This window comes from Schistocerca cancellata, chromosome 4, assembly GCF_023864275.1.
Source record: "Schistocerca cancellata isolate TAMUIC-IGC-003103 chromosome 4, iqSchCanc2.1, whole genome shotgun sequence".
In the NCBI taxonomy this organism is placed as follows: Eukaryota; Metazoa; Arthropoda; class Insecta; order Orthoptera; family Acrididae; genus Schistocerca; species Schistocerca cancellata.
In genome coordinates, this window is record NC_064629.1 from 929,101,730 (window position 1) to 929,245,908 (window position 144,179).

At 39.9% G+C, this 144,179-nt stretch overlaps 1 protein-coding gene and 2 non-coding genes across 3 annotated transcripts; 2 read left to right on the top strand and 1 right to left on the bottom strand.

The window, feature by feature from the left end:
• Positions 1 to 15,566: 15,566 nt before the first annotated feature.
• Positions 15,567 to 114,247, top strand: LOC126184510 (ceramide kinase; the record flags this gene model as incomplete). The annotated part of the gene is made up of 9 exons (XM_049926903.1): positions 15,567 to 15,735; positions 35,639 to 35,871; positions 41,272 to 41,455; positions 54,010 to 54,162; positions 85,382 to 85,537; positions 95,795 to 95,991; positions 101,446 to 101,609; positions 103,163 to 103,265; positions 106,888 to 114,247. Coding segments are annotated over 8 exons (1,347 nt in total), but the record flags the coding sequence as incomplete, so codon positions are not given.
• Trnas-uga (transfer RNA serine (anticodon UGA)) lies at positions 53,033 to 53,107 on the bottom strand. Its single transcript has one exon. It is a non-coding gene; the product is annotated as a tRNA-Ser (tRNA).
• On the top strand, positions 53,605 to 53,679 carry Trnas-uga (transfer RNA serine (anticodon UGA)). Its single transcript has one exon. It is a non-coding gene; the product is annotated as a tRNA-Ser (tRNA).
• Positions 114,248 to 144,179: the final 29,932 nt, after the last annotated feature.

The window sequence follows — 144,179 nt, forward strand, 5'->3', positions numbered from 1 at the left end:
ACGTCAGAGGATTGTAAGCTAGTTGTGGCTGGGTTTTGCCACAGAGCTTTATAGAGTTTGAGATGTACTCACGCGCCAACTCCTATCTGCCAGTAGCCGGCAGACACACTTGCCGCGTTTTTCTCCTCGTCCTCATTCCCAGCGGGTGTGTTCCAAGCGACTCCGGCCGAGGAAAAACACGGCGCCTGAAAAGACGTCTATGTCAGTGCCGCTGACATCTCAGTTGCCAAATGAAGGCGGAAAGTTACCAATGTTTTACGTTGTTTTTTGATCTGTGGCCAGTACACCGTCATCTCTGCTGCCTGTTTACTTTCATCGAATATTTTTGCTGTTTTCACGATATAAACTGGCTACCTGAATTACTATGTCTGAGGAGTGTTCAAATGAATGGGCACGAAATGTCGTAACAAACAGACCGGTTGAAATTTGCATATGCCGCTTTGGGATAACGTAGTGAGACATCGTCGTCACCTCCCCTCGAAAAAGTCAGAGCTGTGCCCTCAGCAAGAAAGGTGATGGTTACCGCTTTTTTCGACGTCCGAGGTCCGATACCCATCGAATTGCTCGAGCACGCAAAAACCAGTAATACTGTCGTGTACTGTGAGACATTCCTTAGCCTACGCAAGTCCACCGAGAACAAACAGCATGGGCTGCTCACGGAGGGAGTGATTCTCGCTCCACGACAACGCGCGTCCACACGTCTCCCAGGTCACACAAAAATCGATGTGATGGTCAAGTCCAACTGGGAGCAGCCTGCCCACCGTCCGACTTCCACGTGTTATTAACTCCCAAAGCGAAGCGCGTCAGCTCGCACGACGAAGTGAACGACTGGCTCCTGTCACAGCCACAGGAATTGGGAATCCTTCGGCTCGTGAAACAGTGGGATAGTTGTGCTCAGGCCTCTGGTGATCACTTTTGAATGAAAACTTCAGTTGTACCGGCTGTGTTGTTTCGTACCTTTCCTTTTAAACCTCCTCATATTAGCGGCCGATGGCACCGCGTTGTGTAAGAGGAAGAGCAGGGTTTAAGATACCGTCGACGATGATGTTCTTAGAGACTGAGCACCAGCTCTCGTTGCAAAAGGATGGGGAAGAATATTGGCGGTGTGTTTTTCATCCGAAGCATCCCAGGATTCGCCTCAGGCGGTGTAGCATCAATCTGGATGGCGGTTCGGGGATTTTAACTGCCGTCTTCCTAAACACGAGTCCATTGTCCTACCACAACGCTACTTAGTTCGGTAAAAGAACAAGAATATTAGTTCCGGTGGTTTATTGCAGACAGAGCTGGGATGGACGCTGCTAATCTGAGAAATGTCGCAAAGACAGATGTGCCAAATCTTAGCGAGTTACTGAAGATAACGTTTCAGATGAGGGAAAGGGAATAAAAATGAGGAAAATAAATCATGTTAGAATAAAAACGTAGGCAAAGCTACCCTTAAGCTTCTGTTATTTGCTCTGTGACTTGAAGACACGGCGGGTAACACTATCTTTTTTTTTTTTTTCAGTACCTTCGCAGCAAAGTATGTAACTGGAGACAGTTGTTTTCTTGCGTTATTCAGTGTCCACGATAATAACTTGTAATTTATCGTCGTTTTCACAAAGAAGTGACCACTTGTACTCTCCCTTGTCTTCTCCGAATGCTTGAAGAAGCTTTAAGCAGTGGAAAAGAATACACTACCGAGAGAAGAGCGTACAGAATACGTTGGACTGCCTGGAAAGCGTGGTCCAGGGAAGTTGCGGAATAATTTTTTCCGGCTATCGCTGGCAGTACTTCCGTGCTAAGACTATTAAGGAGGCTGTAGGAAAGGATGGAGTAGCACCGTTGCCGCTTGTCGATTAAGAAAATCTGACTGTACATATTGTGAAGATGAAGCTTAGGTTAATCAGCCTCGAATGCGCGCTAGCGCTATGTGAACACAGGAGATCACCTAGTTGTCACGTAATACATTTGGTACTAGTTCTGAAATTTTACAGAGAAAGAGATGGTTAACATTCACTCATTGATATCTCTAAAAGTGTAAGACTACTAAGAAAACATTTATGGGTTAGAGCTAAACGCTGATGTCGTGTAGCTCCAATTCATTGCAATGTCAAACGAGAAAATCAGCTGTCTTCATGACTCAGCGCGCTGTAACAACAGATGAACTTCCATCACAGCAGAGCCTGTAAATTCATCTTTTTTATGGTCGGAAAATGATAATCGTTTACGTCTTCTTTCTCTTGTTCTGTTTAATACACACTTACACTCCTCACAGCTACAGGATGTATACTAAATCTTCGGAAGTATCAAGCAAAATTAAAATCAGTGCTTTTAAATTATTAGCATTTCTTCTGAGATTAGAAACTGCAAGAATAGTTACGACACTGGTGATGGTATCGTCTGGCACGGAACTAGTGCTTGTCACCGTAGAATCCATCAGAAGATGTAATACAGCCGTCCTTGTGATGTTATTTGTTATATTGCTACTAACTGGTAGTTGATGGTTGGAGGCACAACATCATTGTTATGGGTAGTCTGCGAAAACCAGATCATAGTTCAGATTACCTTCCATTCGGAAAGTGGGTGCACTCAGGGACTGTTATGTGACTTATAAATTATTGAGTGCAGCAATCAGTCGTCCTTTTTTAGATTTTATTACGTAAATCCATATTTCGGCTAGTAGCTAGCCATTCTCAATGCGCTATTTTCTATTGTCAGTGAAAGTAAGTCCCTGTTGTTTGGGCGTCAGCCACAGTTCTTTGAATACTGTGACTGACGCCCGCACAACAGGGACTTACATGCATTGACAATAGAAAATAGTGCATTGAGAATGGCTGCCTACTAGCCGAAATCTGGTTTTGCGTAATAAAATCTAAAAAAGGATGACTGATTGCTGCACTCTACAATTTATAAGAGAGATTATAGATGCTGGCCACTGATGAATCGTGTATACGACTAGAGTTAACCCCCTCAGCATCAGTTAAGGCCTAAAGATGGTGCATTGAAGCACCGGAACTGGTAGTCATATCATAAGTAAATCATAGGTGTTCCATTTTATTACGTAAGTGAACGGCCGAAGTCCCTCAAACCTCCAGTCAAAAGGATGGACGTACAAAATTCATCAGAAGTATATTATTGGAAGTCACAGTCACATACAATTATTTGACTGATAGTGCTTTCGCCACCTGTTATTTATTTCCTTCTAGAGACAGAGACACGCCTGCAATTTCGGCTTTGTAGCCATTGTCAAGTGATTCGTTATTGTCCCTTCGAAATTTGTTACATTGCATGTCTTAGCACACGTAAAGAACATCATAGTTATATCTGTCGTCCTCTTGTAAAATTATAGACAACTTGCATGTTACTTTCACTTAGTACTCTTAGCATATCATACAGCCGATTTCAATACTAAACTGAAGAGACGTGTTTGTATAGAAAACCGTGACGCTATTTGGTGCGTACCCGATACTGGCGAGGGGCATTCAGAGTGGTCAGTAGCGCTTGTGCTAACAACTTTCCAGTGGTTCATACAGTGAACTACAAACTAAGCCCAGAAAGCATCACATATTAGCCATAAACGGTATTTGTATTTCTTCTGTATAGCAGAACAGTTTGACATGTTGCCCCGAATTAACGTGGCGACTGTAACGTCACGCCCCATGACTTTGCTTTGTGGACTTGTCTCTCCAGTTTAGTGTTCAGCTCATTGATAACATATAAGTGGTACTAACAAAACAGTCTCTGTATGGTCAGATAATGAATATGTTGTTTTTGACATGTACTACGACATACAGCCTAACTACTCTCGAAGAAAACTATAGTCACTTTACAGTAACTCCAAAGCCGAAATTGCAATAGTGCATCTTTAAGCAACAAAACAGAGCGATGCTAATTACAACGTCTTATAGCAGAAACCATCACGACATTTGTCTGAAATAATTTAGGGTAACCACCGGAAACGTCACTCAGAATGGTTGGATGAAGACTGGAGCTTCTACCCTCCCGATTACAAGCCCATTCTATTTAAAACATTGCTCTCTAGTGTACCGCACTGTTTTACAAATAAATTATTTAATAATGAAATAGTTTAATGCTACACTGTTCATTTATTTTGCACTTCCACTGTACATCCAATATTTAATAATACTACACACACTAGCAGCTGATGTTGTGCACCGCAGCTTTCCAGTTGCTAGCCTGAAAAACTGAGTTAGCACCCCTCTATAACGAGTGATATATTAAGTTCAGAAAAAGGATAAGCTGTTAGTATTATACACTGCATAGCTCTTGGAGTTAATCTCTCCAGAAAGGGGAATAAAAGAAGGAAAAATATAGTGTGAAAGTGTTATGTGGAATGTTAGATGTTTTACTATCGTTATTATTATTTGTGTTAATTTTTTGTCAAACCTGTACTCTGTGTTGTGCAAGTAATCCTTCAATGTATAAAATATGTGGGTTAAAAGGTACTTTTGAACTGCCTTTTTAAATAAGTTTGTTTTAGCAGTTTCTGTAATCTCCTTTGATATTTCATTGTACAGTTTTTTTATTCCTTCGTAGAAAGAACTGTTTAGAGTTTTATGTTTATTATTTCTTGGTAAATGTAAGTTCCGTCTAGATTTTGTTCCATGGTCGTGGACAGAACTGTTTGTGCAGCAATTATCAACGTCGTTCTTGATGTGTACAGCTGATTGGTAAATGTATTCACATGGTGGAGCTAAAATATTCAGAGTTTTGAACAAATCGTTACAGTGAGTTCGACAACTGTTTTTGATTATTATCCTTACGGTCCTTTTCTGAAGTTTGAAAATTGTGTTCATATTTTATGCATTTTTCCCCAGTGTTACACACTGATGAGAGGATTCTAAGGACATAACAATCTGATGACATTCTGTGTGCAAGTGTCTTCGTGTTTTGACTCTACTTGAACTGAGAATCAATATTCATTCCTAGAAATGTTGCAGGTGTTACACAGTCTATAGCTGTGCCATCTACATTTAATTTAACTGTGTCATTTTCCCTCTTCAAACTGAAATTCGTGACATTTATTTATTTATGTTCAATGCCACTTCATTGCTCACTGGCCAATTGTAAACTGCTTTGAGGGATTCATTTGCTTTCTATGCAAGGAGCTCTCTTGCTTCCTCACTGACTATTATACTGCTGCCTTCAACGAAGACAACTTTTTCCCCGTGACTAACACTACTGGGAAAGTCATTCATGTATATAAGGATATTGGTCCTAAAATGGTACCCTGAGGAAATCATATATTAATGTGTTTTCGCTCTGATAAGTGTTTTAGTATAAAGCTTCAGACATGTTTGAAGTATATGTTATCTCTACTCTTTGTACCCTGTCGGCTAGGTATGATCGGAATCAGTCATTAGTTGTCCCTCTTATTTCTAATGGTTCTAGCTTATTTGGTAGAATATTACGGTCAACAATATCAAAAGCCTTAGAAAGATTCAAAAACATGCCTGAGGCAGACACATCTTTGTCAAGAGATTCAGTACCACTTTTGTGAATTCTACTATGGCTCATTCCGTACTTCTACCACTTCGGAAACCAAATTGTGATTCATGATTAACATACGATGACAAGAAGATAGAAGAAGTGGACAGTGTTAAATTCTTGGGATTACAGCTTGATAATAAATTCAACTGGGAGGAGCACACCACAGAACTACTGAAGCGTCTTAACAAATCTCTGTTTGCAATGCGAATTTTGTCAGACATAGGGGATATAAAAATGAAAAAGTTGGCATACTATGCTTACTTTCATTCCATAATGTCATATGGGATTATTTTTTGGGGTAATTCATCAAGCCAAGCTAAAGTTTTCCGGGCACAAAAACGTGCAGTAAGAATTATATGTGGTGTGAATTCAAGAACATCCTGCAGAAGCCTGTTTAGGGAACTAGGGATACTAACTACAGCTTCCCAATATATTTATTCCTTAATGAAATTTGTCATTAAAAATATATCACTTTTTCAAACCAACAGCTCAATTCATGGAATCAATACTAGAAATAAGAATAATCTTCACAAGGATTTAAAGTCACTTAGTCTTGTACAAAAAGGTGTGCATTATTCAGGAACACATATTTTCAATAACTTGCCAGCAGCCATAAAAAGCTTAACAACCAATGAAATTAAGTTTAAAAGAAGCCTAAAGGATTTATTGGTGGCCAACTCCTTCTACTCCTGTGATGAATTTCTTAGTAAAACCAACTGATTTGTATATAAGTACAACATAACTTCTGCACAATTTCAGTGCAGTAATGTGTTCACTGAAAATTAGTGTGTGTGTGTGTGTGTGTGTGTGTGTGGTTGTGTGTAAGTATAATCTAACTTCTGCACCATTTCAGTGCAGTAATGTATTCATTGTAAATAAGTATTACAGTAGTTGTATTACATGTTTATTACCTTATAAATAAATAAAAAACTTTTTTATTTTAAATTCAGTGCATTAGTATTTGTAAAATGACTCTTAGTGTTCATTAAAAAATGACGATCATCCCACTTGGGACCTGTGGAATGGTACATTAGCTTATTTGTTTTAGTTGTAAATATTTGTCATGTATTGTTGTTTTTCTGACATGTTCCACATCCTGGAGGACCTCCTCACTACGGATCAATTGGAATGAAAGTAAATCTAATCTAATCTAATCTAAACTTAAAAGGTTCTGTTTGTGTAAGTAACGCATTAATCTGTCGCGCATCTCACGAATTAGCCGGCCGAAGTGGCCGTGCGGTTAAAGGCGCTGCAGTCTGGAACCGCAAGACCGCTACGGTCGCAGGTTCGAATCCTGCCTCGGGCATGGATGTTTGTGATGTCCTTAGGTTAGTTAGGTTTAACTAGTTCTAAGTTCTAGGGGACTAATGACCTCAGAAGTTGAGTCCCATAGTGCTCAGAGCCATTTGAACCATCTCACGAATTAGGGATTCCTACGACCATGGTTCGAAGAATTCAACACAACAGATTGCATCTGCATGCAGATAAGGTTCAGGTAAGACACACGTTACAATCAGATGATGGAACTTGTCGAACAGCTTTTGCAATGAGATATTGGCACAAATCGACACCATCATTGAGTATCTTTAACGAATTTGTTTTTCTGATGAGGCTGCTTTCCATATATCAGTTAAAGTTAACAAGCACAAAGTGTGGATGGTCCACACGTTGCCTTAGCACATGTCAGGGATTCCTTAATATGGACATGTAGTGCCGTTGAATGCACAACGGAGTCATTGGCCCTTTCTTTTTTGTCGAAAAACCAGTAACAGCTAACATCTATCTGGATATGCTAGAACAGTTTGTGGAACCGTGACTGTGAGACTTGCAGGCTGGTATGATTTTCCAACATGATGGTGCACCACCCCATTGGGAATTACATGTTAGAAATTTTCTGAATGAAACATTTCCTGACAGTTGGGTTGGGCTTGATGGTCCATCTTTCTGGTCTGCGAGATCACTAGTCATTTAAATTTCTTTTTGTCGGGCTACGTAAAGGACATGTTAAGAAGGATAATAGACGCTATTGCTGCTGTTACACAAGGAATGTCGTCAAACGTATGACGTAAAATCGAACACTGATTTAACATTCTTCGAGCAACAAACGGCGCATACGTTAAAGTTTATTGACATTGTAACAAAAACTTAGAGATTGTACTTTCATTTATGTAAAACATTCTCGGTATTCTTGCCGCGTCAGTTCTGGATAAAATCTCGAGCTTTCGACGATTACCTCCATCGTCATCGTCAGGAGCTGACTGTCTTCACTGCTGTTTTATTTTATTTTTTTTATTTATTGAATTTCGATCCCTCCCCCCTGCTGCTGGCAGCAGCTTATTATGCCGCTCTTCAACCTACAGACTTCGTTTAAAAAAAAGAAGAAGATAATATATAATAAAAAAAAACAGGCGTCAAAATCGGAGACAAATGGTAACATGGCGAAAAAAAAATCGTGGAACTTAAAACAGAGAACAAAGGGATGATGATGCTAATAAAATACATATGAAGAAGACAGGTAAAATAATAGACAGACAATTAAAAAACACGGCGACAGTCTGGTTTCTGTTCGCAAAAGACATAAAATTCACACCCTGCGACAGCATGGTTTCTGTTCGCAACACGGGAAAAGACGAAACAACACTGAACAGTCACTGGAACACTGCACTAAAATATGACATACCACAGCCGAGAGCAGGTGGGGGGAAACTGGTCAGATGATGGGAAAATAAAAAGGGGGGAAGGTGAGGAAAAGCGAAGGGGGGAGGGGGGAAAGGAGCCAATGGAGGATGAATACCCATAAGAGGAGTGGGGGGTGCTGGGCAGACGCGACAGGGAGTGGGGAAGGCAGAGGACGGAAAGACAAAAGGATTCGGGTGGGGAGGGGGGAGAAGGGAGGTAGGGAGAGGTTAGGCGGGGATCACTGCTGCTGTGGTAGCCTTTTTCATAGCCCGTGGACGGCTTCTGATTGGTCGGCTTATGACTGGTCGGTGATTACGTACTGCTGTCGCAGACGTCACTGTGCGCGCCGGTGACGCCACCGCTTCCATTGGAACGTAAACCTTGGAAGGAACGTCACTGCTGCTTCTCTGCATCAAGCACTCGTTTCCATGCAAAACTCAGATGGTATCCTCTCATCATCATCATCTTGGACAGTTTCCAGCCACTGGCTGGGTCTGTCGGGAACACAAGCCTCTCCATCGTGTTCTGCCTTTCCACCATTCCCCCTCTTCCACCTTCGTCCAGTTCTCTCCTCTTCTCATCACACATTCCTTCACTCCCTTCACCCATCTATCCCTTGGTCTTCCTCTGGGCCTCTTCCCCTCCAGTTGCAGATCAAGCATCCTCTTTGGAATTCTTCCCTCATCCATTCTCTTCATGTGTCCATACCACTGCAGTCTTGATTTTTCTATCCTGTCCTGTACTGGTTCCTCCTTTAGTCTTTCCCTCACATACACATTTCGCAATCTGTCTCGTCTTGTTACACCCAACCTGCTCCTCTGGAACTTCATTTCACTAGCCTGTATTCTACTTTTGTCGCTTTTGTGCATTACCCATGTCTCACTTCCGTATGCCAATATGGGGACAAAGTAGGTTCGGTATATAATTCCCTTGGATTTCTGTGGCACCTCCTTGCTCCGAATAAGCCCCCTAATGCATTTGTAGAACTGCCCTGCTTTTCTGCACCTTTCATTTATTTCCATTGCGTTTCCCCCCTTTCTTTCAATCACGCTTCCCAGGTACTTGAAGTTCTCTACCACTTATAGTTTTTCCCCTCCACAAGTTATATCCACATTTGGCCTATTCTTCTTCCTTGTTGTGACGATTATTTTACTTTTCTTTGCAGAGAAATGCATTCCATATTGTGCTGCCGTTGCCTCCCATGCATCTAACTGCTCTTGCACCTCCTTCTCGCAATTTCCCCATAACATCAGGTCATCGGCAAAAAGCACTGCTTTCATTTTATGATCTCCAATTGCATCTGATACTTGCTGTAGGATTTCATCCATAACAATAATAAACAATAAAGGCGAAAGTGCACTTCCCTGTCGCAGCCCATTTTCCAGCTTGAACCATGCAGTACGTTCCCTCCCCACTTTCACACAACTCTCACTTCCCTCATACATTTTTCTGACTTTTCGTGTTATCTCTTCATCTATCCCTTTTGCGTTCAGCACATCCCAGAGCTTGTCCCTACAGATACTGTCATACGCCTTCTCAATATCCAAAAAGGCCATGATTAAGTCCTTCCCGTACTCATAGTGCCTCTCCTGCAGTTGCCTTACCGCAAATATGAGGTCCGTTGTTGATCTTCCCGGTCTGAAACCCTACTGCTCCTCTTGCAGTCTACTTTCAATACTGCTTCTTATTCTCTTCTCCAGGATCTTTTCATAGATTTTTCCACAGTGGCATAGCAGGGTGATTCCTCTGTAGTTCTCACATCTCCTTTTATCCCCTTTCTTGAAGATCGGGACTATAATTCCTTTCTTCCAATCCTAAGGAATTCTGTTCTCCTTCCACACCACCCTCAGCACTCTGTATAGCCACTGGGTTCCTACTTCTCCTGCTGCTCGTATCATATCCACTGTTACTTCGTCCCAACCTGGTGCCTTGCCCCCTTTCATCCTCTTTATGGCTTCTTCCACTTCATTCCAAGTTAGATCATCAATTTCCCCACTATTATAATCGTCTGCTGCCTTAGGCTCTCCATCGTTGTTAGTTACCCGCTTGGCGGCATTCAACAGATCTTCAAAGTACTCCTTCCAAATATTTTTGAGCTCATGCATTTCCTCCACAACTCTTCCATTATTATCCATGATCCTCAGGCACTCGCTTCTGTCGTTCCTCTTATTTCTTACCATGGTGTAAAGTACTTTTTTGTTCCCTTCACTGTCCTCTTCTAACATTCTTGTCCATTTTTCCAACCACTTCTTCTTCTCCGCCCTTACTATGGTCTGTGCCGCTTTCTTGCTTTCCTTATATTTTACCCTAGCTTCCTCTGTTCGGGTCTGGAACCATTCTCTGAAGGCTTTGTTCTTTCGAAGTACTGCCTCTTTACATATGTTGTTCCACCATGGGGTTTCCCTACTTCTCCTCTTTGTGCTAGTTCTTCCGCACACAGTCTCAGCTGCCTCAACTAGAGCCCTCTATCGCGGTTAAAGTTATTTTGGCTCATTCTTATTCCAACAGCCTCTTTTATAACAGAATCCCAGTACGTGGAGGCATGGGACAGAATTTTTGTTTCATCGAACAATATTTTATGTTTGTTCGTGAGGCTGTGCTCCACAATTGCCGATTTCTCCAGTTCTCTGTTTTTAATATTGCGTTGGTGTTCTGCACAGCGGTCGGAAACGGTACGAATCGTCTGACCTATGTAATTGTTTCCACACTCACAGGGTATATTATAAACTCAAGGGACCCTGAGGCCGAGATTGTTCTTAACAGGGCGCATCATCTCCGTAATTTTCTTAGGAGGACCAAAAATCGGTCTTATACCTCGTCTACGCAGGACTCATCCTATTTTGCTGGAAATCGCGCCATAAAAAGGAAGAAGCGCAATCGGTGTTACATCCTGTGAGTGTGCAGCATTTTCACGTTTCCTGATGCGCCCTGGAAACGAGCGCTTGATGCAGAGAAGCAGCAGAGACGTTCCTTCCAAGGTTTACGTTCCAATGGAAGCGGTGGCGCCACCGGCGCACAAAGTGATATCGTCTGCGACAGCAGCACGTAATCGCCGACCAGTCATAAGCCGACCAATCAGAAGCCGTCCACGGGCTATAAAAAGGGCTACCACAGCAGCAGTGAACAGGCGATCATTGTAGGCAAAACCACCCCTTCCTTCCGCCTCCTTGATTTCTACATCACCATGTATGGCCGTCCTATCGCCCTCACTCCCACCCTTAAGTACCTTGGCGTCACCCTCAACCGTCGCCTCTCCTGGACTCCCCACCTCCGGACAATCCAAGCCAAGGCACGCTCCCGATTCAGTCTCCTCAAGCTCCTCTCTGGCCGTACGTGGGGTCTGGACCCCTCCACCATTCTCCACACCTATAAATCCCTCATCTGCCCTATCCTTTGTTATGCCCATCCGGCTTGGATCTCCGCCCCCCCCTACTTTTTACAAATCCCTCCAAATCCTTGAACGCCATGCTCTCCGCCTCGCCTATCGCATCCGTCTCCCCTCCCCTACGCGGATCCTGTATGATCTCATCCCCTTCCCCCACCTCCTCCTTTTCCTTGAAAGGATACGGATCCTGTACACCTCCCGTAAACTCGATCCTCCTCACCCGCTCATCTCCCCGATCCTCTCCCACCCCCGCCCGCTGCCGCGCCTGTATTCCCATGTCCCATCCGGTCTCCATCTCTCCACCCTCCTTACCCTCTCCCAAGGTGGCTTCCGCCAGCTCCCCCTCCTCCCCTCCATCTACCCCTCTTATCAACTTTGACCCTGCCCCATCCCCCACTTCCGGTGTCCTTTCCTTTAGGCACCCTCCCTCCCTTCTCTTCCCTTCCCTTCCCTTCTCTTTCCTTTTCCCCCGTCCCCTCCCTCCACCCCTCTTCCCACGGGCTTCCCCTCCCCCTTCCTCCCTCCCCCCTATCTCCCCTGCCCGTGGCATCTCTGCTCTCCCCTCTCGCTCTTCCACTCCCCTTCCTCCTCCTCCTCTCTTGGCAGGTCCCCGGACTCGCACACGCATAGTGAACATTCACGCGCCGGAGATCATCGCCATCAGTGTCTCGTGTGTGTGCTTCGTTTTGTGTTTCGCGTTCTTTCGCAGTTACAACTCCACTGTTCGCATGTGCCGTCGCCGTCCTCCGTGTTCTGTGCGCCGTGTCAACAAGTGTTAGTGTTTTTATCGTCCAGCGTGAACGGCTTCATGTTTATTGTTTTTTGTCTCTACTTTTTTTTGCCCGCCATTTTCATTGTATTGTCTATGTCGCCTCTTTGTCACATGATTGTACCACTTAAGGCTGAAGAGCGGCGTACTATGCTGCTGACAACCCGCCTGTATGAGGTGCTAAAATTACAATAAAGAAAAAAAAAAAAAACAGCAGTGAAGACAGTCAGCTCCTGACGATGACGATGGAGGTAATCGTCGAAAACTCGAAATTTTATCTGGAACTGAGAAAAACTTCGTTCCCATATACTTTCATTTGTCATAAACTACAATTTGTAGGTTTTGTAGTTTTTATTTTTGCATTACATTAATTACTGATAACTCGACAAAGACTAGGTCTACCGCATAATTTCATTTATTATATTTGTCCTTGTTTGCCTCTCAGAAAATTATGTTGACTTTTTTACTTGAGACTTTATTCTAGAAGTTCTGTAAATTTATTGAAAAAAAGTGTCCACACTACTACAAGGAGATCGATACACACACAAAATGATTAATTGCTTGGTTCTATCAAGCCCCTTTAACTCAGTAGCTGATATTTCAAAGTGGTCAGCTCGATTACTGTACTGGGTTCCTTTTCTGATATAACTATGTGATCCTCCGCCTTTCTAGGTAGTCCTGCAAGGCGTCACTCCTTTCGTACAATGATAATACTACAGTTTGGATTTCCGTGTCCCTACATCAGTGCTGTGACATAAACTATTGTGCAGTTCAAAGCTTGGAGCTCAACTTCAATTTGTTGTATTGTATTTTTTATTGATTGTATGTTTTGACGAAGGACTGTTAATTCTTTGGAAGGCCCATGTTGATTTTTCCAGTGGTTTCTTTTTCTTTATGACGTGTAGTATGTGTATCATTTGGTGTGTTAGAATCTATCTTGTATCAAATTTTTTTAAACTGCTGGAGCTAGTCCTTAGGCAGGGGAAGCTGTTGTCTGGATTTATCCTAAAAAAGACCATCTCCTCCTACCCGTGACAACAGGTATCTGACCGTGCGTTACCCGAGATTCGCCCCCTATACTTTCGTGAATCAGCTGATCGACCTTCCCTTCCCAGTCCTGTTGGGCTGTAGACCGTGCCTACTGAAAACCCATCTATTGATAACCCTGACAGGCACGGGAGCAAATGCGCAGAATCGGCTGTCACCAGTGCCGTCTCTAATCGCACACTAATCCATCTGACACCTCCCATTAAGGTGTGGCTGATTGCAGGAGCAGCTGAACAGCATGCTATCTTGATAGATACAACAGCCGTAGTCCAGTCGATTGCACATGCCTACTCTTACCACGATACGTACGCGCAGGCAGTCTCTGGCGGCGACGACAGCACAACAGACAACCGACAGCATTGATTCCGCAAGGACAGCTTTTATTCCGTCAGCGGCCTCGGATGACGCGGGAATGTGTGTATCGTGCGTAGCGAGGTGAACACTCACGCACCCCCCTTCTGTAGGCTTTTACATTGAAATAAAGGAAGACATCTACCAGTACGCAACGGACATGTCTGTACACGAGCACGGAACCATATCCAGCCACCGATAACATCTCAGCTCGAAAAAGAAAATAAAAACCCAAAATAGTGCGCTTTTATAATGGAATAAAATTAGACAGCAAACTTCCACTAGTGAGCAGAGGCAAAAGTGAAATATCTGCCTTCACGGATACCCTAGAAATTATATACTAGAAAAGTTTTTTTTTTCTTTCAAGGATTACCCAAAATGATATGTAAATTATGTTGACAACTTTCTAATGATTAACTACTCTGATTAAGAGATATTTTACAATACATTCAACAGAATAGTAAAATATGCTGTACAAAAATATAACATATTAAAGGAAATAATGTATGTACCTATTTATGTGTCTGTGCTGGTGAACATTGTGATATAAATCCATAATCGCATATTGAAGCACAGTTGATCGCGTCAACTAGTAACAGACTTTTTGACCCTAACCTAAAGGGATATTACATAAATCATAGCACAACATTACTGATTCCATAGATACCATACAATCCTCCTGAAATCATATTTTACAATTCCTGTACGAAATCCATATGTTGAATGTTGAAACGTATTAAATAATTTAACTCATCACCCTGTATTACGCTACTATAAATTGAGGATCTGTTACACCTAAAGATCATAGTTCTCGGAGAGCGAGGAGGGACCTACTCATTTGGCCAATTGCAAAATTCTGTCGCGTAATTACGATGCAATATTGAAATTTAGTTAAATGACTATTTTCAAAAGTAACACTCATTCGACTAACATTAGAGGATAAAAGATAACGTCTTACACATACAAGTGTAACCCAAACGCATCGGGAGAATTAATAGAATATTGATAGTAATATTAAATTCTCCGTAACTTCCGAAACGTTACAGAATCGCGAGATCTAAGGCTAGTTTTGGACTAAGCACAAAAATTCCTTTAAGGTGAGATATTTTACACATCATTTCGGATCAATTTTAAGTTCAAAATTTAATTTTGTTACCGACTTGGAGTTTAATAAACGTCACAACATTTATGTATTTGTGTCTGTATTGTGTACATTTACGATTGACAACAGCCATACGATTCGTATTGTTTGCGGACGGATAAATCAATTAATAATAAAGAAATAAAAGGAAATACATAGCAGTCGAACGGCGAAGACACGATCGTTTAGATAATGTCAGAACGATTCGGAAAAGCAGCCTCTGAACACTGAAACACAAAATAATCGTGTCGTACAAATCGTTTATGCGCTGTTAATTTAAATCAGTCCACGTAACGGTGGAGGTATAATCATTTGAAACACGTATGGGAAAGATCGAAAAATGAGAACGGGTCAGTTACATTCTCGATTAGGGATAATCTAAAATGTTCGCCGTCAAGGTAAGGGATGTACATTACGTGTAGCTCGAAGCAGAGTGTAGGCTGCCACTCGGTGCGACGCGTGCCGGGAAAAGAGGAATAGGCAGAATCTTTTACTGAACATATGTGACATTGCCAGAATAGAAGAAAGCGATTGCACGTAAATTAAAAATGAAAAAAAGTTGTAGGGAAAGTTTGAGAGTGTAGTACAGTGGAGGGTGTGTTGTTGCAGCGCGGAGCACGCTGTCGCTGTCGGACGTGCTGGCGGCGCAGTACGTGCACAGCGCCGACCGGGCGCAGTGCTGCGGCCCCGAGGAGCCCAAGAGCCCGTGCGGCAGCGGCGACGCCGGCGCCGGCGGCGCGCACTCCAGCTTCACGCTGCACTACGCGGCGCGCGCGTCGCGCTGCCGCTGGCAGTACCGCTGCGTCACCTTCAACCACACCGACCCCCGCCAAGTCGCCTCCTGGGTCAAGACCATCCGCAACTACCTCGCCGGTACGCCTGTCGCGAGGCCACGCGCTCTCGCCGGGGGGGGAATCGGCGTAGCCCGACTTCTTTTACGATTGTACGAGGGCAGTTCAATAAGTAATGTAACACTTTTTTTCTGAAACAGGGGTTGTTTTATTCAGCATTGAAATACACCAGGTTATTCCCCAATCTTTTAGCTACACAACACAATTTTTCAACGTAATCTCCATTCAATGCTACGGCCTTACGCCACCTTGAAATGAGGGCCTGTATGCCTGCACGCCATTCCACTGGTCGATGTCGGAGCCAACGTCGTACTGCATCAATAACTTCTTCATCATCCGCGTAGTGCCTCCCACGGATTGCGTCCTTCATTGGGCCAAACATATGGAAATCCGACGGTGCGAGATCGGGGCTGTAGGGTGCATGAGGAAGAACAGTCCACTGAAGTTTTGTGAGCTCCTCTCCGGTGCGAAGACTTGTGTGAGGTCTTGCGTTGTCATGAAGAAGGAGAAGTTCGTTCAGACTTTTGTGCCTACAAACACGCTGAAGTCGTTTCTTCAATTTCTGAAGAGTAGCACAATACACTTCAGAGTTGATCGTTTGACCATGGGGAAGGACATCGAACAGAATAACCCCTTCAGCGTCCCAGAAGACTGTAACCGTGACTTTACCGGCTGAGGGTATGGCTTTAAACTTTTTCTTGGTAGGGGAGTGGGTGTGGCGCCACTCCATTGATTGCCGTTTTGTTTCAGGTTCGAAGTGATGAACCCATGTTTCATCGCCTGTAACAATCTTTGACAAGAAATTGTCACCCTCAGCCACATGACGAGCAAGCAATTCCGCACAGATGGTTCTCCTTTGCTCTTTATGGTGTTCGGTTAGACAACGAGGGACCCAGCGGGAACAAACCTTTGAATATCCCAACTGGTGAACAATTGTGACAGCACTACCAACAGAGATGTCAAGTTGAGCACTGAGTTGTTTGATGGTGATCCGTCGATCATCTCGAACGAGTGTGTTCGCACGCTCCGCCATTGCAGGAGTCACAGCTGTGCACGGCCGACCCGTACGCGGGAGATCAGACAGTCGTGCTTGACCTTGCGGCGATGATGACACGCGCTTTGCCCAACGACTCACCGTGCTTTTGTCCACTCCCAGATCACCGTAGACATTCTGCAAGCGCCTATGAATATCTGAGATGCCCTGGTTTTCCGCCAAAAGAAACTCGATTACTGCCCGTTGTTTGCAACGCACATCCCTTACAGACGCCATTTTAACAGCTCCGTACAGCGCTGCCACCTGTCGGAAGTCAATGAAACTATACGAGACGAAGCGGGAATGTTTGAAAATATTCCACAAGAAATTTCCGGTTTTTTCAACCAAAATTGGCCGAGAAAAAAAAAGTGTTGCATTACTTATTGAACTGCCCTCGTATTATACAAAAATAAATCTGATCGCGCTTACACAACTGGTTTTCGTCCTACGTACAAAGGATACTAGGGAAGTTTTGCAATATAGCTTTATTTATTTAATTCTTTCAAAGTAAATTCCGCCACATTGAACACACTTCTCCGTCCTCCGAAACCGATTCCTAAACCAGTTCTCCCGAGTTCCTGTAGGTAGTAAGGCACACTCGTGGTCCCGAGCCCTCAGAAGGTCCTCGTCATTCGAAAACTGCACTACTTTCGGCCACATTTTCGCGTGCGGCGACAGACCGAAGTTCGAGGAGCGCGATCTGGACTGTAAGGAGGGTGCTCGAGAGGTTTCTGTCCTGCACCCCGCAAATATTCGGTGCGTGCTTTGGTGCGGTGACCTGGAGCGTTGTCGTCATAGAGGAACCGAGTGTCCGTTCTCGATTCCGGTCGCAGGTTTTTCGAAGATTGGATGACTTTGGGCAGGCACTGCTCAGTGTACCACTTAGCTGTGACTGTCTTCTGTGTGTCCAAAACAACACGCTCCACGGTTACATTCGATTTGAAAAGCGGCTATCATTTTCCTCTGTACCGATCGGGATTTTCTGACAGCTACTGGTGTGGTCATCTTCGAAGACCCAAACTTTGTGTCGAGTCTTAGTCGGTACGTCGTAATAGTACGACCGAGTGTCTTCACCTGTCACGATATTATTCGCGTACTGAGATTGTCCCTTAGAAATTTTTTTAACATCTCCCTGCACCGAGTTACACGTCGCGTCGTCTGCTCTCCCGTCGGTCTATGCGGCACCCGGAGACTACGGAGTTCTTTACCTGCAAATGATCTTGCAGAATCGAACGAATTGTCGGTGCATTTAGCCCTACGGAATCCCCTATCTGATTGTAGGTCACTCGCCTGTCTCCGTCTAGTATTTTCCTCTCGGCATCGATGTTTTTCTCCGTAACTGACGGTCGTGTCCTTCCCGTCCTCTCGGCGTCCTTAGAGTAAAATTTCCTCTTTACAATTTTCTGTACCACCCGAATATATTTGTACGATGCGGACACCCGTCACCGAGTGCAAAAGTCATTTCTTCGAAGCACTCGTCTCCGTTTAAAGCGTGCGCGAAGTTGTACCGCAGAATTGCCCGAATTTAACTTTTGATCGCGATCACTTCGAACTGAGCCTGCTAGAGAACGACTGCGCCCACAGACTCGGCACAGCCACACCGCAACAATCGGTCTCCTGCGACCTGCAAAACTTCCCCAGTACCCTTTTTAAATAAAAGGATACAGTGTCGCACTAAGAGCGTACACGGCAAAACGGCATCTACAGAATGGGGGAATAATTACAAGTGAACCACAGGGATCGGTATTGGACTCGCTCTTATTCTTGTTATACAGGGTGTAATATATGCATCGAAGTAAGAGTAAAGTTTTATCTGAAATTGTTTTATTTCCGAGTAATGATGCGTACTGTAATTTGTGGTAGGACTTACATCGTGGGTCAGTACAGACTTTTGACACGTGTTTGCCTGCATACGGACTGATGTCGATTTGTACATCCCTCTACACTGCTCGGTCGATTCTGGCACGAAATGTCTTTATTTACTCGACTTCGGTGTGGTCCGTCGTACTCTGTGGCGCTGCTGTATTGTAGCGGCACTAGACGTACTACGTACATCCGTTCTGTCGGTAGTTCGTAGACTGCAGTCGTCGTTAGGTTGGGTTAGGTTGCGGCAGTGTGCGATTTGTACTTTTACCAGTGGGAGGGATGTCTTAGGGGGTTAGTATAATTATATATGTTACTTGCTTGGACCGTGGCGTTACCCATGGTTAAACAGTTATTTATAAATAGATGTTAATGCCGAAACTCACTATTCACGCGTATGCACTATCAGAAAAGCCATCCCTTGTTATATCTTTAAAAGTACATTATAGGTAAAGCTTATTTACAAAATCATCTACATTCAAGTATACGAGGGGAATTCAAAAAGTAAGGGCACATTTCTGAAAAGCTGTACTTATTCTGATGATAGAAAACTGAAAAATGCGTTATTTTTCTACGTAACCTCCCTGGACTTCAGTGCAGTTTTCCCGACGTTTCACGAGTTTTTTTATTTCATCAGAAAATACGTTTTTAGGTTGCATCTGTAACCTATTTTCATCACTTTCAAATCTTCTTCCCTGTAGTGCTTCCGTTAAGGGTCCAAACATGTGGAAATCGCTTGGAGCCAGGCCTGGACTGTATAGTGGATGTTCCAGCACCTCTAATCTCAACTCCTTTATTGCGTCGGGCAGAATGTGGGCGAGCGTTATCTTGCTGCAGGATGACACCTCTTCACAGTTTTCCACGACGTTTGGATCTGATTTCAGGTTTTAGTTTCGTACCCAACACTATCATCCACCATACAATACAGACCTGGCTCTAAAGCCTCGTTTACGCTGGGGCGACGTCTTGCAACACTGTGGCATGCTACGGAAATGTGGCGTGCGTCGTCTTGTAATTTAGTTCTAAATGTATTGAAATACTTAACTACTGCATAACACTTTTTCAAAATTAATAAGCAAACATATTAATAATATTAATAGTAAGACTGTATTAAAAACTTTCATTGTTCGGCTTCACAAATTTAAATTATATGTAAAGTTTTACTCCAGTGCTTGAGAAATAAACTAAAACCAGAGGAGGGGATGGTCTGATGCAGAAGGGGGAAAATCCCCCCCTGCAAATCGCACACTGGGTTGCGGTACGATGGCGAATGCGCGGATAAGCACCTCCTTTATGGCGCAGCAGTTGGCACTGCTCGAGCAGCGAGACGGTGGTATTTGGAAATGTTTCCAAACAGAAGAGTACCAAACCGCGAGTCTTTCTCAGGTGTGGAGAGGTGTTTAAAGGGAATGTGGCATTCGTGGTGCTCCACGGTTAGGTTGGCGTCAGCTGGATGCGTGGGTGTTGAGGTAATCCTCGAAATTCTTCTGTAAGTGCCATCCGTATAAGCGCCACTCTAGGAGTCCCTCAACCTACCTGCTTCGGAGACGGCAACTCCGCCTATTTCACTCGCAGGAGGTACAGGAGCTGACACACGTACACCACCCTAGACGTCAGACTTACTCGAGCGCCGTACCGCTGAACCCTCGTAACGTGCGTGTGTGGACGTACGAGAATCCTCGCGTAACTACAGTACGAAGATATCCACATTATTTTTCACAGAAAATTTTGTGTTGTATAATCGACAATCAGTTACTCAGATGGCACGTTAATCCACAGCGCCTGACTGGCAGTGTGTATCGACAGTCTTTTGAAATAAGAGTTAAGTGGTCTACTTCGTAATGTCCCACTCGCTACACGAACGAACGTACGGTTTATGCGCGATGGTGCTCCTACACATCTCAGTAGGGAGGCAAGAGTGTTTTTCAGTGTCACTTATCCCAATAAGTGGATAGATCGTGGATCGTGGATGACCAGTTGCTTAGCCCGCCGGATCTTCGAATTTTAACCCCTCGGACTTCTTCCTTTGCGGCCGTCTTGAGGAGCTCGTGTACGATGTTACAATTGAGAATGTAGCACAACTACAGGAGCAAATTGAAAATTGCTGTGCAGGATGAGATGAACGGAGTCTGCAACATTCCGAGAGCGACAAGGCGTCGAACACGTCGCTGTTTTCATCTACGTGGATATCATTTTGAACATGTTCTGGGGTGAATGTGCAGTACGAGTTTGTGTCGAATTTCGGGCCCCTTCGTGTTATTCTACTGCAGAACTCTGAACGAAACAATTTCAGACAAAACTTAATTTAACATTTCAGTCTTAATTTGATGCATTACGTTACACCCATCGAGTGTGCAAGTGTGTCACTAACTTTTGAGTCACCCTGTGTGCTACAGGTTTGACTCCACAGCAAAATTTTAGAGGTTGTTCGGGGATATTTTCTGAGCACCCCCCTTCATCCTTGTATTTTTGTCGCGCCGAAAATATTTTCCAAATAGCGCAAATGGCAGCAATGGGTCTCGGTATGTTACATTGACTCACTCTTGTCGAGAACAGTAACGCCCAGTATACTCGTCGGCCTCGAGCCTGCGTTCTGACTCGTGTTTGAGATATACAGGGTGTCTGACGGCCGCCACCCGCCGCCGCGCCTCACTCTCGGACACAAATCTGCCGCTAGTCGGCTGCGTGCGCCATCTCATTAACTTAAGCTTACCTTTATTTACAGTAGGTGGTACGAGCAGTCTGACATCTCCTCAACACATTAACAAAATCTCGAGTTTCGGCTGTCCAAATCTGGGAAATGACTAGCCGAACCCTGTCTTCCATCTCTTCGAGAGTGTGCGGATTGGTTGCATGCACCTTGTCTTTTAAAATTCCCCAAATATAAAAATCACACGAATTTAGATCTGGCGAATGAGGAGGCCAGTCAACTATCCTATCATCAAAAAAACTTCGTATTGCTGTCATAGAAACATTGGCGATTTGTGGTTTTGCATTGTTCTGCGTGAAATAACCGTACATCTTTTCGTTAGATGTTAGTTCTCGTAAAAAAGGATGCAGTATATTGTTCACATACCTGTTCAGTATATTGTGCACATTGTTCAGGGAAAGAGATTTTTTTAATGATTCCTGTTGCACTAATTGCACACACGCTTTTGTCTTCACATCGTGCAGATCTTGTCGACGTAATTGGTGAGGATTTTCGGAGCTCCGACGTCGATAGTCTGAGAATTTACTTATCCTGACAAATGTGGCCGTGCTTCGTCAGAAAAAAAGCGTCTCGGGATCAAAATCCCCATCGTGCACAGATTGTACAGCCAGTTGCAATAATTATGTCGAGCAACAGTATCTAAGTTCCTCAGTCGATGCACTACCGTTATTTTCTACGGTTTCAATTTCAATTTGTGCAAGGTCTACGAACAGATGCTCTTGACATAACAGTCTGAAGTGCCAAACTGCACAGAGGTCGTCTCGGACTTCTTTCTCGGGCCTCCCCTATCTCGTATAATTTATTTTCGCTTAAAACAGTAGGTTCCGTAGGCCTTCGTTTTCCCCTATCTCGTCTAATTTATTTTCGGTTAAAACACTAGGTTCTATAGGTCTTCATTTGTGTAACACAGATGCGACCTCTGGAAATTTCTTCACTAATCGGCATAGTGTCTAATCGTCGGGAATGTGCACACCGGAAATTTTCCTACAAATTCCAGCTGACGTTCCAGGTACGATTCTGTTTTTGCACAGTTTAACGCGAGAAACACTGGTCGATCCTTCGTGTATACTGTACCGATTGGAAACTCGACGGGAAACTCGAAACGAAACACTCGAATACTCAGTTGCACAGTAGAAGACATGCACAAGGTGTTCCTGTCCGAGGACCTGTCCCGGCGAGATACGGGCTGGGAAAGCCGTGTACTCAGTGCAGTTGCAGTAATGACATCTAGCAACAATATTTGAAGCTATTAAACTTGGCCGGCTGTTGTTGCCGAGCGGTTCTAGGCGCTTCAGCCTGGAACCGCGTGACCGTTATGGTCGCAAGTTCGAATCCTACCTCGGACGTGGATGTGTGTGATGTCCTTAGGTTGGTTAAGTTTAAGTAGTTCTAAATTCTAGGGGACTGATGTTAAGTCCCATAGTGCTCAGAGCCATTTGAACCATTTTTTGATGAAACTTGACAAAAAAACTCAAAAGAAAACACCAGTACACTCAGTCGCACAGTGTACGGGGCACACACAAAGCATCGGTGTCTGAAAACTGTGCGTAGCGATAACCGAAAGACGCAGCGGCAACAGCGAGCAAACGCGTTGTGTGACACGCGGGCCCCTCGTGGGCGTCCTTCGTGAGACACCTTGTATATTAACAGTGATACAAGTGTACAGATAGATTTACAGAAAAATAGTTGGCCGATATGCACCCCTGTTTGGGTGCACTGAATGCAATAGAAGAGTGGTGCAGCACACTATACTGGCTGGCTTTGCAGTGACTGCAACCACACACACTGCTTTTGCACCTGAGGCATATTGAATTACCCTGTATTTTGTGTTTTACAGTTTGGTGATGACTTATTATAGATTTTTTTCACTGTTGTGAAGGTATTTTCACAGAAAAAAGTAATTGTGGTGCCATAATTTATTACTCAGTAATGAGCCTCCAGAGACCATGGGTCCCTTATACCAAAATACTTTGAAAATATCCCTAAACAGCTTTTGAAATTGTGTTGATTTTTAAATGATCTGCCATTGTATATCTGAGAAGCAGAAACAATCCTCTTTGCAATTTACTGAGTATTATAATAACATACAATGAAGAAACCTCGACACCTCAAAATTTAATGAAATTTTCTTGAAAATTAATAACTTGCTCCCTGCAAAGGGACTATCACTTAACTTAGATAGATTTAAATACATGCCATTTTGTACTGCACAAGCCCTGACCACACCCATCAGAAGAATTACGAAATGAAACAGAATGTTCCAAATTACTCGATGTTTATATTGATACAAACCTGAACTGCGAATCACATTTTACAGATATTCTTAAAAGTCTAGGCTCTGCAACTATTGCTATATGGTTATCAGATTTTTTAGGTGAAAATGTAAAAAATTGACTTTCTTTCTCTTCTTGTTCACTAATGTCTTATGTCATCATATTCTAGGGTATATCATCATTGAGGAAGAATGTATTTGTTGCACAAAATCACATAAGTATAATAGGTGATGTTTACTCTAGAACCTCTTTTAGACAGTTTTTGAACAGGTAGGCGCAGTACATTTACTCCATTATGATCTTTGTTGTCAACAATCAATCACAGATCAAAAACATTAGGAACTAGAAGGAGAAATGTCTTACATTATTTTTCACTCAGCCTCAGTGTGGCACAGAAAGGAGTGAGGTATTCAGCTATAAGAGATTTGAACATAGTTATGTGTAAATCTCTGCATGGAAAAAAAGAGTAGCTTGAGACAGACATGTAAATGGTCAGTAAGATCACTGTGAGAGGTCTCAGTTACTATCCACAGAACATGCAAATAACTATTTTAATATTGATAGCGCTGTTCTTCATTGAAACCTGCCAAAGTGCAATATAAGATTGATTAAATAGGTACCTAGGTGATGCATTTCACCATTGAAGGAGGTGATGAGTCATCCAACCCACTGCAAAAACTCTCAATTTGCACTTCTATTACTTAATTTTCTATCAGATGTAAGGAAGAATTACAATATTATGAAAAGTATAGGTTGCTACTCACCATATAGTAGAGATCCTGAGTCACAGATAGGCACAACAGAAAGACCATCAAACTAGTAAGCTTTTGACCAAAAAGCCCTTCATCGGAATTAGACACACACACTTATGCAAACGCAACGGCCGAAATCTTACTTGTTTGACAGTCATTTTGTTATGCCTATCTGTGACTCAGCACGTCTGCTATATGGTGAGTACTGATCTATCCTTTTCATAATATTGTCATTATTCCAGCCTGGATTTTCTAAGAAATAATTATATCATTGAGTTCTCATTGAGTATGGCACTTTCCCTTTGGTATTTGTGACTTTGTTTTCAATGGTTTTCATTGTTGACTAAACTGATTTTTGTGACATATATTTAATAACTGGAAACAAAGAGAGTATAGGAGATGAATTTCAAAAAATTAGCAATAGACAAGTTTTATAAAAACAAGGGAATGCTTCTGTTTGCTTTTTGTGGTGAGTGCTTTATATGTTGGTTTAGTTATTTCTCACCACAATGTGCTCACAAACTTAATTGTATCTTTTTTTATAGTTCAGTTGTAACTTCTGCAATACCAGAGAAATCTGGCACAAAATTGCAATTAATTACATACATAGTTTTAATGTAGCATCTAACATTAAATACCAAATTTCAATGATAGTTTTAATTACCAGATACAGAATATATTATTTTTTGTTTTCTGTGTGAATAATTGTGTCAAATACAAGAAAAATTAGAGTTTTTGTGCAATTTGCACATTACAAAATATTATTCAAGTTACTTGAATGCTAATGATCAAGCAGTATTCACTTTTTGTTGTAAATGTCAGCATTTTGTACAGCACAGTCTTGAAAGAGCTAAGACTTGTTACTAGTCCCAAGCCCTAAAGAGAAGTTATCATATGGCCTCCACTCCATGCTGTACAACAAAATGTCGACCATGCTTTGATTTAGGGAGAATCGTTATCTTTATATTCACTCTGTGTTCTCTCACTCTCCAATATCAATAAATGACTAGAATGTCTCTCTCTTGAAAGAAGTCATTTTTCCTGTTTCAGGCTTCTTTTAATTTGGGACAAACACTTTATTTCATAAGTTAACCATAAAGGTCAATTCTGCCTGTTTTGCAGTTAGAAATCTTTGTCATTATGTTGACTTACAGGTGAGATTCCTTACATGGGCTACTTTGCATACTGTCACTCTGTACTGTCCTTCGGCATAATCTTCTGGGGAATTGCAACTAAGGTCAAAGAAATATATTTATTCTACAGCTGCATGCCGTAACAATATTGTGTATAGTTGATAACTGAACAGCTTGTAGAAGCCTCTACAGGGACATAAGAATTCTTATATTTGCATGTCAGTATGTTTATGCGCTAATGGTAATTGTGGTTAGTAACAAGAGTGAATTAAGAGTGAGTTGTGCAGTTCACAACCACAATGTTAGAAGTAAAAATAATTTCCATATAACTACAAATCCTTGTCTAGATTTCAGAATACAGTTTTATATTCTGGTACAAAAACATTTAACAGGTTGCCAGTACACCTTAAGTAGAAAACTAAAAATCCCCAGATATTGAAAGATATAGTAAAAGTACCACGTTAGTCACTTCTTGTATAATTTATCACAATATTGGGGCTCAGGGATGTATATTCAATTTCATTCTAATGCTGATTAAACAGGTTTTGAGATTGTTCTATGGAAAATTACATAAATGCATTGTTTGAAGTAACAGATGAAAACATCAGCTGAAATTGTAAGAGGAGGAGTGGCAGTGGCTTTTTTAAGTAGCTGCATTTTTTCATGTTCATAAAGTAATCTAGACGTAATTTATATGATTATCAATACATGTAGTTATCACTAATCACAGTTTGTTGTTGTCCTCAGTAGATCGCTTCCTTCATCATGGGGTTTACAGCACATAATGTGTGAATGAATTCTGTTAGTTTATTGTAACTAGAAAACCCTTCTGTTGGTCCATGTCTGTGTAAAACAATATGGGATTGTGGGTCAGCCTCGATGCTAAACACTTTTGTTTAACTTCTTCCCCAAACTAGATTCAGTGCAGTATTGCCATCATCAGTGGGTTTCTTTATTCTAAAAATGTAAAAGTTAGCATTTTTACAAAACATTATTAAATGTGTGCTTTTTGGTTCCAGATACTGTACTATGTGAATAGTTTTATAATACTTTTTTACTTTAGAGTCTTTGCATAATTTTTATGTTTTTTGCCATTTTTGGCCTACATCATGTTGTCTATATCACACACAGATTTTGTTACAAATGTCAGTGTTATTAGTGCTGGAATTTATGGTATATTTCATCCCCTTGGTCATTATCACCAATATCACACACAGATTTCGTTATGTGCTTCCATATGTCAGTATGTCTTGACCCATACAGCACATGGAATGTATCAACAAGTAATGGCAGCCTAAATTAGCATCTGATGATGTACACACTCAGGTGTGAGATTCTATAGCTAGAATGTAAAAGTGCAATCTACATGCAGGTTTGGTAACTGTACCAGCAGATGCAGTACATTGAAATAGTTCAGCATACATTTTTAAATAAAAGCACACACAGTTTGGTCAACATCTTTCAATTAAAAGTCATCGTTATTTGTGAGCTCAGTAACAGAATTATATTGTCAAATGTATAAAATATTGATCTGTTACCTGCCTTGAAGACATTACTGCTATTTTCCTGAAAGACGTTGAACATGCTGTGTATATTCTAGCATTTGGACATATGCTGACATATATTAAAGTAAAATGAAAAGTTCCAGGTTGGAATATCAACAGCATAAGAAAAAGATAGATTCCTGCTCACAATAAAGATGACATGTTGAGTTGTAATTGTCTTTTTGTTGTGCCTGTCTGCGACTCTACATGTCATCTTTATGGTGAGTAGCAATCTATCTTTTCCTTATATTGCTGATAAATTAAAGCACTGTTTACAAAAAGGGTCATCAAACAACTTTTATTTATTTATTTATTATCATCCCAATGATCATATTTGTGATATAGGATTTGTCAGGATACTTTTCAACAACTATAGAATATCTTTACAAAAATTTTTTCTATGCTGAATTCATATGAATCTATCTTATGTTTAATATAATGTACATGTAATAAGGGCTGGCAGGTCGATAGACACACAAACTAACACAAACACACACACAAAATTCAAGCTTTTGCAACAAACGGTTGCTTCGTCAGGAAAGAGGGAAGGAGAGGGAATGATGAAAGGATGTGGGTTTTAAGGGAGAGGGTAAGGAGTCATTCCAATCCCGGGAGTGGAAAGACTTACCTTAGGGGGAAGAAAGGACAGGTATACACTCGCACACACACACATATCCATCCGCACATACACAGACACAAGCAGACATTTGTAAAGGCAAAGCCTTGCTTGTGTCTGTGTATGTGCGGATGGATATGTGTGTGTGCGAGTGTATACCTGTCCTTTTTTCCCCCTAAGGTAAGTCTTTTCACTCCCGGGATTGGAATGACTCCTTACCCTCTCCCTTAAAACCCACATCCTTTCGTCTTTCCCTCTCCTTCCCTCTTTCCTGGCGAAGCAACCGTTTGTTGCGAAAGCTTGAATTTTGTGTGTGAGTTTGTGTTTGTTTGTGTGTCTATCGACCTGCCAGCCCTTCTGTTTAGTAAGTCTCACTATCTTTGTTTTTAGATATATTTTTCCCACCTGGAATGTTTCCCTCTATTATATTCATACATGTAATAAGTGTTTTTATAACATAATTTCTTATGTGCTTGACAGACCTATTCCCTGATGATGTGATTTCATTTGTCACATTTATGATATCATATATTCTTACACAGTTGAGCAGAGCTAGTCACTTATACTGTAGTGACATTTGTTAAGCATGTGGTTCTTAAATGTGCTTGACAGAGATATTCATTGATGTAATTTCATTTGTCACATTAATTTAAACATATATTCTTATGCAGTTGCACAGAGATATTCACTTATGCTGTAATAACATTTGTCAAGCATGTGGTTCTTTATATTCTAATAGAGTTGAGCATAGAAATTCACTTACACTGTAATAACATTTGCCAAGCATGTGATTCTTGAACTCACTCTATTTGTCCATGAGATTCAGAGCACCTTGGTCATTGGATACTACTTTAATGCTGTGGTCCTTGACTTTTGGAAAGCATTTGGTGCAGTGCCACACTGTCACTTAGCAAACAAAATATTACCTTACAGAGAAAGAGTAAAAGACTACATTTGTGACTGGCTTCAGGACTTTCTAGCAGGTAGAAATCACATGCCACCCTTAAAGGGAAAATATCAGGAAATGTAAAAGTAAATGTGTGAGTATCCTAGGGGGGTGTTGTAAGGGCTATTACTGATTATAATGTATAGAAATGGTCAATTGGATATTAATCATAGTTATGTAAGGGTGTCGTGTGTGGAAATATACAATGCTACAGAACTGAAACAAAATGCAGTAAGATCTGCAGAAGGTTGATGAATGGTGGATAGACTCCCAGAAAGTAAATAAATGTAATGTATATCACATGAATAGGTGGAGAGCTCCAGTATTATTTGACTGTAGTATTGGCAACAAATTACTGGAAACAGTAAAAAGCATAAAATACCTGGGAATAACCACCTTGAATGACCTACAGTGAAATGACAACATAAAGTTGAGTACACTACCTTTGGAGATATGAGAAGCAGCTGTATAAATGTAAAGAGATCAGATGGCAGGTCAGTACTAAGAAAAGGAGAAGACCGAAAGGTGGAAGAAATACATAGAAGGGCTACACAAAGGAAATAAACTTGAAATCAGTGTTATGGAAAGTGAAGTGGAATTAGTGGATGAGATGAGAGAAGTGATATTGCAAAAAGAATGTGACAAGACACTGAAAGACCTCCATCAGAATGACTGATATCTGTGGGAGAATCAGTCATGACAAAACTATTCCAACTGACATGTTACATATTGTGAGACTGAGATTCCAAACTGAGATTCATCAGAGGAATCTGAAGGAAATCTAGATTATCAATGAAAGCGTTGCTCATTAGTCTGGACCTTTTACTTAACAGGAGAGAGAGAGATAGAGAGAGAGAGAGAGAGGGGGGGGGGGGGAGGGAGGGAGAGAGAGAGGGAGAGAGAGCAGACCCGATGAAGAGTGGCACATTTCATCAAAGGTTATTTAATCAGCACAAGTGCTTTATGGAAATGCTCATCTAATTTGAGTGCATATGGTACAAAGAGGGAGCTGTGCATCAGGGAGAAGTTTACTTTTAAAACTTGAACAGTGTATGCACCAAGATGACTCCAAAAACATATTACTGCCTCCCATACATATTTCGTGGCATGATCATGATGAGGAAGAGATAAAAATGAGAATTCATATGGAGGTTCACCAGATGTCATTCTATACACACACAGCATTCATGAATGGAACATGAAAGGTGGGAAATGATAATGGTACCAGAAGTACCCACCACCACACATTATAAAGTGGCTTGCGGAGTATATATGTAGTTGTAGATATGTTAATACATGAATATTGTTATACTTGTTTTAAGAATCTTTATCATTTTTATATTTGTTTTAAGCATCTTTACATTTAATTATATGATATCAGTGACAGTGGACATTATTGTGTTTTACGAGGGTCGTTCAATAAGTAATGCCCCACATCTTTTTCTCAGAACGTATTTATTGTTCAGAGTCAGAATTTGGTGACAATATACATCAATATGTCTTCTACATGTCCTATTTTTCTACATCATGTTCTATGGCCATATGGCAACATTGTGGAAGAGCGTGTATTCCCTGCTGGTAAAAGCTTTGTCCTTCTTGGCGTAGCCATGTTTTCACACCATGACTGACATTCTCATCACCTTCAAAGTGTGTTCCCCATAGAGAATTGAGTTGTGATGCGCAGGTCAGCACAAATAATGGCATCCACATGATTCAGCATGTCTGGAGCAGTGGCTGTGACAGGACGTCCAGAGTGTGGCTGATCATGGAACTCTGTTTCCACATTTCCTGAGGCTGTAACTTTCTTTTGCATCGTCCAACTATACTCCTGTCAACTGCAGCATTGCCACACACTGCACACAAACATTTACAGATGCTCAGCACGGTTTCTTTTTCTGCATACAAGAATTAAATAACAGAGTGCTGCTTGTAATGTGAGTCATATGTAGATGCCATTTTGATGCTGTACTATGGCTCTGCCATCTGCCAGAATGGCTTCAAACTTCACTGGCACATAGAACAAACATAAAATGTGAGTCACCAACAAGGACATTTGTCTATGTATATTAATGGCTTAAAAAAAATGTGGGGCGTTACTTATTTGCACGATCTTCATACTTTTCGCCATGATGAGCTTACTAAAACAAAATTCCAGAGTTGATCATCAGTATCATCAGACTGGACACATGAATTATTATTACTGATGAGAATCACCTGTTAGAATCAAAATAAAATCCACATAAGGTACTTGCTGTAGGACAGTGACATCTTAAAAACCTGATTTCTGCATGTTACTGAGGAACTTATGTTGTTTACAGCAGAGTGGAAGCCCTGTACAAGGGGCTAAAAAGCCAGAACTGTAAGATGTGTGACAGTGTTTCAAGGGCCACAGATCAATGTTATTGTTTAAAGGTGAAGTCTATGTTGTTTAATTTCTGAACAGGCGAATGGGCTTTTGACCTAACTGCATGTCAAGTGCAGCCTTTTCCCTGTGACATGGGGAGGGGTGGGTAGTGAGCCCATCACCCCAGCTGCCTTTTATTTCCATCAAAGGTCCCCATTATTCAATTCAATAGCAGGGTGAAGGGATGTGTGACTGCCCTGTAGGGACTGAAATCATGAAAAGTCTCCACTTCTACTCAGGATTGAACCAAGGTCTTCCAGGGTTGGAATCTAGTGCTCTACCCACCAGACCATCATGGCCACCTCATTATTGCTTAATATTCTTAAATTGCTACTCCCATCCATGTTTCACATTTATTGAAGATAAGAGTAAAGGACACTGACATGTCACCTGTATTACTTGATATTTTATGTTTTCATTTTCTTGTCATGTAACTAATAGCCTTAAACAGTTATACCATGGTATCTTGTAATTGAAGTGGATATTACCACATAAATTTTAGTATATTGTTTGGACATAAAACTGGTAACTTGGAAGAATATCCAAATCCATTCTGAAAACTTTTTGCCAATATCCTTGGTACAACAGCCAATAATATGATATTCAGTTCATACAATTACTGGTACAGAAGTTCATGTTTCCTGGGTAATGAGAATACAGCATGACAGGAATCATTGTTTGGCATGTTTTTACTTCCTATGTAGAAAACATACCTAGTTGCACAGAAAATGAAAAGAAAATTCATGCCTCTTCCTGAACTCATTGTCTCACATGCTTTAAACAATTCTGAGAAATGTTAATGTTGTTATTTGCCACTTTGGAGAATCAATACTGGAAGGGTGTGGTTGTGCATAAATGGTGGTGTGTCAACAACTGGAATAATAATTCACGTATTTTGACTGCATGTTTTTGACACCCATCTTGCATTTAGTTACAAGGTTTTAGTTACTGAGAACACTTATTGCTATGCTCACTACTATTTTGTAACTGTTATGTGTGCTTGGTGAGTTTAATTTTATAGCAACTAAAAGTGCAGTCATGCATTTCTACAGTAACAAGAAACTGATATTGCCAATCATCAGTGAATCATACAAAATTTCTGAGATTGTTTAATCCTTGATCAGTCACATTTGTGAATTATGTGCTGAGAGTGACATAGCGTAGCACTATTTAAATGTGGGAAAACTTAATGGAGAGGAAACTGTGACCATCTTGCTGACTGGTGATTTAATGCTGATGCAGAAGGTCATGCATCGCTCTGTAATGTTGGCATCATGGACAATGGACTCATGTACTCATCCACCTCAGACACTCACTTGGCTGTTGTGTGAGTCATGATGTGGTCCTTGTGTTTTAACATCTGAATGATTTGCTCATGAACACCATGTAGGCCTTACAAAGTGAGTTGCTGTGGGATAATTATGCCATAGGCTGACAGCAACTGTAAAGCAAAAAGGAACAAACCAATAAAAGTTCTTGAATGTTCTCTATGGGATAATGTTAGTTTTTTATTAGGTCTAAGAGATGTAGAATGCCTCTGGTATGTGTGAAACCAAAATAAATTGTTCAATGGTAACTGAAATAAAAAAGGTGTGAGAAATTTAAGGAAACTCTAATATCATAAAAAAACTTTGGTTGGTTTGTCACCAGACTGATAAATTGTGAATGGTTTATTCTCAGAAAACTGATGTGCTTGGCCTGTAACGGTTTGTTGTCTCCACCAAAACTCTGAATTTTTGGCATATGAATCTAGGATCGTGACTCTGTTATCCCATCTGGCATACTGAGTATGTAGTAAATTAAGCTGCTTATTTGGTTATTTAAAATTGATGAAGTGAACTGTTGCATAATCCATTTTCTCACTGTTTTAATGTTGTTCATCTCATTTATGAAGTGACAATAATAGTATGATACCTGGTCCTCTACCATTGAATTTTCTATTGTTCTTTCTGGCAATACTTTGTCCTTATGAAAAGTACAAGTTTCATTCTAGTTCAGATTCCATGTTAAACTTATTACTTATTAAGTAGTTGCTTCTCAAGGAAAGAGGAGACTAGGGCATAAGGGGGCATGCTATCTTCAATAAAACCATTTCAAGTAAAGCTCTATGATGTTTATGTGAACCTTTTGTTTGGTGACCGCTTTACTTCTTTTCTACTCACGGGTATGTGCTGCTGCTTGGAACTTGTATGACTCTGTGATATTTTTAGGACTGGAATGTAATAAAATAATTTTTGCCAACAAATCTATGGACATCCCAATAATATCTCCTCTGCTTTCAAGCAGATATATCTACTCCTTAAGGGTGGATATTACGATAAGCTGTTAAGGTAAAAATATATTACCTGCTCATACTTTTGATGGTGCATTACAGTTCAGAGGTTTGGCATTGGTAATGTACCACTACCTGAGGTAGTGGCAGGACATAATAAAGAAGCAGGATATAATAAAGAAGGATTAAAATCATTTGTGGTGATGGCCCAGTTTCCCTCCACATTTTCATTTATTTGTTAGGATATGGAAATTCTGAACTTCAGTTAAAATATTGTCTCTCTTGCCTTGGCAGACAATTTATGTAATGGCACATGTGGAGTAACACTCATCCAAATCATTGCAAAGTAATTCTTCAAATATATCCTAGCACCACTGGAAATGTGAAATCATAATAGCCCAGTGATGTGTATTAAACATATTGCAACATACTTGATATTGGGATACTGTGAAATCACTGACTGTAAGGTTTGATTATGCTTTAATGTCTATTTGATGTGATTGTCGTTAGACAGAGTAGTACCAGCCGCAGGGGGAATGAATCATATGCAGCCTTTTTGAGGGAAGGAGATTGGCTTTTGCCTGCAACCCAAACACAAATTACTGTTACTAAATAACTAATTGACAAGTTATTTTCCCCATTGTTTTCTTTATGTGGAGTTTTGATCAAAATCAAGTAGTGTTATTCATTCATTTGTAATAAGAAATGGGTGTAGTTTAAATAGGTTTCATCTGTGCTGTGCATTTTGCTATGACACAGACTAGAATTTGTTTCCTGAGTTGCACAATAGTTTTCGATAATATACATTTTCAGACATAGGAGCAGTGTAAGTGTTGTTAAGCTCTTCCAGAGCCAGCAATGATAAAAATTAATTGCAGAATTATATTGGTTGCCAAACATATATTTGAAATTTTGAAAAATCTCATTGTAAAAAGAGGTGCACTGCATATTGTGAATTAGGTAACATAACTCATGTTTATTTATTTCTAATTAGTCTGTATGTTATGATAACTGGTTACCTTATTTTCACAAAACAAGAAAAAACAGACAATGTGGAAACTGGAAATGAGGATATGGCTTTGAACTCTATGCCAATATTGGTTTTTGACATTTATGGTTTTAGCCTTCAGTCATTAAGGCACTGATATAAAATGTAGAAGAAGGTTATAAGATTTTATTGCTCTTCATATGAATTTCTTTGAGTAAAACTAGATAAGTACTTTATGGCTCATCACTTGTGAAAACTGTGATTGAATTGACAGAAATATATGAAAATAATCCATAAATGTCAAACACTCAGGCCCAAATCTTCTGCTGTCAACTGCGATGAAAGAAAGATTAAACATGAAATCTGAAAAGTGAACTAGGGTCTCAGTAAATCATTTAGATGATCTCATGGTGTACACTTTATAAAAGTTGTCAAATGTAATTGCTATTAATAAAAGTCTGACATCCTGTATTTTAGGCAGGATTATTGTGATTGATGAGGAGCTATTGATTTCCAGGAGAGGGATACAATTCATTCATTATTGCAAAGCTTTCTGTACAAGCACAAGTAAAATAGATTTTAAGAAGACTTATTTATACTTACAAGAAAGGACACCAGAATAGCTGGAAAAATATTAATCAAGAAAGAACAAAATAAATAAAAACAAATAGTTTTTCAGTTTAAAATACTGTTAAGGATATCAAGGACAAATTGTCAAATGAAGTAAAGCTGATTTCTGCAAAATGTAAAACTGTTTTTGTCCTTTACAACAAGAAAACTTTTGGAACTGAATATTTCACTACCTTTGTTTGATTTGAGGGTAATGTCATAACTAAGTGCAAGCAAAGCTTAAGGAAAAAATCATGCATGTTTTAAATAAGCATTAGCAAATGTGAGACAAGGAATGTCCATGTATGCACACACACACACACACACACACACACACACACACACACACACACATAAGTATGTGTTTGATAGAATTTAATTTATTTAATTAATATTGAAGTGATTAGAGATTATATATACAATTTATCCTGGAAAAAAGGCCATTTAATGAGTAATCTGTGTTGAAACATAAATTACATCATAGACATCATGAAAATGTTTGTGCTTCAAAGTGGACAATGTGCAAATGATTTACGTGGACAAACTTACACAGATGTTGGCTGACTTGTTATTAAGCTATACACTTAATATTATGAATTTAGATGGATGACGACTTGTCTTCTGAATCGACTAAACTTGTGGATTAAAGCATAGCATACACACACTCATTGTACTGACAGTGATGGCTGTTATCTAGCGCCCATTTCGACGTCAGTAGTACTAATATCTTCAGTGAGGGCTTATTATTGTATTTTAATATTAATTTATGCAATCTGACACAGGTTTGAGACGTCGACCACGGAAGGTCCTGGTAGTAGTAAATCCATTTGGTGGCCGTAGGCGTGGGCCTCGTGTGCTCGAGAGACAAGTTAAGCCATTACTCGCTGTTGCTGGAGTGGAATCTGAAGTCTTGCTTACCCAGAGACCAGGTCATGCCCACGATACACTTCTGAGAAGACCACTGGATGGTCTGGATGCAGTGATTTGCATTGGTGGAGATGGAACATTTGCAGAGGTAAGTGCATATTTGCTTAGATTAGATATACTTTTCATTCCAATTGATCCATAGTGAGGGGCTACTCTAGCATGTAGAACATGTTATAAAAACAAGAATACACAATAAATATTTGCAATTTAAAACAAATATCCTAATGTACCTTCACAGATCCCAGGTGAAATGATCGTCAAGGATGTGGAATTAATTAAAAAAAAAAAAGCATATTTTCATTTAAAAGTTAAGAAATCCTGATTTGAGAAATCATTTTATAACACTTATGTACAGTGATTGCATTACTGCACTGAATTTTTACATAATTCAGATTGTACTAATACTTGCATTATTTGATATTATTAGTGAAACACACATGCACATCAGCTGGTTCTACTAAGTAATTGATCAATCAGATAGGAGGAATTGACCACCAATAAATCCTTTAGGCTCATCTTAAACTGAACTTTGTTGAGAGTCAAACTTTATATGGCTGCTGGCAAGTTATTTAAAATGTGTGTTCCTGAATGATGAACCCTTTTTGAATCAATAATGGACACCTTTTTGTATCAAACACCTTAAAAGTTTGTGAAGATAATTTCTGGTATTGAATCCATAAATTGATCTGTTGGTTTGAAAAAGAGGTTTATTTCATTAAGGAATAAATATATTGGCAGGCAAAAGTTAATATCTCTAATCCCTAAACAGGCCTCTGCAGGATATTCTTGAGTTCACATCACAAATAATTCTTATTGCACATTTTTGGGCCCAGAAAACTTTAACTTGGCTTGATGAGTTACCCCAAAAATAATCCCATGTGATATTGTGGAATATTTTCATTTTTATATCCTCTGTGTCTGAAAACATTCACAATGCAAATACAGATTTGTTTAGGTGCTTCAGCAGTTTTGTGGTGTGCTCCTCCCAGTTGAATGTATTATCCATCTATAATCCTAAGAGTTTAACACTGTCCACGTCTTATATCTGTTTGTCATCATATTTTAGGGATATACTTGTGGGAAACCTCTTATAAGTTCTGAAATGCATGTAGTGTGTTTGCAAAGTTTAATGACCATGAAAATTTCATTAACGAATCTTTCTAAGACTACACTTGTTCTTCTATTTATTGCAATGTTTATATTATCTGCAAACAACTTGGCACCTGGTAATGTTACTGATGAAATGTCATTGATATACACAAGAAAAAGTAAGGGCCCTAAGATGGAACCTTGTGGGAGACCGCATGTAATTAGTTCAAAGTTTGATGATGCCTGATAGCTTAACACATACCTCTTTACTAATGACGCCCTTCGTTTCCTGTCAGTGATATAGGATTGAACCATTACAGTATTTCGTGTTACACTGTAATATTCTAATTTACTTGAAAGGATATTGTGATTTACGCAGTCAAATGCCTTTGACAGATCACAAAATATACCAGTAGCCTGTAATTTTTTGTCTAATGAATTAGGTACATTTTTACTGTATATGTAGATCGCTTCCTCATAATCAGAACCCTTTAGAAATCTGAACTGCAACTTTGACAATAAATTATTTGCTGCCAGATGGTTAAGTAGCTGATTGTATATTACCTTCTCTAAAACTTTTGAGAATGCTGGCAAATGTGAAATTAGATGGAAATTTGGCAGTATTTCTTTATATCATTTCTTAAACGAAGGCTTTGCTTTAGCATATTGGACAGAAATTTGGCAGCATTTCGTTATCTCCTTTCTTAAACAATGGCTTAACTTCAGCATATTTCAACCATTGAGAAAATGGCCCCCCAAAGATGGCTTCATATATTACTAAACTCAGAGGCACACCTTTTAATTAACTGGGTTGATATGTTATCACAACCAGTAGAATTTTTTTGGTTTTAAAGATTTTATGATGGAAATTAACCCTACTGGGTAGTGAGGATCATATTCATATTAGTGAAGTTACCTATGTGGAATGACTGGTCTGAGGTACACCATGCAGCATCTACTGAACCTGAAACTTCCTGGCAGATTAAAACTGTGTGCCCGACCGAGACTCGAACTCGGGACCTTTGCCTTTCGCGGGCAAGTGCTCTACCAACTGAGCTACCGAAGCACGACTCACGGCCGGTACTCACAGCTTTACTTCTGCCAGTACCTCGTCTCCTACCTTCCAAACTTTACAGAAGCTCTCCTGCGAACCTTGCAGAACTAGCACTCCTGAAAGAAAGGATATTGCGGAGACATGGCTTAGCCACAGCCTGGGGGATGTTTCCAGAATGAGATTTTCACTCTGCAGCGGAGTGTGCGCTGATATGAAACTTCCTGGCAGATTAAAACTGTGTGCCCGACCGAGACTCGAACTCGGGACCTTTGCCTTTCGCGGGCAAGTGCTCTACCAACTGAGCTACCGAAGCACGACTCACGGCCGGTACTCACAGCTTTACTTCTGCCAGTACCTCGTCTCCTACCTTCCAAACTTTACAGAAGCTCTCCTGCGAACCTTGCAGAACTAGCACTCCTGAAAGAAAGGATATTGCGGAGACATGGCTTAGCCACAGCCTGGGGGATGTTTCCAGAATGAGATTTTCACTCTGCAGCGGAGTGTGCGCTGATATGAAACTTCCTGGCAGATTAAAACTGTGTGCCCGACCGAGACTCGAACTCGGGACCTTTGCCTTTCGCGGGCAAGTGCTCTACCAACTGAGCTACCGAAGCACGACTCATGGCCGGTACTCACAGCTTTACTTCTGTCAGTACCTCGTCTCCTACCTTCCAAACTTTACAGAAGCTCTCCTGCGAACCTTGCAGAACTAGCACTCCTGAAAGAAAGGATATTGCGGAGACATGGCTTAGCCACAGCCTGGGGGATGTTTCCAGAATGAGATTTTCACTCTGCAGCGGAGTGTGCGCTGATATGAAACTTCCTGGCAGATTAAAACTGTGTGCCCGACCGAGACTCGAACTCGGGACCTTTGCCTTTCGCGGGCAAGTGCTCTACCTACTGAGCTACCGAAGCACGACTCACGGCCGGTACTCACAGCTTTACTTCTGCCAGTACCTCGTCTCCTACCTTCCAAACTTTACAGAAGCTCTCCTGCGAACCTTGCAGAACTAGCACTCCTGAAAGAAAGGATATTGCGGAGACATGGCTTAGCCACAGCCTGGGGGATGTTTCCAGAATGAGATTTTCACTCTGCAGCGGAGTGTGCGCTGATATGAAACTTCCTGGCAGATTAAAACTGTGTGCCCGACCGAGACTCGAACTCGGGACCTTTGCCTTTCGCGGGCAAGTGCTCTACCAACTGAGCTACCGAAGCACGACTCACGGCCGGTACTCACAGCTTTACTTCTGCCAGTACTGAACCTGACAACCACATCTTTTCAGTAACAGTTATGAAATAATGCTCGTTAAAAAGTTGTGCAACACTGTGCACATCTGTTACCAATGTACTGGGTGTCCATAATTAAAGTTCCAGTTTCAAAATGCAAAATGCTGTAGAAAGAAAACCACTTCTCAGAATGGTGTCAAATTTGAACAGCATGTTGTTATTGATGCAGGGAGAGGGGAGGGGGAGGGGGCACACCAATAGATGCATGGCACACGGCTTTTCCTTAGTTTGCATCTGAGAGGCCCAGCATGACTGTCTCCATGAAGGATCACACACTGCTGGTAAAACTATTTCACAAGAATGGTGACTGTGCACCAGTAACTCTGCAGAAGTTCTGGACACTCAAGTGCATGAAGAAAGACATTGGTGCAATGTTTGCTAAGGGTCTGGAGAAAATGATTACAAAATTTAAAAAAGACAGGTTATTTTGATTTGCAGTGTGGCAGAGGATGGAAAGAAGTTGATCCACTATTTGCTGAAGATGTGGCCAAAGCACTGCTGGAGGCGTCGAGCTTGGTGTTCAAACACACAGTGCATGGGGAACTACCAAAATGTTGGAAATGGCTGTGAGCATGGTGCCAAAATCCTATGAAACATTCTGCATTGCTATCCATACAGAATCATCCATATTTATAGAATAAAAATCCACTTCAGTTGCCAATAATTTCGTAATTTATTTCTCGACCAGTTTCAAGGCATAGAGCTTTGTGTTCAGGTGCCACCAAATAATTATGGGAACATACTGTGTGGTGATTAGGCCAGTGAGTCTCAAACTCAATCAAACAAACACATGGGAGTGTAGGACCAGCAACCACAGCACCTGCGTGGACAGCACGACGTGGAAGAGACTTCTCACTTGCAAATTTTTTGTCAGAATATTCAAACATTACTGCTCGTTATTCTGATTCATGTTTACTACCTAGTTTCAGAACATTAACCTGTCTCGAATGAGTATGTCTGGTATGAGTGTCCACGTCTGTTACCCACATTAAATATTTGAGAAGTAAATTAGTTGATGTATGCCCCTATACAGGAGTCTCACTATCTCTTCAGTCTGGATGTCATGTTCAGAAAAGCACTCTGTATCTGAGCGAGGATATTTCCAATTCATTAAGATTTCTGTAGAGTTACCTTACATTTTGGTGAAGAACAGTATTCTGTAGTAAGTTTTCTCAGCAGTCACTGGATTGCCTTTTTTTTTTTTTTAAGTTGATCTGGGATACCTATTAGCTAAATTTGCCACAAGCATGACCTATCTCTACTAAGCATCACTTTTAGAATCATATTGTGTAAACCAGTAGCTCTACTCATTACAGTTATCCATCCTCCCCTTTCCAGTTCTATTTATATGAAGGTTATACTTAGGAAAATCCAAACCTGCTCATATTTGGAAAGGGTAGAAACTCAATGTGTGCAGTGTCCAGCATGATCACAACTATTTCCAGCTGATTACTAACTCATTCCACAGCACTGCTGAAACATGGATAGTTATGCTGCTAAAACACAAGAGTGCATGTTGGTGTTACAAGCCTGAGAATCTGTACTGGGTCACCAGTGATATCATATCATCCATTCCTATGAAACAGTCTCCAGGTATGCTCACTATGGCCCTCTTATCAAAAATTCTTGCACAACACCTCTACATCTTTTGTCACCTGCCTACACCTAGGTCCAGGTTTGAGTGTGCTTGTGATCAGTAATCTGCACCTATACTCCTTCAATCAAGCATCTATACCAAGCCCATAATTATATTATCTAATGGTTGAACTACATTTATACAAACACTTCTGTCTGTTAGCTTTTCTCACTTTTAACTCTGCTGCAATTTCTCTAAACCTCCATCTATGTGATAATCCTATCTTCCTCACTCTGAAATGTATTGCTTGTGTGGCATATTAAAATATATTAACACATCCATTTTTATGAGCTGACAGTTTCAGCTTCTCACTAAACTTCTCTTTCATGTCCCAGCTACATTCTTCTCTATGAAATAAGGACAATCAAACTGAGAACTTTGAAATTATGCTGCCATTTACATGAATATTTGTTGATTACAGGTATTCAATGGCTTGGTATTACGGGCAGCGAGGGATGCCGGTATCGATCACAATGACCCTGAAGCTCGGCTACCACCTCCACCTCTTAGAGTGGGTGTTGTGCCTGGTGGATCTACCAATACAATGGCTTATTGCCTCCATGGAACCACTGATGTGCAGACTGCTGTAATACACATTCTGCTTGGTGGGTAACCTGTATATAATAATGTTCTTTTGTGTTTCCATCTTAGATATTTCCATTGATTATATAAGAACTGATCATTTTGACATAGAGTGGCAGGAGTCTTGTAATCCTGCTGGATGTATTGATGTGTCAATCAATATGATTATGCATATGACTGGCTTTTGGAACCAAGCAACCTCTGGGTGAACAATTTACTTATTTGCATCAAAATTTATGTGGTTATTGCAGAATCCAGACTTAATTGGGACTTTCTGTATACAGGTCAGTCCATTGAAAGTGACCGGGCCAAATATCTCACGAAATTAGCATCAAATGAAAAAATAAAAAGAACAGACCTGTTCGAGCGTGATGGAGGAAAACAGATGGCACTGTGGATGGCCCACTAGATGGCACTGCCATAGGACAAATTGACAGAAACTGCATTTTTTTAAAAATAGATACCCCATTTTTATTACATATTTGTATAGTACATAAATAAATATGAATGTGTGATTTGAAACATTTGTTTCACTTTGTGATGGATGGCGCTGTAATATTCCAACACCTATAATATGCCCCACCCGTTTAGGTACCTGTGTTTTTTTAAATTAAACCACAAAAAGTAGTTATGTTTGGACTTTATTTCTGTTGTTCCAGAGTGATACATTTACATTTGTGACCTTATCGTAAATTGTGGGAATGCATGCTGTTACTGCGTGAGCAACCGTAATAACCTCATTAATGTAATAAATGCTCAAAATGATGCCCTTTAACTTCAATGCATTTGGCAATACGCATAACGAAATTCCTCTCGACAGCGAGTAGATCGCCTTCTGTAATTGTTGCACATGCATTGACAATGTGCTGATGCATGTTTTCAGGTGTTGTTGGTGGATCACAATAACAAATATCTTTCAATTTTCCCCAAAGAAAGAAGTCCGGAGATGTAAGGTCCGGTGAACATGCAGGACACAGTATGGTGCTTCTATGACCAATCCACCTGTCATTAAATATTCTATTTAATACCGCTTCAACTGCACATGTGCTATGTGCCAGACATCCTTTATGTTGAAGGTACATCATCATTTTCTCATGAAGTGAAACATCTTGTAGTAGAATCGGTAAAACATTATGTAAGAAAGCGGCATACATTGCACCATTTAAATTGCCATCGATAAAATAAGGGCCAGTTAGATGTCCTCCCATAATTCCACACCATACGTTAACCTGGCAGGGTCGCTGAAGTCCCACTTGTCGCAGCCATCGTGGATTTTCCGTTGCCGAATAGTGCATATTATGCCAGTTTACATTACCTCTGTTTGTGAATGATGCTTCGTCACTAAATATGACTCTTGAAATATACCTGTTATCATTTTGTAATTTATTTTGTTCCCAGTGGCAAGAATTTACACAATGTTCAGAATTATCGCCATGCAATAGAAATAATGCTGTAGAATTCTCAAAACCGACGTTTTTGAAATTCCCGATTCCCGCTCAATTTGTCTGCTGATGATGTGCGTATTAGTCTCAACTGCAGCTAAAATATCTATTTGGACATCTTCATTTGTTGCAGTTCTTGGTTGCATCTTCTTCTTTGGCTGAACAGTTCCGGTTTCTTTAAATACATTAGCTATCCAACGAAAGGTCCGGACACTTGGTTGCTGCCTGTCAGGATAATGATCAACATACATAGCACAAGCTTATTGGGCATTTTGACCACAATAGCCATAAATAAACACCAAATCTACCTTTTCTGCAACTGTTAAACGTTCTATTTTAACAAGATTATGTCTTCCGCGTAATTATTATGACTGGACAAGTGTATTATCGTGCCTAATGTAAGTAATGAATTGCACACAATGCTATTGGGTGCATTGCTACATTTGAGAGAATATTACAGCGCCATCCATCACAAAGTGAAACAAATGTTCCAAATCAAACATTCCTATTTATTTATGTACTATATGAATGTGTAATAAAAAATGGGGGCAGCTATTTTAAAAAATGCAGTTTCTGTCAATTTGACCTATGGCAGTGCCATCTAGTAGGCCATGCATAACACCATATGTTTTCCCCTGTCACGCTGGAAGATATTTGTTCTTATGTTTTTGTTTGATGTTAATTTTGTGAGAAATTTGGCTTGGTCACTATTAATGGACCACCATGTTTATAGGATTAATAGCTCCATATATGTATCATCCTGTGTAATGTTTGTGATGTGTCACTCAAAATAGTTAATACAAGGACAAGGTGAAAACTTGTCTCTGACAGTCAGTAACTTTGACTTTAGGTTGAAATATACTTATTTTTCTGCAAAATCCTATTTTTAGATCAGTACATTTTGTCCATCGATTTTTTAGTAAGTAGATTGACTCCCTGAAATGTGATTCTGGAAGCTCTGTAAAATATCTATCAACAGCTAACATGCCATAATCTGTTCACTGGACTCAAAATATTTTCCAGTTGCAAAATTATTCTCAAGTTTATGTTCTGATTAAAGGAAATTGTCGTTCTTCTGAGGCAGTATATTATGTGAATAAGACACTTTGTTCATCATTATTGCTCAATTTCAATCTAAAGACAATTTTCAAGTGTGTCTACTAACATTACGGTGGACAAATATGAGGATGTGAACAAGGAGAAATACCTACACCCAAACTAACAATCATTGTGCTTAGAGAGCAATGAATATACTAAAAGAGATATAAAAACTCGAAATACCAAAAACCTAGTTCTTACATGTATATTTGTTTATTCATGTGTTATCAACAGATTATATATGAAGTCGCAAATGTTAAACAAAGAGAGAGAAAAAGCTGAGGCTTTTTGCAAATACGTTGATGATTTGCCTATAATGCAGCATAGATAAGTATGAAGATGAGTACAGAATCTGCACAAGCTAATCTATTACACCAACCCACCAGTCATGTGTAAATCACATTATAGGACATAACTGTCCATACAGCTGTTGCCAAACAAACCATACAGCACAAATACTTTATCCTGTGTATGTGTGAGTCCCAATTAACAATGACAAGTCATTACATTGTCCTGTGCGTAATAATAAACCAAAACATTGTGTGTGTGTGCAAGATGTACACCAAACACATTACCACAGAAATCTTCACACTGATTGTTATGAATAAATCCAGCTACACTGCTATGCAAATTGTTTATACTTTATGTATTTCATGATGAGCCCATTTTGGCAAATTGCCATCGTCAGGTGCTCTGTAAATACATAAATAAGATGGTCTTAGTATAATGGTCTTCTAACTATGTTTTGAAAAGCTATAATATATCATTAGTTGTTTTATCTTACTTATAACATCGTTGCTGTCATGTACTGTCTGTTTTAGAATTATTACTTTCTCCCAGGTGTACACTGGAGTTGTATGTCGGATATTACTTGTTTTCCATATATGCTATTTTTCTTACAAGTTGGATGACAGTGGGTCAGCGATATTACATGTTTACATAGTTACCATTATAAATAAGTGATGCGTGAAATTCAGTTGTTTATTATTATTAAGCTTTAGGCAATAACATAATTAGAAACAAACCTATATAAAAATAATAATAAACAACCAAATTTCACACATCACTTATTTATAATGGTAACTATGTGAACATGTAATGTCGCTGACCCACTGTCATCCAACTGTTGTGACAGTGCCACGAGATTTAAAAGTGCCGCTACGTCAGTACGCGAACACGGCGATAGAGGCGCTCCGCAGCTCGGCTGAGCACGGGAGCGCCACCTAGCTATGAACGGCGCCGGCCGCATGTCACGGCACAGCAGTTGAGTGACAGATACGGAGTTGGTAGCATGAAACTCACTAGTGTTTCTACGTTTGTATATCCACGCAAATTATTTGTGAATTAAAGGTTATAACAATTTTTGGCGACGAGGTCGGATATTTTTTTTCCTGCGTTGGGGAATTGTGCGTTCATGTCTGGCCAGACATGGAACAGCTTCTGCAAGCGCTCATTGAACAACAAACACAGCTGACGGCTGCTATTCAGGCGTTGTCGACGTCGCTTACTCATCGTCTGTCTTCCTCTTCTCCGCCTCCGTTCCCTCCTTACGACGAGGCCACTGAAGACTGGGAGGATTATGAGAAGCGTTTGCGGCAACACTTCTTGGCTTTCGGCGTTGTCGACGCTCCTATGTGTAAGTCGTTATTCCTATCTTGGATTTCCCCACGGATCTATCAGCTGCTATCTCAGTTAGCCCCTCTGCGGGAACCTGCCTCTCTGTCCTTCCAAGAAATGTGTGACTTATTGTCTAACTATTACCGAAAGAACACCCACGTCATTGCCGCCCGCGTGGCATTCTACCGGTGTCGTAAACAGCCCCATCAATCTTACCGGGCTTGGGCGGCGGAACTACACAGTCTGAGTAGGAAATGTCAGTTTGTCACGGACACTCATCATGAGTCTTATGCTGATTCAATGGTTAGGGATGCTATTCTACGGCTTGCTCCTGATAAAGAAGTTCAGCAACGTGCCTTACAACTGCCAAATCCGTCGTTGTCAGAAGTTCTAAGCATCGCTCAATCTTTTGAAGTGTCTCACGCTGCTGGTGCGCAAATAGACGCGTGGTGTGATGTAGGCACTATACAGACCACTTTCGACACGGACAATTTGCCTGTTTCCCAGGGGACCGACGATGTGGCGGCAGTTCACTCACGTCAACAACGTCGCATTGGGCCGCCATGCTCGCAGCGAAAACAGCAACCACAGAAGCAGGTTCGTTCCACACTTCCTTCTTGTCCATGTTGTTTCGTACAGCATGACAGGGCCGCGTGTCCAAAACGTTGGGCCACGTGTAATTCATGTAGGAAAAAAGGCCACATTGCTTCTGTGTGTCAGTCCCCTAAAGTTCCTGTTGACGAGGACAAGGCATCGGACATGGATGTTAACTGTGTGCTTTCTCAAACAAATAAGTTGTTTGTTACTGTTCGTGTTCTGGATAAAGACATTCGCATGCAAGTGGACACTGGCTCTGCAGTAACTCTCATTAATTCTCGCACGTATTTGGAGTTGGGCTCCCCTCCCTTGTCTCCAGTTACGCGAAATCTGAGAACTTATAATAAACAGAAAATTCCTATCGTTGGCCAGTTTGATGCTTCCACTGCCTACAAGTCTGTTGTTTGGCCCCTCACGTTTTATGTGGTGGATCATGCGGGCACTGAAAATCTGTTCGGTTATGATGCTTTCCAGTTGTTTGGGTTCTCCATTGATGATGATGTGCACCTCATATCTGAGGATATTCCGTATCAACAGCTGGATGGACTGTGTTCTGAATTCTCGTCTGTGTTCTCTGCTGGTCTGGGTCGTGACAAGGATTTTGAAGCCCACATTACTCTTAAACCTACAGCTCGCCCTAAGTTTTTCCGGGCACGCCCTATTCCGATGGCATTGCGTGCACCCGTCAAGGCTGAGATAGACAGGTTAACTGCTTCAGGGATTCTCCTTCCTGTTACCTCCAGCGAATGGGCATCGTGGTGGTTTCTAAACCAAACGGGAGTCTGCGATTGTGTGGCGATTTTAAAGCCACTGTCAACGCTCAGAGCCTCATTGACACTTATCCTCTTCCCCGTCCTGAGGAGTTATTTACCAAGCTCGCTGGGGGCCAGTTCTTTTCCAAACTTGACTTATCGGAGGCGTACCATCAGTTGCCGTTGGATGCGTCTTCCAAGGAATTTCTCGTCATCAACACTCCTTGTGGGTTGTACCAGTACCAGCGGTTACCATTTGGTGTTGCTAGCGCGCCGGCCATTTTTCAGCGGTTTTTGGAACAGGTCACGGCTTCCGTTCCTGGCTGCATCAACTACCTGGATGACATTGTTGTCACGGGGGCCTCCACTGAGGAGCACCTTCGCAATTTGCGTTCATTATTTCGGGTTCTGCATTCGGCTGGGTTGAAGTGCAGTCTGGACAAGTCACAGTTCTTCCAACCCTTCATTGTGTATCTTGGTTTCCACTTGTCCCGTGAGGGTATACGTCCTCTACGTCAGCACGTTGCGGCCATTACCGCTCTACCCCGGCCGTCTACGTTCAAAGAACTTCAAGCGTTTCTAGGCAAGATTGCTTATTATCACAAATTCATTCCATCCGTGGCAGTGGTGGCTCATCCTCTGCATCAGCTGTTACGCAAAAACGTTCCTTTCTGTTGGTCCGACGAGTGTGAGCGGGCTTTTGTCCGCCTGAAGGCTCATTTGCAGTCGGCGCCTTGTCTTGCCATATTCCATCTGGGTCAGCACTTGGTTCTGGCGACTGACGCGTCACAGTATGGCCTAGGGGCTGTTCTCGCCCATCGGTATGAGGATGGGTTGGAACGACCCATCGCCTATGCTTCCAATACCCTCAACGATGCCCAACGGCGTTACTCTCAAATCGAAAAGGAGGCGCTCGCTATCATTTATGCTCTAAAAAAGTTCAGCATTTTTTTGTATGGTTCTAAGTTTCACCTCATCACCGACCACAAGCCGCTGGTCTCTCTGTTCAGCCCCTCGGCGTCACTTCTGGATAAGGCAGCTCACCGCCTGCAACGTTGGGCCTTATACTTGTCTCGTTTTCACTATGAGATTCACTATCACCCCACAGCCCAGTACGCCAACGCTGACGCGTTGTCGCGTTTGCCGATGGGCAACAACCCGGTTTTCGATCGAGATGAACTACTCTGTTTCCACATTGATGAGGAAGAACGTCGTGCGGTTGAGGGTTTTCCGCTTACAGGTTCGCAGGTCGCGTCGGCTACTGCGCGGGACCCGGTCCTGCATCAGGTGATCGGTTTTGTTCAACGGGGTTGGCCGGACAGGACCAAGGGCCGGGCATCGGATCCCCTTCGCAACTACCATGCCTTGCGCCTTCGTCTGTCTGTTCATGAGGGTGTTGTTCTTCTGGCCACGGATGGCGCATCTCCACGGGTCGTGGTGCTAGCTTCTCTTCGCAAAGATGTTCTCAAACTATTGCATGAAGGCTATTGGGGGATTTCTCGGACTAAGGCCCTGGCCCGCAGGCATGTTTATTGGCCCGGTATCGATTCGGACATCACCCACATGGTCGCTGCGTGTGGTCAGTGTGCTCAACAACTGGCTGCACCCCGTGCAATGCCCTCTCCATGGCCTGATCCGGCGCAGGCATGGGAACGGGTGCACGCTGACTTTGCCGGCCCCTTCCTCGGCACTTATTGGCTACTGTTGATTGACGCCTTCTCGAAGTTCCCGTTTGTTGTTCGATGTCCGTCGCCAACCACTGCGGCGACGACGCTGGCTTTGTCCAAAATTTTTGCGCTAGAAGGTCTTCCATCCACGATTGTTATGGACAACGGCCCTCAGTTCTCTTCGCAGGCCTTCCGTGATTTTTGTACTGGACAAGGGATTCATCATGTTACAGCACCGCCCTTTCATCCCCAATCGAATGGGGAGGTCGAGCGCCTTGTCCGCACTTTCAAAAGCCAGATGAAAAAATTCCTTACTGATTTTTCTACCGATGACGCTCTGTTGCAATTTCTGAGTTCTTATTGCTTCACGCCTCTGGGTGATCGCAGCCCTGCTGAACTCTTGCATGGCCGCCAACCGCGCACTCTACTGCACCTGCTTCACCCTGTAAGGCCTAGTTCTGTGTCCCCTAGTGCGGGAAAATACTCGGTGGGCGTCGATGTGTGGGCACAAGGATATGGATCTCGCCCTAAATGGATTCCAGGGGTGGTCAAGGCTCTTCGCGGCCGCCGGCTTTGTGAAATACGTACGGAGTTGGTAGCATGAAACTCACTAGTGTTTCTACGTTTGTATATCTACGCAAATTATTAGTGAATTAAAGGTTATAACACCAACCTGTCAGAAAAATAGCATACATGGAAAACAAGTAATATCCGACATACAACTCCAGTGTACACCTGGGAGAAAGTAATAATTCTAAAACAGATAGGACATGACAGCAATGATGTTACATGTAAGATAAAACAACTAATGATATATTATAGCTTTTCAAATCATAGTTAGAAGACCATTATCTTAAGACCATATTATTTATGTATTTCCGGAGCACCTGACGGTGGCAATTTGCCAAAATGGGCTCACTGTGAATTATATAAAATATAAACAATTTACATAGCAGTGTAGATGGATTTATTCATAATAATCATGTCACTGAAAGACATATTTTGCACTGTGGGTCCCAAAGAACAAAAGTTATCTTCACACTGGTTAGTATTGTCTTATATACAGTAACCACAATGTATTTGGAACATGTGTCATCATTGTATGTTTATTTTTCGATTCATATATGATATGTATGATCAAATGTACATATAAGTACCAAGTTTTTACTACATTGATTTTTTATTTCTCTTTTAGTAAACTCCTGACTGTATAACCATCTTGGTTTTTACTTTGGATCTTGATACTTCTCCTCATTTGTGCCCTCATATATATCCACTGTTCCAAACTTGCCTATAATGGCAAATAAATGGTCTTTTTCAAATAATGTTAAGTCTCGGCAAAACCACGACTTTTTTTGATCAGTGTTCAATGGCTATGAGCCAAGCATGAAGAAAGCTATTTATTTTCCCCATTGAAAAAGGATTTTCATTGTTGTGATGAAAGGTGATATCTGCCTTTTGCAGTCTAGGGCTCTTCTTACATATTTTTTCCACTGCAATAAGTCCAAAATATTTGTCTATTTTTCACCAGTTTTTCTTATATCCTTTTCAGAGCCATCAACACTAGGAATTCCTTTTATATCCCAGGAAACACTGGCCAAAGCTTTCCCAGAAAATGAAATCAACTTCACCTTTTTGTGCAGGTACATCGGTTCCCATCGACTAGATGGATTATTTTGTGTCTGATGTGAAGTGGAGGCCCTTTGTCTCAACCACAGTAACAAGTTGCTTTGCAAATTAAGTTTGATTCTCTTTAAAATAGTCTAAACACTACTGAGAAATAAGTTTTTGCTCATGTTTTTGGCCAGTATTCATCAACTGCAGTGCTCATCTCCCACAGAAATGAATCATTATCTTAGATCCACTAGAAGTTCAAGAGTGATCTTAATCTGCATTACACATGACTACTGATCAGCCAGAATATTATGACAACTGACCTACTATCAATATAAACCCATCCAAGTGATAGCAGCATCATTTGGCAAGGCATGACTGCTAGTCAGACACACACATGGTACATGTAGAATTAGTGAGCATGCTGTCCGTGTGTAGAATGGGGAAGGCATGTTTTATCTGAGCTTGACTGAGAGCAGATTGCAATGGTTCAGAGGCTCGGCACAAACATTTTGGAAACTGCACAACTTTTTGGGTATTGAGGAGTGCTGTGGTGAGTGTCTTATACACATGGTGAAACCACATGCAGATGTTGTGGGCGTGGGCACCCACCCCTCATTACAGATTTCAGATGTCATAGGTCGGGCAGACTGGTAAAACAAGACAAGCGGCAAACTGTGGCAGAGCTTACATCAGATTTTAATGTTGGGCAGAGTACAAGTGTGTTTGAACACACAGTGCACCGAACACTCATAACGATGGTCTTCGCAGCCAACTTCCCACGCATGTGCCTACGTTAAAATCATGACATCAGCAACTGTAACTGGAATGCACACTTGACCATCAGCACTGGGTGTTGGCACATTGGCAGAATGTCACATGGTTGGATGAATCCTGATACCTTCATCATGCTGATGGGAATGCTTGAATCTGTCATCTTCCAGGGGAACAGCTCCTTGACAACTCCACTATGCTCTGGGGGACATTCATGTGGGACTCCATGCGTCCAGTGAAGCTCATGCAAGGCAACATAATGGCTAAGGAGTATCATATACTGGTTTCAGACTACGTACACCCCTTTGAGTTGATCACGTTCCTTGACAACAGTGGCATTTTTCAACAAGATAATGCACCATGTCACAAGAACAGAGGTGTGATGGAGTGGTTCAAGGAACACAGTGATGAGTTCTAATTAGTATGCTGGCCTCCCAACTCACCAGATCTGAACCCAAGCGAACACATGTGGTTAACTGTGGTGTCAGAGCTCATTACCCCCCCCCTCCCCCTCCCCAGAATTTACAGGAATTAGGTGACTTGTGTGAGCAGATGTGGTGCCAACTCCCTCCAAGGGCCTACCGAGACCTCATTGCTTCCATGCCACAATGCATCGCCACTGTTATCTGTGCCAATGGTGGACATACCAGCTGTTAACAATGTGGTCATAATGTTATGGCTGATCAGTGTTTTGTAGAATCCATGAAAGTTTTATATTTATCTACCCCCTCTAAATTTAATTTGCTTTATATTCTCTTTGTTTGTGTAGCATGTGACACAAATATACTATAAATGGTTCTTGTCTATTTTTGGTTTCTTCTTTATCTGTTTTTCATACCTTCTTTTCATTTTCCTGTATTGTCACCCATAGTCACTCTCACTTTCAGTTGAATATGAAGAAAAATTCACTTGGAGGAAGAAACTGAAAGGCGGTTGTGTGTGAGTAACATAACCTAACTTTATAAATGTCCTCATCTTCCCTTTTTTCCTCTTTGAGGAAGGTAGTAATAAGTACAAAAGGTAGTATAGTTTTTGTAATTATATGGATCTTCTTGGCAATACATAGAATTTTGTCTTCTGAATGTGAGTACTAACTATCCATTTTGTCCCCAAGTAATTTTATAGTAAGCCCTTCCGTACCGAATTTCTGATTCCCTTATATCTGACCTGGTAACTACCCTCTCTATTATTTTTAACTTCCCAGCTCTTCAGATGATACATGATTCTGTTATCTTATCATTAAATTTATTCTAATGTTCCCCTGCTGTGTCTACTTTCACATACAGTCTTCGGCGACTTTCTCACAGAATAATTTTTTCCAGTTTCCCCTTCTCTTATAAAATGTGAAGGAAACCTTGGTCAGAAAATGTAATGTTTCTCTCAACTTTTGTCTATATACACCTAGTTGCAACAATATTTTCTATTTTACTTGAATAAAAAGTTGTTTATGTTGCCGTAGCCAGTTAGCAATTTTTATCCCTTCAGTGTAAACGAAAAAAAATTGTGGAAATCTTGCAAAGTTGCTTTTCCTGATGTCTGTGATACCCTGATTTTAGTTTGCCATTTGCTATGTTATAACAGCATTGTACTTAGAGTAGTGTTTATTGATGTAGCATGAAGATCTTCCATGTTATATCTTTTTGATTTAGGAGGTGGTGTAGGAAGGGTTCTGGGGAGGAATGATCTCATTTCAGGGTAGAAAATCACTATTCTGATAAAGTCATACATTCCAGACACATTTTAACAGTTCTTAAAACTGAGCATGAGGAGTGGTTTATGAAATATGTTTTCATCTACTTTTTCCATCAGCAGTTCATAGTCCTGTGATTAGCATTGCTGACTCTAGATCATATGGTTCTGGGTTTAATGCTCAGCTAGATCAGGGATTTTCATAGCTTGGGACTAGGTGTGTGTGTTGTCTTCACCATCATTTCACCATGATAGATTTGCAAGTAGCTGAAATGGTGTCAAATAAGACGACTTGCACCAGGCAGCCAAACATCCCAGATGATTGAAACTTCCTGGCAGATTAAAACTGTGTGCTGGGCCGAGACTCGAACTCGGGACCTTTGCCTTTCACGGGCAAGTGCTCTACCAACTGAGCCACCCAAGCACGACTCACGCCCCGTCCTCACAGCTTTACTTTTGCCAGTACCTCGTTTCCTACCTTCCAAACTTTACAGAAGCTCTCCTGCAAACCTTGCAGAACTAGCACTCCTGAAAGAAAGGATATTGCGGAGACATGGCTTAGCCACAGCCTGGGGGATGTTTCCAGAATGAGATTTTTCACTCTGCAGCGGAGTGTGCGCTGGTATGAAACTTCCTGGCAGATTAAAACCGTATGCTGGGCCAAGACTTGAACTCGGGACCTTTGCCTTTAGCGGGCAAGTGCTCTACCAACTGAGCCACCCATACCAGCGGACACTCTGCTGCAGAGTGAAAATCTCATTCTGGAAACATCCCCCAGGCTGTGGCTAAGCCATGTCTCCACAATATCCTTTCTTTCAGGAGTGCTAGTTCTGCAAGGTTTGCAGGAGAGCTTCTGTAAAGTTTGGAAGGTAGGAGACGAGTTACTGGCAGAAGTAAAGCTGTGAGGACGGGGTGTGAGTCGTGCTTGGGTGGCTCAGTTGGTAGAGCACTTGCCCGTGAAAGGCAAAGGTCCCGAGTTCGAGTCTCGGCCCGGCACACAGTTTTAGTCTGTCAGGAAGTTTCATACCAGTGCACACTCCGTTGCAGAGTGAAAATCTCATTCTGGATCCCAGATGATTATTTTTGCTTGTCAGTGTAAAACCTAAACTAGTTGTAATAAAATACTATTTGGGTGAAAGCATCACATGTCTAACAGTGTCAATATACATTTATGCTTTTGAGGCACCGAATCATTATGTGAAGAGAAGTTAAGGGTCATATGTTCTTTTATTTTGTATTCAGTGTCAAAATAAAAATGAGGTAATAAGTAAAGTGAAAACAGAAATATTGTTTCCATTTTAATGACACAGTGTTACTTTAAATACAGGAGACACTCGTGGGCTGGATCTATGCAGTGTTCATAGCAATGGAAGCCTCCTAAAGTACTATTCAAGTGTTATTTCATATGGTTATTTGGGAGATGTCCTAAGGGATAGTGAAAAATTTCGTTGGATGGGGCCCAAGCGGTATGACTATTCAGGTAGGTCATAGCAATATAAAATTGTGCATTTAGAATCTTTATTTAACTGTAATTGGACAGACGTTATAGCTTGCACTGCATGATCCATTTCAGTAAGAAGAAAATTGCATATTCCAGGACATGTACATACATTTGTAACATATTTAAAAACACTGTGCCTATGTGAGAACTTCCAGAAAAGTGGCATGGACAGTAAGTGTGTTTTGTTCTTTGTTATTCAAATTCAGATGCGTGGCATTGTCTTATTATGCAGTCATTGCCATTGTGGCTCGTAGATGTGTGTGTGTGTGTGTGTGTGTGTGTGAGTGTGTGTGTGCGTGCGTGTGCGTGTGCGTGCATGCATGTGTATTCACACCTATACTATTTCTAAAAATTGAGTGAAAGTGAAAAACTTAACGTGATTATATGATATATGTGCCACCTATCACTATTCAGCAGATTATTGGTTGACTTTACTCATTTTTATCTACATCTACATTTATACTCCGCAAGCCACCCAACAGTGTGTGGCGGAGGGCACTTTATGTGCCACTGGCATTGCCTCCCTTTCCTGTTCCAGTCGCGTATGGTTCGCGGGAAGAACGACTGCCAGAAAGCCTCCGTGCGCGCTTGAATCTCTCTAATTTTACATTCGTGATCTCCTCGGAAGGTATAAGTAGGGGGAAGCAATACATTCTATACCTCATCCAGAAACGCACACTCTCAAAACCTGGACAGCAAGCTACACTGTGATGCAGAGTGCCTCTCTTGCAGAGTCTGCCACTTGAGTTTGCTAAACATCTCTGTAACGCTATCACGCTTACCAAATAACCCTGTGACAAAATGCGCCGCTCTTCTTTGGATCTTCTCTATCTCTTCCGTCAATCCGATCTGGCACGGATCCCACACTGATGAGCAGTACTCAAGTATAGGTCGAATGAATGTTTTGTAAGCCACCTCCTTTGTTGATGGACTACATTTTCTAAGGACTCTCCCAATGAATCTCAGCCTGGTACCTGCCTTACCAACAATTAATTTTATATGATCATTCCACTTCAAATTGTTCCATACGCATACTCCCAGATATTTTACAAAAGTAACTGCTACCAGTGTTTGTTCCACTATCATATAATCATACAATAAAGGATCCTTCTTTCTATGTATTCGCAAAACATTACATTTTTCTATGTTAAGTGTCAGTTGCCACACCCTGCACCAAGTGCCTATCCGCTGCAGATCTTCCTGCATTTCACTGCAATTTTCTAATGCTGCAACTTCTCTGTATACTACAGCATCATCCATGAAAAGCCGCATGGAACTTCTGACACTATCTATTAGGTCATTTATATATATTGTGAAAAGCAATGGTCCCATAACACTCCCCTGTGGCATGCCAGAGGTTACTTTAATGTCTGTAGATGTCTCTTCATTGAGAACAACATGCTGTGTTCTGTTTGCTAAAAACTCTTCAATCCAGCCACACAGCTGGTCTGATTTTCCGTAGGCTCTTACTTTGTTTATCAGGCGACAGTGCGGAACTGTATCGAATGCCTTCCGGAAGTAAAGGAAAATGGCATCTACCTGGGAGCCTGTATCTAATATTTTCTGGGTCTCATGTACAAATAAAGTGAGTTGGGTCTCACACAATCGTTGTTTCCGGAATCCATGTTGATTCCTACAGAGCAGATTCTGGGTTTCCAGAAATGACATAATACACGAGCAAAAAACATGTTCTAAATTTCTACAACAGATTGATGTCAGAGATATAGGTCTATAGTTTTGCACATCTGCTCGACGGCCCTTCTTGAAAACTGGAACTACCTGTGCTCTTTTCCAATCATTTGGAACCTTCCATTCCTCTAGAGACTACACGGCTGTTAGAAGAGGGGCAAGTTCTTTCGCGTACTCTGTGTAGAATCGAATTGGTATCCCGTCAGGTCCAGTGGACTTTCCTCTGTTGAGTGGTTTCAGTTGCTTTTCTATTCCTCGGACACTTATTTCGATGTCAGCCATTTTTTCGTTTGTGCGAGGATTTAGAGAAGGAACTGCAGTGCGGTCTTCCTCTGTGAAACAGCTTTGGAAAAAGGTGTTTAGTATTTCAGCTTTACATGTGTCATCCTCTGTTTCAATGCCATCATCATCCCGGAGTGTCTGGATATGCTGTTTCGATCCACTTACTGATTTAACGTAAGACCAGAACTTCCTAGGATTTTGTGTCAAGTCGTTACATAGAATTTTACTTTCGAATTTATTGAACGCTTCACGCATAGCCCTCCTTATGCTAACTTTGACATTGTTTAGCTTCTGTTTGTCTGAGAGGTTTTGGCTGTGTTTCAACTTGCAGTGAAGCTCTCTTTGCTTTCATAATAGTTTCCTAACTTTGTTGTTGAACCACGGTGGGTTTTCCCCGTCCCTCACAGTTTTACTCTGCATGTACCTGTCTAAAACGCATTTTACGATTGTCTTGAACTTTTTCCATAAACACTCAGCATTGTCAGTGTCAGAACAGAAATTTTTGTTTTGATCTGTTAGGTAGTCTGAAATCTGCCTCCTATTACTCTTGCTAAACAGATAAACATTCCTCCCTTTTTTATATTCCTATTTACTTCCATATTCAGGTATGCTGCAATGGCCTTATGATCACTGATTCCCTGTTCTGCGCTTACAGAGTTGAAAAGTTCGGGTCTGTTTGTTATCAGTAGGTCCAAGATGTTATCTCCATGAGTCGGTTCTCTCTTTAATTGCTCGAGGTAATTTTCGGATAGTGCACTCAGTATAATGTCACTTGATGCTCTGTCCCTACCACCCATCCTAAACATCTGAGTGTCCCAGTCTATATCTGCTAAATTGAAATCTCCACCTAAGGCTATAACATGCTGAGGAAAATACGTGAAATGTATTCCAGATTTTCTCTCAGTTGTTCTGCCACTAATGCTGCTGAGTCGGGAGGTCGGTAAAAGGGGCCAATTATGAACCTAGCTTGTTTGTTGAGTATAACCTCCACCCATAATAATTCACAGGAACTATCCACTTCTATTTCACTACAGGATAAACTACTACTAACGGCGACAAACACACCACCACTGGTTGCATGCAATCTATCCTTTCTAAACACCGTCTGTGCCTTTGTAAAAATTTCGGCAGAATTTATCTCTGGCTTCAGCCAGCTTTCCGTTCCTATAACGATTTCAGCTTCGGTGCTTTCTATCAGCGCTTGAAGTTCCGGTACTTTACCAATGCAGCTTCGACAGTTTACAATTACAATACCGATTGCTGCTTGGTCCCCGCATGTCCTGACTTTGCCCCGCACCCTTTGAGGCTGTTGCCCTTTCTGTACTTGTCCGAGGCCATCTAACCTAAAAAACCGCCCCGTCCATGCCACACAACCCCTGCTATCCGTGTAGCCACCTGCTGTGTGTAGTTGACTCCTGACCTATCCAGCGGAACCCGAAACCCCACCACCCTATGGCGCAAGTCGAGGAATCTGCAGCCCACACGGTTGCAGAACCATCTCAGCCTCTGATTCAGACCCTCCACTTGGCTCTGTACCAAAGGTCCGCAGTCAGTCCTGTTGACGATGCTGCAGACGATTTTATTAGTTGAATAGAGGGTTTGGTGTGTAACACAGCATTGGAAGGAAATGTTGGTGCAACTGGGGCAATGACAGAAAGAGAGGAAATAGGTAGAATGTTGGAAAAACAGATTTAAGAATGGGGTTGGGGGTACTAAGCAAGAGAAAGAATGAGAAAAGACAGGTTGGCTTTGATACAAAGTGGAAGGAAGAGTAGGAGCAACAATAAATACAAAGTTAATTTGGGTTGTGTATGGGAGAGCGGTGGAATGAAATTATCTGTGGAAGGCAGATTACCATCTCTGGAGTGCATACTAACTGATACAAGGTGAATGGATCCATATGTCATATAAGAAGCAACGTGAGCTTGTTACCCATGAGAAATTTATTGTACTGATGAGTTGTTTACCATGGATGTCAAGGCTGTAGAGCTGCAAGCATTTGATACAGAAGGAGTTATAGCTATCAATGTATAGATATTGTTGCTTATTGATGAGTTTTATGTGGACTGAAATGTAGGTCTTGGTGAAGTGGAGCTTAATGTCCAGGAAAATGATTTAGGATTAAGAGGTCTAAATTGATATCAGTTGAGAATAGCAATCAAGATGTTTTGATAAGTGTGCTTTGCCATCAGTCAGAGCAAAAGAGTAACATAAATACGTCTGTACCAATTCATGATTGTACCATTTGGGAGCTAAGGAGAGCATCTTTCATATGGCCCTTAGAAAGCTTGGCACAAGAAATGGCCTGTTTTCTTCTCATTGCTGTGCACCAATTTTTTTTGGATAGGCTGTATCTCAATGTTATTGTGAGCAAAAATTAAATTTGATAGTGTGAAAAAGTGTAGAAGCTTTTAAAGGATTGTTGAGTCTGAACGAAACAGGAAATGCTGAAGTACAGAGAGGCAGTGTGTATGTTGAATGTTAGAGTCAATACATGTCACATCAAGGAATGTATTTGGCCTATGGGAATAGTATTGATTAAGATACTAACATTTGGGGTCCTTGGTTTAAGACCTTATAGCTTGGATAATACATTGAGGCTACTTGTCAGTTTAAGCTGATATGTGACCAGTGAAGCCTTTTGAAGTATGTTACAATGGCACAGCAAAGATGGTTGTCTTTGAGTATTTTGGGTAGGGTGCATAGGTCAAGTGTGTTTGGGAGCTATAGGAAGCAGTGTAAGATCTAGTAAAGGATATAGAATTTTTAAAATTTTCAATGGCTCAGTTTGATGGATCAGTTGGGGTCGTGTACAACAGTTTTATAATTTGAGGCATACAAGAATTGACACAGTCTATCCCATTCTATTAATGTAGTGGCAATACCTTCATCTGTTATTTATTTATTTATTTATTTATTTCTTCTTCCGTAGATCCAGTTAGTGAGTCAATCACAAGGATATGGAACATGTCAAATTGTACAGGTTTCAATTTAAACTTACGATAAATACAAGGGCAATTCAATGGCAAATTATACATAGTTTAAGTAAGACATACTATAAATACAGTAACAGATACAATGTCAGCTAGATAACATAATTACCATTTGACAGAAAAAGGAGTTTCAAATAAAGGTTAAAGATAAGAGCACAAAGTTAAATCAGATATTAGGCCTACAAGAGTAAATACATGTACAGCCAATCTGTTGTTACAAAAAGTGCGCTAATGCCCAAATGCACAATAAAATCAATTGAACTACTTCTAGACACAATAAGTTTAGTGATGGTATACATTTTCTTTCAGGTATTCATCCACAGTATAATAAGATTTCTCTGTCAGGTAATCTTTGAGAACTTGTTTAAATTTTGGCAGTTCTGTATGAACACCTTTGATATGTAGTGGTAGAGCATTGAACAGCTTAATGCTGGAGTAGTAAACTCCTTTTTGTACCAGAGTGAGATGTTTCATTTCTAAATGTAGATTGTTTTTGTTTCTCGTGTTATAACCATGGAATTTACTGTTGTCTTGGTAGATGAAATAATTTTTGCACACAAAGGTGAGCAAGGAAAAAATATACTGTGAGGCAGTTGTTAGGATACCTATCTTCCGAAACAAGTGCCTGCAAGAGTGTCTTTGATGGACCCCACACATTATTCTGATTGCTTTTTTTTGGATGGTGAAAACTTTTTTTGCAAGTGGTTGGTTCCCCCAGAATATGATAGCATATGACATCAATGAGTGGAAGTAGCCAAAGTAGGCAACCTTAATAGTGTCAACTTCAGCCACTGAAGAAATTACCCGTAATGCAAATGTTGCCGAGCTAATTTTTTTACATAGATGAAGATTGTGAACTGCCCAATTACATTTACTGTCTATGTAAGCACCCAGGAATTTTGTCTCTTCAACTTTCTGTATTGGTTGATCTCTACATTTTATGTTAATTTCATCGGGATTACTTTGTGATGTATGGAACCTCATATAATGAGTTTTATCTGCATTGAGCGAGAGACCATTTGAGGAGAACCAATTTAAGATGTCATTAAAAACAGTATTTGTAGTTTTTTCAAGATCATGATCAATCAAATCGTCAATTAGAATTGTGGTATCATCGGCAAACAGGGTAAATTTGCTGTTTGTCTCAGAACAAAGAGGAAGATCATTAATAAAGATGAGGAAAAGCAGTGGACCCAAAACGGAGCCTTGAGGCACACCACACGTTATCGTGCCCCATTCAGACGAGGCAGGTTCTCCAGAAGAGCCATTTAGCATTACAGTCTGCTTCCAATCCTGTAGATATGATTGTAGCCACAAGCCAACAGTACCACCTAAACCATAGTATTCTGCCTTTTTCCAAAGAATTTGGTGGTTTACACAGTCAAAGGCTTTTGTAAGATCACAAAAAATACCCACTGGAGACATTTTTTTGTTAATGGCTTCCAAAACTTGGTTGCTGAAAGAGAATATTGCCTGTTCAGTACAAAGACCGGCACGAAAACCAAACTGATTTTTGCTTAAGATACTGTGGAAGTTGAGATGGTCTACAATCCTCCTGTGCATGAGTTTTTCTAGAATTTTCGAGAAGGTAGTTAATAGGGATATTGGGCGATAGTTTGTAACAATGCTTTTATCCCCTTTTTTAAAGAGAGGAATCACTACAGCCAACTTAAGTCTGTCAGGGACAATCCCATCTTGTAGGGATGCATTGTATATGTTGCATAAGACGGGACTAACAAATTTATAACAGTGTTTCAGTATTTTACTAGAAATATTGTCCACACCAGCAGAATTTTTATTTTTTAATGATCTAATTACTCTTATGACTTCGCTTACAGTAACTGGAGGTAAGGATAACTGTGGGATTCTGTTGCTAATAGCTTTCTGTAGGAGGGACAATGATTCTTCCATAGAACCATTACAGCCTGTCTTCTCTGCTGCTCTCAAAAAGTGATTATTAAATATTTCTGCAACCAACTCAGGTTTCTTTATGATACTGTCCCCTGTATTAATCTCTACCTGAGACATGTTCCCTGTTGTCCTGCCAGTTTCCCTCTTTATTACATTCCATATAGTTTTAATTTTATTTTCTGAGCTTTCAATTTCTGATTTTATGCACATACTTTTAGATTTATTTATAACCTTCTTGAGAATGCTACAGTAAAGTTTGTAGTGTTGTCGTTTCTTTGGATCATTACAAGTCCTGAGAGAACTGTATAACATCCTCTTTGTTCTACAAGATGTTATTATCCCTGTAGTGATCCAAGACTTCTTGGCATTGCCTATATGACTATTTCTAACTACTTTTTTGGGAAAGATGGACTCAAATACAGACATGAATTCATTTAAAAATGAATTGTACTTTTTGTTTACATCTGTTTCCCTATAAACTCGGCTCCAGTCTATCTCTTTTAGGCTATCATTGAATTTTTTAAGGCCCTGTTCATTTATTATCCTAAAAGATTTCCAAGAATGCTCGGAACTATTGCACACACTGATGTAATTGAGCCTAAGCAATTGACCACCATGATCAGAAAGGCCAAGGATTGGATGTACAGTGATCTCATTGTATTTAGACTTATCTATAAATATATTATCTATCAGACTTTTACTGTTAACAGTAATCCTAGTTGGGAAATCTACTATTGCCATCAGATTATAAGACTCCATTAAATGTACTAAATCAGCTTTACTATTGCTCTCATTTAGGAAATCAACATTAAAGTCACCAGTAATTATCAAGTTCTTGGACTTTGAGTACAGTATGGATAATAAAGAATCTAAGTGCTTAAGAAATACATTCAAATTCCCTGAGGGAGATCTATACAATGCTAACACTACAGCCGTGAAGTCATTTACAGTAATCTCAACACCACATACTTCAATTTGTTGCTCTATACAATGGCTCTTTAAATCTAATGCATTGTAAGATATGTTGTTTTTTACATAAATTACCACTCCACCTTTTTCCATGATGGTTCTAGAGTAATGCGCTGCCTGACAGTAACCACTTAGCTGTAACCTTTCAATATCTTTCACATGGTTTTCACTAAAACATAATACATCAGTATCTTTTATTCCTTGTGGTTCCTCTAACAGAACAGTAATGTCATTTACTTTATTACCAAGTCCTCCCACATTTTGGTGAAAAATCGTCATTTCTTTGGAATTAGAGACAGATCTAAACTTTTGCCTAAAAAATTATCGGTATATACAAACACAGTACGTTCATTACTAACAATTTCCTGAAACATTTGAGTTTGAAACCGAGTCTGACTTGATGGTTGGAGCCATTCAAGTGCGATTGGTTCCAACTTTGGGGTACATTTGTGGACTTCTTCCAATATTTTTGTTTTTAAGAGGGTACCTAATGCTTTTTTTCCTGATCTGTTCAGGTACATACCGTGTCTTGTAAATAATTCTCGTCCAAAACTGCTTACATCTACAACACAAGTATTTTTAAAATGCTTACACAACTTTGTTAACTTAGAGTTCGTTTGTGAGATAGCCTCATTTACACAGGACTGTGGAATTAAGTCATGTCTCTTTGGAATGTTCACAACAAATAACTTAGACTGATGAAGCGCCGATATTTTCTTCCTGAGCGACTGTATGGCATCATTCCCTTCGTTGCAGGCAACGTTGTTTGAGCCACCTATTAAGATCACACACTCGTTTTTTACTTTTTCAGGATCACACCCCGCTACAACTTCTTGAAGTTTAGCACCTGGCTTCACAATTCCACAAACATCGGCAGCATTAAAACTGCTTTTCACTATATCAGCCATGCCTCTACCATGACTATCAGCGAAAATGTGAAAACGATTTGTTGATGTTTCACTCACAGCAGACTGGATCACACCACTGCCACTTTCATTACTGTTAACTGAACGTTGTGGCTTTGGAAGATCAAACCTAACCTTTTTCCGATAGTTTATCAGCACACTCTTCTTACGATTGTTTTCACTTTCAGTGAGACTATTACTAGAACAAAGTACATCAAAATTGTTTACATTCTCGAACCTCGAAACATTTGCTGTACACGAATTTTTAGTGCCGATTGTTTGACGCTTGTTGTGTACTACCTTCCATTCTGATGATTTATCAGCGTCATTTTGCACCAATGTAGCCATGTTCTCGCGAAAGTTTTTGTCCTTCTGTCTGTCTTGAAGCAATGGATCCATGTTTCGCTTCGACTTCAGTTCCATATTTTCGGACTTCAGGCTGTCGATTTCTATTCTTAGACTGCTGATTACACATTGTAAACTAGCAATACACTCATTATACTTTAATAATTCACTTTTGCAACTTACACACGAATTTTTAACGGCTTCACTGTAACTTATTTTTGAAATCGCGGATATCTACACACGCCGCCATCTTGAACAGGAGTTAGGAAGATGATGGAAGATACTGGTCCACTTGTAACTCAAAGATGACTCAGGAAGGACTCAGTTGGAGCAATGTTCAAAGTGTCAGAAAATTTTTTCAGGAAAAACTGAGAACAATAGTGGATGTAAGGAATTCCTACAATCCTTTTGCAGTGTGATTTTGCCAGAGAATGGCTGTGTGTCAGGATTTTTTAAGGCTTACTCTGTTGTTAGAGGACTGAGCCTAGGTTACAAAATTGTTTTTCCATTTAAGGCTTCAGGTAAATTAGAGATTTTTAACCTGGTACGTACTAATAACTTTGAGAATTGGTATACCAAGAAGGATTCATGTGGTCAAATCAACTTCACACTGCAATTAACGTACATGACAGTAGACAGATACTTATTATTACTTAACTATTTTTGGTCTGTGACTTTCACAACTACAGCCTTGCTGCAAGGGTAACACCGGTTCCTGTCAGATCACCAAAGCTACGCGCAGTCAGGCTGGGCTAACAGTTGAATGGGTGCACTCAGCCCTTGTGGTCCGCCGCTCGTGGTCTCGCGGTAGTGTTCTCGCTTCCTGAGCACGGGGTCCCGGGTTCGATTCCCGGCGGGCTCAGGAATTTTCACCTGCCTCGAGATGACTGGGTGTTTGTGTTGTCCTCATCATTTCATCATCATCCAGGAAAGTGGCGAAATTGGACTGAGCAAAGACTGGGTAATTGTACGGGCGCTGATAACCACGCAGTTGAGCGCCCCACAAACCAAACATCATCATCATCATCACAGCCCTTGTGAGGCAAACTGTGGAGCTACTTGTTTGAGAAGTATGGCTCTGGTCTTGTAAACTGACATACGGCTGGAAAAGTGGTGTGCTGACCACATGCCCCCTCCTTATTCACATCCAGTGATGCCTATGGGCTGAGGATGCATGGCAGCTAGTGGGTACCTTTAGGCCTTCATGGCCTGTTCAGGCAGAGTTTAGTTTTTTTAAACTCTGAGAAATCAGCATGGTGTGAAGCTCCCACATGCTATAGTCAGAGCTTATAAATGTTGTAGCATAGAATCGAAAAGGGCATGGATATGTTGTTTGGGAATTCCCCTCCACACAGTTTCTACCTGCTTCCATAAAACGTTGGCTGTGTGGTTGATGAAGTGTGACAAACAAGCTACTGACCAACCAATCCCAAACATGTTTGATGAGCTACATGAAAACTTGTGTGATTTTAGACTTTACTGGCATTTGATAATTTTAAACACTTCTCAGGTATTCATTCATAGGGTGCAGTATTGCAACATGATGATTTGTTGCTTCCTTGGGCAGTCCTGTTGACTGATTACACTGGGCAACAAAAAAATAATTTTTGAATTTTTCGAGCACTTCATGAGGCAATTCCTACTAATTTTGGGTTGAGAGAAACAAATATGACAATGAAAAATTTTTATTAGCTCTAGTTTCTATGATATACATGAGGTGGAAGTATTACATATTAACGGATTGAGAGAAAAGGATACATTTTAATTACATACATGCTAACAACAATGAAAGTGCATTTGATTTGTTTTTGACTGGTAATTACATGCTAAGAGTTCTAAATTGCTGGAAAAATACTTCGCAGATGGTCATGTCTGAAGAGAATCATGTGGTGGCCTATTGACTTCGTCATCTTTTAGCTTGCCTCTTGTAATCGAGTTCCGCAGAATCCCTACACAAAGACCAACAGTAATCCGCAAGCATTACTTCATTCCAACGGCCCTGATATCTTTGTTCCATAACAGAAATGTCCTGATGGAATCTCTCACGATGTTCATCACTAACAGCTCCACAACTAGGAGGGAAAAAGTCTAGGTGGGGGTGGAGAAAATGGATTTTAAGGGACGTGTTGCATCCAAGGTTACGGTATTTTTGCAGGAGCACTGTCACCAAATGCTTGTAGTTGTCATCTCTTTTGTGGCCTTAAAGTCCATGAACAACACCCTTGAAGACTTCCCAAGCTTCCTTTTCTTTCCCCTCCAAAACTTGGTCAAATGCAGGATCCTTTACAAGTTCTCTTATTTGTGGTCCGACAAAAATGCATTCCTTAACTTTTGCATCACTTAATTTCGAAAATTTCTCTCTTATTTACTTAAAGGCCCATCCTTCTCGGTTCATAGCTTTGACAAAGTTTTTCCTCAAGCCCAGCTTGACATGCTGGGGTGGAAGAAGAACGTCTTTTGAGTCCACAAGAGGCTTGGCAATGACATTTTTCTCTCTAGGGTGAAGATTTACTGCAGGCCAGCCTTCTTTAATATAATGCAATTTCATCTCTACTGTCCCACATACATAAGAAGCAGCAATGCTTTGTGTAACCCAGTTGCATTCCTAAAAGTATGGCGATGACTTTTAGATCACCACAGATTTTCCATTTGTGTTCATGATATTTAATTGAGTCCAAGAGAGCTGTCATATTTGCATATGTCTTCTTAATGTGAACAGCATGACCAACAGGAATAGATGAAAGAAGGTTCCAGTTGTTAAGTAACACAGCTTTCAAACTAAGCTTGGAGGAGTCTATGAATAGCCTCCATTCAGTTGGATCATGGTTCAAATCCAAAGATTTCATCAAGCCATTAATGTCACAGCAAACAACGAGATTATTTTTCTTCTCAAAAAAGGGAAGCAGTTCCATGTGACATTTTCTGTACTGTGAGATTCTCACATCACTTTGGAGAAGATTCCATTGCTGTAGTCGAGACCCAAGAATTTCTGCATTCACCTTTGACAGGCCAAGGTCTCTAATGAGATCACTCAATTCCGCTTGACTCAGTCTGTGTGGTTTATCATCTTTTCCCTCAAAATCAGGGTCATGGGATGTGGAAGGCTTGTTTGGTTGTTCTTGTTCCATGCTGTCTTCATTTTCTACTTCAAACACACAATTTTCGGGTGGAGTAGGAACTGGTAAACTATCCGAATGTGTAATGGGTCGAATAGCAGATGGAAGATTAGGGTTCTGAACAGTTCTTCTTTTCTTCATAAACAATCCTGCCTTTATAGGTGGAGTCAGGCAGAAATAGCAGTCATCTGTATGGTTTGTAGGCTCCCACCAAATCATAGGCACAGCAAAAGCCATAGATTATTTTTTCTTTTTCAGCCATTCTCGCAGTGTAACTGAACATTCGTTGCAACATATATGTGGAGCCCAAGACTTATCCTGGTCCCCTACTCTCATACCGAAATAATACTGATAGGCAGTCTTCACAAGAGACCTCAGATTGCGTTTCTGCGAGGAAAATGTTATTTCACCACAAATATAACAAAAGTTATTCACCATATTTACACATTTTTGTGGCATTTTTACAAATTTTACACTAAAAAAGCACTCGTGAACCAGAAATTTTGCATTAATTTGAGTAGAAACTACATGTAATTCACAGCCACAGCAACAGTATCTATGTTTGTGACTTACAAACAGCTGAAGAGCATTTGTATTTTTTTATTTGACAGGTGTGCCAACTCCCAAAAAAAAAATCCCCCAAATTTAAAATTTTCACTCTAAAAAATTAAATGACACTTTAACTTCAAAACAAGAGCTAATCTGTCATTTTTGTGGTGATTTTTGAATTCAGCAGATGGAAATACATGTAAATTTACTATTTTTAAGCCCGAAACCTTTTTATTGTTACCCAGTGTTATCTTCTGTTAGGCACCATTTTTATATCCCCTCTTTCCTGTCGGTCACATGCTTGTAGTGCCAGGTACATCTTTGCAGGTGAGAGAATGGAGGAACTGCATGGTCAACACACAAGTCCTCAGTTCATAAACATTGTTTCAGTCATTCTTTAAAGGAGGCTTGCACATTGTGTGCCACATGTAGTTGATCATTGTATACCTGAAATATGGCATGTGGAGCTGTGGGAAAAGGGGGAGGGGCAGAAATCTGAGATATAAAATATCTATGTTTACATCGACATACATACTGCATATCTTGTTCATATACAGGGTGTCCAGGGAGGAATGGTTAATATTCGGGGACATGACAAGCACAATCATTCGAAGCAAAAAAGTCTAATAAACATGGGCTCTAAAATGCATATCGTAAGTGTTATGAGCACTTGCTAATCTTTGATACTATGAAGCACATCTCTTCTGCTGCATGCTCATTGCTTTCTATTGTTTGGGATGAGGTAGTATGGACCAAAATTAGAAAAAAAATCCAATATACATGGATTCTAAAATGCATACATTAAAAGCTATGATAACTCATTCATCTTCAATACTGTGAAACACTCCTAAGGTAAGCATTTTGGAGTCCACATTTACCAGATTTTTTCCCTTGTTTTGATAGGTACCACCACCTCTCAATATATTTGCACTTTTCTTTAACATCCGGAATAGGGAACAAGATGATGCTATCTTTGTATCTGATGAACACTTGCCATTGAGGACAGTATACTGTGTTCTATTATCTAAGGCACCCATGGTTCACAGTATACCATGTGGGAAAAGGTACGTTTTGCATCTGAAGTGTGGACTACAGCATCCAATTGTTTCCAGATATCATCCTTTCTGTTCTGGAGCACATTTGCAACTGTGTACAGTGCATCACTTAATTTTCATCTCACATCCCTCACTGCCTCACAAAACACAGCTTTGCTGGAGGTTACCTGATTCTGAGAGTTGGTCATTTTTACCATGTCAGTGTTACACTATAACTGCAAGATTGTATAGTCAGCTTCCCTATTATGTCACAGTATCTAATAGGGCAGCTCACAGTGGCAGCTTGGTGGCGGTGGACACATGCTGGCTGGCTGTGATAGCCAGAATGCATGAAACATTGTTACGCATGGCAGGTGGCCAATTTTCCACACTAGTAATGGCAGTGCTCCGTGCAATATTTATAAGACGATTTTAAATACTATTCAGAAAAATAATTTGATTCTTTTGCATCTTGTAATCTCAATTGTCAGTCACAGTGAACAGCTTATATTTTTGCCAGTGGACATAGTTGTGATAATGTGATGTTAAGTAACACACTGTATGAAATTTAAATAGTTTGCAGTGAAAAATAGGAGTCCAGAAGAGTTTGTTTGGTACATGTTAGGTCACACATTGCTGCATTACCAGGTTTTCATTATTCACCAGTCATGGCTGGACAGACTGCATCAAAGTTACAATCAAGTGATTTACAATATAATGAATTACAGAATACCATCTAAACTTTATACAGGTAATGTAGACAGACTATGTCATGTTCATTGCGTCCATTCGCTTTCTTCACAGTCAAAGAATTCTTGGACCGAGTATAGTGGGCGTTGTTTTAGGCCTTCAGCAATTTGTTTCTTGAAGTTGTCCAGTGGCAGGGTCTGCATTTCAACAGGTAGTTTGTAGATCATCCTCACAGCGATCACTGGAAAACTGTCTCTTGTTTTGGACAGTCGGCAGGTTGGTAGATTTATGTCTTCTTTGCTGCGGGTATTATGTTTATGGATGTTGTGCCTCTTGCTGTAGATGTCTAGGTTTTCCCTTATGTGGATGAGGTATAATAATACATAGTGGCTATAAACAGTCATTATTCCCAATGTTCTGAATAATGGTCTGCAGTGTTCCTGGCTGCTGCTCGATGTAATAATTCTTATTGCCTTCTTTTGCAGTAGCAGCACATCCTTGCAGCCTGCCAAATGACCCCACAGCTGTAATCCATACAGAATGTGGCTATGGAACAAAGCATAGTAGACAGTTTTCAGAAACTGGTCTGTAATCACTTTTTTTAATCTTCGTAGGAGGTATATTACACGAGAGAGTTTCTTGCATACATGCACAGTGTGCCCATTCCATGAGAGTTTGTGGTCTATGGTGAAGCTTAACAGTTTCACAGATTCTGTATGGTCAGAGTATGTGTTTTTTCCAAGGCTGCATACCATACATTGGGTTTTTTCTTTGTTTACTTTCATCTTGTTGGCGATGAACCATCTTTTAGCGTTTTCGAACTGTGCATCAGACTTCATGACTGCTTGGGTAGAATCTTCCCCTTTTGCAATAAGAGTGGTGTCATGTGCAAATTGTAGTGTCTCACCAACTTCACTTAGATCATTTACAAAAATGAGGAAGAGGAGTGGGGCTATGACTGAACCTTGTGGCACACCGTGTTCTAACCCGGTATCCATAGAGCACTTCAAAGAAAGCTTAAGAAATATTAATTGGGGAGATGTATACAGGGTGGTCCATTGATAGTGACCGGGCCAGATATCTCACGAAATAAGCATCAAATGAAAAAACTACAAAGAACAAAACTTGTCTAGCTTGAAGGGGAAAACGAGATGGCACTATGGTTGTCCCGCTAGATGGTGCTTCCATAGGTCAAACAGATATCAACTGCGTTTTTTAAAATAGGAACCCCCATTTTTTATTACATATTTGTGTAGTACGTAAAGAAATATGAATGTTTTAGTTGCACCACTTTTTTCACTTTGTGATAGATGGCGCTGTAATAGTCACAAACATATAAGTACATGGTATCACGTAACATTCCGCCAGTGCAGATGGTATTTGCTTCGTGATACATTACCCATGTTAAAATGGACCATTTACCAATTGCGGAGAAGCTCGATATCATGTTGATGTATGGCAATTGTGATCAAAATGCCCAACGGGTGAGTGCTATGTATGCTGCTCGGTATCCTGGACGACATCATCCAAGTGTCCAGACCGTTCGCCGGATAGTTACGTTATTTAAGGAAACAGGAAGTGTTCAGCCACATGTGAAACGTCAACCACAACCTGCAACAAATGATGATGCCCAAGTAGGTGTTTTAGCTGCTGTCATGGCTGATCCGCACATCAGTAGCAGACAAATTGCGCGAGAATCAGGAATCTCAAAAACGTCTGTGTTGAGAATGCTACATCAACATCGATTGCACCTGTACCGTATTTCTATGCACCAGTAATTGCATGGCGATGACTTTGAATGTCATGTACAGTTCTGCCACTGGGCGCAAGAGAAATTACGGGACAATGACAGATTTTTTCCCATGTTTTATTTAGCGACGAAGCATCATTCACCAACAGCAGTAATGTAAACCGGCATAATATGCACTATTGGACAAAAGAAAATCCACGATGGCTGCGAAGAGTGGAACATCAGCAACCTTGGCAGGTTAATGTATGGTGCAGCATTATGGAAGGAAGGATAATTGGCCACCATTTTATCGATGGCAATCTAAATGGTGCAATATATACTGATTTCCTAAATAATGTTCTACCGATGTTACTACAAGATGTTTCACTGCGTGACAGAATGGCGATGTACTTCCAACATGATCGATGTCCGGCACATAGCTTGCGTGCAGTTAAAGCGGTATTGAATAGCATATTTCATGACAGGTGGATTGGTCGTTGAAGCACCATACCATGGCCCGCATGTTCACTGGATCTGATGTCCCCAGATTTCTTTCTGTGGGAAAAGTTGAAGGATATTTGCTATCGTGACAACGCCTGACAACATGCGTCAGCGCATTGTCAATGTGTGTACGAACATTATGGAAGGCAAACTACTCGCTGTTGAGAGGAATGTCGTTACACGTATTGACAAATGCATTGAGGGTGACAGACATCATTTTGAGCATTTATTGCATTAATGTGGTATTTACAGGTAATCATGCTGTAACAGCATGCGTTTTCAGAAATGATAAGTTCACAAAGGTACATGTATCACATTGGAACTACCGAAATAAAATGTTCAAATGTACCTATGTTCTGTATTTTAATTTAAAAAACCTACCTGTTACCAACTGTTCGTCTAAAATCATGAGCCATGTGTTTGTGACTATTACAGCAACATTTGTCACAAAGCAAAAAAAGTGGTCCAACTAAAACAATCATATTTCTTTACGTACTACACGAATATGTAATAAAAAAAATGGGGGTTCCTATTTAAAAAAACGCAGTTGATATCGGTTTAACCTATGGCAGCGCCACTAGCGGGCCAACCATAGCGCCATCTGGTTTCCCCCTTCAAGCTAGACAAATTTCGTTCGTTGTAGGTTTTTTGTTTGACACTTATTTCGTGAGGTATTTGGCCCGGTCGTGACCAATCGACCACCCTGTATAATGAGCCAAATGCTAATGATAAATGCAACATATTTCTTGACAAATTTATATCCCTTTTTGAACATTGTTTCCCATAGAAAATTATTGAATGTAGCACCACACACTTTTCAAAGAAACCTTGGATTACTACAGCTATTAAAGTGTCTTCAGAAAGAAAAAGAAAACTTTATGAGACAGCAAGAACTAGCAAAGATCCAGAAGTAGTTTTACACTATAAAAATTATTGTAACATACTGAGAAAAGTTGTGAGGAAATCAAGAAATATGTATGTTAGAGAAGAAATTAGCAACTCCGGTAATAAAAACAAATCAATATGGAATGTTGTTAGAAGGGAGACAGGAAAAGTAACCACTGGGGTAGGTAGTATTAGTATTAAGGAGAACGAGACCATCCTAACCAACAGTACACAAGTAGCTAATGTATTTAACAACCATTTCTTAAGTGTAGGAGAAAAAATTGGTGAGAACAATTCAAAAGAAAAAGCCAGGCACTACATGGGAGAGTCTGTTTTGAAAAACTTTAGTCACATTAAATTTCACCTAACAACCTCTTGTGAAATAAGTAAAATTATTAAATCTTTGAAAAATAAATGTTCTGTTGGAGTAGATGACATCTCTGATAAGATATTAAAACAATGTGGAGCTATTACAGCTGATGTTCTGAATCACATATGAAATGCATCACTAAGTCAAGGTATTTTCCCAGACAGGTTAAAATATTCCATTGTCAGCCTGCTCTGCAAAAAGGGGGACACCACAAATGTCATAATTATTGGCCAGTATCCTTGCTTACAGCATTTTCAAAAATCTTCGAGAAAGTAATGTACTCAAGAGTGGTTAGCCATCTCAACAGTAACGGGATACTTAGTAAATCAGAATTTGGATTTCAAAAATACTGTTCCACTGAGACAGCAATATACAATTTCACTGTCCACATAATAGAGTCTTTAAATAGTGAAATGTCACCAATAGGAATTTCCTGTGACTTGTCCAAAGCATTTGATTGTGTGAACTATTACATTATGTTACAGAAATTACAGTTCTATGGTATAAATGGAATAACATATGAGTGGTTTAAGTCATACCTACAGAACAGGAATCAAAAAGTTTCCTTATATGGGTCAAGTGACTTAAATAAGTTTGACACTTCATCTAACTGAGGTGAAATTACATTAGGTGTTCCACAGGGTTCAATCATGGGTCCCCTTCTCTTCTTGATATATGTGAACAACCTCCCATCCTATCTAAAACAGGAAGCTCAACTGACACTGTTTGCTGATGATACAAGTATAATTTTTAACACGGTAAAAGAAACTCCAATTGTAAATAATACAAATAAGGTCTTTGTAAAAGTCGTTAATTGTTGTTGTTGTTGTGGTCTTCAGTCCTGAGACTGGTTTGATGCAGCTCTCCATGCTACTCTATCGTGTGCAAGCTTCTTCATCTCCCAGTACCTACTGCAACCTACATCCTTCTGAATCTGCTTAGTGTATTCATCTCTTGGTCTCCCCCTACGATTTTTACCCTCCACGCTGCCCTCCAATACTAAATCGGTGATCCCTTGATGCCTCAGAACATGTCCTACCAACCGATCCCTTCTTCTGGTCAAGTTGTGCCACAAACTTCTCTTCTCCCCAATCCTATTCAATACTTCCTCATTAGTTATGTGATCTACCCATCTAATCTTCAGCATTCTTCTGTAGCACCACATTTCGAAAGCTCTTATTCTCTTCTTGTCCAAACTATTTACTGTCCATGTTTCACTTCCATACATGGCTACACTCCATACAAATACTTTCAGAAATGACTTCCTGACACTTAAATCTATACTCGATGTTAACAAATTTCTCTTCTTCAGAAACGCTTTCCTTCCCATTGACAGTCTACATTTTATATCCTCTCTACTTCGACCATCATCAGTTATTTTGCTCCCCAAATAGCAAAACTCCTTTACTACTTTAAGTGTCTCATTTCCTAATCTAATACCCTCAACATCACACGACTTAATTCGACTACATTCCATTATCCTCGTTTTGCTTTTGTTGATGTTCATCTTATATCCTTCCTTCAAGACACCATCCATTCCGTTCAACTGCTCTTCCAAGTCCTTTGCTGTCTCTGACAGAATTACAATGTCATCGGTGAACCGCAAAAGTTTTTATTTCTTCTCCATGGATTTTAATACCTACTCTGAATTTTTCTTTTGTTTCCTTTACTGCTTGCTCAATATACAGATTGAATAACATCGGGGAGAGGCTACAACCCTGTCTCACTCCCTTCCCAACCACTGCTTCCCTTTCATGTCCCTCGACTCTTATAAATGCCATCTGGTTTCTGTACAAATTGTAAATAGCCTTTCGCTCCCTGTATTTTACCCCTGCCACCTTCAGAATTTGAAAGAGAGTATTCCACTCAACATTGTCAAAAGTCATTAATTTGTTTTCTGCAAATGGGCTTACTCTAAACTTTGAAAAACCACAGTACATACAATTTTCTGCTGCAAAAAGTACAGTTCCTTCAATAAATATAACACATCAACAGAAGTCAGTAGACAGGGTAGAGCATACTAAGGTTTTGGGTGTACACATAGATGAGAATCTTAATTGGAAAATTCATATTGTGAATCTTCTAAAGTGACTAGGTTCAGCAACTTTTGCAATCAGAATAATTGCCAATTTTTGGGATATAGAAATTAGTAAGCTAACATACTTTGCATACTTTCACTCTCTGATGTTATAAGGAATAATATTTTGGGGTAACTCAACATTTAGACAAAAAGTATTCACTGCTCATAAGAAAGTGGCTAGGATAATGTGTGGAGTTCATAGTCGCACATCTTGTAGGCATCTTTTCAAAAGATTGGGAATTCTTACAACAGCCTCACAGAACATTTACTCACTAATGAAATTTGTTCTCAACAACATGGACCAGTTTAAAAACAACTGTGACATTCATAATTATAATACCAGGAAAAAGAAAGACTTACACTATCCTTTACTCAACCTATCTTTGGCACAGAATGGGGTAAAATATGCTGCTGTAAAAATTTTTGACAAATTACCAGATGAAATAAAATGTCTGACAGACATCAGTAATTGCTTCAAAAATAAATAGAAATCATATCTCCTTGACAACTCCTTCTATACCATAGATGAATTCTTGAATAGGAATAAATAAATCTATAAATATAGTATATGCATTTTGTGCCATTTAAGGGAATGGGGTAGATAATAGAAATATTAATATATTAATCCTTAACTCTGTATTGTAATCATATGTGCGTTTCTTGTGCACTTGACACATTCCACATCAATAACAGCTACCGTACCATGTGATTGATCAATGGAACACGCAACCAACTAACTAACTAATTGCATGACAAGGACATTATAGACAGAGTGCAAAGGTTGGGGAAAGGTAGGGAAGAACATTGGCCATGTTCTTTTCGAAGGAACCATCCCAAAATTTCCTGTAAGTGATTTAGATAAACCATCAAAAACCTAAATCTGGATGGCTGGTCATGGTTGTGAACCTCTATTATCCTGAACGTGTGTCCAGTGTCTCACTACTGCTCCAGCTCAATGCCACTGTAGAGGGAGGTGAATGATGTGATGGATAATATCTTTAGGTGGTACATGACATTTTTATTCGGTTTTACAGCATGTATGGACATGGATGATTGTGAGGGCACTAATTGTCTCTGGTAAGGAAGATGAGGCACTGTAAATAGGGACAGAAGCTGTTGCATGTATTATTTGTTAAATCAATGTATTGGTCAAAGAGCAGGCTGGTAAGGATTTTGAGGTGAGGCAAGTTAATAGATTGATTGCAGTCAGGAACTGTGAGGCATTTAAGGGAAAAACCGAAGATCAAAAACAATTAGAGAGAGAATATATGCTTGTCTATGCAGAAAACATATTTATGGTGTGTGGTGTGAGTGTGGATAATGATATACTGGATGAATTTTTATGGGATAACATCATGTGAAGTGGCAGGGGCTATGACACACATCGAAGAGAGATGTGCCACACAGCCATTATCAGTGTAATGATCTAGGAAATCAGGTGTAGAAAAACTGATAGTAGGTACTTGAAATATATCAGTAATTGAATACAATTGTAACTTCAGTCAGAAAATTGGAAAATTGTTTAAAACACAAAGAGATGCCAAGGTTGACCAACTCTGATAGAAAAACTTAAAATAGAAAACAATACTCCTAGCTTTTTGAGCATTACATTCATTTTTTAAGGAGGAAAGAGAGTTTGGTGGGGGAGATAAGAAAGATGAAGGTGATAGTCAGGTCACCACACCCAAAAACAACAGTGTCCATGTGAAAGTGGGTTGTGTGTGTGTGTGTGTGTGTGTGTGTGTGTGTGTGTGTGTGTGAATGTGAAAGACTTTGTCTATTCAGGATGATTTGTAATAACGTTTAAAAACCCCTGAAGATTTGGGGCCACAAATGTTGGGAAATAGCCAAAAGCATATAATGAATGTTGAACACATGGTGTCACCAGATGATGTACGTCACAGCACATGCAGCGATTGAGCCTGTTGATCTGTCACATCTGGTCACTTCGGCTCCATGTGTCTTGCCTTAAATTACTTGTCTCAGCATCATCAGTATTGCTTTGGGGTTTTTTATATCTTAATAAGAATCACCCTGTATAACTTAGGAGTAAAGGTATCAACTCAACGAATTGTAGAAGAATTGAATCACTAATTGGCACAAAAAATAATGGCAACTTCACTACCCCTTGGACTTATCCATTTTAGAGCTAGTGTACACATACATACACTTAGATCCCCACATTTATATGTCTGTACAGTTTGATTCTGTCTGCAAAATATGGCTATACAGGTGTGTGTGTGTGTGTGTGTGTGTGTGTGTGTGTGTGTGTGTTTACTTTGGCTCAAAAGAGGATTTGTCAGAAAGTTAGCAAAGTTTTCATTTTGCTTGTGCCTGGCAACGACTCAGGGCTTGTAGTGCTTGGTGAGTTGCCAGATTACCTCGTACATTATTTACATTGTGGACGGACTTTGTCTGATAGCTTAGCCTACTTTTAAGTGTGCCTGTCTTCCACTGAAGACCTCCACTATGTGGTGTGCAGCAATGTAAATCAATTCATATTGTTGTCATTCCATCCTGGATTTTTGATTGAAAGATGAAGAAAAATATGCCAAAATCTGAAAGGAATCCTCCTTCTCTCCTCCAAAACAGTCGTCTTCATTTACTGCAGAATCTTGTAAACTTTCCAGAAAAAAATCTTGTAGCCATCAAACCTTACTCCTACTGATTCCTTTGCCACTAATGATCTGAAGGCAGACTGCTCTATCATCATCTTGGGAGAGAGGCAGCCCCAGTCCCTGTTTTGATGATAGGAGGCATGGCAGCAGAAATGGTGGTGTGGGAGTGGGAGGGAAATGGAATAAGTGGCAGGTGAATAAAGAAGAATGAAGACAAAAGATGTAGGTGATAGAGGAAAAAGGTAGAATTGGGAGAAAGGAAGCAGGGTTGGGGCAGAAAAACAGATTAAGAAGAAGAGGATGGAGACTGAGTAGGAGAAAGAGAGGGAAAAGGAGACAGAAGACAGATCTGCAGAATGGATGGAAGGCAGGAGATAGGGCAGGGGGATAGTTCAGGAGGGATGCGGCATGAAAACAAATATTGGGAAGAAAGTTTCCACTTCCAGCATGTTAACTGGTATGTGACGTAAGCAACAACACGTTCGGGTCTGCCTTTAAAGTTGATGGTTTTGTGAGTGGTGGATTGGGAAGGAGTGCTTTCAGATTAAGTGCCTTTTAAGGAAATTTACTGGAACCTTAGGATCAGGACAATGATCTGGAGATCCTCCAGATAGTGATTTATTCATGTATGATACCATGCACTGTATATGATGTTATTCCCAGGATCATACATCTATGAACAAACGTTATGGATAACAGCCTGGCATCTTGCACCATCTCCACTGCTTACAGCACAACCCTAAAATTATACAAAGAGACAATCATTGAGCTGTTACTCTGTGCTATACCAGTTGATTTTTTGTCAAGGGAATTTGCCAGTAACACAGACTGGAACCCATTAGGTCCCACACATGTTTAGTGAGAACAAGTCTGATGATTGTACATGCTGTAGGAGCTGAACACCTTGGGGACAATGTTGGGCAATGTGAGGAAGTGTGTGTACAGGTTTTGTTGTGTTGGAAAAGCACACCTCGTTGACACTGTAGGAATGTGAAAGCATTAGGCTGGATGATGTTCTAAATCTGTCTTTCATTGTTAAGTGTCGCTCAACTAACAACATAGGTGTATGTCATTGTAGGCTATAGCTTGAAATGTAGCAATCTTAGACATATGTACTTCCCCTGATATCACTCCTAACATAAAAATACCATTTTCCTATTATCACAGTACTGATATTCGTTTGGAACCTTTTTTTTTTTTAAGAAATATGCAGTATCTAAGATTTAGTAAGACCATGCATAATCAAAATTTTGGACCCATTAATAATTTTATGGGGAAGAATTTATACGCCTTACTTTAAATCCCGTATTTTCATGCATGAAAAGGACACTTTTACCTTATTCAGATGTTTGTAGTTTAGGAAATAATGTAATCAAAAATGATTTGTTGTGTAATAAATGTGACATTGTGCAATTTGTAAAATATATTACTTCAAAAATCTGGTGTTACCATGTTGTAGCACTGATCATTCCATTTTTAAAAATGTATGTGGTTCCTAGGCAAATGATTTAGATAGATACTTGAGTATTTGAATCACAAAATTTTATTCTCGACTAAACTTCACAGATTTTAGTAGCAAATTTAGGACAAGTTTTTCCACCAAAAATTTTCTCACAAAAATAGACCCCAAGCAAGATAACAGCTAGTTAAAGAATATTGAGCCAAGAGCAAAACAAGGTAACTTCATTTCTGAATGCATATAAATATTACCTGCGTCATTCCATGTCAATTCAACCAATTTGAGAAAATGTTCCAGCTGATAGTTTCAGATTTGGCTGAATTTTAGCACACCAATGCTACCAAGTGTGGAACACTCATGTACAAAATTTTAAGTTCCCTTGCTAATTAGTTCCAGAATTATGGCTTGTGAAAGAAGGTGGTGTGACCAGGAAACTGCAACCCGCATCTGGCAATCTATCTTCAGACCCAATTTCAGGTCTTAATAACTTTGGAAATATTCCGCACAGTCCAGTGAAATTTTTACAACCCAGTAACATCCACTTAGAGAACACACTCTATGAGTCATAACACCAACAACATATTTCTGAGGGAAAATAAAAAATTCCAAAATGTGATTAAAAAAATATAATACGTTAAAAGGTACATATTGTAAGTGCCCTCTATGCCAAATATAATTCACTCAAAAAGGGTATAAATTTTTTGTGGTAAGCTTAATGTGGCCTAAACACATACAGAACTCATCTTGCCCATATCAGTCACACAAACAAAGTTACATGCGCACGAAAATACAAAAATTTGAAAAATTACCTGAAAAACATGGGTTTTCTAAGTGTGGTAGCACAAAAGGGACAGGTGATATCCAAGCCAAATTTCACACACAGCAGAAGTAGACCATTATATAATATGTGGCAAAATTTCAACTTGTTATTGCAAGGCATTTGTGTTCAATAAAAGTTGACAGAGATGTATTTGGTTACGTTTCTTTTAACACGATTTAGCAAGTAATAGTGATGTTGCAGACAGCTTGTTTCAAATAAAGCTACAGAAATTGTTGGGAACCATTAGGCAACAGAAAGTTAAACAATGGTAGTTTACAGGGACAGAATGAGTCATTGTTAGGCAGGAACAGCAAAGGAAACAAGCAACAATTACAGGTTACTCATGTTTTTAAGATTCTAGTTCAGACTGGTCAGTACTGTTGTGGAAAGTCAGTATGGAGGCAGAAGAGTGTACTAGCGGTGCTTTTGTTGAAACAAGTTGCATTATTGGTAGAGCACAAGCATCTGAATGTCATAAAACAACATGTGGAACAAAATGTGGCATTCGCTTTGTACTGTATGATCTGGATGAATAGGACCAAGATTTGTTGCTATGGAGATCCGGGATATACCCTGTGGGCACAAGAAGTGCAGTTCCAGGAAACTTTAGTGTTTGTTATTGCCATATGAAAGTGTTTCTGGATTTATATTCTTTCCTACAAAGAAGTTGTTTTGATCCATTTCAGATTCATAAGAAGACAGTGATGTGTAGCCTCAGAGAAATTGATATAAAATCAGCATTGAAAGTGAACCAGTGCATGGGACTTAACATGAAACCAGGACAAAGGTTATGTTCCAGGTGTGTTACACTGCTAAAAAATGAAGACTATTCTGATAATTTACTTGACAGTGACGAAGAGTATCAGCCAGCTACAACCACAGCGGATGAGCGATTAAATACTTCAGTGACTGCTCTTGGTTTGTCTCCCATGAAGACACACAAAGTTTGGAAAAGAGACAGGCCCAGCTATGGCAGAAGAAAACTACAAGAAGCTCAAATGGAATTAAAACACAAAATAGCTGACACACTAATGGTGGAAGAGGAAAAACTATCTGCTCCAAAGGAACAGAAATCATGCCAGAAATGCTCTGATTTGGACAAAATTGTGCATGATTTGAAAGAAAAACATGCCATATCCAGACGCCAGAAAAAAGTAGCTATTCTTACCCTTGCATCTTCCAGCTGGTCTATTGACTACACTGCAAAGGAATTCAATGTTTCTACATATATGGTAAAGCAAGCTAGGAAAATAAAAGCAACCCAAGGAGTGCTTCCACAACTTCAGCAGGCTCAGGGTAAGCAATTGAGTTCAGAAATAAAGTTGCTAGTGTCGGAGTTTTATGAAAATAATGACTACAGCCGAATAATGCCTGGAATTAAAGACTATGTAACAGTGAAATTGGGAAATGTACATGTACAGATGCAAAAAAGACTGTTGCTATGCAGCATATCAGAACTATATTTAGAATTCAAGGAAAAGTATCCCAATACCAAAGTAGGTTTATCATCTTTTTTCAATCTTCGGCCAAAATAGGTTGTGCCTGTAAGTGCAAGGGGCACACACAATGTTTGTGTATGTGAGACCCATCAAAATGCTAAGCTGATGTTTGCTGCTATAAAGGATTCTGGTCTGGATTACAAAGGTGCAATGAAGCTGCTAGTGTGGGACATCAGTTCCTACCAGTGCATGATGCACAGGTGTGAAAAGTGTCCTGGTAAGGCAAATCTTGCAGAACACATGAATAACAAACTGTATGGTGAACTCCTTATGGATGACGATGAACTTGTTTCTTATAAACAATAGACACACATGGACTGCACAAGTCTTGAAACAAAGCAAAGTACAGTGGAAGATTTTGTTGAAATGTGTTGTCAAAAAATGGACAAACTGACCACACACAGCTTCACAGCAACAGCACAATCGGCTTATCTCCAGTTTTGTAAGGATAATTTGAAACAAGATAAAATTATAGTAATACTAGACTTTTCTGAAAATTATGCATTTATAGTTCAAGATGCCATCCAAGGATGTCATTGGGACAACAGTCAAGCAACTCTCCAGCCATTTGCGATTTACTATAGAGGTGAATCAGGTGATGTGTCTGTCATAAACCTGTGCCTTTTTAGTGACTTGTTTAATTCATGATGCCATTCCAGTTCATGCCCACATTCGTTCTGTCATGGCATATGTGAAAAACAAGCTGCCCCACATACATTTTGCGAAATACTTCAGTGATGGGGCAGCCAGTCAGCACAAAAACTGTAAAAATCTCAAAAATTTATGCATGCATTACCACGATTTTCAGATTCACGCAAAAGGAATTTTTTCACAACAAGTCATGGTAAAAATGTATGTGATGGTATTGGTGCTACCATTAAGTGCATGGTATCATGAGTTCGTCTGCAGCCCCCTACATACGGTCACATTCCAACACCTCTTCAATTATTTACCTGGGTACAGAAAAATATCTCTGGCATACAGTCATTCTATGTTTCAAAAGCTGAGGTGAAATCAGTCGAAGAGTTGCTAAAAAGCAGACTAGAACACGTTAAAACTGTTGCAGGCACAAGGAGCCATCATCACTTCTCTCCAGCAGACTCTGATAATGTGCAGATGAGCAGACTGTCCAGTTATAACTATAGGTTCATGCACAACATGTGTCTTCACAGTGTGTCTGACTCAGGATTCAGAAGCAAAAGCAACAACATACAACCAGGTTGCTATGTTATTGCTGTTTATGATGACAAATGGTACTTAGGATGTGTTGCAGAGTGCTGTGAAGAAGAAGGTGATGTATTTGTGAACTTCATGGCACCAGCAGGACCAGCAAGATCATTTCATTGGCCACGTTTGGCAGACAGGTGTTGGATTCTTTTTGAAGATATTCTTATGACAGTTCCAGTTCCTACCTCAGTGTCAGGAAGACAGTACAGTTTGCCACTAAATGTACAGAGTACAGTAGCTAAAGTGTGGGAGAACTTCTGTTCGAAGCACAATCGACTGGTTTTTAGCAGTTAAGGTGCAGTAAACATTAATTATAGGTTGTGTTAATCTGTCTATATGTTGTTGCTTAGTGATTAAACAGTTGTGGGAGAGGATAAGAAGAGGCAGAACAGTTTACGATATGTTTTTACAAAATTGTGTTCTGGAACAATGGCCACATCACCAAATACAGCTTAAGGTCAACTTCCATTATACACAAATGTCTTGCAATAACATGCTGAAATTTTGAGAGATATATCATTATGGTTTACTTATGCAGTGTGTGAAATTTGGCTTGGATACCACTTGTCCCTTTTGTGTTACTACACTTCGAAATTCCATGTTTTTCAGGTAATTTTTCAAATTTTTGTATTTTTGTGTGCATGTAACTCAGTTTTTGTGACTGATATGGGCATGATGAGTTCTGTGTGTGTTTAGGCCACATTAAGCTTCCCAAAAAAAATGTATACCCTTTTTGAGTGAATTATATTTGGAATATGTACCTTTTAACATATTACATTTTTTAAATCACATTTTGGAATTTTTTTACTTTCCCTCAGAAATATGTTTTTGGTGTTTTGATTCATGGAGTGTGTTCTCTAAATGGATGTTACTGGGATGTAAAAATTTCACTGGACTGTGTGGAATAGTTCCAAAGTTATTAAGACTTGAAGTTGGGTCTGAAGATAGATGCGGGTTGCCATTTCCGGGTCACGCCCCCTTCTTTCAGAAGTCATATTTCTGTGTCTAATTGGCAGGGGAAACTAATACTTTGTACACGAGTGTTCCACACATGGTGTAATTAGTGTACTGAATTTCAGTCAAATCTGAGACTATGAGCTGGAGCCCCTGGTTGAACAGATGTGGAATGACTCACCTGCAACTCCTGTTTACTGTGGTTTTATTGAAAATGTAATAAAATAATGTTTATTTAATTTGTAAACTATACATCTACATGTTGAACCTACAAAATAAGTGTTTGGACAATGAGAAAGTAAATGGAAGCTAGGAAATGTAAGTGAGAGGAACCTGTGTTAATCATGAAACTTGCCACTCATAGAATTATGCTTATGCAGATCCAGTGCAAAGCAGTGTAAGTTTGATCCTACTATTTAATACAAACACTGTGCTAAGTTAAACTGCAAGATTATTATAATCATTTCAGTGCCTGCATTAAAATAAAGACCTGTTGGAAGTACTTTCAACATGTGCAGTGTCATGTACAGCAGTGAAAATTTCATAGTATTATTTACTATGTCAATTGTCAACTATGGATAAAAGAGGAACTCAAATGAGACTTGCACATCAGCAGCTTCACAAGTTCCCCACACCATGATCCTTTGTCCTGTATGTTCTCACTTAGTACACTCCAGTAGTTGACTATCTCCTGATTAACATTGCACTCACTAACAATCATCACCCATATCAAAGTTTAGTCTGCTCTCATCACTAAACACAACGTTGCAACTTTATCCTTCCAGTTTTATCTTTTGTATAATCATTGGCTGTAGGATAATGAACATTGAGAAGAAGCCTTATGAGCTGCATCATTGTTTGTTGTCCAGCACCTAGAAAATTGTTCCTGATGGTCCTAGTTAATACTCAGAATTGAATATTGGTTCTAATTTGCCCATTGATCACCATGTAATCAACAGTGGCTGCTCATTTGACACAATGGTCTAGATGTGAATTTGTGTACTGCTGTTGTCCAGAATGATGATGATAAAATGTGTGCTCCTTCCTTGGACAATCAGTACCAGCATTCATTCACAGTTGACATGTCCCAACCAGCATAATACATTGGATAGACTGTTCAGGCTTCTGTAGCTCCTCATAAGATCTTGCTGAAATGTAATTAATTATATGAGTTACGTTTGTCAGTGTCACGTTGGCACACCTACAGTTTACCAGTGCCGTAACATGCTTTAAACCATAGACAACTCTTTCACTATATCAGATATGTTTGATATGGGCTCCCCCCCCCCCCCCTCTCTCTCTCTCTGTCTGTCTGTCTCTCTAAATGTTCAGCATGTAGTGATATTTACACATTAATTTGCAATGAAATTACAAAACTGTCAGAGTTGCACAGAAGTTGTTTTTATGCACATGGCAACCAGTTTTAGACCTTAGTCCTTTATCAATCCCTCCACATAAATCCTACCATAACACCAAATTGTGTGTAAGCTGGCCACATTGCTTGAATGACTGGCTAAGTGTAAGGTACTATTTGCTTTTGACAGTCAAATGTTTTGCTGCATTCAGCACTGGACTGTCGCATTCAAAGTGTACCTTGCACTTAGTCACTCGTACATGCTATATGAAGATGGTATCTGTTCTTTCGGACGTGTCTTACAGATACTGTCGGTGACCGGCAGCTCTCTAGAATGAAATGATAATTAAATCATGACCCTAAGCTGCAACTTCAACAGTTTTATAATTTCACTGAATCATAGTAAGTTGCTGCCTATTGCCATCCAGCATGCTGGAAGTGGGTAAATTAATTTGCGATGTGAATGTAAAATGACTTGTTCCACATCATTATTACTTAGAATCCAAAATGATGCATGGAATATGAAACTAGCTATCTAACTAACTGTTCCCAGCATGTCACTTTGATATATGCACCTTACAGCCATGTATCGTTGCCACATGAAAATTTGGTTTATTTATGTCGTGTCTCTAGTGAAGGGCATTTCTCTTTAACTGAGAATTTGTATATGATATTCCTTAATATAACAAAAATAGCTTGATTATATGGCTGAAGACATGACTTTTCTAAAAAATTATAATTTTTTTCTGAATGAACTTAACATTGTAAGCCACAGCTCTACAGACAATAGCTGAACCGTATTCTAGAGTTACTGCTAAAGGTGTGTTGTCGTCGGTCTTCTGTGTTGCTTGAAATGGTCACTGTAGAGTGTTAAACAACAGTACAAAGTAAATGAATAGTTTTTTTACCCTATTTCTATGTAACTACATTTCAGAAACAAATATGGGCATTTAGAATCACTTGGTTTGTTGACATCTCGAATCAAGGGTGAAAAACGTACAGGAAAGTTGCAACAAATAAGATAATTTGAAAAAATATGAAAATAGCATGTTGAATATTTATGATAATACATATTTTATTTGTTAAACTTTATTTAAATAGAGTGTTGCCAAAAGATAGACAGTCACAGAAATTACATAAAGCATTGTTTTTTAATTGTATTATTGTGTGAGATGCTGTCTCAAATGTCTATAAATTAATACATTTCACACATTTATAGGTTTTAAGAAGTTCTTCTGTAATAAGGGCTACGAGGGAGAGGTGCGACTCTTAGCTGATGGTACAAGTGCAGCTGAAGGTCCCCGGTGCAAGCAGAACTGTGCCCGATGCTCTACAAGGCAGTCTACCAAAGATGCAACACCACTGTCACCAGGAGGTCACACATATTATTCAGCTTAGAACATAGTTTTATATGTTCATATTTAAAAATATATATATATACTTGCAGATTTTGACAGATATTGCCAATAAAAATCCCATTGATATCTTGAAAGCTAATTTGTACAGAATTTTGCTTTTTAATTATTTATTATTTAGGAAAGATGTAAAACAAACCATAGTTACCACTCAGAGTGTCTGCTATAATATCATAGAATACTGTTGAGTCATTTGTACTGTGCTGTAATGTTTGACTAGGCTGGAAATAAATTATATAATCATAGTGAAGTGTTCAGAGAGGGGATCATCCTTAGATAGAATAATATAATAAATTAATGCATATTTTCAGTATAGCCTAATGAACTTATACATGAAAATGGAAGATAAGCACAGATAAGTTAGAATTATATGCTATATTGACTGAAAAGTAATATCACTCCCAAAGTCGTTCAAGAGTTGTGCTTGCAACTTGGAACATCTGCATAACTTACATATTGTCACTGAAAAACAGTTTCGTAAATGTTAATACTTGAAATGAATAGTTAACAGTTTAACCAAACAATTATTTTTGAAGCAACTGATAGGAATCGGTTGATGTAAGATAAATCACATTTCCTATGGTTTACCAAGTGCAATTGTAACTCTGCAAGTTTCAGACAACAGAGTGAAGTATTTTGCTACTGGAATTATTAGTTACAAGACTTTATAAAACCAAACAGGATACTCAAAACCGAATGGATTCTGGTTGTACAGGCAGGTTAAATCGTAGAAATTACACGGTACTTCGATGACGTACCATTCTGTTATCATCGAGTGATCTGACATACTGAGTGTTACAGCATGTATGCGGGGATTATATGTTTTCCCATTGCTTCATCACACTGTTCATCTGTGCTAAAGCAGAGAGCACCCGTAGATTACATAAGACTGTCTTTCATTTCCCCGCACTTATGACTGACTGAGCCTTGAGGTACTGAGCAGTGAGTACGTCGTGGAAGAATTACAGATGTTGCTAAGATAGGATTTGTTGTCCTGATTTATTAAATTGTCTAAAATGAAAATTCTTGTGGACTTCTATACAACTCAGTCTCGGTAACTTGTTGCCTGAGTGAACAATTTTGTACAACTGAAATTCAATGTATACCCTTCAGCCATGCAGTAGTCTTCTATGACATACTTTCTATGTTACAAAAGTCTCATTTTCCACTGATGCACTGTTCTGCATTTATGGAAATTATTTTATCAGCACAAATCATATTATAATTTCAAGGAATGCATTACATGCTTGCCTGGCAAAGGCCAGTACTGTTTTACACTTAAGAGAGCAATCAACAAGTGTTGGATAGAGGGCAGAAGACACTCTGCGTACTATATTTTTTTAGCGTCTTGGAGGGATTCAGTTTCCCTTTCCAGTCACATCTGGACAGAAGTATGCCAGATAGAATTCCAGACTTCAGCAGTGGCACAGTATTATCGCATAAATATGCCGCTGGGGAAGGGAAAAAAAAAGCCCAACTTGCAAATTTAGAAGACTGTATTAGCAATCACTAAAATGTTTCGTCTATTTTTCGCAAAATTAACATTAATTTTTTTGGGAAATTCGTGTTTATTTTTGTTGAAGTTTGCATTTATTTTCTTTGTAAATGGTTAGATGCACAAATTTAAAAGGTTGTGATGCTACATGAGTGAAGATAAACAAATTATTAGTTCTTTGAAAGTGACTGTTAAAACAAGTGCTGTTTGGGAACTTTCTGAGTGGAACATTTGCCATTGCAAAAACTTCAACACCTTTTTCTTCCGAAGTGACCTTTGTTTTCTTCATTTGGCTGCATTTAAGCTTTCAAAAGTGATTGTTCTGTTCAAAAGTAGCAGTATTTTCCCACCAGGTAAGTGAATGTGTCTCCAATATAAGCTGTTTCTGGACATTATTTGTCTTTTCCCACCCAATTTGAAGATTAAAAAATGTGCAGAATACTAATTTTGACCTTTTGTGGGCATTCATAGCCCTATGATCCATGCCTGACAATGCTATAGATAGAACCAATGAGGCTCTTAGGGTAGAAGTAGAACTGAACTATCAGCAAATTTATTTTAATGTTAGGGGAAGAATTTTAGCACCGTCAAAAAATGTTACAGATTTTGTTTTCGAATCACTATAGTGCAGAGAGCAGGCACTATAGGCTATAGTCACAGATGGCCACGAGTGTAAACAGACTAGAATTTTGACTGCCACAGGGGAAGGTATGGTGCAGGGAAACAAACCCTGCCTCCATTTCACTGGGCAGCAGCCTACAGCAGAACTGACACATTGTCAGAGGGATCGCCGATCTCTTCTGGTGTTATAAAGGTCATAAGGGAAATCAGTGATGGACCACGATTAGTCGCTTAACTTACTCTGCTATTCACAATAAGGTGCCTGGCAGAGGGTTCAATGAACCACCTTCAAGCTGTCTCTCTACCATTCCACTCTCGAATGGCATGCGGGAAAAACAAGCACTTAAATTTTTCTGTTCAAGCCCTGATTTTTCTTATTTTATCATCATGATCATTTCTTCCTATGTAGGTGGGTGCCAACAGAATGTTTTCGCAATCCGAGGAGAAAACTGGTGATTGAAATTTCATGAGAAGATCCTGTCACAACAAAAAATGCCTTTGTTTTAATGATTGCGACTCCAATTCATGTATCATGTCTGTAGCACTATCTCCCGTATTTCATGATAATACAAAATAAGCTGCCCTTCTCTGTACTTTTTTGATGTCATCTGTCAGTCCCACATGATGCAGATCCCACACCGCACAGCAATACTCCAGAATAGGGCAGACAAGCGTGGTGTAAGCAGTATCCTTTGCAGACCTGTTGCAGCTTCTAAGTATTCTGCCAATCAATCGCAATCTTTGTTTTGCTCTACCCACAACATTATCTACATGATCACTCCAATTTAGGTTGTTTGTAATTGTAATCCCTAAGTATTTAGTTGAATTTACAGCCTTCAGATTTGTGTGACTTTTCGCGTAATCAAAATGTAGCGGATTTCTTTTAGTACTGACATTAATAGCTTCACACGTTTGTTTATTCAGGGTCAACTGACACTTTTCGGACCATACAGATATCTTATCTAAATCATTTTGCAATTCATTTTGGTCATCTGATGACTTTACAAGATGGTAAATGACAGCGTCATCTGCAAATAATCTAAGATGGCTTCTCAGATTGTCTCCTATGTCATTAATATTGATCAGGAACAATAGAGGGCCTATAACCCTTCCATAGGGAATGCTGGATTCTGTTTTACTCGATGACTTTCCATCCATTACTATGAACTGTGACCTTTCTGACAGAAAATCACGAATCCAGTCACACAACTGAGGTGATATTCCATAGGCAAGCAGTTTCGTTAGAACACACTTGTAAGGAACGGAGTTGAAAGTCCCCTGGAAATCTAAAAATATGGTATCAATTTGACATCCCCTGTCGATAGCACTCATTACTTCATGAGTATAAAGAGCTAGTTGTGTTTCACAAGAAAGATATTTTCTGAATCCATGCTGACTATGTGCCAATATATCGTTTTCTTCGAGGTACTTCATAATGTTTGAATACAGTGTATGTTCTTAAACCATACTGCAAATTGACACTAGTGATATGGGCCTGTAATTCAGTGGATTACTCCTACTTCCCTTTTTGGGTATTGGTGTGACTTGAGGAATTTTCCAGTCTTTAGGTACGGATCTTTCTGTGAGTGAGCGGTTGTATATAATTGCTAAATATGGAGCTATTGTATCAGCATACTCTGAGAGGAACCTGACTGGTATACAATCTGGACTGGAGGCCTTGGCTTTATTAAGTGATTTAAGCTGCTTTGCAACGAGGATATCTATTTCTATGTTCCTCATCTTGGCAGTTGTTCTTGATTGGAATTCAGGAATATTTACTTCATCTTCTTTGGTGAAGGAGTTTCAGAAAATCGTGTGTAATAACTCTGCTTTAGTGGCACTGTCATCAGTGACTCCACCATAGTTATCGTGCAGTGAAGGTATTGATCACATCTTGTCACTGGCGTGCTTTATGTACGACCAGAATCTCTTTGGGTTTTCTGCCAGATTTTAAGACAGAGTTTCATTGTGGAAATTATTGAAAGCATCTCGCATTGAAGTACACGCTATATTTCAAACTTCTGCAAAACTTTGCCAGTCTTGGGGGTTTTGCATTCTTTTTAAATTTGGCATGCTTTTTTTGTTGCTTCTGCAACAGCAATCTGATCCGTTTTGTGTACCATGGGGGATCAGTACCATCACTTATTAGTTTATGTGGTATATATCTCTCAATTTCTGTTGATACTATCTCTTTGAAATCATCCCACAACTTTTCTACACTTATGTGATCAGATCGGAAAGAGTAATGACTGTCTCTTAAAAAGGCATTAAGAAAATTTTTATCAGCTTATTTAAATAGATATACTTTGCGTTTATTTTTTATTGTTGTAGGTGTTACGATATTCAGCTTAGCAGCAACAGCCTTGTGGTCACTAATCCCTGTATTCATCATGGTACTCACTATTTGTCCAGGATGATTTGTTGCTAAGAGGTCAAGTATGCTTTCGCAACCATTTGTGCTTCGAGTGGGCTCATGAACTAATTGTTCAAAATAATTTTCTGAAAAAGCATTCAGTACAATTTCAATTGGCATTTTATGCCTGCCGGAGTCTTTAAACGTATAATTTTTCCAGCATATTGAGGATAGATTGTAGTCACCACTGACAATAATTGTATGAGTGGGGTACCTGTTTGAAATGGGACTCAAGTTTTCTTTGAAGTGTTCAGCAACATTACAATTACAAAATCAACTCTCAGCCCACTATGCTGCATGCAAGAATGGATGCTCTTTCCCATCTGCCCTTGTGAACCAGACATCGAATTTGATAGGCTTTAGATGCTGTGTTCTGCTTTGGGCATCAACTAGCAAGGTACTGCCAATGAATTCCCAACCACAGCATGTGAAATAATGACAGAAAATAGAGATCAGAAATGATGGTTGTGAACTTGCTTTAAACTCACCAGCAATCCTATGATGTCATTTCCAAACTTTCCATCCCTGCAAGCTTGGAGACTCGAGTTTCCAGTCTCCTCCTCTGCCCATTTAACAGAAAACCCATCACTTAAGTCTGTTGTTAGGTGGTTGGTTTAAAAGAGGGGGGGGGGGGGGGGATCAAACTGTATTGTCATCGGTCCCTGTTGTTAGGCTCAAGTGGAATATAGCAGAGTAGTGTAATAGTGGACTCGCAGCATTTCTGCTACACAGACAATGGTTAGGCATGATAATTATCTATACATATTATAAACTAGCTGAGAAACCTGGCATTGCCCGGGTATTTATTTATAGCTGTGCCTGAGATTTTCTATGCACAGAATTTATTTTTGACTTATAAAGCTTCTTAGTATAAAACGTTTGAAGTGATTTGATTGGGGACACGAATGAAGAGCTTGCTTGCTTTACCAGCATTAGAGAGGATCATGTAGGTCTGGCCATGTGAAAATCAACTGACAATAATGCCCGCATGTACTACACACGTCAGCTGGCATTGTGCTTTGTTTATGGTTGTGGCATAACATAAGCTCACCAGGAATTATACACATACAAAGCAAAGTAGCAAATTAGGATAAGTGGAATTTTAGGTATAAAACTCGCTCACCTGTGGCACATCCTGTCAAAATTACTGTTTGTGTGATGTTACATTGGAGAGAAGTAATGTTAAGCTTCTGTGAGTGAAGGGTTCTGAGGAGGAAGATACTGCATCAGAGGTACGTAGTGCATCAATTTTGGAAAGAGTTTCCAAATAGAGAGTTAAAGCCTGATGTTCTCGAGCCACAGCAAGTCTCACCTCATGATCTTCATTGGATTCTTGAGACTGCAGGGTCCTCAGTCTTTTAGCTATGCTCATGTATTCAGAAAGAGTTGCCTTTTTATTTTATTTATATTTTTTTTAACAAAACAAGATATCCAGAATATCATTCTGGAAACATCCCCAGGCTGTGGCAAAGACCTGTCTCTGCACATCCTTTCTTCCAGGAGTGCTAGTTCTGCAAGGTTTGCAGAAGAACTTCTGTGAAGTTTGGATAGTAGGAGATGAGGTACTGGCAGAATTGAAGCTGTGAGGACGAGTCACAAGTTGTGCTCGGATAGCTCAGTCGGTAGAGCACTTGCCCACGTAAGGCAGAGGTCCCGAGTTCGACTCTCGATACGGCGTGCAGTTTTAATGTGCCGGGAAGTTTTTTAAAAAAAAATGTGTAATGATTGAGCAGCCAAATCAAACTTGATAAATTCATTTTTCCTAGCACAGTACGTAAGTAAAAGCTTACTGAAAGAAGCAGAGCACTGCCATTAAGTGTTTAATACATAAAGCAAAATCAGTAAATCTGTATATCCTAGCTAAGTAAATCCACTGTTAGATTGTATTTGTAAAGATATGATTGTGGTGCTTAATTCTGTCATTGGTTTAAACTTCTGAAAATACATCTGTCACTGAGTGAAAAAAAATTAACGGTGTTATCTATTGGTTCTGTGGTGTACTGCAATACTAACAGCGCCGTCTATTTCTTCTTTGTGTGTTATGCCGTGATGATTAAACATTTGAGCTACTGAGCTGAGCAGGCAGTTTTAGATAAGACTTTAAACTACAATATCTTTTTTCTCCACGTTCAGACTTTGAGGAAACAAAGCCTATAAGGTGCTCCAAGTTACGCGTGAGCTACCTCCGAAAACCCCGTGAAAATTTGTCTAGTACTTTTGGAGATAGCATGTTCGAACAGACAGACAGACGTACGCAATGGTTTTATAGTTTTATTAATAATATAGATTAAAGTTCCGTGCTGCATTTTTCTGTCTGTGTGTGAAGACTAATCTCAGGAACTACCATAAGGATTTTGGTATGGTTTTCACTAATAGGTACTCTGATTCGTAAGAAATATTTGTGTATATAATTTATGAGGGGCATTCAATAAGTAATGTAACACAAGTTTTTTTCTGAATGCAGGATGGTTTTATTCAGGATTCCAAAACATCCTATTATTCGAGACTCTTTTGGCTACAAAACCCTATTTTTCAACATAATCTCCATTCAGTGCAGCAGCATTATGTCACCTTACTGGGAGTGCCTGTATGCCTGCATGTTATCACTCTACTAATCAACATCAGAGCCAATGTCTCCTCCTCATCATCCACGTACTACTTCCCACAGAGTGCATCCTTCATAGGACCAAACAGATGAGGTCTTCTGTTAGGCAGCGAGGAACACGGTGGGCACCCCGTGATTTCCCCAACTGGAGGGCGATTGCGTCAGCACTACTAAGAGAGACATCCAGTTGGGCAGCGAGGTACTCGATTGTCAACCGTTGATCATTTCGAATGAGAGTATCTGCACATTCCGACATTGCAGGAGTCACAGCTGTACGTGGCCATCCGGCTCGTGCGAGATCAGACAGGTTTACTTATCCTTGTTGCGATGATGACAGATGCCTTACTCGGCATCACACCGTAGACATTCTCCAGGTGTCTATGAATATCTGTGATCCTCTGGTTTTCCACCAAAGGAAACTCTTGGAAAACACCTCTGTTACAGACACCATTTTGTAGGTTATGTATAGCGCCGCCGCCTGTCGGAACTTCGTGAAACTGTAAAGGCAAAACCAGGATGTCCCACAACAAATCCACATATTTTAAACTGCAATTGGCTGAGAAAAAAAAGTGTTGCATTACTTACTGAACACCCCTCATAATACCACTATGCCAGACAATTCATCCAACCATAGATATTTTGTGAAACCCGCGTGTGAAGCTGGGGCAGGTTGCTAATTATTTACTATTACTGATGGGTTAGCAGAGAATATTTTTCTGTATATACATACATAAGTATAGGTTTGTGTGTGTGTGTGTTTGAAGTCAACAGTTTTCTGACTTGTTTGATGCATCCCAACATGAATTCCTCCCCTGCACCAACCTTTTCATTCAGAGTAGCATTTGCACATTATATCCTCAATTATTTGCTGGATGCATTCCAATCTCTTGTCCTCCCATACAGTTTTTTCCCTCTAGTACCAGGGAGTTATTCCCTGATGACTTAAAACATGCGCTATCATCCTGTCCCTTCTTCTTGTCAGTGTTTTCCTTGTGTTCCTTTCTTCACCAGTTCTGCAGAGAACCACATTACTTATGTCATCAGTCCTCTAGATTTCAGATTTTCAACATTATTCTGTAGCACCACGTCTCAAATGCTTGAATACTATTCTCTTCCACTTTACCCACTTTCCATGATTTACTAACATACCTTTCTGTGCTCCAAATGTACATTCTCAGCAATTTCTTTCTGAAATAAAGACCTGTGTTTGATACCAGTAGACAGAAGTCTGCCTCTTTGCCTGACCTAGTTTGCTTCATGTGTCCACCTTGCTTTGTCCATCATGGGTTACTTTGCTTCCAAGGTAGCAGTATTCCTTAACTTCATCTACTTTCTGATCATTAGTTTTGATGTTAACTTTCTTGCCACTCTTATTTCTGCTGTTTCTAATTACTTTCATCTTTTTCTGGTTTACTCTTAATCCATACTCTGTACTCATCAGACTGTTCATTCCATTCAGCAGATCCTGTGAGTCTTCTTCACTTTCACTGAGGATAGCAATGTCTTAAGTGAATCTTTTCATTTATATCCTTTCACCCTGGATGTTAATCCCACCCTTGAAGCTTTCCTTTATTTCTGTGATTGCTTCTTTCATGCTTAGATTGAACAATAGTGGTAAAAGGCTGCATCCCTGTCTTACACCCTTTTTAACCTGAGTGAACCTTTCACTGATATCCTTTCTCCCTGGATGTTAATCCCACCCTTGGAGCTTTCCTTTATTTCTGTGATTGCTTCTTTCATGCACAGATTGAACAATAGTGGTAAAAGGCTGCATCCCTGTTTTACACCCTTTCTAACCTGAGTGAACCTTTCACTGATATCCTTTCACCCTGGGTGTTAATCACACCCTTGAAGTTTTCCTTTATTTCTGTCACTGCTTCTTTGATGCAGAGATTGAACAATAGAGGTGAAAGGCTGCATCCCTGTCTTACACCCTTTTTATCTTGAGCACTTCATTCTTGGTCATCTAATCTTATTGTTCCTTCTGGTTCTTGAACATACTGTATGTTACCCATCTTTCCCTATAATGTACTCTTATTTTTCTCAGAATTTAAAACATGCTGCCCTATTTGACATTGTCCAATGCTGTTTCTAGGTCAACAAATCCTATAAGCATGTCTTGATTTTTCTTTAGTCTTGCTTACATTATCAACTGTAATGTCAGAATCGCCTTTACCTTTCCTAAAGCCAAACTGATTATTATATAACAGATCCTCAATTTTTTCCCATTCTTCTGTATATTCTTCTTCTCAGCAGCTTGGCTACATGAGCTGTTACGCTGATTGTGCAATAGTTCTTGCACTTATTGGCCCTTGCTATCTTCCGATTTGTGTGCATGATATTTTTTCCGAAAGGATGATGGTACCTTGCCAGTCTCATATATTCTGCACACCAACTTGAATAGTTGTTTGCTTGACACTGTAACATTCTCACATCAATGTAGAAACGAAATTGCAACATATTCGGAAGAAACAGCCAAATATTTGTGACAACGGAGATATAAATTTCACAGCTATCCTGTTAGAATGAGAATGGTGATGATTAAAATAATGATTCCCCAGACTACAGGCTAAGTAAACAAAAAAGGCAGTGAAGATAAAAATTAATGCAAACAATTTCTTTTTGTTTAAAATTTCTCCTTATGTTATCAAAGTGCCGGCAATCAAAGTTTGTAATTTTGATGAAAATTAGATTTTAAATTTGATTAAAAAATAAATTTTTACCGAGGAAGCCTCTTTAGAAAAAGGGGGGGGGGTTGTCTTATATTCAGGGCCACTTTATATTTGGGTAAATATGGTATTTTGATAAATTGAATAGAATAATTCATGTAGCCTCCTGTATACATTCATTTCAAGCAGTATAGTTTTCTGTATTTATTTCTCATATAGTTCTTGGACCCTTAATTTATTAATTTTCAAAATATTTCAGATGAATGTATATAGAAATGATAATGTGTGTTTATTGCATGTGATAATCAGTGTACCATTTCACATATCCTGACTATTGTTAATTAGCTACCAGCTTGTTCAAACCATCACAGTAACACTGATGACAATATATGAACTGTTCTTATATCTTTGCAGAATGGAAGACATTCCGTGGTAAATTCTTTATGGTGAACTGTGCAAATGTGTCCTGTGCATGTCAACGAAGTCCAAATGGCATGTCACCATACTGTCATATAGGGGATGGTTGTGTCGATGTTGTAATGGTAAAGCACTCTAATCTTTTCAACAATCTCCGATTGCTTCTCAGGATGACGAGCAAGGCCAATAATGTGGTAAGTAGCTCTTCAATTACATGTTTTGATACAGCAATTTAAACAATCTGACCTTCATTCCAAGCTTACCATTTGCAATAGTTTCCTATGTTGTGTCTTAGTAAGCGAAAATCATAATAATGACTAGCTACGACATTCATTCACAGATCTATTATGGTGCATGCATTTGAAAGATTGGAACCAGGGCAAAGAGTGTCTATCATTGTAATATGGGCTTTTTTTCTTCAGCAGTAGTTTGGCTTTTCCAATAAAGCTACACTCCTGGAAATTGAAATAAGAACACCGTGAATTCATTGTCCCAGGAAGGGGAAACTTTATTGACACATTCCTGGGGTCAGATACATCACATGATCACACTGACAGAACCACAGGCACATAGACACAGGCATCATAAGCAGTGTTTTTAGAAAATCTGCATCTGTGCCAATAATGGTTTAAATGATAAAGATACTGCACCTGTTACATTTTGTCACGTGCAGCACAATATACCGTGCACCGAGGCATGTTTAGCCACAAGGTGATCCTCATTACCAACAAACACTGCCTGCCTGTGTCCATTCATGCGAATGGACAGTTTGTTGCTGGTCATTCCCACATAGAAAGCGTCACAGTGTAGGCAGGTCAGTTGGTAAATCACGTGGGTGCTTTCACACGTGGCTCTGCCTTTGATCGTGTACACCTTCCGGGTTACAGGACTGGAGTAGGTGGTGGTGGGAGGGTGCATGGGACAGGTTTTACACCGGGGGCGGTTACAAGGGTAGGAGCCAGAGGGTACGGAAGGTGGTTTGGGGATTTCATAGGGATGAACCAAGAGGTTACGAAGGTTAGGTGGACGGCGGAAAGACACTCTTGGTGGAGTGGGGAGGATTTCATGAAGGATGGATCTCATTTCGGGGCAGGATTTGAGAAAGTCGTATCCCTGCTGGAGAGCCACATTCAGAGTCTGATCTCCAGCAGGGTCTCAACTTGGCTCCATCTGATTTCAATTTGTTTCCAAAACTTAAAGAACTCTTTAAAGGACTTTTTTTTTATAGTGATGAAGGAGTGCAAGCAGAGCTGAGGTTGAGGTTCTGGCTCCATCAACAAAAGTCAAACATTCTACAGTGACAGTATCAACATGACAGTTGTTTGCAGAATCCATGCTGATTCCTATAGAGGAGATTTTTGTCCTCCAAAAAAGTCATTATATGCAAGCACATAACATTCTGCAGAATTCTACAACAGATTGACAGCAGAGATGTAGACCTATAGTTGTGTATGCATTTGAGGACCCATTTCAAAAGTAGGAATGACCTGCACTGTCTTAAAATCACTTGAATGTATTGTACCACTAATGATAGACTCCTGCTGGAAAAGAAGCAGTTTCTTTCATGTGATATATGTATAAACCAGCACACCAGTTGCCTTTCCTGTGTTCACCAATTTTAGTTTATTTTCTATCTTGTACTAACTTACCTCAATAACTGTAATTTTGCTGTTCATCTGGCCAGTTTCATACGTCTGGGCTCATATGTTCACCGAGTGACCAGATATATAACTTTGATCTCTTTACTGACTTAATTTAACACCAAAGCTTCTTTGGATTTTCTGTCAGATTTTTACATAGAATTTCACTTTCAAATTCATAAGCTTCATGCTTGGTTCTCCACATGCACTTTCTTTGATTTGCAACACCAGTGTAATATTACAGGGCAGTGTAATCTTATTGTCTTTCCCAGTAAGATGAACTAATGTATATTTTTGGGGTTGCAGCTTGGTGAGTTTGTTGTAAAGTTGCAATGTGTTGATAAATGCCACAAAGTGTCTGCAAATGTACAAACTTCCTGAACTGGGAAAAGTAAGAGTGTGTAGGATTGTTGGTATTTGAAATATGTACCTGTGAAGTAGTAGTTACAGTTTAAGTCATGAAAGTTATCAATGCAAGCCTGATAAGAATGCTCTAGTTTCTTCTGTCAATTATAAAATCCTGTGACTAGGCTTGTTTTTTTAAGCGGGACACAAATGTCATCACAAGGCAAGACCAGTTCAGTTAATGGAGCCAAAACTTTTAACAACTGGAAAGTTTCTGTTTCCATCCAGAAAGAAAGGATTTTTTTTTTAAATGCAGTTCATGAAAAGAAATACGAAAGAACCTCATTGCGTTGAAGGTATACACCTAGAATGCCTCAAAATCGTGTAAGCACACGGTGGACATGAATCCCATTCATATTTTACTTCTTGGAAAAGTGAAAATGTGGGGTACATGGTTAGATATATAGCTAGTTGATGGTTAATATGCCCACTGACTGACTGTGTCAGTAGTTCATGAAATGAATTCTTTTTTTCTAGTGCTTGTGAATGTCATGTAATACTGTATTTTTTGTATCTCTTAATGCTCATCATCACTGAACTTTTGCAGTGACACAAGTTACAATATTAAGGCAATAACAAAAAACCATGAATGTGTCTGGAAAACCATCACTCTTCAACAGTTGGTATACACAGGAGGGAATGGACAACAGACTAGATCTGCATAGGATGATAGCACTGACATGGTTGGTCAGTCATTTTATCACTTCAGGTAGTTATGGAATGAACCAAGTGGTGGTGGCCAAAGCAGTGTATGGTATAGCTGTTCCAGAGTACAGGTAGCATTGCCTGCCACTTGACAGTTATCTCAGGATGAGTTGCAATTGATTTCAACTCTTTGACAGTAGTGCATGTCGTACACTACCACAAATAAGAAATGAAATGATTATTCACAGGCAGGTAACTCGGAAGTATGTGGCAGAGCTCCCTTGTCCATCATCTGCATGAGACATTTCTAATGAGGGAGAATAACATTTTCTCTGACTGAAATAATTATTTATTGTAATTATTCTCAGTATGAGATAGCTGACACAAGGAAGAATATGTTATTCATTTCAGGAAAAGCAATCATAAATTTAACTGGAAAATGAAGTGAAACATAAAGTCTAGGATGCTATAAAATCTTGTCAGATTAAATTATTTGCATAGTACATATTTAGTAACAGCTATATATTGACTAACAGCTATATATTGACATATTTAAGAAAAATTTTGAGTGATGAACTTATATGGCCCACACTTAAACAAAGACATAAAATTCACTTTTGTGCAATATTTCATTTACAGCATCTACAGATCCTAGCTGTAGTCTGCATACATGTTACTGGAACAATGTTTTTGACATATTTTGTTATATCAAATTTCATTGATAAAATGTGGGGCTGAGATGTGAATGTGTGTTAAATGGATGGAAGAACTCTTTAACTGTGAGAGAAAATGTAAACTACGATATGTTGCATCTATTTTAGAGACTTTTTAAATGTCTCACATAGAAATTATTAGAAATTTTTCACTGACAAGCAAAATACATTCTAACTTAATGTCAGCCATCATAAGCAGTGTTTTTAGAAAATCTGCATCTGTGCCAATAATGGTTTAAATGATAAAGATACTGCACCTGTTACATTTTGTCACGTGCAGCACAATATACTTCAAGAATTGATTCTCATTTTCATAATTTTTAGTATGATGTCTGTGTGTGCTGTTCTTCCTCCTTTTATCTAGCTGTAGCTTTATAGTCTCCTTTGCACTCCTTCACCATGTAGAAATTCTGTATACAAGGTCTGTTCAAAAAATTCCAAAACTTTGCCCACAAAATTTTCAGTACTTACCTTTTACATATTGTTTATGGTATCCTTCAAAATACTCTCCTCCGCAACTGATACACTGCTCCCAATGCCATTTGCACTTCCTGAAGCAGTCTTGGTACGCCTCTTGCTGGATCGTGTGAAGTGCCATCTGTGAATTTTCTTTTATCTCATCTCTCATTGCAAATCTTCTTCCTTTTAATGGTGTTTTCAACTTGGGAAATAAAAATAATTGTGCAAGGTCCATGAATACTCATGCACCAACAGGGATGAATGTGCGGTTGTGTTACTGTGGTCCAAGAGCCACGAATTGTCTCTCTGCATTTCAGGCCATTTCCTTCTCACATTTTCTCGCAGGCATCGCAGCACATCCTGATAATGCCATTGAATAACAGTTTGTCCCTGTGGCATGAATTCGTGATGAACTAATCCTTCAAAATCAAAGAAAAATCTAAGTGTGGCTTTTTTTGGTCTTGGAGAAACTTTCCTGATCCATTATGAAAATTGAACCTCGGTCTCAACATCATAACTGTAGAACCACATCTCACCTGTTATCACTCTCTTAAGGAACATCTCATTCTCATTTGCATGATCCAAAAGCTCTTCACAGATTGTGAGGTGAATGTCTTTCTGGTTTTGACTCAAGAAGCATGGGACAAACTTGGTGGCAACATGATGCATTCCAAGATGCTGTGTCAGGATTTCATGATATACTCCAACTGAAATGTTACATTCTTTTGAAATCTCTCAGACAGTCAGTCTTTGATTGGAATACACAATTTTGTCGATGTTCCTGACACGAGTGTCATCAGTAGACGTCGAAAGGCATCGTAAATTGTGGTCATCATTAACTTCCATCTGGCCATTTTTAAACCGTGTGAACCATTCATAACATCGCGTGTGGCTTAATCACTTATCGCCGTAGGCTTCCTGTATCAATTGGTGTGTCTCTGTAAAGGTTTTCTTGAGTTTCGTGCAAAATTTAATGCAGATGCCTTGCATCTCTGACTCTGACACCTCAAAATTCACAAACTGTGCAACACAATGTTCCACTCAGTACAACACTGAAAATAACTAACAGACATACAACAATGAAACTTCCAGCAGTTACACAGTAAACACACCATTGGTGCGAAATTATGAATCTTCCATAAGTTTTTGAAGAGACCTCGCATTATGTTATCATCTAACATGCTAATGTAAAGATAGATTGTAAGTGATGTGTTGCACAAGGGCGAATTTTTGCACGATGAAGAAGGCACACTACTTTGAGAACATAGAAAAACAACTGCCAGGAAAGAGAGTAAATTGACACACATGCTGACATCACATTAGAAAATATTATTGAAATGGACTGTGCTACACAGTGGTCATGTTGGTCTAGCTGGTAGAACACCAGACTTCATCCCTGGAGGGCCCAGGTTCAGTCCTGGGTAGGAGTGGGGTTTTTCCTAGTTCCAGTCCCTCCAGGTCCACTAGGTCTACTATTGTATTGTTTGCTGGGGGTCTTTCCCAAGGGTAAAAAGTGCCAGTGAGCTTGCCACCCTCCCCCTTCTAGTGCTATGGTGAACAAAAGGCTATTTGCAGCCAGGCCAGAATCCCATTCACCAGTTACTTGACTCTTTATTGTGCTACACATGAAAGGTATACCTTGTGTAAGAACTTTATTATACACATCAACAATACAGTTTTCATCACATTACCTACTTACAGAATGAAATGTTACTGAAATTAATTTATTATGCAATTTTATTGTTTTTCATTGATAACTGCATTTATAAAGAATTTTTTAATTTAGTTTGACCTGCCATTTGTGGAAGTGCATCGAGCTCGAGAGTTTTCCTTCAAACCACTGGCTGACAATATACCAGACTCGAGCCCTGTCTCTCCACGTTTAGTGCCAGGGATTAGTGTGTGGAACTGTGATGGAGAAGTGCAGTGGGAGGCTAACATGAGAGTCAGGTAAAAATATTTCTCAAGAAAATACTGATACAGATTCTGTATTTTAGAGTCCCAGTGAAAACTATTAACAGTAATAATTTTTTGACAATTATCTTATTGAATTTACATAACATGTGTGCTTCTAACTCTGGAGGAAAATACCACTAATCATAAAGCTTATTTCTGTATATCAGTGAAACTTGACAATGTCTCCTTCTCCTCATACACACATCAGTTTTTGGTAAGGATTTGCAGGCTGTATACATAAAGAGTTATAAGCAGTGTAACATTTTCTCTTCTCAGGTACGTGTAATCTTCTAGCATTCAACTTAGTTAAATTAAAAATTTACCGACTAGAACTTCTACCATTGCTGGATACCTTGGTACTTTTGTTTCATAAGTGTGCAGGTGAAGCAAATTGTATGTGTATTATTAAGTGGAATCATTGGTGTGTCGTTCATTCCTATAAAAGAATAAAAAATATATATGCGTGATAAGAAAAATTTACTTGGTATAATTTGGGTTTCAGTACTATAAATGAATTACATTTTGGACAAGGAATTATGAGAACTGAGGAAAGTCAGAACTTGCAGTGTGGATTGTAGATATGGTGCAGTCACCAACTATTCCAAAGTGGAACACGTCATATAGGATTTTTCTGTCCGAATTATAGAAAGTTAAATTTATGTCATAATCAACACTGAAACCATAAACATCCTGTGTGTTTATATATATATATATATATATATATATATATATATATATATATATATATATATATATATATAAAATTACTGTCATCCTTATTTATGGTTGTTTATCTGAGAAATTGGGCAAGAGAGTATTACTGTACAGTTTCAGACCACTTTTCTCCTACTGAGATGAAGGTATATATTTACACTTTACTTCAATTCCTGGAAAAGCTTAAGCCACTTCTGAAAGCAGAGAGAAATGAAACTGCTTAATTGCTGTACACTTGTTGCCACGTATCAGGATCCACTGCCTCCTAACACTGACTTTCGAAGCTTTTTTTGAGGGAAAATTTTTGTATAATCTTGTGTATCTTGAGATAAGCTCCCTTTTCAATTCTTAATCATCTTTATAACTACATATGAATGTATTTTATTCTTGGAAAATATAATTATAGTGTACTCTACATGTTTATTTGGGATGAAAAGAAAGTCTAATGCAGCAGTGCTTGTCTGATTCTAGCAAACCACCTAAAATCTGTTACTAACGTAGGTCAGTTGCAAGATTTCAGCAAATTTCAACTGGTCATTTGTGTTGGGCCTAACACACACTTGTGCATTTAATGTACTCAACTGATCTATTGTGCCACATAACAAACAATAAAATGAAACAGACGTAAAAAGAACATATGCATTTCTTTGTAGTGTGAAATTTTATTTGTATACTTACTTCATTTAATCATTCATACCTATTGCAAATGATGCTAAGAATTAACAGTTGATATATTTTTTTTAATTGCAATGAAAGACTGTATGATAAATACAGCAAATATATATTATTATTTTGTTCTGTATATGCTCACATACAGTTCCAATATTTTTAAGGGTTCACTGCCAATTGCTCGACGTGTTCACACGAGGCATCCCCGAGAACGACGACGAAGAACAGCCTTCGTGCAAGATCTGTTCCTTTTAAAGCTGTTTTTAGGTACGTGTCACTGTCGAACCAGATTACGTTTCTATTAACCACAGATTCCGAGCACGGTGTGTTTTTGATAGTTATTGTCAAAGAACAGTATATCAGTGTCTTCTTTTTAATTGGATGTGCACATTGAAATGAAAGTGATATTATTAAAAAATGGGATAGAGGTACTGGCAGAATTGAAGCTGTGTGGATGGCCCAACAATAAACCTTAGGGTATAGGATATATTGCATTCATATCCTGTGCAATAATCAGATGTACACTGAGGTAACAAAAGTCGTGGGATACCTCCTAATATTGTGTCAGACCTCCTTTTGCCCAGCATATTGCAGCAACTTGAAGTGGATGTGGGCTCAACAAGTCTCCTGCGGAAGTATTGATCCATGCTGCCTCCATAGCCATCCATAATTGTGAAAGTGTTGCCAGAGCAGGATTTTGTGCAAGAACCGACCTCATAATTGTGTCCCATAAATGTTCAATGGCATTCGTGTCGGGCAGTCTGGGTGGCTAAATAATTCGACAGGATCATTTAGAATGTCCTTAAAACCAATCACAAACAATTGTGGCCTGGTGACATGGTGCATTGTCATCCATAAAAATTCCATTGTTGTTTGGGCACATGAAGTCCACGAATGGCTGCAAATGATCTCCAAGTAGCTGAGCATAATGATTTCCAGTCAGTGATCCATATAAACACAGCCTACACCATTATGGAGCTGCCACCAACTTGCACAGTGCTTAGTTGACAATTTGGGTCCGCGGCTTCACGGGGTCTGTGCCACAGTTGAATTCTACCGTCAACTCTTGCCAACTGAAATCGGGACGACGGCATTTGTGTCAGTCGTCTGATGTCATAGCCCCTTAATACAAAATTGAGCCACACTGTCATAATGGATACGTTCGTCGTACATCCCACATTGATTTCTGTGGTTATTTCACAGTGTCACTTGTCTGTCAGCACTGACAACTCGGTGCAAATGCCGCTGCTGTTTGTTGTTACGTGAAGGCCGTCAGCTACTGGGTTGTCCGGGGTGAGAGGTAATGCCTGAAATTTGGCACTGTGGATCTCAGAAGATTAAATGCCCTAATGATTGTATTAATAATGTATGCATAAAGCAAATTGTCAGCACTGACATCACAGATAGCTTATATTTGTCTTACATTTAAATTAATTTCTAGTTGTTATGTCTACCGTAGCTGTTGAAACTAGTGGAGATGACAATTATAATGAAATATTTACTTATGAGAAAACCATCAGCAACCTGCAACACCACACAGTTGCCACCTTTCTAGTGCTTCACTGAGGTGGTGAGTGGAAACTGCCACGTGGGCAATCTGAAAATAGTTGGGGTCAGCGGCCTCTAGTGCTTCATAACAGAGGTTGTAAAGCAGGCTCCCTCTCATCTGCCTCATCAATGCAGAAGTGCTTTTAAATCTAGGCCAGATGGTTTGCTGTTTTCATTTTACTTAAATGTTTGACAATCAGAAACAACAGGAATGATTTGTCTGGGTCTCAGTGTAAATACGAGGACTACATTGGCACATAAAATGGATCTCATATAGACATAAAATCGTGTTAATATCAATAAATAAATATAATAACAGGTTTTGTCTCATCCTTATCTGAAGTTGTAATTATTGACTCCTCTGTGACCCACCAAATGTTCATTGTAAATGTATGCCTAGATATAGTTGAACTGACAATCTCAAGTTTTATTGGAATCTCCATTCACATACACTATGATAACAGGAATATAGGAAAGCACGCATCAGTTGTGAAGAGCTTAAAACGTCATGGGAAAAGGAAAACTGCTGATCAGTTACAAAATAGTTTATGATCTCCGCATCGTGTCACACAAAAATTTGTGCATTGTGAAGAATGTTGTTATTACTGGCTGTGATGCTCATAGATGAATAGTTTCCTTTCTTGTTTTTTTGGTAGAAGAAACTGGACCTTTTTGTTAAACCATTTTTGCTTGAAATTCATCTATAGATAGCCCCTAATTTTTATCGAACTGGTATCTCTCTGTTTCCTGTATGATACTGTAGGGATGCATGGGAGTTGATAGTATGTTAGAATCACTATGTCTCCTTGCCTGTTATGCTGTTTGGTATAGTAAAAAGGTGGGGGTCTCCTGAATTGTCATCAATTGTATATACACTGATGAGCCATAACATTATGACCAGGTTTTTAATAGCGTGTTGTTCCACTTTTCAAATGCAGTACGGAAGTGATTATGCCTGGCACGGAATCTACAAGTCCTCGGCAAGATTCCAGAAGTACGTGGCACCAGACGTCTATGCACAGGCCAAACAATTGCCGCAAATTGCAGGACGGTGGTTTATGGGCACACAGCTGACACTCTATATGTGTTCCATTAGATACATATCAGGCATTTTTCATGTAGCCATTTGCCTGCATGACACACTTCTATCTATCCACAGTGAAAACTCAGTGATATATGCCCACTGTAATCGTAACTGTTGATGTCATTGGGTGAACACAGGAACAATTTGTACAATGTGGAGCTCCAGGTTCAAGAACGGCCTTTGAATGGTGCACTCTGAAACACTTGTGCCTGCTCCAGCATTGTATTCGGTCATCAGATCTGCCACAGATAGCTGCCTATCCTGGATTACCCAGTGTGGGATCATCCAACCTCTACGTTTTGTGATGCGATGTGGTCATCCAATACCATACCACCTACTCATTATTTCACCATCCTTCAACCACTTTCCATAGGTACTCACAACAGTAGTACACCATAAAGTGACCAAATTCGTCATTTCAGAGATTCTTGTTTCCAGCTGCAGCACCACAACAATGTGCCCAAGTAGATTTCTGCATTTGTGGCCCGTATCTTTTCTATAATGACTGTCCATTCATCTCTGTTCCACTTACATTTTTTCCTTACTGTGTCACGTGCCCACAACACTACAAGGAGGCATTCAGTCTTGGGGTGGACAGTGGTCATAATGTTCTGGCTCATCAGTGTATAATGTGTGGTTCAGACCTCAGTGGATATATATATATATATATATATATATATATATATATATATATATATATATATATATGAGAGAGAGAGAGAGAATGATCCCATACAGTAGAAGAGTTAATTAGTTTCTTTCCTGAGAAAGCTATCTTTTGGGAAGAATATGGTAACATCAGGACTGTAATGTCATAGGTTCAGTTTTATTCATCTGATGTACCACCCAAGTTCATTGTTATATGTATAATTTAATTGTGGGAACAAAGCGCTTTTTATTTTAATGATAAGCATCTCTTATTATTAAGAAAGCTGGTATTTTGTTCTCTGCTGGTACCTAAGACTGCAGAATCTACTGTCCATAGAAATAATATTTAAGCTACATAGAAATGAGTGAAGAAATAATGCATGTTATTGAATCTGTTGATAGTAAATCACAGGTCAGATCATTATACGGTCTAGATTCTCTTTACGAACTTCTCATTTCTGAACTAACAGTCTGAAACTCTCAACTATATTAATTAGTTAAAAATAAGACATACACAGATTACTTGCAGAATGTCTATGTAAACATCTTCTGTTTCACATTTCTGATTCTTCTTCCTTTGTAACTGATGTAAAATTAATTCTTTTGCAGATTTGACATCATATATCTGGAGCCGAATAGACTCCACTCTTCATCAGGTTGTGGCAATCTACTCTGTAGAAGAAGCAGATGTTGAATTGATGGATTTGGAAGAGAATTAGCCAGATATGTTTATATAGTTGCTAGCTCATGTTGTGTGGAAACTGCACAGAAAATTCTGTAATGTTAGAGATGTGTGGACCATTGATGAGTTGAAAAGTGTGGAGGAGGACAGGGCATGAGCTATGTTGCATGTCATCCACACACTAGAAGTCAAAGTGTTTTGATATCCTGTGGGTGAATTTTGTGGCATCTGGTTCTGTGATGTGCCATTAGATCCTTTGACCATCTTCTAGACAGGTTATTCTTGATTAATTATTTATTCTCTAGAGACAGTTGACAAACTTCAGTTTAATGTTTTGGACATTTTAAACAGACAAGTCCCACTTCATAGTGTTTCAGCAATTTACTGCTGCAAACTGCAAGCATATTTCAAGCAACTTGTTCACAATTTAGATGTAGACTGATAATGACAGCACGTACAATTAGTGTCTGTGGAACTGTTTTACCAATCTTTAGACTTTGTTGATTTATAAGTACTGATAAGTAACTATGCCTCACGTGACAACAGCTGCAATTATGCCTCACGTTACTACAGCTGCCATGTTGTCATGATATTATTTTTATTGAAGACTAAAGGTGGTAAGGCAACAGAGAACTTTTTCTAAAAAAAAAAAAAAAGTCAGAAAATCTGTAGATGCATTATTATGCTTGAAGTTACATACTACTTCAGTCACATAAAATCTTACTTGTTGAACTGAATTTTATCATACGATGAAGTATCTGTAGGGAGGATCACAGACCTTATGAATGGTAAATAATACCAGCTTGACTGCTATGCCAATTAAGAGATTTTGTCACAGTATAGGAAACTGTCTGTGCTACTGATAGAAACATGAACAACTATAACATGAAAATAATATCACTGAAATTAATTTATTGAATGTGATAAAATATGTGCATTATGAATTCACCAGCGTAGACAGTCATTTTCCCATTCTTTATGTGTCTGGTGAAATGCAGAAAGAGACAAAAAATATTAAGCTAAAAAACCTTTCCTTTTTTTTAAAAAAAAAAGAAAAAGAATCTTTATTGTAGTTATCTGCTCTCTCTTTTTAAGTTCTTTCATAGATATTTCAGCCATGCATTTGTAACACCCTCATTTCATTAACAATAGTGTAAAACTGAGATATATGTACAATGTGTAAAACAGGAAACTAAATGTAGTGCACAGCTGCTAAAGTAGTCTTCTGGGCCTCAAAGCAGTTACTGTCATCTTCTGCACCTAATTCTTTCAAGAGCTCTAAAGTGATGAATGAAGCTTTCCTATAAATAGAATGTGATTTAAAGACCCTTGAAATGATAACATAATGTGATTGAAAAATATTCTTCATTGTTATACAGTATGTGCAACTTAGTTTCACCTTAGTAAGATAATATTCACAAAACATTGATAATATGATACAGCAATATGTGCTGTCTTCTTGTGCCTATATAAATACCTTACAGCTGTGCTGCTAAAATATTAAATATTGCAACTGATACCCAGGGTCACAACACACATTTTGTAAGCACTAATACTTAGCTGTTGGTGAGCATACTGGAAGGGCAAACAGTATAAAAAAGTACAGGCAGACTGAGGAAACATCATCAAAGAGATTGGGCAGGTTTTTAGTGATAGACTGAATGCTGTTGTACTAATGATCTGTCTTTAGTCAAGTAGCCGGATTAATGAATTCCTTTTGCATGAATGAGCATTTTGTCACAGAATGTCCGTAATAATCAACTGAAGTTCTAGACACATATTGTAAAATGCAGTATTTTGTCATCACTGTACCACAACACATTGTCATTTATAATTTTCTCTGCTGTAGGTAAGCAGAGTGCATGTTTATTATTATGTGTTTCAGTATTAAAGAGGACCTGCAGGTAGAGAGTTTCACATTACTTGTGAACACTTGCAGTTAACAAGTCATTTTTACTTAGTTTTGAAAGTGTGTATTGTTCATGTATTTGTTTGTAATTGTATTCATACATAATTTCAACATAAAAATTACTGTTTTTACTAACAGACAGTTAAAAAAACTTTATTTCCTCTGCAGAGGGATGTGATGACAGTTCAAGGTGCAATGTTTTGTGGTGCATGTATGCAAGTGACAAAAAGTATCTATAGATATGAAATACTATATACCAGTACCAATATATAAGTGAATTTATTCAAGAAATACCACATAATTTTAATGTTGAAATTATTGTGATATTTATTTTCCTTGTGTTGGCTAACTTTTAAAAAGTGAAGATTTGACAGCATATCATATGCTACTGCAACTTAACGACATATTGTGAAGTAAGGTTTAAGTAATAAATTACATGTGATACCACAAGGTTGTGTATGAAGTTCCTACAGGATACTTAGATATGGAATATTTCAGAAATATCTCAAGAATTTTTTTGAATTCATTTAGGTTCATTTTCTTGACATAAGTCTTGATGTACTCATAATTTATGTTACTACAGTGCCATGACCTTGTATACATTGAAACAAAATTATTTTGCCATTTTGTAACTTTTATACTAAAAATCCAAAGTATCTATCATTCATTTCATTGTTCATGAAAGACTTATGCTACAACGAAGTTATTGCCTGGTATTGTATTATTACTTTTACTATATTAGAGAGACAAAGTGTATGAAATGAGTGAAAGGTACTTTTTTGGTGAAATGTCAGCAGTTAAAATTAATATTAACTATGACATAGAATTTGACTTTTCCTTTGGCGTCAAGAAACACAACTGGCCATTTAATTTGGCCACTGGTGTTTCAGTATACTTTGCCTCACAGGAAAAGTGATGCTCTTAGTGAGAATATATCCAAACGCACAGATCTCCTATTGAAATTGTAATCCCTTTAAGTTGATCAAACTCTGTGTGCGAATAAAAACATGTGATTTTTGCGTGAACAGTGTATGAGAGAAATGGAAAAAATCATTATGTTCTATGAAAAGTAAATGATTAAGCTATGTCTGGTTGTTTAATCTATAAAAATTGCTTTATATTTTTAAATATTATAATTTCATTTCTAATGTTACCTTTATCCATTACTGTTCAGCTTTGCTGAATATGAACATATAATTTACTTTCTGTGAATAGTTTTAATTAACTTGTATTCTGGAATCTGCTTCATGTTAAATAACAGATGGTTAAAGGCAATGTGCAGATTCCATACATATGTCTAATCGCGTGTGCAATAGAGGATTCCACCAGAGACTTTGGCTTCACCAAATCTGAGAGCATCAAGGAAGCTAATGATTAGTTCCAGAGGTTTGAGTTTCAGTTAAATGCGTTTCAGCCTTAGGCCTTGGTATCTGGTTTAGGTAATATTATTTTGAGAACATTTAAGTCTGTACTGTTTGTATGTAATTAATTAGTAATTAATTTTCAATGAATTCATTTATATACAAAAGTCAGTATTATTAATACATTTAAGAAGACATATACTGTGCTTCCACAGTAAAGAGGGACTCTGCGGGAAGTAAGCTGCTAGATAGTGATTTCAATTGAATGACTGTTTTCTCAAAAAACTACTGCATTATTCTAAAACATTAAAATGTAACTATTGATTAGTCCTTTCTTCTAACCATGTTGTATAGAAATATACCACACTTTAAAAATTTGGATGGCTGACAAAATTCTCTGCACAGTATAGTTTTGTGAAATATCTTCACAATTTATTCAGTATTCATTATGTATTGTTCATCTTATGTAATGAGGTATTAATGTACAAGACCTAAGTAGTGGTTTCAGACTAAATAGTACCAAAAGGAACTGAGAGAACTACTCTCTTAGACAAAGTAGGGAATTATTGTTAACAGAGTTATAATTAACATTTAACTTTCTCCTCTTCTTATTAGCTTAAAATGTGGAATGAATTTAAGGTGCTTTTTCTGGATTAATAATGATAAAAACATTTTATTTAAGAGATCATATTTCAATTTTTACGGTGTCTTTGGGAATATTAATTTATTTGACAAATATTTTATTTAATTTCTCTGAGGTTTGATAAGATACACATTAATGCAACATCTTATTCATAAAAATATTGTAAAAATGTTGGAAACATCCCAGATGTGAATTTGTTCATTCATGTCAGCTTCCTCAGGTGATAGCTCATTCTACACAATGAAAGACAATAAAGCTATGCAGTCAGCTGTCAATTTGCACATGGATGGCAGAGCATGTGGGTAACTAAGTTATAAATATTGGAAATGATTGTCATTTTGAAGGCTTAAATATATGGGTATGCATTATTTTTTACTATCAAGTACCACGCTGATAGAGTAATTACATATAACAAGGTGAGGAAAAGGATGTTTGGCACACTGAAGAAAGACGAGAAAGAGAAACAAAGTGGCCAAAGTGTGATTTTTTTATTGTTATCTGCTGAATACGAGATTGAAGATCAGTTATGTATAAGAGCATGTTTAATTTGGAAGGTTTATTCATGCAACAAAATATACGGAAGACAGCCATTCTGTGAAGATGAGAGATTTACATTTGCTGTATAGGCCATAATAAGAAGTTAACAGTTGTAGAAGTGATGTGGTTATTGCTGTTTAAGTAAATGATGTCTAAAAAGTGAATTGTATGTTATGTTCTTATAGGAGCTCACACAGAAATGATTTATATGAAATTATTATTGAACAGTGACATATAGTTTTTTAGTTTGCAATTAGTGGAATACAATGCAGATAACATGTTTGATATCATCCACATTAAAAAATTATTTACATTTTCTTTGTGGATGAGGCTGTGATGAGCAAGTGTATTTCTGCTATTGATTTTTATGTTATTGGATAACCTCTTCCATTCTGTTAGCACTCTTTTTGAATAAAATATTTTGTTGCAGCTGTATTATGCCCAGCATGTTGTCAAATTCTTGCCTTTTAACTACTACTTAATTTTTAGTAACAAATAAGTCGGGGATTAATTATAGTTTTCATGAAGTTGCATTCCAACTGGTGTTGTGTACCATCAATTGTGCAACTGGATCACATTTATATTGATCTTCAGTATACAGGCCTAAAAAATAAACTTAAATTGAACTGATTGTTATGAAATGAGGACACACAACCCCTTTTTTTTTTAAGGGCAATCTCTTTGCAGTAAAACCCAAATTTTATGTCAGTAAATATAGGAGAGATATTACCTTAGAAGGAAAAAGACTACATTAATGTGAAACTGTTAAGATATGGTGTTACAATAAATAAATGTATTTTTAATAAGCTACAGCAGTGATTTTCTAAGAGATAAAACGTATGCTTTGTTTCACTTCATATTAAGAATATGCTAAAAAAAGATATGAACTGTTTTTGTAAATTTTTATAGCAGGGTTTTTAATACTTCATCAGGAAATTTGAAATAAATTGTGATAGCTGTGTGAATGTGTCTATGTGAAAAATGGACCAGCATTTTGGACATTATTGTGGGCAATGATTATCAGGATGGTGATGTATATTACTGATTGCCAGCAGAGGTATACACTGCTGCCTGTCCTCTTTTTTTATTGCTTGACAGAGATATGGAACTCGTGTGGCAAGTGGATGTTGGAAGCAAGGGAATGTTGGACAAAAGGTAGTTTATTGGACTCAACACACTTCTGGCACACTCTCTCCACTACTATAATTAAGTTCTGACTTCTTTGCTGTCCCTGTCAAAGGGTATGGGAAAAGAAGAGGGGGGGGGGGGGAGGGAGAGGGAGAGAGACCAAAGACTTGCCATAGTCCATAACATAAATGCATTGACGCTTGATCAGAAGCATACATCATCACTTTGATGGTAGCCACTTGCTGCAGTGGCCAAAACATCGTAGTATGTTATGTAGTAGTTCACTCACATGTCCTGGAGAATTTCATTCAGAGTGATTCCAGCCATTCAAGCCTGCACTTATATGCATCAGATAATGTTTTTAATTTAATATGTTCAGTCCATATTTGATTTCTAGTTACATAATTTATTGGGGTGGCATAAACTGAGATTTATGTACTATCAATTGAAAGCTGTTCTCAATCTGAAAGTTGGCTTTGAAGACCACAGTGCTTTAGTGGGGATGATCCAGTTGGGGGTGGTATACCCTTACTTTCCACTGACTTTTCAAATGACTAACCCAGACAGTTATGGGGAACCTACAGTTAAAGGTGGACTTGAAACATAGTGCAATATGCCATTTTTTTGTACTGACAAGTCATTGCTTTATATATGTGTAAATCTCTCATTGCAGGCATTGAGTGGGTGGAATACCCACAATTCTTGTAATATTTTTGTAATAATCTACTTAACTTAAATACTATTCTTTGATGTATTTGTGTATATAATGTGTTTTATTTCTCAGCAGACTTCATTATCTGTTTATGTAGTATAATTTAAAGGAATGATTTAAATTGCCCAAACTCTGCAGTATGTATAAATCTTTATTGTCATGCATTATACAATTCTACTAATAAGAAAACAAATGAAATTAAAATTAGGTGGTATTTCACAAGAGTTAAAATTTTAATTTTCTCATTTTTCTTCTGTTTAATAAAGTGAAAATGACTTCTAGCTTACTTAAAGTCCCAACAAATTGTTTTTAGTTGAATGGGTGCATATTAAGACTGTAGAGCTTATATGTATGTACTGATAAAATGTAGAGTGAAACACCATAAAATTTGGGTTTTTTTGTAGACAGTATTCTACTTTCCCACCAATGCTGCCTATGTGTAGAAATATTTCTATTTTTACTCAGATTAGAAGCCTTGAAACAGCAGGAATAGTCTTCTTGCATTTGTGTAAGTGTGAATCATCTGCCATAAAGCCCAGAAAGCTCATATTGGTTATTTCATGTAGTGTCAATATTTCTTATGCTGCTTCTCTAAATATTTGATATTTCATGTTCAGTATCAGAAATGTGTTTGACCATAAATTCTACCATATATTTGAATCGTATCTTTTATCCTTGCTTTGTATTTTTCTTATTGTCTCATTTTTTATCTCTTGTTAATGAGTGTAATTGGTAATAATTCAGAACATCGACATATGGAGTCTGCAATTAATGTAAGAAGCCAACCTGAAGCTCATCACCATTGTTTCAGATATGTATTTAAGCATACCCTGTAAACAGCATTGTAAAACCAAACTATGCACTCCATTACTTTCGAAGGAATGTAACATTTGGGTATCTATTACAAAAAGGAACTCAAAGTACGTCAAATTTGGAAACGTGGCTCTACAGCAATGTGTGTAAATAAAGAATGAAAAAAAAAAAAAAAAAAAAAAAACTTCTGCTGTGGTCAAATCAACGAAATTTGAGAAGCATATGAGTAACTCAGCAAAATAATTCAGTGTTATGGAACAATTATGTGGGAAGATGTACTATTCGTATAAGGAATTGTGATTGTAGTCAATTTGGGGATCATTGTTACAGGTTATAAAATTATGAACTATTTAAAATATGGTTGAAATGCTCAAAAATATTCTATTTGGCACGACAGATATTTATATTTTTGCTAAACTGGTGAATGGTGATGGGAGTAAGGATATTTTCAGATCTTTGAATGGTTATTTTAACTATGTGGCAAGAATACTGTAACTTTACTGCATGTGAGAGTAAGAGTAATAGTTTTTAGCATACTTTGAGATGAATTATATGCTGCTGCATTGCATAGCTGTATCACAACTATGTTTTTTGAACATTTTGTGCTAAGATTTTTCCATTTTTTCATCCATTAATGAAAATAAGAATTTACATAAACTGTTGGATAATGATAAATCAGTTTTGTTTGCAGTATTAATTGTTCTTAGATATTTCTCCTGCTGTAAATGGTGCTAACTGTTACCTCTGGTGTATATCTACCAGTGCTTAATAATTATTGTGAAATATGCATTTTTAATTTTTAAGAAAAATGCATTGTACAATTTACACATATGTTTGTTGAAGTACATTCCATTATAAACAAAATAAAAACTTGTTGCAAGAGCCTTTGGATATTTTTATTCTTCCATTAAGCTTAGTGATTATATTGCCATATTGATGAGCTTAAGAAACTCGTAACATTGTAAATTACAGTTGTGGAACACACCTCCACTTGGACACATAGCTCTGAGACAGCAGATAAATAACCAGTGTATGTGAGCGTGCAAGGCTTGAGGTAGCTTGTTTGCCCTACTCGGGTAGCTCAACTGTTAGAACATTGTCATTCAAAGCAGATATCTTACTTGTTAATCTGTCAGGAAAGACTGGTGGAATGTATATGACACAGTAAATGATTCTTCTTCATACTGGAGTCTACATTTTAACCATGATATTAATGGATATCAACTATCCACACAAATAAAGATAAACAAGAATTACATAACTGAAAAAAAAAATAGAAAGTGCAGTAGGTTTTGTGTCAGAGACAAAGAATAATAATGTGGGATTCAGATGGGGAATTTAAAACTTTTCCAGCTGACAAGAAAAGAGAAACACTTGGAATGCTGAGTAATGTAGAGCAATTTTTGTATGTTCGTGGAAAAGAAATGTGTTGCATCGTCACGGTCTTTTGTTTCTATTTATCAGTAGAGTGTGTAACTGTGGTAATATTAAATAGTTTGTCCAAAAATTGGAACCATTATTCATACACATTTTTGGGGACTCTTGTGCCACTAACTGAATGATGGTGCAGTTTTTGACCACCTAATGACAACGTGTACGATGAACTTTCACGAGTGCCGGTTTTGCCTGTGACGATGTAGTGACATGTAATTGTGTGGATTTTGGATCTATGACAGGAACAGTTCATAACTCACAGGTGCAGGTTTACCTGCACATTAAATTTCAGAACTTATAACAGATTTGAGTAAGCTATTTTGGAAGATAGTGAAAAGTGAACGTATTGTAGAATGAAGCAAGTATATCTAGAAATGGCAATGTTAGGTAAAATTAAAGAAGTAAATGAAAATTTAACCTCTGCATTGGCTACAACCAAGAGAGCATGAGAGAATTTGCTGGCTTTACTTTACAATCAAAACCTGGTGATTATGCAGCTAAGATGTATTTCATTGAAGGGACATTTTCAGAAGTGGAGTTGGGAGTAATGTGCAAAATATTGTGTGTAGTTAGTGGGACAAAAAATGAAATGACTGCTAAAAATTGTTATTATTTACCCAATATAGAAAAACTTTTGCTGAAAATTAACAGTGGGAATGTGAGGATGATGATGATGATGATGATGATGATGATGATTTAGTGGGAAATGAAGAATAGGGTAGCAACAAAAGATTCAGTTTATTGGAGAGAAAGACTAAAAATGACTCAAATTCAAAAAACAGAGAATAAATTTGCTCTGTCATTTTGTGATATTGAGGGCATTTTCGAGTAATTTAGTGTAAGTGACAGGAAGTAGATTTCGAGGAGATGGCATTTTTATGAGTTGGAACCAACTGCAAATACTTGTTCAGGATTAAACATATAACACATCAGCCTCAGTTGCAAATAGAAACCAGTCTTTACCTAATTTTCAGCCAAAATAATTCGGCCTTCTTCAGATGCTATTGACACTAAACTATTGCATGCCCAAGTTTGGACGTATCAAGTATAAAACTATAGCACCGTAGTACGCAGTCATAAATCTACATTACTTAGCTGAAGAGAAACAGCAGGCCCACTGCGTGGACGAGGTTGGCAGGCCGCAAGAGCTGCGCCGGAACTACTTGCAGCGAACAGCTGTGTACCGAGTATCGCTGACGGTCGTGCACATGTGCGCGTAGAAATATAGATGCATAACAGTAGATACCTTTACATTAGGAATTGGATTCATATAACCATTAAAACTGTTAATAGCTTAGTATGTAACCGAACTTACTTCTGAGAAGAACGAGAACCCTATAAACGGATTTGGAGCTCGTAAGAAAAACTAGCTATTAGTAGGCAAAATTATTTCTCAATTTTGAATACATTACTAGTCGACTAAAGAAAGTGGAGTCAAGTGTCAACAACTGCAAAGGCAACATAACATCAGGGCCGGTGAAGCAAAGGTTGAAAACCTTTGAAAAAGTTCTTATTTCTCAATTGTAGCTGGTCATTAAGTAGGTTTTCTTTATCAGGCAACAGGTGTTTAAAGATCTGCAACTCCTCAAGGATGTCAAGCCTAGTGCCTTTAACCTCACAATCTAATAGCTTTGTGTTATTTGGTGGGTTGGGAGCACGGGCCAATTGAACAAGGTGCTCGGCAAAAGTCGATCCTCACGTGCCATCACCACTTTTCGTGGGTATATGTTCTTTATATCAAACTGAGAGGGCTCTCCCTGTCTGGCCGATGTAATAACTCGGGTAATCACTGCTGGTGATTTTGGACACCCCAGAACGAGATAATTTGTCATTAGTATTCTTTAACGAGTGGACCGAGTTCTTTTTAAAGACTGTTATTCGTAAAATATGCAATCTTAAAGCCGTGGCTCTCTAACAGTCACCCTATATTACAAGATGCTTTGCCTCTGAAGGGAATAGAAATGAAGCTATGGAGTTATCCTCTGGTGCAACACCTAGTGTAGATGAGGTCGCAGTTTGTCTACCTGTTTTCTTGTTATAGAGCTGTCTCACAATATCTGGTTTATATCCGTTATTGTAGGTGATAATGTCTATGGTTTGTAACTCATTCTGCATTGCATCTGTTGAAAGAGGAGTGGCGAGCGCTCGGTGTATCATCCCAGCCGACTCGACACAACCCCAAGCCCACACAATGGCATTCTTCCATACACCGAGCGCTCGCCATTCCTCTTTCAACAGATGCAATGCAGAACGAGTTACAAACCATAGACATTATCACCTACAATAACGGATATAAACCAGATATTGTGAGACAGCTCTATGACAAGAAAACAGGTAAACAAACTGCGACCTCATCTACACTAGGTGTTGCACCAGAGGATAACTCCACTAGCTTCATTTCTATTCCCTTCATAGGCAAAGCATTTTATGAAATAGGGTGACTGAGATTGCATATTCAATGAATAACAGCCATAAAAAGAACTTGGTCCACTCGTTAAAGAATACTAATGACAAATTATCTCGTTCTGTGGTGTACAAAATCACCTGTAGTGATTGCCCGAGTTATTACATCGGCCAGACAGGGAGAGCCCTCTCAGCTAAAAATAACGAACATACACCCACAAAAAGTGGTGATGGCATGTGTGGCTCTACTTTTGCTGAGTACCTTGTTCAATTGGCCCATGCTCCCAATCCACCAAATAACACAGAGCTATTAAATTGTGAGGTTAAAGGCACTACACTTGACATTCTTGAGGAGTTGCAGATCTTTAAACACCTGTTGCTTGAGAAAGAAAACCTACTTAATGACCAGCTACAATTGAGAAATAAGAACTTTTTCAAAGGTTTTTAACCTTTTCTTCACCAGCCCTGATGTTACGTTGCCTTTGCAGTCATTGACACTTGACTCCACTTTCTTTAGTCAACTAGTAATGTATTCAAAATTGAGAAATAATTTTGCCTACTAATAGCTAGTTTTTCTTACGAGCTCCAAATCTGTTTATAGGATTCTAGTTCTCCTCAGAAGTAAGTTTGGTTACATATTAAGCTATTAACTGTTTTAATGGTTATATTAATTCAATTCCTAACATAAAGGTGGCTACTGTTATGCATCTATATTTCTACATGCACATGTGCACGACCATTAGCGATGCTCGGTACACAGCTGCTCGCTGTGAGTAGCTCCGGTGCAGCTCTCGCGGACTACTGACCTTATCTGTGCAGTGGTGCCTGCTGTTTCTCATCAGCTAAGTAATGTTTGTTTATGACTGGGTACTACAGTGCTATAGTTTTATACTTGACATGGCCAAACTTGGGCTTGCAATAGTTTAGTGTCAATAACGTCTGAAGAAGGCCAAATTACTTTGGCTGAAACCTAGGTAAAGATTGGTTTCTATTTGCAACTGAGGCTGACGTGTTATATTTTTAATTATCACAGCTGCTGACAGCACTGCACAATGTTAAAAATTCTTAAGCTTGTTCAGGATATTTCATGAAATGTTTGTCAATTTCGTCTTAAATTGGCATATCCTTAAGTGATTTATTGAGGAATAATCTGAAATTTAAATGTGAACAAGAGCTGAGATGAGAAGTTGAGATGCTCACATACGTCTTTTCACTGGACCCAGTTTTAAAAATCTACAAGCAAAACATGTAAACTGAACTACATACAGAAGAAAGCAAAGAAGTATTTGGAGTTATGTTATTATAAAAAAATCTCAAGATGATGTCGTCTTAGAAGAATGTTCCTACAGTATCCAACACCAATCTGATTCTAGGATGAAAAATGTAGATGCTTTAAGTCAGCGTGTGAATTCACTGTTTGGTTTCACAGATGGTTTAATAGTTGAAATTGTAAAATCTTAAGAGAAACTACGATTTGGCAGAGACGAAAACCTTTCACAAAGAATGACCTTACAACTTCTTAGTGAGAGACAAACTCCTTTTATGTTTAACACTGAAATAGGACTTTACTGATTTCACACACTATGCAGCTTGAAATCATGTAGCTTGTGCATGAGAAAAGACATTAAGCTGTTAACTGAACTGAAGAGGAGGTAAAACAAGATTATTTTGTACCAAATTTGACTGACATGTTGAAGTTAGTGATTGCCAGTTAAGTAAAATATTTAATTTTGAAGAAAAAAAACCAAGTGTCAATTAATTATCTGAGCTGGATGATTGTCAAGATGGCCGAATGTGGGCCTCGGATGGGGAATCTGAATATTTACCTACCAATAAAAGAAGTGACACATCAAAAAAGCTGAATAAAGCAGGGTAACTTTTGTATGTTTGTCGAGAAAGTACACTCCTGGAAATTGAAATAAGAACACCGTGAATTCATTGTCCCAGGAAGGGGAAACTTTATTGACACATTCCTGGGGTCAGATACATCACATGATCACACTGACAGAACCTCAGGCACATAGACACAGGCAACAGAGCATGCACAATGTCGGCACTAGTACAGTGTATATCCACATTTCGCAGCAATGCAGGCTGCTATTCTCCCAAGGAGACGATTGTAGAGATGCTGGATGTAGTCCTGTGGAACGGCTTGCCATGCCATTTCCACCTGGCGCCTCAGTTGGACCAGCGTTCGTGCTGGACGTGCAGACCGCGTGAGACGATGCTTCATCCAGTCCCAAACATGCTCAATGGGGGACAGATCCGGAGATCTTGCTGGCCAGGGTAGTTGACTTACACCTTCTAGAGCACGTTGGGTGGCACGGGATACATGCGGACGTGCATTGTCCTGTTGGAACAGCAAGTTCCCTTGCCGGTCTAGGAATGGTAGAACGACGGGTTCGATGACGGTTTGGATGTACCGTGCACTATTCAGTGTCCCCTCGACGATCACCAGTGGTGTACGGCCAGTGTAGGAGATCGCTCCCCACACCATGATGTCGGGTGTTGGCCCTGTGTGCCTCGGTCGTATGCAGTCCTGATTGTGGCGCTCACCTGCACGGCGCCAAACACGCATACGACCATCATTGGCACCAAGGCAGAAGCGACTCTCATCGCTGAAGACGACACGTCTCCATTCGTCCCTCCATTCACGCCTGTCGCGACACCACTGGAGGCGGGCTGCACGATGTTGGGGCGTGAGCGGAAGACGGCCTAACGGTGTGCGGGACCGTAGCCCAGCTTCATGGAGACGGTTGCGAATGGTCCTCGCCGATACCCCAGGAGCAACAGTGTCCCTAATTTGCTGGGAAGTGGCGGTGCGGTCCCCTACGGCACTGCGTAGGATCCTACGGTCTTGGCGTGCATCCGTGCGTCGCTGCGGTCCGGTCCCAGGTCGACGGGCACGTGCACCTTCCGCCGACCACTGGCGACAACATCGATGTACTGTGGAGACCTCACACCCCACGTGTTCAGCAATTCGGCGGTACGTCCACCCGGCCTCCCGCATGCCCACTATACGCCCTCGCTCAAAGTCCGTCAACTGCACATACGGTTCACGTCCACGCTGTCGCGGCATGCTACCAGTGTTAAAGACTGCGATGGAGCTCCGTATGCCACGGCAAACTGGCTGACACTGACGGCGGCGGTGCACAAATGCTGCGCAGCTAGCGCCATTCGACGGCCAACACCGCGGTTCCTGGTGTGTCCGCTGTGCCGTGCGTGTGATCATTGCTTGTACAGCCCTCTCGCAGTGTCCGGAGCAAGTATGGTGGGTCTGACACACCGGTGTCAATGTGTTCTTTTTTCCATTTCCAGGAGTGTATGTTCACGAAGAAGATGCGAGTTGCACTGTCATTTTCTTTTGTTTGTTGTGATATATTCTCAGTTGAGTTTGTAACTGTGGCAATAATAAACAGTCTGTATGGAATTCAGAACTGTTTTTCCTGCAATAAGAAGCAGAGGTTAGGACATTAAAGAAATATAATGTTCATCAATGAGTACGTTTTGCAACCTATTTTGTGATTCCTTTTACAAACTTAGTCATCAATAATAAAGAAAAATTCCACAGAGGATACAGGGAATGGAAATTTAACTATTTTTCCTTATATTAATTTCAATAATTCAAATATTAATTGTTGACAAAGACTGCAAACAGTAACAATTTGGTTCTACTGGATTTTGGAAGTGGCCTTTCACATGATGCTCAATATCTTCCTTCAAATGTTTCTGTTGGAGGTTGCTGAGTATTTCTGTAATGTTGTCATGTGGACCATTATGTGTGGTGATACTGATCTGCCATTTTTTAAATTTACTTGATATAAATTTGTAACAATATAGGACACAAATAAGTTACTTATATTCTGTGTATAATGGACAACAACAAGAAACAATGATTATAACACTCTATATTGTCAAATTAATTAATTTTTATGTGTACATAAAAGAGTCTACCCCACAACACTAGTTTGTATACGAGTGAATTATAAGATAGGTGAAGGCACGCTATCTTTCTGAAGAATTCATGTATTCACTAACACTGTAAAAACTATTTCTAATTAACATTCTTTTGAGTTCACTTTTAAAATTGCTCAGCTTCTGAATCCTTTTAATTTTTAAGGGAAGAGCACTATAGAGAATTTTCAGGTGGTATATTGCACTCTTGTTGTACTGGGCTTTCTTATGCACTTCTCTGTGAAAGTCATTAGTCTGTCTTGTTGTATAGTCACGTAACTCACTGTTTAAAGAAGGAAAACTGGGGTGAGACTTCAGAAAGCATATACGTTCATAGACGTAAATGGACGGAAGAGTCACGATTTTATATTCCTCTAAAACTTCCCTACACGGATCTCTAGGTGCAGCTCCTTTTATGATCCTTATCGCTCGTTTTTGAATAATAAAAGAGCGTTTTACCTGACTTGAATTGCCCCAAAATATGACACCATATCGCAAAAGACTATGCATAATATGTACACAATACTGTTTGATCACTGCAGCAATTTTTGAGCATTCTAAATACATAGCAACATTTACTTAATTTTTTATTGAGCGCATCTATATGCTTGTCCCACTTTAGATGCTCATCTAACCAAATTCCTAAGAATTTTGTATTTGGTGTTTGTAGTATATTCTGTTGGCCTAGCTTCACAGTTATATTGGGCTTCTGTAATTCATCCGTAATGTTTTTTCTCATTCACAAATAAACTGTTGTCCCTGAACCATTTACTTGCTTCAACTGTTGTTGTTTCAATTTTCCTGTTAAGGTTAGTCTCATTCTGAGCTTTAATAAAGAGACTTGTATCATCAGCAAAATTACACAATCAGCTTGTGCTAAATAGTTTGGGAAGTCATTTATAAAGATCAAGAACAACAGGGGTCCCAACACCGAACCTTGGGGCACCCCATAACTAACTTCCTTATAACCAGTGAATTGTCGCTTTTCCCCTGGGCACCGCAGCCACCATATCTCAATATTATTGAACCTTTGTGGTCTAAATTGTAGAGAAGGGTGCGTGATCGCTATACAGCTCCATCACTGTAACTTGAACTTGTCGCTGTTTTGCAGGAAGAATGGTAAGCGTCCCTCGAATATCATACAGGACCTGTATTTATCCATTCCGAGACAACTCGAAGGTCTTTTGAATCCAACGGATTTCCTACGTCGCACTGGACTTGGTAATTTGTTGTGTTTTTGGATTTTTGGTGTTCTTATATTTTTGTCCACTCCCTGCGTTACGACCAGGACTGCGGCTGGCCGGGACGGCTGACAGTCGCACAGTGGATGTTAACGAAGTTACGACTCTGTACCTCTGGAGTCGTGAGGCGGAAAAAAAAGAGTAAATCCTGTGTCGCAGTCCCGTTCTACAAAGGGAATGTTTGTTACTTTTTTGCGAAACAAAACATACTCAGTTCTCATCGCAGAGTGTGCGTTAGGGAAAATGCGAAATAAGTCGATGATCTTTCACAAGCCCCTGACTGTAGACGTTGATTACGCTGTATACATTGTTAAGGCTTATTGTATTCTACACAAGTACGTACGAAACAGAGATGGTGTGCTGTTTATAGTACATAGTACGGATATGCAGTTCATGAGGATACTGTACAAAGAATACGCAGTCATAGATTCAGTTCACACCACAGAAACGTATTTATCGATTACTTTGTAGATGAAGGTGCTCTGCCATGGCAGTTGGATTACTTTCTTTCAATTGTACGTACATGTTGTGTTAATATGATACAAATAAAGGTAAAAGAACTTACACAGTGTGTTTGATTACTGTGTTGTTGTACATTCGCTACCAACGAACGCCATAGTTATTTCCTCCCACATTTTCTTTTCCAGGTTTTTATGTGAATCTTCTTTGGATGACGAGTCTGATAAATCACGCCTTTTCCTAAATTTCATAATAACTCTTCCCACATCGAAGATCCTTTAGCAGAAACGCCGCAATGAACCACTAAGCACCGGCCGATGTGGCCGAGCGGTTCTAGGCGCTTCAGTCTGGAACCGCGCGACCGCTACGGTCGGCGGTTCGAATCCTGCCTCGGGCACAGATGTGTGTGATGTCTTTAGGTTAGTTAGGTAGCCGGCCGTGGTGGCCGTGCGGTTCTAGGCGCGTCAGTCCGGAACCGCGTGACTGATACGGTCGCAGGTTCGAATCATGCCTCGGGCATGGGTGTATGTGATATCCTTAGGTTAGTTAGGTTTAAGTAGTTCTAAGTTCTAGGGAACAGATGACCTTAGAAATTAAGTCCCATAGTGCTCAGAGCCATTTGAACCATTTTGAACCACTAATCAAATAAAGAAAATCCACGCAGCTGGAATCATGTCGATGTCTGGCCGGTCACTGGCAGTGTATGGTGCACGCTGTCCCACGCAGCCGCAACGTGGCTGGCAGTATGACAAAATACCTGGCCACAGACCGCTGTGTCAACTTGGTCTAGTGCCCCACAGTGCTTAGCACAGGAAGTATAAAGAGGACTGTCAGAACGCCAGAAGGCAACAGGTATCCTGGACGGAGGGTGCCTCTGTTCATACAAACATGGGATATTGCAGAGGATACACGCATTGCAAATTTCGAGAACCTTCTAGAAATGGTAAGTACTCAGTATGAAACAATTGCTGGTGGTCAGGTTTGAAATGACGACCGTCATAACGCCAGCCACAGCCGCTAACAACTACGCCACACTGTATTGCAGCTCGCGCCAATATTTTTGGGCTCAAATAGTCGGCCGAGCGCCCTTTCAAGTTTAGTAAGTAAATCATCGGCGCTCTTAGGTCGAGCTGTTTGAAAGTGATCAATAAAGTTATTTTCCAATACAAGAATTCGAAAGTTTGTTTCTGTCTGTGGCTGCAGAATTAATATTATCCACTTCCCAGTTTTCAGGTGAATGTTAGCCTACATGTTCTCGGTAAGCAGTGATCGTGGAGCAGTTAGCTAATCTTAGGCGATGTTTAATGAGAAACACGGACTTGGTGAGGTGTACTTGAATTTTTTCTGTAGAATTTTGAAGTGTGGTGTGTTTGTGTGATTTTTGGCTTATTGTCTTTGAAGCTGCGAAGCGTACGTTGGAAGAGGTGCTAAATCCGCGGGTAATGCACACGTCAGAAGCCGAGAAGATATGGCTGTAGCCGCAAGGCGGAAGGGCCGCCTCAGAAAAAGAACACTGTACCAAATAGTAGTCGAACGGACAAGAAACGGACTAGGACAAACCCAAAGCAACCTATACAACAACGACGTGCAAAGCGACAACATTCGCCACACGATGTGTAACAGGTTAAGAACAAAGAGGATAATAAACAGTCCGAAACGCGGCCAGAGTGCCAAGTGGGGTTGTTATCGAATAGACCGTAATACAGCAATGACAGCAGCTACCAATATCAGATGCGAGTGCAGAACTGAGTGACGATTCTTTTTTATCTATTTTTTCATACTTTTCATTCTCTTCCTATGAAGGAGAAATTCGGTCTGTCTGAGAGCTTCTTAATGGCTCTTTTCAGCCTTCCGGTTACATATCTTATTCTTTTTTAGTGATACTTTTTAATATTATCTTTACTTTACATGTTATCTCCAACTTCGCTTTACATTTAAAATTTAAACTAAAATAAAACTGAAAAATTTTGAGGTAAACTAGAAGAGATTTTGAGAATTTGCGAGTTTGAAGAAATTTGCTTTATATTGAAACTGACATTAAAGGAGATTCTAGAGGTTAGAATTTAAAAAAAAATTGCGATTTAAGGCATACAATTGTATTACTTAGATTTCTAGGTATTTATAAATGTTATGGTGTTGGTTTGTTTAGGTTTATGCTTAGGTCTATATTGTTATAGTATTTTAATTGCCGTATTGTGCGTGTCTTTTAAGTCTTTTTATGTATGGCCTCTTGAGTTGTTTTACAATCTTTTTATATCTGGTTATCTTTCTTATTCTACGTATTTTCCTGTATTGGATTTGGTTCTGGGGATGGTGGGAGTTCAGGACGGTCTTTCATATAGGTGTTCAGGTATTTGATCGTTTTCTGTTGTGGGAGTCACTGTATGAGCCAGGCCCAGGAATAGTTTGGTGGGGTTTTGGGCTAGTATCTTGAACGGGTTTATGTATTTCTTCTTTGATTTCTTGGTTACTGGTGTTTTTTTTTTCTTATTAGTGTTTTCTTGTCGGATCTATTCTGCAGGATGTGTCGTCCGTAACGTGCTCATAAGTATACGGGCCTCGAGGAACACGAATTCAGGTGACAACAGCGCTGCTGCGTTACTACGCACACTAACGGCCATCTACGTCATTTTCCTTCGGGGGGTTTTCTACTTCTGCCGAACCCAATACCAGACGAGGAACACGGACTCTTAGCGATGTACTTTTCCTGTTCCAGTTGTCGGATCTCGGAATCTTTCTGAATGCAGTTACATAGTTACTAGGCATGAACCACCGGTTTTGAAGCACTGAGTAGTTGAACTCGGTCTCGCAAGTCGAAACGAGGCTAGTGACGTTTATCGTTATATAAGTGTAGCAGTGACGGCAGCTAAGGCGAGTACTCCAGTAAACATTTCCTGGTTAATTTTCGGATAAATACCCACATAATTTGTTTGGCGCGCCACGATCGCGTGGATTCTGGCCGCGGGCACAAATCATCCTTCGTGTGATGCCTTTAAAGCTCCGAGGACGAAACGAATGAATAGTTTCAATAATAGCTGACTTATTTCTGTTCGGAGATTAATGCAGTTTGGACGGTGATGATATCCTTGTATCGATGAAATGAAATTAGAATCCTGATTCGTTTGAAATCGTTCCTGCATGGCAGATATCGGGCGATCTGGTGCACTCTTGAGTTCAACAACAGAACTTCTACCGAGAGCTGTACGTTCAGACAAACATCACACCATCCCATTAGATTCACTGTCAACGATTTTTTTTCTGAACACCAACAAGTACGAATAGTTGGTTAAAGTGAATCGCAAACAACCTGTAAATTTGTCATTTTTATGCTGTTCGTGTGACGTCAAAGGGAAGAATAACGTTTTGTTCTTTTGTGAGGAGTACCGTTTTGTGCTGTTGTGATCTTCGTCCGTAGACTAGTTTGATATAACTCTACATGCTACCCTATCCTGTACAAGCTTCTTCATCTCTGCAAAACTACTGCAAGTTATATCCATTTGCAGGGCCGTTTCTATCGTTAGGCAGGACGAGGCGCCCACCTAGGGAGGAAAAATTTTAGGGTCGCCAAAGGACGAAAAAAATTTACTTTAAATCAAAAAGCGAAAAATTTACGCAAACGAGGAGAAAAAAATGGAAAAGAGGAAAAAGTAAAACAGCGAATTGTTTTCAAAAGCATACGAAGCAGTTACTTAGTAAGTCTTTACTTACTCGTACTTGACGAAAGAAAACACATTGCCTCTACCTTCTTCAGCCGCTACTGAGTACGAAACGAAAGTCGCTTAGACCACTGCGTCACAGGGACGGCTAACAAAAGTTGTAGAATTCTCAACAGAAAATGAAAAAATGGTGCCATTTACTTATTTAATCGCGTGAAAGTGGATACCGAAAAAGATGAGACTTTTTCCTCATTCTAAAAATATTTTAGTTAAAACAGAAACGAAATAACACCACGGTTATCCAGATGCCCAAGTATGATGCTCCCGTCTTTCTAAATTTAAAGAAAAAATTATTCGCATCAGAAAATAGTTTCACAACTCTATTAGCTAGTCCATTTTCTTGCAATTAAATGAAATAAGTAATCGATCCCAAATTTGGATGCTCCTGTATATTCAGTTGAGTTCTAGTTTAAAGTCTTTAGCAAATCTTTCCTATTTCAATTATTATGGGAAATTTCGAAAATTCAGGACAAAAAGTAAGATGAAGAGGTCACTTGTTGTGCCAATGAGCTTTAAAGGAACTGAGGACGAAGCATAAAAATGGAAGACTGTCCCTAGAAAATGAGGACATCTGGTCACCTTAGTTTAATGAATAAAAGTGTAATAGGTTTGCGTTGTTGTGCCGTCGGTTGTTGGTGGCTGTGGTGGAGGTGGACGGGGCGGGATATCGGGGACCCCAGTGATAGCAAAAAAGATGGAGCATCATTTTTCAACTCTCACCTATGGCGGCAAAGCACCTAGCAACAGCCCTTTCCATCTGAGTCTGCTTACTGTGATGTCAAGCCTTGGACTTCCTCTACGATTTTTACACGTCACACTTCCTTCCATTACCAAACTGATGATTCCTTGATGGCCTAGGATGTGCTGTCAACCGCTCTCTTGTTTTAGTCAACTTGTGCCAGAAATTTCGTTTTTCTCCAGTTCGATTCAGTACCTCCTCATTCGATTTATCCATCTAATCTTCAGTATTGTCTTATAGCACCATGTTCGAAAAGCCTCTATTCTCTTCTTGTCTGAAATGTTAATCGTCCACGTTTACTTCTCTACGAGACCACATTCCAGAAAATTACCTTATGAAAAGACTTCCAAACACACTTGTGTACGATATGATCAAATTTCTCTTCTTGAGAAATGTCTTTCATGCTATTTCCAGTTTGCATTTTATATACGCTCTACTTTGGCCATCGCCAGTCGTTTTGATAGACAAAATGCGAAACTCGTTTAGTGTTCGATTTAGTAATCTGAATCCCTCAGCATCATCTGATTTAATTAAACTTCATTCCGGACTGCCGCGCGGGATTAGCCGAGCGGTCTATGGAACTGCAGACATGGACTGTGCGGCTGATCCCGGCGGAGGTTCGAGTACTCCCTCGGGCATGGGTGTGTGTGTCTGTTCTTAAGATAATTTAGGTTAAGTAGTGTGTAAGCTTAGGGACTGATGACCTTAGCAGTTAAGTCCCATAAGATTTCACACACATTTGACCATTTTTTCATTCCGGACTACTGTTTTACTTTTGCTGGTGCTCACTTATAGCCTCCTTTCAAGAAATTATCCATTCTGTTCAACTGGTCTTCCACGTCCTTTATCATCGTTGACAGAATTAAAATGTCATCAATAAACCTCAATGTTTATATATGTTTTCCCTGGAATTTGATTCCCTATCCGAATTTTTCCTTGATTTTCTTCCTGTCACACTCCATCCTCAGCTATATTCTTTGACTCATGTAACTGCTGGCTGGTATATGTACAAGTCGTCATTAATTTCCCCCCTGTATTTCATCCCTGGTACGTCGAGAATTTCAAATAATACCTCCCAATCAATATTGTTCAAGATTTTTCTCTAATTCTATCATTTCTATAAATGTAGATATGACTTTCTCCAATCTAAGATAAGTCAGTATTGCCATACATGTTCCAACTATTTTCCGTTACCCAAAATGATCTCCCCCGAGGTCGGCTTATTTCAGTTTTTCTATTCTTCTGCGAATAATTCGTGTCAGTATTTTGCATACATAGTGTATTAAACTAATGGTTCAGTAATATTCACACCAGCCAACAACTCTCATCTTTCGAATTATTGCATAATTCTTGAAGTCTGATGGTACTTCTTTCTCGTAAATCATGCATACCATATGACATTCTTCTTGAATTTCACCTGCCTCAAAAACCATGCATACCAGGTGGAACACTTTTGATATGGCTGGCTCTTCCAAGGTAGCTGAGTTGCTTGAGTGTTTATACGAATACTGTCGGGGTAAATATTGTTTCTAATTATGTTAAGTCATGCAAAATGAGTGATGTTTATCAATGATTCCCAGAATTTATACCGAGCGAAGCGGCGTATCTGTTAGCTCACGGGACCGAATTTGGGAGAACGGCGGTTCAAATCCGTCTCCGGACATCCTACCTTAGGTTTTTCTGTGATTCCGCTCAGCCATTTCTGGCAAATGCCGGACTCGTTCCTTTGAAAGGGCATGGTCGATTTACACTATGCGATCAAAAGTATTCAGATACCTGGCTGAAAATGACTTACAAGTTCGTGGCGCCCTCCATCGGTAACGCTGGAATTCAGTATGGTATTGGCTCACCCTTAGCCTTGATGACAGCTTCCACTCTGGCAGACATACGTTCAATCAGGTGCTGGAAGGTTTCTTGGCGAACTGCAGCCCATTCTTCACGGAGTGCTGCACTGAGGAGAGGTATCGATGTCGGTCGGTGAGGCCTGGCACGAAGCCGGCGTTCCAAAATATCCCAAAGGTATTCTATAGGATTGAGGTCACGGCTGTAAGCAGGCCAATCCATTACAGAGATGTTATTGCCGTGTAACCACTCCGCCACAGGCCGTACATTATGAACAAGTGCTCGATCGTGTTGAAAGATGCAATCCCCATTCCCGAATTGCTCTTCAACAGGGGGAAGCAAGAAGGTGCTTAAAAGCTGTGATGATGCCACGCAAATCAACAAGGGGTGCAAGCCCCCCCCCCCCCCCCATGAAAAACACGACTACACCATAACACCACCGCCTCCAAATTTTACTGCTGGCAGTACACACGCTGACAGATGACGTTCACCGGGCGTTCGCCATACCCACACACTGCCATCGGATCGCCACATTGTGTACTGTGATTCGTCACTCCACACAATGTTTTTCCACTGTTCAATCGTCCAATGTTTACACTCCTTACACCAAGCGAGGCGTCGTTTGGCATTTAGCGGAGTGATGTGTGGCTTATGAGCAGCCTCTCGACCATGAAATGCAAGTTTTCCCACCTCCCGCCTAACTTTCATAGTACTTGCAGTGGATCCTGTGCAGTTTTCAAATCCTGTATGGTAGTCTGGATAGATATCTGCCTATTACACATTACGACCCTCTTCAACTGTTGGCAGTCCATGTCAGTCAACAGACGAGGCCGACCTGTACGCTTTCGTGCTGTACGTGTCCTTTCACGTTTCCACTTCACTATCACATCGGAAGCAGTGGACCTAGAAGTGTTTAGGAGTGTGGAAATCTCGCGTACAGACGTATGACACAAGTGACAACCAATCACCTGATCACGTTCGAAATCCGTGAGTTCCGTGGAGCGCCCATTCTGCTCTCTCACGATGTTTAATGACTACCTAGGTCGCTGATATGGAGTACCTGGCAGTAGGTGGCAGCACACTGCACCTGATATGAAAAACGTATGTTTTTGGAGGTGTCCGTATACTTTTGATCACATAGTGTACTTCTCTATTCTTAACAACACAATCCGAGCTTGTGCTCCATCTCTACTGACCTCTGTAACGACTGAACGTTCAACCCCTGTCTTCTTTCGAGAATTTATTGCGTAATTCATAGAAATTTGCAGGTGCCAACAGTTGATGCACAAGGTGAAAGCTATTCAGCTATTGAGATAATAAAAGCCGCGGCGTACCATTCACTCATCGAAAAGCAGAAAGTTGTCCGCCCTGTGCGGGGACAGTGATAAAACAAATTTTTTCGAGGCAGTGAAAAGCAAGGTGTTGTCGAAAGTTAATAAATCACTTAGATTTATTGCTGGGGAGGAAATAAGAATACGACAAATATCAATGTAATAAGTGAAAGGAATATTTATTTAGATAGGTAAACGTAAGAAAAATTACTCTTTCTGCCGAATTACTAACATAATGTATTTACGAATTTTCCACATAGTTACATCAACAAGTCACAGTTTCTAAATAAAAGATATTTACTATCGTGTAGCTGATGTAATGAAACTAGGTGTGTTCAGATCAGTTTAAATCAAATTTCTATTTCAGTTAGGACCTAGACACTAAAAAAAAAAAAAAAAAAACACTTAGGAGTGTATGTTACAGGCTATACGTAATTGATTATGTTGAGAAGGAAATTCTTATAGCGTAACGTTTGTTTAAGTGACATATTTAAACAAATGCCCGTTTTACTGAATGTACAACTCAATCTGTCATGTAAACGACCTGTGGACGAGATGTGAATTTTCTATGCTCTGTTTACAGTCATATTCGGTTAGATTGCAGAATGGATCCTTACATTACCGTACACAAGGCATGTCAGATGCGCAAACTAACGAGATTCGATCCGCCATCAGAACACAATCAATTATGTACAGTAGTTACGTTGCATCCACTCCTAAAACTATGAACGATTCTAGCTCCCTAACTAATACTGTGCCGGCCGGTGTGGCCAAGCGGTTAAAGGCGCTACAGTCTGGAACCGCGTGACCGCTACGGTCGCAGGTTCGAATCCTGCCTCGGGCATGGATGTGTGTGATGTCCTTAGGTTAGTTAGGTTTAAGTAGTTCTAAGTTCTAGGGGACTGATGACCTTAGAAGTTAAGTCCCATAGTGCTCAGAGCCATTTGAACCATTTGAACTAAAACTGTTAGAAATTTGATGTTGACTCATTTGTATACATTAGCTATATGGTCAAAAGCAATTGTATTTAAAAAAAAAAACATCAGCTCACTGCTGTAACTCTGGAAAAGAACTAAATAAACTATGTTCATAACCTCGCAGAAAGAGTAAAATTCTTTATGTTTACCTATCTAAATAAATATTCCTTTGAATTACTGAGCGAGGTGGCGCAGTGGTTAGCACACTGTACTCGTATTTGGGAGGACGACGGTTCAAAACCTCTTTCGGCCATCCTAATTGTTTTCCGTGATTCCCCTAAATCGCTTCAGGTAAATGTCGGGATGGTTCCTTTGAAAAGCATGGCCGACTTTCTTCCCTAATCCGGTGGGACCGATGACCTCGCTGTTTGGTCCCCTCCCCCAAATCAACCACCCAACCAACCAACCAACCCCAACCAACCAACCAATCCTTTGAATTTTTATTTTCTAAACGACGGAGGTAAACCTTATCTGAAACAATCTGTACGAGGATTGCCCAGAAAGTAACGCACCCCATTTTTTTTCTGAGCCGAAAACAATGCTACGAATGCAAAACGTTACGTATGCATTATTTGAAGTGTCCTGAGTGAGCGCGCCAAGTTTCCATTACTTTCGACAGGTAGAGTACCTGCAGGACAGTTTCAAAATGGCGTCTGTAGGTGATGTACGTTACAAGCAACGTGCCGTTATTGAATATCTCACTGCGGAGAAAGAAACTGTGGGGAATATTCAAAAATGGTTGTTCAAAGTTAATGGAACATCTGCTGTCGAGAGAAGTACATTTAGTAGCTGGGCACGGAGGCTGAGGTCATCAGAAGGCGGATCGGCGGATCTCCACGATTTGCAGCGGTCGGGGAGACCGTCCACGGCTGTCACACCTGACAGCCCTTACCTAGCCCCCTCGGGCTTCCACTTGTTTGGGCCATTAAAGGGCGCCATTCGTGGAAGAGATTTTGAGAATGACGAGGTGATTCACACAGTGAAGCACTAGGATGGAGATTACATGGAAAAATAGAGTGTGCAGATAAAACACCATTCATTCGTGTCTGTAATTCTCATTATGTTCAATAAAGAAGTGAAAAAAATTGGTGCATTACTTTCTGGGCGACCCTCGTATATTTTAGTGCCCATTCGCAGGTAAGTTCGTCAGGTTTAAAGATCAGCATGCAACTGAGAATTGCTAACGATTTGTTGTAAATGTTCATGTTTTCACGACATATTAACCGTACCATGTCTGCTGCTATTATTTCGACTGCAATTCGCCCGCCCATCTTCGGAGTGAGTCTGACAGGTAACCACAGTTTGAATTACTTGTCTTTTATCTAGCATGTGTTTAGCGTCTCACAAGGCGCCATCAGACCTGTTAATCACCGATTTTGATGAGTCTCGGTTATGTTGTAGAGGGACATGTCTTGATTATCTGGCTCCTAGCGGCTTCCATGCGACGGCCCCTAGTTTACAAGAAAATAGATGTCCAAAGTTTATACGTATGGCCTGTACCTGTAACGTTGGTCGTAAGCCGATCAGGCGAGTGTAGCGAAACGGCCTAGGATCATCACCACCACCAATAACACTCCTACTACAACCAAGGTGGCGGCACGGATTCAAGTCCAGCCCCTGGTGTGTGTGTGTGTGTGTGTGTGTGTGTGTGTGTGTGTGCGGAATAGGGAGCGAAATTCGTCCCTGTGCAGCAAAAAGATATCATCGTGGTTAGTAATTGGCTCTGAGCACTATGCGACTTAACTTCTGAGGTCATCAGTCGCCTAGAACTTAGAACTAATTAAACTTAACTAACCTAAGGACATCACACACATCCAAGCCCGAGGCAAGATTCGAAACTGCGACCGTAGCGGTCACGCGGTTCCAGACTGAAGCGCCTAGAACCGCACGGCCACACCGGCCGGCTCATCGAGGTTAGTCATTCCTTCAGGGTACAGTATACTATCACTGCGTCGGGGCCGGCCGTTGTGGCCGAGCGGTTCTAGGCGCTTCAGTCCGGAACCGCGCTGCTGTTACGGTCGCAGGTTCGAATCCTGCCTCGGGCATGGCTGTGTGTGATGTCCTTAGGCTAGTTAGGTTTAAGTAGTTCTAAGTCCAGGGGACTGATGACCTCAGATGTTAAGTCTCATAGTGCTTAGAGCCATTTTTGAACTGCGTCGGGAAAAATATTCCCTTACCTTTTGTTAGGCATACAAGAACCATTGGGGAAATTTTCTCGGATTGTTCAGAAACTAGTTAAAGATTTGACTCATAAGTTAAAAACTGTCATTGTGACCAGCAGGAAATCAGGGAAGTTCACGAAACCGCTGCACGAAGAGTTTTTAAAATCTGCCATTCTTCCGCACATGGGACAACAAAAATTTCTTTACGTTATTGAATCGTGGGGAGGGCAGACTGATCAGACACTTTACGATTAAGTCTTTATACATGAAATAAAAATTTGCACCTGCACCGTAAAAATTATCCCACCCAAATACACTCCAGAGTGCCAACCATGTCATGTTTCTTTTTAGACAGCTTAAAATTTTCACGAAAAAATTCAAAATGTTCCCGACTTGCTAAATACTAACAGAGAAATCGCTTCGAGGAACGATTTCATAAAAATCAAAGTTGATAGAGGAAAGAATAAACTTTCTCAATTTAATCTAGCACTGTTTACCGGCGTCACTTCTGAAAAATCCGTGTGTCCACAAGGCAGTAGCTCTCATTAAATGCGCGTGTTGCTCTACTAATTTGTGTTTCGGTTGCATCTCTGACAAATACCATCCGGAATTCTATTCTACCACGGCGAGCGGTGCAAGTGATAGCGAGTAATACGATTCTGCAATATATTCTGTAACAAACGGAATACACATTTGAAGAAACTGTGCTTTAATTATTGGTTTATTAAAGAGATTAATACGGCGAAAATGACTACTTTTGAGTAATTTTGGATGATGCATAATATTTAATGATATTGTGGACGACAGGAAAAAGTGTAGACCGACAGGGTTTGAACCCGTCCCGCGACTGTAAACCTTAGCCACTGCGCTACGCTCGCTTAATCTAAATGACAGAACATTACAAGTATAGGAGGCACGTATAAAATTTGATCTATTTTCTCGGGAACTAAAGGTCCTCGCTTGAGAACTGCTAGCCAGTTAATAAGGACACATCCGCCCACAGCATACCTACGCCTCATCAAAATCCGAGATTAACAGGGGTGCTAGTTCCCTTCCCAGACGCTTCTTTGTCTTGCACACGACAAAGAGCACATGTTGACCATAGTATCATTTCGTACATAACGAATTAGTGGTAGCGAATGGGTACAAAGATGCAGTAACTATTTTACGTTGGAGTTTACATGTCTGCAGCGATCTGACAGTTCTGTCCTGGGCCGATGGCATTAGGCAGATCGCAGACTGAAAGAGCGAATCATGTGAACGCATGAAAACTGGGGTGATTTGTGCGTGCGCAGATGGGTTGGGGCTGACAAATCGTAGCGCGTGGATCAGCACATCGCTACGCGACCAGTCTAAGAGGAGATAGTTAATTGACCTGCACAATTTGACTGATGTGAAATCAAGTTATCAATAAAAATAACGATATGGCTCCAGGTGACGTGAAGTATACTTGTCTATACGTGTGAAAGATAAAGGGCTCAGTGCCATCATTCTTCCTACTCTGGGCAGAACGCCAAACAACACGTAAAATACACTCCTGGAAATTGAAATAAGAACACCGTGAATTCATTGTCCCAGGAAGGGGAAACTTTATTGACACATTCCTGGGGTCAGATACATCACATGATCACACTGACAGAACCACAGGCACATAGACACAGGCAACAGAGCATGCACAATGTCGGCACTAGTACAGTGTATATCCACCTTTCGCAGCAATGCAGGCTGCTATTCTCCCATGGAGACGATCGTAGAGATGCTGGATGTAGTCCTGTGGAACGGCTTGCCATGCCATTTCCACCTGGCGCCTCAGTTGGACCAGCGTTCGTGCTGGACGTGCAGACCGCGTGAGACGACGCTTCATCCAGTCCCAAACATGCTCAATGGGGGACAGATCCGGAGATCTTGCTGGCCAGGGTAGTTGACTTACACCTTCTAGAGCACGTTGGGTGGCACGGGATACATGCGGACGTGCATTGTCCTGTTGGAACAGCAAGTTCCCTTGCCGGTCTAGGAATGGTAGAACGATGGGTTCGATGACGGTTTGGATGTACCGTGCACTATTCAGTGTCCCCTCGACGATCACCAGTGGTGTACGGCCAGTGTAGGAGATCGCTCCCCACACCATGATGCCGGGTGTTGGCCCTGTGTGCCTCGGTCGTATGCAGTCCTGATTGTGGCGCTCACCTGCACGGCGCCAAACACGCATACGACCATCATTGGCACCAAGGCAGAAGCGACTCTCATCGCTGAAGACGACACGTCTCCATTCGTCCCTCCATTCACGCCTGTCGCGACACCACTGGAGGCGGGCTGCACGATGTTGGGGCGTGAGCGGAAGACGGCCTAACGGTGTGCGGGACCGTAGCCCAGCTTCATGGAGACGGTTGCGAATGGTCCTCGCCGATACCCCAGGAGCAACAGTGTCCCTAATTTGCTGGGAAGTGGCGGTGCGGTCCCCTACGGCACTGCGTAGGATCCTACGGTCTTGGCGTGCATCCGTGCGTCGCTGCGGTCCGGTCCCAGGTCGACGGGCACGTGCACCTTCCGCCGACCACTGGCGACAACATCGATGTACTGTGGAGACCTCACGCTCCACGTGTTCAGCAATTCGGCGGTACGTCCACCCGGCCTCCCGGATGCCCACTATACGCCCTCGCTCAAAGTCCGTCAACTGCACATACGGTTCACGTCCACGCTGTCGCGGCATGCTACCAGTGTTAAAGACTGCGATGGAGCTCCGTATGCCACGGCAAACTGGCTGACACTGACGGCGGCGGTGCACAAATGCTGCGCAGCTAGCGCCATTCGACGGCCAACACCGCGGTTCCTGGTGTGTCCGCTGTGCCGTGCGTGTGATCATTGCTTGTACAGCCCTCTCGCAGTGTCCGGAGCAAGTATGGTGGGTCTGACACACCGGTGTCAATGTGTTCTTTTTTTCCATTTCTAGGAGTGTACATATACTTTCTGTAGGCGATGTTTCCGTGTGCACCGACAAATCACTCTGCATGCTATACAGGGTGTCCCAAAACAATCTTCAAAATTGTACAGACGTCAAAGGATTCTATAGTGAAGCAAGGAAAAATGGTCGCGAAAGAATATTTCAGGCAATGTGAGGCCTTCGATCCGTAATGTGTGTGAGGTATACAAGTATTTTTTGCATACAGGTATGTTTGCAAACTGCACATGTTCCTGCATATATGTTAGTGGCGCTATATTGAGAACATAATACAGTCGTTTATGATTTGTCCATTGTATACTTTTCATATGAAGCTCCACCATGCCGTTGATGTATGAAACTCCAGGAACAACTGCAGATGAACTAGTTGGTAGGGTCTTACTCTCGCCAGCAGCTCCACTATTTACCTCTGCACACTTACAGCTTCTTTTACTAGACACTCTCTACAATCTCAGCGGAGCTTGGGTCCGGGAACTACAGACGGATCATTCGCAAGGTATGAAAATTAGGAACGTGATAATTTTATGAACGAAACGGTCTAGACCACGTTATTATTTTTTAAAATGGTTTTGGATGACTTAGACCATCTTCAGCTCTAAAATAAAGGAGGTGATAGCAGCTATCAGAGGCGTCAGCTGGTCAGCTGGTTCGTGTCGTTTCAACTTGTGTTGCTTCCGTTCTTTATCATCGGCCGAGGAGGCGCAGTGGTTAGCACAATGGGCTTACTTAAGGGAAAACAACGGTTCAGATCTCCATCCGGCCATCCAGATTTAGGTTTTCTGTTAATTCCGAAATTGTGCTCCGTCTGTAATCGCCACCCTGTTTACAGGACGTGAAATTATGATAGTTTCTTTTCTTCCTAATCATAATTCTCGCCCGTGGGTTTGCAGTGAGGGAGAGGTCTCTTCTCTCTTCACCGCCCATTTACCGCATTTTGCACGTAAATCTCTCTTTAGATGTCAACAATTCACCGTAGTAAGCCAGACCACTACTATTGTAAGGTTCCTGCTAAGACTTGACAGCGGATTACCCATGAAAGTCCGGATATGCTGCGAATTAAAAAAGATGCCCTCTCTTATACAGTATTTAGACCTACGAATCAAACTAGTTACGCGATCTGTCTGCAAAATTTGTAGAACATTACTTAGGCAGGAACGCTTACTTTGTGTAAGATTTACAATGGGTGTAGCAAAAGGAATCTGAAATTACGCGAAACTGACCAAATACACTGCTCAAAGGAAGTAAAGGAACATGACTGCATGCTCCATTGATCAATAAACTGAGAACCGGGCATATTACCAGTTTATACCTTTATATTTCACAAATTAAGTTCACAACAAATCATCATTACATTCTCGATCGTTTGCATAAAAAGAACCGAAATGTACAACAGGTGTTAAAAACAAAGTGGTAACAATCATTTATACCGTCATACTGGGTGCTTTTCAATGGACTTTGAGGGTTTCAATAAAATTTATGACCCTCGTGAGCATTTATCACTGCCTGACACCTAGGTGGCGTGATATCCGTTCCCATTCTTCAATGAGTGTCCACGAGAGTTGTTGGAGAGTCTGTGATGGGACAGGACGACCACAAACACGTCTACCAAGCACGTTGCACATACACACGATGGGGTCTTGGTCGGGACTCACAGCCGGCCATTGCTTCAGTCTCCAGGCTTCGCAAGACATCCCTGCGGACGCCCGCCACATGGGCCCTATTCAGGGCCACCACCGTATGCAGCAGCCACCACACGGTCCAACAGAATCTCTTAGAGGCACTGCCTGGCGGTAAGGTGACAAGATCCGTATGGCTGTCAATTTGGCGAATATTTACTATTTGCACGATATACGAGAGAGAACTGTCAGAACATGTGCTTCGGTAAGTGCCGATGTGATGAGGAATACCACTCAGTCCATGATAAGAAGAGTGCAGCACTGCATTGATGCCAATGGTCATCACTTCGAACACCTTCTGTAAATGGACGTTCGTGCAACCTTCTTGACCTTGAAAGACCTTACTGCTACACATTATTGGATTCGTCTCGATAGCCGCTAGCAGAAAATAAGTACCATCCTATAGCATCCCATTTAAAAAAACAAAGTTGACCTAAATATCTCTGAAGCGATCCCACCTAGCAACAAAAAACCGTCATACACTCCTGGAAATGGAAAATGGAGGGACGAATGGAGACGTGTCGTCTTCAGCGATGAGAGTCGCTTCTGCCTTGGTGCCAATGATGGTCGTATGCGTGTTTGGCGCCGTGCAGGTGAGCGCCACAATCAGGACTGCATACGACCGAGGCACACAGGGCCAACACCCGGCATCATGGTGTGGGGAGCGATCTCCTACACTGGCCGTACACCACTGGTGATCGTCGAGGGGACACTGAATAGTGCACGGTACATCCAAACCGTCATCGAACCCATCGTTCTACCATTCCTAGACCGGCAAGGGAACTTGCTGTTCCAACAGGACAATGCACGTCCGCATGTATCCCGTGCCACCCAACGTGCTCTAGAAGGTGTAAGTCAACTACCCTGGCCAGCAAGATCTCCGGATCTGTCCCCCACTGAGCATGTTTGGGACTGGATGAAGCGTCGTCTCACGCGGTCTGCACGTCCAGCACGAACGCTGGTCCAACTGAGGCGCCAGGTGGAAATGGCATGGCAAGCCGTTCCACAGGACTACATCCAGCATCTCTACGATCGTCTCCATGGGAGAATAGCAGCCTGCATTGCTGCGAAAGGTGGATATACACTGTACTAGTGCCGACATTGTGCATGCTCTGTTGCCTGTGTCTATGTGCCTGTGGTTCTGTCAGTGTGATCATGTGATGTATCTGACCCCAGGAATGTGTCAATAAAGTTTCCCCTTCCTGGGACAATGAATTCACGGTGTTCTTATTTCAATTTCCAGGAGTGTATTATGGCCCCCATTGTCCCATGCAACTTTTGTCCCACAGGCTTTTCAACTCCTACCACACTTTCGGAGTTATTCTTGGTGGCAACAGTTAGTGACTCACCCTGTATATCGGTTTCCTAAACAACATTCGGCATGTACCGCTCACCATTGGTCTTTGAACACGAACATGGCCATCAACTTGAGTCAGAGGATATCTGGGCTCCTCTGTGAATAACACGTATCGCCAGTAACGAAGTTGCCAGTTGATTTGGGAACGGCAGAACTCAAGGCAAGCTGCAAATTGGTGTCGTGCCATCGGGGTGCTCGAAGAGGACGTCTGGGTCGTATGGTCCTTTCTCGTAACCTGTCGATTACAGTCTCATAGGACTCAGCAGCTCCAGTGGCCCTTTTGAGATCGTCTGGCAGTGCTCTGGCGGTATCCATACGACACCGCAACGCAGATATAGCCAGATATCGGGGAGGGGGGGGGGGGGTTGTAATGCGTCGGCGACTTTTGAATGAATTAGGGAGTTCTTTAGTGAAGTTTGCCATGTGAGGTCGGGCATTGTCGTGCAAAATCAAAATTTTGGACGTCAGCTTTCGTCGGCGTTTATTTTGAACTGCTCTTCTAAGGCTGTACAAAGTTTGACAGTACTGGGCAGAATTTATGGTTGCTCCACGTTCGAGAAAATCAATAAGAAGCACATGTTGCCTATCCCAAAGCACCGTCGCCATCAACTTCCTTGCTGACAAGGTTTGCAAACATTTTCTTGGTTTTTGGGGGGAAATTGTGTGCACCCACTCCATGGACTGTAATTCTGTCTCGCAATTGACATGGTTCACCCAAGTCTCGTCACTGGTCACGATTCGATACAGTAATGAATTACCATGTTTGTGGTAGGCCTCCAGAAATGTCAAGGTTGCCCCCATTCGCTATTCTTTATGGTGCTTTGTAAGCATTTTGGGCACCCATCGTGCACAAAATTTGTGGTAGCCTAGCTTTTGAGTGACAATTTCAAAGAACAATGTCCGTGAAACTTGTTGAAAAGAAAGCGAAAGCTCCATTATTATGAAGCGACGGTTTTCAAGAATCGTTTCATCAACTTTAGCGACAAGATCGTCAGTCACAATGCTCGGGCGTCCACTGTCCTCTTCATCTTGAACATCGGTTCCGGTATTTTTAAACCGAATGCACCATTTCTGGACAGAACATTCACTCATTACGTTGTTTCTGTACACTTCACACAGTTCACGATAAATTTCTATAGGTTATAGGTTTTTTGCCAACAAAAACCGTATTACAGACCGCATCTCACAACTGGCGGGATTTTCGATTGCAGCGCAAATTTCAAATTCGAATATCGAAAAAACCAGACTCGCAGAGACGCTTCCGCTGTCACGGATGGATGCCGACTGAGCTGCCGAGCACAGACCTACCAAAATATACGCGATTGGCGAGCGCCTAGCGGTGTCAGACCGAAACGTTCCCTACTTTATGAACAACCCTCGTAATATTAACTGGAGTAGGAATTCCATAAAAATTCTACCCATTACTAAAGACATATAGTAAGTTTCACTAATCTAAGGATTACTTACGTGTTAACATAAAACATCCTCACGCTATGTATCATGTAAGTCACCACTAGGACAGGGGATAAGACAATTCTGGCACACTCCACATTGTTGCCAGTTCTCCCTAGAGTGTTTGGGGGGTTTCAGTCTCATCTTTTATTTCCTGAATTACACTATTGTTAAGGAATTCCACATTGTCAACTCTTCTCCTACATATTCTTGTGAAATTTCTATATTCAACTTCATGTTTACAACTTTTGCAAATGAACTGCCATTAAAGGTAGTTAATTTGTTGGTTTTAAACTCTGCATACTGGTTTTCCGTTGTTAGATGTACAAAATCCATTCCAGCACATTTAGATACAATGTAACCATCCTTTTTTTAAGTAGACTCAAATGGGAATGGAGGTTTATAGGTTTTTCATATCTTCTTCAATGTAGTTAACATCCTCAAATCCACCATTTTCTGCAAGTGTTCTAACAGATAAACACTTTCCATTGCTATGTACAATAAATACAATATCTTTTTATTCCTCAGACATATTTGGATGTTTTGATGTGCTTTGTTTAAAGTACTTTGTAAGCCTAATTGCACATTCTGCAATGGTTTTGCAACATATTCCAGTTTTCATTTTTTTAATTTCAGCTTCTCCATTTCCTGTATTCTGACCAATTCCACTTTATCTGGTATAACCACTCGAGTTTTATATTTCCTCAGAATGGTTTCCAGTGCTTCCTTTCCATTTTCCAGTATGGCTCTTGCTATTATGTTGTCATATCCATGCAAAACAACTGGTAGTTTCACTTTGACACTGTCTCTCACAGACACAAACTTGCAGAATTTACCACACAAATAATTCTTAAATGCACTGCAAATTTCTTTTTTTGACATTATAGACCTGCCATTCTCTAACTGTTTTTGGCACTCCACTTGATCACATATTTTAACCACTTTTATGTTGTCACAATACAGTTCTGTATTGGGTGTAAGCACATTTAAATTATTCTTTGTAACGGATGTACTATTTTCGGTATGATTTATGCTACCGATGCCAGTAACAAGATTGTCCAGGTTCCCCAATAATAACCACACACGAAAGGATTTGACGGTTAGTCCATCTTCTTCCTGAATAGGAGATGTATGTTTAGCATTTCAGAGTGAGACATATCGACACTTTTCGCTGTCGCAAAAATGCTGATCAGCTGCGACTATCAAGGCTTATAATATACTCTGAAGATCTAAGATATTGAACACACCAGTCACGTGATCATGACATCACTTTCGGTTGTAACTCCAGAATTTAGAAGGCTGCTGGATGCTATCCCCTAGTTTTACACAGGCAAAGAAGATCATTGCATACTGTATGTGTGGACAAAATGTAATCAATAGCTTTTAAAGTATTTATTTTTTAACGTGTACTTTACTAAATATACACCCCAAAATTTCTCCCTAAGTAGATGTTTTGGGGTAAAAAGTAACAGTATGCATACAAAACACATGTAGGTTGCTTATCCTTCTATGCAAGTATGAAAACAGAATTAGGCTTTTATCCATTGTGGATGTGGAACACTGCGACTGTGGTGTGAAAAGGTTTTCAGAAATTACTGCAACCAGTCGCCTTTTATGTAGATGTATTTTATTTAACCATGACCGGTTTCGAGCTGCCTAGCAACTCATCATCAGATGGTATATACATTTAGTGCTTTTTTGTACCCATTGTGTGGGTGGTTGAGTATCTGTGGAGATAAATCTTTCTGCAGGTATATATATCTCTTTTAGGACGTATTTGTGGCTAAGTGTGTTCAGCGATGTTTACGAAAAACAAGATATATGTTTCCAACAGTGCCTTATAAAAGTAATATATATCTAGTGAAAGTTTTAACTTGTGTAATTGTGAAAAACAAGACACAATGGTTTCAAAAATACGTCCTAAAAGAGATATATATACCTGCAGAAAGATTTATCTCCACAGATACTCAACCACCCACACAATGGGTACAAAAAAGCACTAAATGTATATACCATCTGATGATGAGTTGCTAGGCAGCTCGAAACCGGTCATGGTTAAATAAAATACATCTACATAAAAGGCGACTGGTTGCAGTAATTTCTGAAAACCTTTTGAAAACAGAATTGGTTGTGGATGAAAAATTAAATCTTGCGTCCAAAATACATTTGTCTGTATTATTTATAAAAACGTGTAAGATTTCGAGTGCAAAACACACGTGACACTACTATGGTAACTTAATTGTTCTATAGCAGTAAAAAATAGACATGGCTCATACATTGGCAGTACTGGCCTAACTGAGGGGTTAAGGAGCATTTGTATAGTCTTATTTGATAGCTTTTATGTTTACATCGTTGATCCATGCAATGCCTAATTTGATGCATAGCTTAGAATGCTTCAGCTTTCCTCTATTAAA